This window comes from Urocampus carinirostris, chromosome 1, assembly GCF_059441175.1.
Source record: "Urocampus carinirostris isolate Australia breed hairy pipefish chromosome 1, RoL_Ucar_1.0, whole genome shotgun sequence".
Classification (NCBI taxonomy): domain Eukaryota; kingdom Metazoa; phylum Chordata; class Actinopteri; order Syngnathiformes; family Syngnathidae; genus Urocampus; species Urocampus carinirostris.
In genome coordinates, this window is record NC_142349.1 from 67,372,032 (window position 1) to 67,498,949 (window position 126,918).

Sequence of the window (126,918 nt, forward strand, 5' to 3'; positions counted from 1 at the left end):
GTTAGCTGTCCAGGAAGAAAGAGGAAGAGCAGGCAGGTGTTCGCGTCTGCCCTTTTTAAAGCAGGTGATGTCATTGGTCACCAGGGGCGTGTCCTATGATCTGCCAAAGTTTTCTGATGATGCTTTCCAAAATAAAGTTCTCCAATTGATTCAATGATAATTGGCAAATTTTAGTTGGACTCTTAACTAAATAATTTCTAGAACGGATCATGACGACATACATGGACAAATAATTCATCTTTTGATTACAAATGAACACTCTGGGGTACCACTCTTATTATGCTGCTGGAACGTCTGGTCACTTCCTGTAAGTGAATGAAATTTCTGTCGGTTAGCACTGGTATAGTATGCTCTCGTGCGCACTTTAGGGAAAAGGAAGCGTCATGGGAAGTAATTCTGGTTCTTTCGAGGTTCTTCCTTGTTTTGGCCGAGACAGTGGGGAATTGTATTTGTGGCAATGGATTCCCTTTACAACAAAAACAAAGATCATTTGTGTAAACAAGTTCAGTAGGCACCATATTTGTCTATCATCTTGCTGCTATGCTAGGTAGTACTGATTTTCAGTCGCATTAGACAATACAGTGCCATCTAGTGGTCAAATATTACACAATTGGGCTTTAAAGGGATTTAGGATCATTTTGATCACACGCATAGCTTACACACGTCGTACAATTAAGCTAGGCATTCGATTCGATGCAGCTAAAATGAGGACTAATATCTGTTGATGGTAAGTCAAAATTGGGTGTTAAAATAGTTGTTCAACATACCCACTGTAACACATAGTTTGTCTTTGATACACTGGAGTCTCCGCAGACTCTGCCCCTATGCTGCAAATGAAATTCAGAGGAGAGGGTAGGCAGGTGAGAGTGGGGCTAGAAATCAAATAGACTGAACCATTTCAAGGCAGTAGAGTCTTTCTATTGCTATTATTCGCCTTTTTGTTTTGTTTTACTTTTTCTTGTGAGTTTTTCACATTTAACCCCATCTTGTCCTTTCTCAAGGAAAGGCAAGTTTTAAAATGTTATTTTTTTGGGGTGCTTGGGTTGAATTTTGGGGTGCTCTCTCTTTATTTTCGTCCCCTTTCTCTCTCCTGTGCTCTTTTGATTCCTCTCCTTTTCTTCCTCTCTTTCTTTAGCCCTCTTTCTCACTTCATTTCGTTATTTCCAGGGTTAGGTAGGGTTACTTTGACTTGATTACTTTCAATTACTTTTGCATGACTCCAATACCAAATATGCTCATAAAAGACAAAAGAAACTAAATATGAATAAAATTACTAAATTTTGTGCAGGCTTGGGGAGTAACGGAACACAGAGAACGGCAAAAATGATATTGGCAAGCTGTTTGGATTTATTATTATTATTATTATTTTGTTTCTGTCACATTTCATGTTAGTTTTGCCGGAGATCAAAGCCAGGAGAGAAAGCTTACCACGTGTTGTGAGTCATCATTTTATTCATATTGAGTTTCTTTTGTCTTTTATTAGCATATTTGGTATTGGAGTCATCCAAAAGTCATTGAAAGTAATCCAGTTAAAGTAACCCTACCCAATCCTGCGAGTCTCGTGGAGACTTCTAGATTTCGATTCGTTTTGGTGCAACACTAGCTCCGGTCGTTCAATTCAAAGAGCCGGTTGATTGAGCCGTTTCGTTCGCGGACGACACATCCCCACTTCCTGTGCCTGAACGCCACTTCCTGTAAACAAAGCTTTCCCAGACGTCGCTCGCCCGTTTCCTTTGATCGGTTCCTTCAAACGCCGCACCCGAACCAGGAGGACGATGGCCGGCGTAGTCCTCGACAAGGACCAGTTCACCTGCCCGGTGTGTCTGGACGTCCTCCAGGACCCGGTGACCATCCCGTGCGGCCACAGCTACTGCACCGCTTGCATCCGCGACTACTGGGACCAAGACGACTGCTTCGGCCTCTTCATGTGTCCCCAATGCCGCCAAAGCTTCAACCCTCGTCCGCCCCTCGCCCGCAGTACCTTGCTAGCCGACGTGGTCGACCGCTTCAAGCAGAGCGGACTCCGCGAAGGACCGGAAGGCGACGCGGGGCCGCAGAGAGCCCCCAGCCCGGCGCAGGCCGCTCAACCCGGCGACGTGGAGTGCGACGTGTGCCCCGGTCGCAAAAACAAAGCGGTCAATTCGTGTTTGGTGTGCTTGGCGTCTTACTGCGCGCTCCACGTGCGACCGCATCACACTTCGGCCGTGTTTAGGAAGCACAAACTGGTGTCGGCCTCCAAGCGGCTCCAGGAGAGCGTGTGTCCGCGGCACGACAAGCTGCTGGAGGTGTACTGCCGCACGGACAAGCAGTGCATCTGTTCCATGTGTCTGACGGATGAACACAAAGGCCATGACACGGTGCTGGCGGATGCGGAAATACAAACCCTGCAGGTAAATACCGTATTGTCTGCACTGTAAGGCACACCCCTCAAAATAGTCTTTTTATACTCTAAAAACGTGCAATAACAACATTTACACAAGTTGAACACATCAACCTTTCTTTTAGTCATCATTCTTTCGATCTCCTCTTTCTTCCACTCAGTCGCTTTACTTCCACATCCTCTCACATTTAGTGACCCTATAACTAGGGTTTGCGAGACCTTTAGGTCTCTTTGCCTTGCTGTCTCTCAGGGAGTCGAGATAGAAAGGAGAGGATCCTCAGTCCCCTCGCTCCCTCCACTTTTAGTCGCCTCTTACGAATCGCAGTGGACCAAGGTGGGAGAATTCTCTTACCTCTCACGAGAAGGACCCTTACCACAGGGCATGAGTGGAGAGGTGCTGTAAAAGGATAGTGTGATGTTTTGGACGCGTTCTAAAGGATGGGCAGGGCACCTGTATGATGCGGCAGGGGTAAACCAGTGAAAGCTGTCGGACAGAAGAGTGTGTTGTTTCACTCTGACCCGAGTGACATGGCCGCTTTCTTGTGTCCCGTTTCATCTGGAGGGACGAAAGCATGACCAACTTAGATGCGGAGGTGCCTAACTTGTTTGGGTTTTAGGCATTGGGTTTTAGGAGAGGATCCCCAGTCCCCTCGCTCCCTCCACTTTAGTCCCCTCTTATGACACGCAGCGGACCACGGTGGGAGAATTCTCTTACCTCACGAGGAGAGGGCCCCTCACCGCAGGAAGAAATTGATAAAACTGTATGATCTCACGAGTTTTCCACTTCACAGCTGCTATTGAAAGTGAACAAAGCAAGAAAAGATCCAAGAATTATTTATGCGAAAAAGAAGGAAGCTATAAATCAGGGGTGTCAAACTCATTTTATCTCGGGGGCCACACGATAGAACAAACTGTCTGTCAAATGTATGAAATCCTTCAATATTTTCCAAACCGTTCAAAACTAGATAATTTTAGTGAAGGAAAAAAGAAGGGACGAAAAAAAACTGTCAATAATTGCTCCATAATCAAATCTTACATCCATGAATCATATTTTAAGAGTGAGCCTCTGAGAAGACCCCCCATCCTGCCAGCTAAGGCTTCCTTTTTACGCCACTAATTTCCTAGTTCAGCCCCCGTGAGAATGTTCTAAAGCACAGGTCCGCTAAGGGATTGAATCCGGCCCACGAGACAACACTCAGAGAAGCGCAAGAGATAAACAAGCTGCAGGTTGAAATATGTCAACTTGATGTTGCCAAAGCCAGGTTCCTTTCACAAAGACACTGTACTTGTATTTATTTCTCTCTCTTTCTCTCCCTCTTCTTCTCTTCTTTCTCTCTCTTAATCTCTCTCTCTTTCTCCCACTCTCTGTCTCTCTCTCTTTCTCCCACTCTCTCTCTCTTACTCTCTGTGTCTCTATTTTTCTCTTCCTTTGTTGCTCTTTGTCTTTTTCTCTCTGTGTGTCTTTTTAACTTCATTTGCTCTAACTTCCTTTTTTCCTTTTCTCTCTTTTCTCTTTCTCTCCTCCTACCATTCGCTCTTTCTTTTCTCTTTTCACTCCTGTCTTTGTATTTCTCTTTGTATTTCTTTCTTCCTCTCCCTTTCTTTCACCCTCTCTCACAACTTCTTTTTTTTATCTCTTCTGTTTCTCTCTCTCTCTCCCCCCTCTCTCCCTTTTTTTCTTTCTTTGTCCCGCCCTCTCTCCTTTTCCCTCCCTCTTTCTCTTATTTCTTTATCTCTCTTTTTCTTTCTCTTTAATCTACTCGTCCGGCCCCCGACAGAATGTTTGTTCTATCGTGTGGCCCCCGAGTTCGAATGAGTTTGACACCCCTGTTCTAAAGCGATCCTATTGTTTTATGTCATGAATTCTCCTGATCCAGAGACAGCTCAGCGAAATGAAGCAAAGATCTCAGCAGAGCAAACAGCAAAAAGAGAAGGAGGCTCAGGAGCTGAGACAGGCCATTTACTCTCTCAACGTAAGCTCAAATCGGCCTGCGCCATCATTCTATCGAAAGTCCGGAGCGACGGCTTACCTTGTCCCCTCCCCCGCAGCGCTCGTCCCGCTTGGCGACGGAGACGAGCGACGGCGTTTTCACGGACCTGGTCCACAGCATCGAGCTGAAGCGCTTCGAAGTGCGCGAGCTGATCAAGGCCCAGCACAAGCAGGCGACCAGTCAGGCCGAGGAGATCCTAGCACGGATCCAAGAGGAGATCGGACAGCAGGAAAAACTCGAGGACGAGCTGGAGAGGCTGGCCCTCACCGACGACCACCTGCAGTTTCTTCAGGTGAGTTTGGACGGCTCCTAAAAAAAAAAAAACAATGACATGCAATGCTCCTTTAAATTTTTCGTGTGTCCGGGGAAATGTACAAGTTCCCCTGAGGACTAGATTTGATGAATATCGGTATCGGCATTTTTTTCATAAACTGTCTTGCTATTAAGGCTCTTTAAAGCAGCTGAACTCTCAGTCGCTCCACTCCTCCCCCTCCCCCTCCTCATCCCTCTTTGCTACCCACCCCGCGTGTTCTGATTGGATAAGCACTAGGGGCGGGGCGGAGCCACTGAAGCAAGAGCGTTTCAGACTCCAAACACTGAAAACAGTGGCATGAATCAAGCCACTCACAACGAACTTTAAAACTTTCTTTAAAAATGCAGCAAAAAATAAAAAACTTAAAGAGATGAAATACATGTTGGGACTACAAAGAATACTCCAACACTATTTTACCCTAACACAAAAGGGGATCGAATTTAATGATGAAATCAGAGAGATCAAACGAGAACTAAAAGCTTTGGCGTAAATAAAGAGCAAAGGCAGAATGTCACACTTTCACTTTACCTCCAGAAACCTTGTTAGAATATCATCATCTCATTAGCTGCACCGCTTATCCTCAGTAGGGTCGCGGGGGTGCTGGAGCCCATCCCAGCCATCATCGGGCAGTGGGCAGGGGACACCCTGAACTGGTTGCCAGCCAATCGCAGGGCACACAGGGACAGACAACTCGCTCGCTCATTCACACCTAGGGACAATTTGGACCGGGCAATCCACCTGAAATGCATGTCTTTGGAATGTGGGAGGAAACCGGAGTGCCCGAAGGAAACCCACGCAAGCACAGGGAGAACATACAAACTCCGCACAGGAAGTCCGATAGCTGGATTTGAACCCACACAGGAGGTTCCAGAGACCTTAGAACTGTGCCGCTAACCACTGCCCCGCCGTGCTGCCCTTGTTAGAATATGATATGGTGAAATTGTGAATGTGTTTAATTGCTGTTTAAAAGTGTCGATAAAAATGGTTCAAACCTCATATTGTTAGAATATGATATAATGAAATTGTGAATGTGTTGAATTGCTGTTAAAATTCACAATATTTAGATTTTAAAATGTCCATGGAAGAAAAGCATCTGCTGTGTCTGAAACTCATGACAAAAAAATTACCGGACACCACAACTCTGAAAAGTTGCCTGCCCAGCCATAAAGTTTAAGATTTAAGACCACTAATCGCAAATAAAAAAACATCGTTACAAAGTATTAAGGATTGATAATCCGAATATATAACAGAACAACACTTTAAAATTAAGTTTATTATAAATCTATTTATAACATTCATTGCAAGTTTTCCATCTGCCATCATTATGTACCTGTATTGACTCAGCTTCATTCATGCAATGTTTGCGTTGCGTCGTCTGCTACAAGCCACGTGAACTCCTCTTTCCACCATGCTTTTTAATGTGTGTTTACGTTTTGTAGCGTCATAAATTTTGTTAGCTTCTTTTGAATCTTTCTTCTGGGGCTGAGGTTTTGGCTCCATTCCTAACCACTTCTCCATTTTTCCTGTGTTCTCTGTGCGTCTACTTTGGAAAATGATATGCAAATGCGCGACCTTATAAGGCTCGGGAAAATCCGGAAGCACGAAGTTATTCCATGCAGTCTTCCGATAGGTTGCCGAGTATGCAAATTGCCAAACGAACCGAAATTCAGAAATTTCCAAACCGAAAGAAGATTTCGATAACGGAATAAAGCAAACGTTTGACTTGAATAAAATAAAAAGAAAAAGAAGGAATTGAACTGAAGATTTGAAGAATTGAAGATTAACAAATCGAAGGTTTGCAAGTTGGAGGAAGCTGAAAAACAAACTCTGATAAGTGATAAAGTTAAAACTTATATAAACTCTATGTTGGCAGAATTACTCAAATAAAAACAAGCATTAAGGTAAATAAATGTAATAACACTGGCCCCGATGGCCGGGCCACCACCTCGGCCGAGTGCCCCGACCACACTACTCGCCCCCGTGTGTCTAGTTAACTTTAGTCACACAGGAAACAGAAAAATACACCGGAAATGCGACTTCAAAATAAAAGAGTACAAAACTGATAAACGTACAAGAGATGCAATTAGACTGATTATTGAAACGTTACTTCATGTGTGTTTGTGTGTGTGAAAGATTGTTTTTATATTTAGGAATATAAAAACAAGTTACATTAACACAGTGAATTCTGAGAAATGTTACAACCAAAACGACCAACCTATCATAAGTGTGTTTTACTTTGTAATCAATACTTAAATAAACCACAACCAAACTCAGTTTTGCTACAGCTGTATTTTTAAATACTAACACTTGATGCTTGTCTGTGATGTGCCAAAACAGAGTTGTAGTGCAGGCTGGATTCAATCATCCAATGGGATGGGCCGGATGCTGCCTGCAGTCCGCATGTTTGACATGTTACTATTAACACATCACTGGGATACATTTTCTAAACACAGTGTTCTCGTTTGCCCGCGTCCCTGCGTCCTAGACGCATTATTTTTATCAGGGGACGCATCGTGTCAAATCAACGTGCGTCCCCGGGACGCAACTTTTTTTGACACGAAATTGTCATTATCAAACTTTTCGTCAGGCAGATCCGCCATTGTTATTTTGGTCTCGCGGTTCGAGTTTTCGTCTGCACGCCGATCTCGAGTTCGAGTTGTGTAGTATAATAATAATAATAATAATAATTTCCTTTGTATTGTCATTCTTTGTAACAATGTACACAGAACGAAATGTTGATACACCTGACCCGTTGTAGCGAGCCGATGCAGCCGCAGCCAACAGAGGGCGCCGCCATTTTACCAATGTTATAAGTCTTAGGTATGACTCGGCCGAGGCGCGAACCAGCGACCTCCCAGTGAAAGTCCGTCTCTTTTTAGAGAACCGGCTTTTTCGGCTCAACTCATTAAAGAGCCAGCTATCAAACGGCTCACTTGCTTTGATGCATTATATTACAAACGATTATGTTGTATAAAGAAGTTAATAAAAAAGGGAAGTATAAAGGGAAAAAAGAAAAAAAACTGGTTTATGGTGATCCCTTTTAATTAGTATATTACTAACAATAATTTAATGCAGAAAATCAATTAATAATTTGAATAAGAAAATGTATTCTACTAAATTCTATTTGCATGTATTTTTTCCTTCTACAGTGAACGTCCGAGCGACTTCATTTTTTAACTTTTTTTTATAATAAACCTCATTCATGTCGAGCAACTCAGGATCTCGCAACAAAATGTTCATTAACAATATATATGATATAAGGAAAGACATGTACAATATAACATGTTAAACTACATAAATAAACATGTTTGAAAAAAAAAGGTTTTTATGTATTTTGTAAGGGAAAATACGACAGTTTGTAATGGCATGGATAACACTAAATTTTGGGGAGCCATAGATCTCTGTTGGGACCCATAGATTTTTGAGCATGCGAGTTCCCGGGACCCATCACTTTTCAGAGGTAAAATGAACACTGTAAACATATAGTTATTTTTTATAATTACCTAAAAAAAAAAAGTTAGAGAGAAACCCGGCCCTACCCGAACGTAATGATTGACAAGTTTTTACCTCCAGCGCCGCTTAAAGGGACCATTCCTGACAATTGTTTTGTCCTGCAGGGGTGTCAGATGCTGGATGTTAACGTGCCTCCATCGTCCTCGCCCGCCTTCACCCCGGCCCCCAGCTTGACCTTCGATTCTGCCACCAAAGCCGTGTGCGACTTTAAAACGCTGCTGCAAGAGGTTTGCCAGGAAGGATTTGTCAGCATCTATGAAAAAGGTACGCTTTTACTTTTTTATACAATGTGCAAAGTGAGTTACAATAATCGCTTGTTTTTTACGGGGGTTGCATTCCAAAAGAGTCTGGCGCTCTTCAAAACCCGTGTATTAGAAACCTTCGATTATTAAGTATCCGTAACTTATTATATGCACGACTGCAATAAAAGTAACAGCGATAAATTGTTAGGAATTCAATATTAAAATGTACCGTTTACCAAATTGTTGGAATTAGTTATCTGACTCCATTAACCAAACACAACCTACATTCACCTAACAATGCATGCTCGTTTCTTGATGGAAAAGATGGACAAGAGACCGGCATTTTCACAGTGGGGCAGATTTAATTTCTTAAATGATTTAACTAAGTGAACTCCATCGAATATGGCCGAATTAGTGTCGCTCGAGTCTCTGTCAAGCCTCCTCTCTCGATCTCTTTGCTTCCTTCTCTCGGCCCACGTTTTTCCGCAAGCTGTTGTGCCGGCTCCTCCCACGGGCGTGCCAGGGAAGCCCCCACGTGGGCTCCATCATCTCGGAGAAGAGCGCCGCAATGTTTGGAATTGACCAAAACAACTTCTCCAAACAATGCCTGCCGTCCTGCGTCAGAGTCATGTTATCAACAGAACTAAACAAAACATTCCGCATTCGGATCAGGGTGACCTCAAGCCCACTCATTGAATATCTTCATTGCACTCAATAAATGTAACTTGTATTCAATCGTGTAAAATCTTTTATAGTCAAATGTATAAAATCCTTCAAAATCTACAAACAAAAACACACAACACAAAATTGCAGTTAAACGACTGTTCTTGATTGTCATTATACGATGGTCAAACAAAATAGGAGGTATTCTACTTTCAGCAAAAGAAAACAATGTAGGTTCCCATGGTTTCGCTATGAGGAGGATGATAATGGATTGGACCTTGAGAAGGCATTCCAACTGTGGCGGGACAGCAAACCACGAAGAATATATGAACTGAAAAATCTGAAGCGATAACTGTTTTGTATTACCAATTAACTGTGATGATTAAAACTGAATGAAAATATAGATTAATATAATTATTTCAGCAATATTATTTTGTATAATGTACAATATTGTTGTGAACTGAAAAATCTTGGTGATAATTGATTTGTATTACCAATAAACTGTGATGATTAAAACGGAATGAATATATAGATTTATATTATATATTGGTCACCGATTTACGATTTCAACCTCGATAACACTCCATTTTGGGGACCCATAGATCTCTGTTGGGACCCATAGATTTTTCAGCATGCGAGTCCCCGGGACCCGTCACTTTTCACAGGTCAAATGAACCAGACATGGGGACTTGAGACTTAGGCCCAATCCCATTTCTCTCACTCGGCCCTGAGGACCCTCCAGTGAGGTCCCTCGAAGAGGAGTGCCCTCCGCGAGTGAAGTGCAAAGCGGAGATGGTTTGGTCAAGACTTGCAAGGTTCCACCCCTGTCCAGGAGATGGCGGTAATATTAATTGGCTGTTGAGCTTAGTGACGTATAGACCTACGTCACATGTAAACAACTCGAGTTGGAAAGTCTGTTGAACGTTAAAAAAATGCCAGCTACATCCGTGCCATTACCACTTGTCCGGGCGCTTCTTATCCGTCTCTACAAACAACGGAGGAGAAATGTGCAAAACCGAAGACGGCTTCGGCGCTTTGCAGCCCTGATACTTTATTACGAGGTACGTCCACACATTAAAAAATGACGTTTTGGGCTAAATTCAGGAAGGGTTAACGTACAACACACGTTTACACACCCTATGATTGTGTAGAAATAAATGACATCCTACTCACTAGTATCTTATTACCATTTCATGAAATGTAGCGGGTATGGTTAACAAGGGACACGATGAAAAGTAAACAAACGCAAAAACGGTACACATGACACTTATAAAGCTGACGTAATATCGTTAACAAATCTTCCCTGTAGCACCTACACATCTTTGTTCTTAAGTAATTTAATTCAAACAAGTTGTCATTAGACGTAAAATAGATCATTACTAACTTTTTTAGTTATGCATACAGTCACAGTAAACAGTGAAATGCTGACATTTTCTTTTCCATTCCAACCTTTATGCCTAAAATGTTTATTGTTTTCCAGAGTGGCCGTCCCATAAACTACTGTAGGTTGGACAGGCATGTTCCCATCCTGCACTTATGGTTCAATGTGGAGTCTGAACTCATCCAAGACTTCAGGCTGAGCAGGAAGGCCATGCATGCCCTGCAGGAGTTGCTGAAGAGGGAACAGGACCACGGTTGGGGCCATGAATTGGAGGTCCTGATTTACGTGTACTGGCTGGCCCACGGTGTGTCCTATCGTGTGGTGTCACGGGTCTTCAGTGTTCCCAGGTCCACCGTCCACAGAATTGTCCATCGGGTTGCCAAGTTAATCTTGAAGAACTTGACAAAAGCCATATGCTTTCCAAGCCCTGCAAATTTGGACACTGTGGGTGATGGGTTTGGACAACTATGTGGTACACCCGCCCTCAACACAGTTGTAGGTGCTATTGATGGATGCCACATCCGTATTAAGCCCCCAACACACCATAGATTGGACTACCTGAACTACAAAGGCTTCTATTCAATAAACATGCAGGCCATTTGTGACTCCTCAGGGCGGTTCTTGGACATATTTGTGGGATATCCAGGGTCTGTCCATGACACACGGATTTTGAAAAGCAGCTCCTTTTATACTGATCAAAGGTATCCACCAAGCGGGTACTTTCTGTTGGGTGATGGAGGATACCCGTGTTTAGAGACACCAATCTGCCTCATCACACCTTACAGGGAACCTGTCAATGACAGGACGCAAAAAAGGTTCAATCACCACCATTCTAAGGGACGATCAGTCATTGAGAGAGCTTTTGGGATCATGAAAACACGGTGGAGGTCGACACTGTTCAAGGCTCTGGAAGTTAGACCCACATTTGCACCCCAAGTAATTGCATCCTGCGCCTTTCTGCACAATGTGTGCATAGATAACAGGGACATCTTAGAACCCGATCAGGATATAACAGAGGACCAAATGTACCCGCAGCTGCCAATTCCCGAACTTCCTGACTCAAATGAAACCTCTGGGAATGCCAGAAGGGATCGTCTCGCCTCACTGATGTGACTAAGTGCAAGCCCTGCATCAGATAGTTTGGTCAACTTGTAAATAGTTCTGTTCCTCTTATTCTTGATCACTATTCATTACTGCAGCTGCATTTTTCCTGAATTCTTCACAAGTGAATGTACATATTTGACCTGTGTGTCATGATTATTTGTTTAAATACAACTACTATTCAATAAACGTGTTTGTTTGAGCAATACCGTGGTGGTTAATTTCATAATGATGTGACATATTGTGTGATCGTTGGACAGAAGAATACTACAAATCACTTTGAGTGAAATAATAATTTACTTCCATATAAAACAAAGTCAAATTGGTCCAAAATACATAAGAGTAATAAATAATATGTCACAAAATGTGAAAATAATATACCAATATTTCCATAAAACAGGAAAATAAAAACGAACTTCACAGAGTTCTTAATAAAATACAATAGAACTGTTTATAAAAGAAAACATTTCAGGGATATCACATCTGTGGCTCTCTGTCCACCATCTTCTCAAGAATCCCCAAGAGCCGCTCCGTTTTGGCCTCGTTTTCTTCGAGCCTCTTTTGCTGTTCGGCAATTATCTCCAAGAGCCGCTCCGTTTTGGCCTCGCTTTCTTCGTGCCTCTTTTGCTCTTTGGCAAGTATCTCCAAGAGCCGCTCCGTTTGGGCCTCGCTTTCTTCATACCTCTTTTGCTCTTTGGCATACTCTTCCTTTATAAAGTCAAATATTTCATCTGACTTCCTTTTTCTGGGGGGGGATTTGGAGCTTGGTCCTGGATTGCAAGCTTTTAATGATGTGCCCGGTGGTGTTGATGGTGTGGTGGGTGCCAGGTCTTCATTGGGACGTTCTACACTGGCCTTGAGTTCGGGGGGGAAAAAACAAGAATAATCAATTAATGGCAGTGTATTGTACATGGTCTGTTACTTACTGTTGTGAATAAACAAAACGTTACGAGTGGGCTCCTCTCAACTTACCGTTTGTGGTTCATGTGTTTTACATGTCATGTATGACATGACCAATGATGGTGGCTCAATGGATGGCCTCCCACCAAGAATGGCATGCATTGCCGCATAATAAGGCCAGTTAGATGCAGTCTGTTCCCCATTAGAGGTCCCTGATCCAGTTTTTGGCATTTTTAGGTTCTGAAATCACAACACACACAGTTACATGACACTGTAATATAGTGTGTATGTATTTGAAACAGGATCTACATAATGACAGCTTAGAGGTGAGGAAGGTGTAAATACTTTGAATTTAGGATTACTCTATATTTCATTTTGAGGTTTTCCCATTTTTTTGCTGCCTGTTGTCCTGTAATCACCCCCTCCAGGCCGATCACGTTGACAGCTGTCCTATGAGATCAGAGTGGGTTAATGCATTATCACTTGATTGCAGAACTGCGGGTTAGGCTACTCACTCCCACAGTTTTTTTGTGGTGAACCTCTTTCTGGTAAACTTTTCTTCATTTTCAGTCCTGAATTGTATTAGGGCTTTGGTGTGCTCCACAGTCCCTGAAACATTAGCCCATATGAGCACATTAGACAATAGGCCAATTCAATTTGATGTGCGACAGAAATGTTTGGAATGTGTTCTTAAATATTATTTAATGGTGAATAGATACACAAACCTGACATCTTATTCTTATGGCTGTATGAGCCATCTATTGACCAGCATAATATGTGCTTTAGAAAAGTCTCCACATTTGGACAACGTTTCGAAAAAGTAATTAGTTTATTTAATATGTGTGGACAGAGAAGACAGTGTGTTATGTTTTAGTTATTTGTTTCAACTGTATTTCCACGTGAAGCACGGAGACATTACTCATGATGCATGCTGAGAACTAATGATTTTTAGCAATAATGTTTTAGGTCTCACATGAAAGCATCACATTGTAAATATGACATGACACACGAAATTGTGTGCAGTAGAATACGGTGCTATTACAGTTATGAATGACATTATTGTGGCTATGCTGCTTTAGCGACTGGCGTTTTGGTCATTGAGGTGTAAAGGCAAGACTCGTAAAACATGAAAACAGGCAAAACAGTGATTTCCTGCACGAATAATCCCACTCCAAGGTCGGGAGTATGAAAAGATATCCGGGGCTCTCTCGGGAGATTTGTGCACTAAGTAGCGATTTAGCGATGTTCATGTTTTAACGCAAAGAAAATGGTATTCTATTGCAATTAAGTTTGGCTAGGATACCTCAACACATTTCGCTGCAAACACATGCTTAATTGGAGAAAATAATTACATTTGTGCGTTCGCTCTTCAGCCATGTGGGTTTGTTTTTGAATTCGCAAAGCCTTCTGGGTAGTCACTTCGCCGCCAAGTGAGGTCGAGAGCCCCCTCGGTCTTGAAGTGGTTACGACGTGGTTTGAGGGCACTTCTGCCTCGGTCTTGAGAATATCGGGACACACCCCATTTTCACGTGAACGCGCAAACCGAGTGACTAGGGCACATAGCGAGTGAAAGTGCGAAGAATGGGACTCAGCCTTAGTGACTTGGACTCGAGTCGACTCGAGTCGCTGTTTTTATGACTTGTGACTTGACTTGGACTTGGCAATCTAAGACTCGGGACTTGACTTGTGACTTGACTTGCCCAAGAAAAAAATACTTGGGACTTACTTGGGACTTGAAGGTGAAGACTTGAGACTTACTTGAGACTTGCACATGTGTGACTTGGTCCCATGTCTGAAATGAACACTGCCTCATGTATAACCTAGCAATTGTGTCCGATTGTGCTCCCCCAGTAAGAGAAGTGGAGCTCCCGGCTGCCCCCGACTCGCCCGTCCACGGCGAAATGGCCGCGCCCGACACTCAGGCCGTTGAGCAAATGGAAGAGCCAGGTGAGTAAACAGGGAGTCGGTCCCCAAAACCGGGGTTCCCCAAGGTCTTAATAACCGCAAATGAAGTCATTGAATAAGTCTTACAATTTAACCCTCAAATGTCTTAATTTTCCCCGTCTATCTGCCTGATGGAGCTAATAACTGTATAATAAGTAAACAAACAAAAGTATGGGATGTTGTGTCGTAGATTAAATTTCCATTTTCTCCGACTTTATGGATCTCTGACCGATAAATGCAACGTGTCCGTCGGAAAGTCCCGATTTCGGCGTTTTCGAAAATGCAGCAGTTGGATCTTTACGTACATCCATCCATTATCTGCACCGCTTATCCTCAGTAGGGTCGCGGGGGTGCTGGAGCCCATCCCAGCTAACTTCGGGCAGTGGGCAGGGGACCCCCTGAACTGGTTGCCAGCCAATTCACTCGCTCATTCCCACCTAGGGACAATTTGGACCGGCCAATTAACCTGACATGCATGTTTTTGGAACGTGAGAGGAAACCGGGAGTACCCGGAGGAAACTCACACAAGCACAGGGAGAACATGCAAACTCCACACAGGAGGTTCGATCTTGTGACCTCAGAGCGGTGCCGCACTTGCGCTAACCACTGTGCCGCCGTGCTGCCCGCTTTACGTACAGTCATTCTTTTTACATACCTGCCGTCGGAGTAACTTTGGGATGGGAAAGTGGAACTTTAACCCGTTGTGTTTGAGTCGTTTCAGATAGAACTGTGTTCGAGCTGCACCAGCGAATGAGTGGGAGGGGGTCGCCCAGCTGACACACAAACTCGGCGGAGTAATGGCGGCAGTAGCGCGCAGGCCTCCGTCACAAGGTCACCCTGGGTCTCGAGTATTAACGAGTAGTAACGTTTTGGTCAAATTCCCGCTTTGCAATTTTTATGAGAGGACGTCGTTGGGCGTCGCCCCAAAATATACGCAGAGACAGAAATATGACGGAAAGGGAACCTCCTTTATCCAGCAACATTCATTCAAGCCACGTTCGAAATTCGTCCGGCATTTATAATAATAATAATAATAATAATAATGCATTTTATTTAAAAGCGCCTTTCAGGCCACCCAAGGACACTGTACAAACAATGAAAGAAAAAAAAATACAATTTAAAAAGTTGTAAACGAAATAATAAATAAAAACAAGACATAAAATCATAAAAACATAAGAAATGGAGAAGCTATGTGTTGTAGGCAGTCCTGAACAGGTGTGTTTTTAGACGGGACTTAAAAGTGGAGAGGTGTGCAGTTTTGGAGGTCCGGAGGTAGATTGTTCCAAAGCTTGGGAGCAGCGCGACTGAAGGCTCTGGCTCCCATGGTGCTCAGATGGGCAGGGGGCACTGACAGTCGGAGGGAGGACGAGGATCTGAGGGAGCGAGTGGGGACGTGCACCTGGAGAAGGTCGGACAGGTAAGGAGGAGCCAGGTTGTGAATGGCCATATATGTATATAGGATGAGTTTGTAGCTGATGCGATGCTGAACAGGAAGCCAGTGTAGCTGTTGGAGAACGGGGGTGATGTGCTGCTGGGAAGATGTTTTTGTGATGATGCGAGCAGAGGCGTTTTGAACCAGCTGAATTTTATGGAGGGACTTTTGGGGAAGGCCGAAGAGGAGAGCATTGCAGTAGTCAAGGCGGGATGTGACAAGACTGTGGACGAGAATAGCAGTAGTGCGGGGGGTGAGGGAAGGGCGGAGTCTGGTAATATTGCGGAGGTGGAAATAAGCAGTGCGGGTGATGGTGTTGATATGTGAGTGGAAGGTAAGCATGCTATCCAGGATGACACCCAGACTCTTGACCTGGGTCAAGAGTCTGGGTGTCATCCTGGATAGCATGAGTCTTAGAGTCTGTTATACTGTGTGTTCTCATGATCACGTGATGTTTTTCTCAGAACCGAAAGTACTTTTTCTCTGAATCGGCTCACCTAGTCAACAACTTGTGATTTCTTGTATCAACATTTTCTCATGACATCCTGCCAGATGTCTGTTGTCAGCTCTGTTGTCAGCTCGACGCTGACTTACAGTCAATCCAACACAATGTCAGAAAACGATCAAACAATGTCAAAACATGTGAGGTGAATACTGTGTTATAAGTCGATCACATAGATATGTTATCTGACTGATACTGGTGGAATGCGAGGTTGGGGAGGGGGGTGTTAGCTTGTATTCGCGCATCAAAGGTTGCCGTGACAACTCCACCACTGGGTGTTCGCCCCTCGAATAAGATGGGAACCCAGAGCTGGTACACGTATCACCTCGCAAGGGCAGTCTGAATTTGGCCAGCAAGAAAGCTAGAGGGCATATCCTAACAAAAAAAAACTGGACCGAAAATTATTATTGTTATGCGTTCTTTTTAAGCTTCTTCAATAGATGATTAGTAAAAGAAAAGGCCATAAATCCAAGAGTTTGTGCGTCTTGATTAAAGTATATTGAACTATCAAGTGGGGGTTTTAGGGTTCTGGGCAAGCGGTCGAAACCCCAAAACTGCATTATCGACCGCCTGTCAGTGTTTGAAAAGTCTTAAAAGGCATTGAATTCATGATTCTAAAAATAAGGCCTGGAGTGGCATTAAAATGTGTTGAATTCAATTTTTGCACTCTTCTTTGGAGCAATCAATATCATTGAAATGAGTCCAAATTTGGCTCCCTTTTCTTCTTTTTATACATACAGTACCGTATTTTCCGCACTATAGGGCGCACCGGGTTATAGGACGTTTTTGGTCCTATATTTGACATACATAAGACGCACCGGATTATAAGGCGCTAAAATGGGAACGTTGACAAAACAGTCAGATAGTTGAGTCCAACTTCTTACCCCCTTAACATTCCCAAAGCTTGCAAAAAAGCAAATACGTGTCGTAGACACGTGCGGATGCGGTGTCCGTACGATGTCACTCAAATGCATCGTTCCAAATATCATTCGGAAGGTTAAAGTCTTGGGATTCAAGAAATGCCAACCATTCCTTAGTTTCTATTCTTTTTCGCTCGCAACTTTACTGTGCATATGACAATAAACACTTGGAATTTAGTTTAATTTAAAAAAGGACCCATCACAGAAACATCGAGTTCAGTCTGTAACAAGATAAAGGGGTAATATATATAGCCAGAGTAGCTCACCAAAGTCGTTGTGTTCAATAATCATGTGCAACCATGGTCCTCTTTTATCCGTGAGTGTAGTAAATCCAGGAGAGTCAAATATTTACAAATACAGTACAGAATAGTAAAATACTGTTTTCTCTATGCCGTCAACCCAACATGCTATTCACATTCATCTTTTTCGGCCAATTGCAGGCTTTGTTTTGCCCCTTTAGCCTATGCGAGCCTGTAAATGATAAAAAGGATCCGCCCTCTTTACCTCCGAATAACTTTAGCCAATAGTGACTGATTCAAATGATGATTGACATATTGGTTAGCCAATGAAACGCCAGTATATATATCCCAGCATACACCGCGGACTACTTCGCGTTTGGGGGAAAATCTAGTCGTCGGCTGCTTTGCATTAGTTGCAAGACTTTGCGACTTAATATTGATCCCTATATAAGGCGCACTGGATTATAAGGCGCATGGTCAGCTTTTGAAAAAATTAAGACTTTTAGGTGCGCCTTATAGTGCGGAAAATACGGTACTTCATTTTTCTGCCCTCCCTATTCAACTCAATTATTACCCCCAAAAATATATTGTTCATAATGTTTATTAATAATGGCGATAGTGAACTGCTCGGTGAGTGGGCGGCGGGAGGCTATTAGCAAAAAGACTGTTTTGTTTCATTTCAAGTCATTTGAAGTAGGTACAACTACCGTAAATTCCGGACAATAGAGCGCACCTGATTAGAAGCCGCACCCACCACATTTTAAGAGGAAAACCGATTTTGTATTTACACAAGCCGCACCTGTATATAAGCCGCATGCGCCCGCATTAAAAAAATTGAACACAAACACAAAATTAACCCAGACCCGACTTTAAGTCCCGCGACTGTAACTGAATATCCTTCAAAGTACACAGTCCAAATATCACCGCCGGCAAAATGAACGGAAAATGATACCGGTACTTAAAGTATAATGCGGACCAGCAGAGTCCGGGCCCTGTTGAAAGTAATCCAAAGAAAAAAGTGTATATTTTAAAAGGTAAGGGTGGGAAAAATCTATATCCACTATTGTCCACCGTCTCCACAAACACTCACTTTTACCGGTCCCCACTTCCCGTCAGCCCGCGTTTGTTACGCCCCTTCTTTTTAATTCGCCTGTCCAAAACATATCATAATAAGTGTCTGAAATAAATACATTACAAAAATATACAGTTGCAAATACATATTATACATGGTTACACATATTTACAAAGAAAGACGATCCACCGAGAGTTTTCAAAGCTTTAATAATAATAATATAACTTTCATCCGGGCAGTTAATGGTAGCAACACGCTCGCAACACAGTAAACGGGTCTGTTAAAAAAACATACCGTACTTGTAAAAAACACGGTATACCGTCCTCATCATCCTCCTTAGAACTGAAGCCATCAAAGTCGTCTTCCTCAGTGTCGGAAAGAAACTTTGTCATATAGACGTCGTCCCACGCTCCCATCCACTCCTGATTCTGTGCCCTCCTCTCCGTCACGCAGCAGACCGGCTTTTCGGAACTTGTTGGTGATGGTGGATTTTTTGATGCTGCCCCACGCTGTCAGGATCCACTGATAGACTTGCGAAAAAGTTGCCTTTCGCATGCGGCCAGTTTTAGTGAAGTTGCAGTCTTCCTCGGCGCATATATTCCACCGGTCTAAAATCTTACCTTTTGTACTCGAGCGCCGCTGTCGGCCGTTAGAAAAATTACATAAATTAGCCGCATCACTGAATAAGCCGCAGGGTTGAAAGTTTGGGCAAAAAGTAGCAGCTTATAGTTCGGAATTTACGGTATATAGAATCCAAAATGTGCAATTTCTTCTAGCTTGGTTCCTTGCTATGCTACTGGATTTAGCAACACTTGACACCTCTCTCGTGTGTTCGTTTGTGTGTGCAGGGATCACCTCACCTCCACATGGGCTGGACCAGACCCCAATCAACCCCCAAAATCCATTTCTGAACCCAGGACTTGTCGTGCCCAAGTTTGTGTTCTCATACGGTTGGTAACTGCTTACTTATTAACCTGTAGCGAAAAACAAAACTCTTGTGCAGTTTTTTCCAGACTAAAGCGCACCTGATTGTAAGGTACCCATCCCAAAATATTTTCTCTGTGAGCGATTTGATTCAATATTAGACACCCCAGACTACAAGGCACATGAAATTAAAATTAAAAAGGTTGCATAGAAAAAAAAAGGCAGAAAAAAATAGCTAATAGGGACATAAATATTAGGAAATATTAGGGTTGTAAGGGCACCATTCCTTGTGGTGTCTCTTGGGCAAGTACAGTTGGATACCTCTGATCCACATTCCAAGTGCCCTAGACCAGGCGTGTCGAACTCATTTCACCTCGGGGGCCACACGATGGAACAAACATTCTCTCGGGGGCCAGTATATTAAAGAGAAAGAAAACGAGAGAAAGAAATAAGACGAAGCGAAGGAGAGAAAAAGAGAGGGTGGGACAATGAAAGAGAGAAAGGGAGAAAGAGAGAGAGAGAAGAGAGAGGGAGAGAGAATGTGAGAAACAAAAAAGATGTAAAGACAAATAGTGAGAGAGAGGGAAATAAAGAGAGAAAGAATGATATCCAAATAGAAATAGAAAGAGAGAAAGGGGGAAGGAGAGAAAAGAGAAGGAGAGAATGGGAGAAGGAGAGAAGGGGGAATACAGGAGAGAGCGAAAGAGAGTAAATGAAAAATGGAAGGAGCGCAAAAGAAGGTAAAAAGACACAGAGAGAGAAAGAGACAAATATAAACAAAGAAAGAGAAAGATAAAGAAAGTGAAAGAGAGAGAGACAGAGAGTGAGATAAAAAGGGAGGAAGAGAGAGAGAGAGAAAGAGATGAGAGAGAGAGAGAAATAAAGAAATACAAGTACACCGTCTTTGTGAGAGGCACCTGGCTTCGGCAACATCAAGTGGACATATTTAGACCTGCAGCCCGTTTTTCTCTTGCGCTTCTCTGAGCATTGTCTCGCGGGCCAGATTCAATCCCTTAGCGGGCCTGATCTGGCCCCCGGGCCGCATGTTTGACACCCCTGCCCTAGACACATCATTGAACCGTTTTTGATACAAAACACTACTTACGAACGTTTCAGGTTACAAAGCTACTCCCAGAACGAAAATTTGTGCTGTATACGACTGATTGTTGTCCTGTGGACAGATTCTCCCTCCTCAGCTGCAGTTCATTCAGAGTGATCATGGCCTCTTGGCTGCATCTCTGATTAGTTTTCTCCTTGTATGAGCTGAAAGTTTAGGGGGACGGCCCGATATAAAGAATAGACTTATCCCACTTTAAGTGCAAACCCCAATTTGTGCTTAAATACCTCCAATGAAACCCAAAAAAAAACCATGAATTTATTTTTTGAAATGGGTTCAAATCATTTGACTCACCATTTTATGTAAAACTATTTTTTTTTGGTCATTTTATTTTTCCCAGGCTCCATCAAACCTTCAGGCAACAGGCACAAACATTTACAGCGCCGTTCTCAAGCCAGAAAGAAATGAGACGGGATAAAACGTGAACATTGACTTCTTCACATACGAAGCCTTCAACCTTCATCGGCATCGATCGGCAGTATTTTCCATTTTTGAGTATTTTCTTTTTTCCGTTACCCATCTGCATCATAAACCTTGTTACCATTTTCTCGATACTATTTCAATTTGTACATTTTATGAAAATACTAAACGAATGTTACCTTTTTTAAGTGAATTTAATGATCATTTGTGTTATAGTGCCATTAAAAAACAACATTGTGAATACTGTCTACACATAAAACGATGGTGTGCAGAGGTTTGGCCTTGTTATTACGCTTATTAGTCTCATGACTTGACATTCAAATATGAGCGATTGCTACAAGATTTATTTTGGTAAAAAAAAAAAGGAGTTATTTACCAAGGATTTGTTGTTTCAATCACTTTATTGTGTGAAGTGTCATTGGATTTGTAAATAAAGTGCTGGTCCCTGGCTGTGTTTGTGTTATCATCCATCCATTATCTGCACCGCTTATCCTCAGTAGGGTCGCGGGGGTGCTGGAGCCCATCCCAGCTATCTTCGGGCAGTGGGCAGGGGACACCCTGAACTGGTTGCCAGCCAGTTGCAGGGCTTGTTATCTTATTACAATTTAAGAATTTACACTTAAAACGTGTAATTGGGTTAATAGACGAATGTAGCTTATTGCTGTACATTATTTTGATACATTTTCCACATTTTTACTTTACATTTTACTATTTTATCATGCATTTGCCACTTAAGCCAGTCTAATTATCACCTAGAATAACATTTATTTTTTAACTAAGTTTTTTATCATATGTTTATCCTTGCTCAGGATTCAAAGTGTTTATTGTCATATGCACAGAAAAGAACCAGGTTTTCCTGCGCAATGAAATTCTTACTTTGCTGTCCACACTAGCGTAATAAATCTAATAAACTATATACATGTATACATAAAAGAATATATAGAATATTAAAAAGATAAAAATACAAGATGAACTCAAGATGAGTTAAGGCACAGGTGTCAAACAGGCGGCCCGCGGGCCGGATCAGGCCCGCTGAGGGATTGAATCCGGCCCGCGAGACAACACTCAGAGAAGCGCAAGAGAAAAACAAGCTGCGGGTTGAAATATGTCCACTTGATGTTGCCAAAGCCAGGTGCCTCTCACAAAAGACAATGTACTTTATTTATCTCTCTCTCTCTCTTTTGCACCCCTTTTCTCTCACTCTGTCTCTTTCACTCTCTGTGTCTCTTTTTCTCTTCCTCTGTTCCTCTTTGTCTCTTTCTGTGTCTGTAACTTCTTTTGCTCTAACTTCCTTTTTTCCTTTTCTCTCTTTCTACCCTTCGCTCTTTCTTTTCTCTCCTTCTGTCTTTCAATTTCTCTTTGGATTTCTTTCTTCCGCTCCCTTTTTTCCCACTCTCTCACGACTTCTTTTTATTTCTTTTGTTCCTCACACTCTCTCCCTCTCTCTCTTTCATTGCCCCCCCCCCTTTCTCTTATTTCTTTATCTCTCTTATTTCTTTCTCTTGAATCTACTAGTCCGGCCCCCGACAGAATGTTTGTTCTATGGTGGGGCCCCCGAGTTCAAATGAGTTTGACACCCCTGAGTTAAGGCAATAAGACAAAACACAGTTGAAAGTGACTGCAGTGTAATAAAGTGTCTGTGGTGTATTGTTCGATCAGCAGCCGTTTAAGAGTCTGATGGCATAGTGGTAAAATGAGTTCTGCATTTCAAACTCCTATACCTCCAGGCAATAGTACCTCCATACATAGTTACCGATGAAAAAATAAACATTTTAATTTGTATGAACGATAAATATAATGAAATAATGTGAAAATTATTACATAAAAATGTAATGTGACTTCAGGTTTTTTTCTCTTCTGGTGTAACAGTAATTTTTCAACAATGTTTTTTTTCTTCATTGTTGTAAAAATAGTCAAACACTCAACTGGAATTTACAATGAATAAAGAAAAAAAAATCCCAATTATACAGCATATCAATCTGTCCCAAGGAAAATATTTCAAGGCTCAATTGTTATGACTTAAAAACAATTGAGAACACAAGGTTTGACCCAATTCTCATTCAATTAGCTAGAATCTAAATAATACTTGTGCCTGATATCCATCCATCCATTATCTGCACCGCTTATCTTCAATAGGGTTGCGGGGGTGCTGGAGCCCATCCCAGCTAGCACGGGGAGAACATGCAAACTCCACACAGGAAGGTCTGATCCCATGACCTCAGAACTGTGACGCACACGCGCTAACCACTGCGCCGCTGTGCTGCGCCAATATCCAACAATGCAAAATAAAGCCTATGGGTTTTTTCTTTTCTTATTGACTTTTCACACATTCAATTTTTTTTTCTTCGATAGAGTAAAACTGAAACATAAATCACAAAAACAATAATAAAAAAGTCAGCTGGGATGGGCTTCAGCACCCCCGCGACCCTACTGAGGGTAAGCGGTGCAGATAATGGATGGATTGTTATGACTTCAAAACAATGGAAAAAAACTATTAGTTATAGCATAATGAATATATTTCTCTTCTGATCTTTCATTAGTGACGAAAAATATTGTATTTACAATTGATTAGCTAGGAACTACATAATGTGTTTTTTTTTTCAACTTTATTGAAACTAATTGAAACACATGGACACTCCCCGCAAAGAATTACAATTATTTTCACGATATAAACGCAAGTTCTTGTGTAATAAATGTTTGGAAATTAAAGTGTAGTACAAAATAACAAAAAGCTTTTCTTAACCAAAACTAAAATGTTGTAATCATTTAGCGAAAACACAGTCATCCCAAATTTGTGACGTCACGTCTCGCCGCTCGTAGCAGGTGCAACCATTATCCTCATACCTGTAAGCCACGCCCACCGCGACTTCTCACGGGAGCAAGATGGCGGCTGGTCTGTTGACGGCGACAACCTCCACTATCTCCATAGAACAAGACCAGTTCACCTGCTCGGTGTGTCTGGAAGTCCTCCGGGACCCGGTGACCATCCCGTGCGGCCATAGCTACTGCCTGGCCTGCATTGAGGACTACTGGAGTAGGACGAAGCCGCAACAGAAGGCCCAGTACAGCTGCCCGCAATGCCGCCTGGAGTTCAGACCGAAGCCGCTACTGAACCGGAACACGGTCCTGGGGGAGCTGGTGGAGAAGTTTCTTCAGAGCGGAGTCCACGAGCAAAAGGCCGACGAGCGACCCCGCGGGCGGGCACACGGCGTGGTGGGGACTCCGAAGGTAAACATGGACGACTTATAAAAGTTATTATTCTCTTTTATTTAATTTATTTTAACTTAAAAACTCTCTCAAGGTGACGCGACGGACGTCCAAGAGTGGCGTTGTCGTTTAGGATGAATTGCGCATGCGTAGTAGAACCCATCACACAAAAATGGAACAAATAAATGTGAACTAAAATGGTTAAATATTTACTCATCTTTAGAAAAGGTTTATATGAATAGGCTTAACTACATAAAAGACATATTTCGCATTATAATCCTATCGTCTGAATCAGGGGTGTCTAACAGGAGGTCTATGGGCAGGATCAGGCCCGCTAAGGGATTGAATCCGGCCTGCGAGACAATGCTCGGAGAAGTGCAAGAGAAGAATGAGCTGCAGGTTGAACTATGTCCACTTGATGTTGCCAAACCATGTGCCTCTCACAAACGCTATACTTGTATCTCTCTCTCGCTCGCTCGCTCTTTTTCTCTCTCTTTCTGTCTCTATCTCTCTCTCTGTCTCTCTCTCTGTCTCCGTCTTTGTCTCTGTCTCCCCCTCTGTCTCTATCTTCCTCTCTTTCACTTACTCTTTTTATTGCTTTGTTCCTCTCTCTTTCTCTGTGTTTTTTACCTTCTTTTGCTCTCTTTCTCTCTCTCTTGCTTTCTCCTTCCCTTTTTCTCCCCTTCTCTCTTTGCCTCCCTCTCTTCTCTCTTTCTTTCTAGTTCTCTTTGGATTTCATTATTTCTCTTTCTTTCCCCCTCTCACTATTTCTCTTTTTATCTCTTTTGTTTCCCTCTCTCTTTCTCTTTTTTGTCCCACCCTCTCTAGTTTTCCCCCACCCTCTCTACTTTTTCCCCCTCTTTCTCCTGTTTCTTTTTTTTTTTTTCTTCTTTCTTTCTCTCTAATCTACTAGCCGGGCCCCAGAAAGAATGTTTGTTCTATCGTGTGGCGCCCGAGTTAAAATGAGTTAGACACTCCTGGTCTAAGTGAACGTATTATTGCTATCACATTTACTCGTTTATCTCAAGTAATAAGTTTAATTTAGGGAAAAACTATGCATGCGTTGTTGCATCCATCGCTTTTTTGTCCAAAATTTCAGCGCAATTAAATAATCATCAGTGATTTTTTTTTTTTAATCCATGACCTGAAGGGTGTAGGTTTGATTTTGGCATAGGGCATTCTTTTAAGTGAAGGAGACGGTGTGGAGACATATGTTGGCCTGGGGAGGAATGGGCGCCATCAGGCTGTACTTGCCCAAGACGCACCACAGTAAATTTTGCCCTTACGACCCTAATGGTTAAGGGTTCCACTTATTTTCCTCATATTGAGATTTTTGAATTTTTCCTTGCCCTCATGTAGGTTTTAGTTCAGGGGATGATTTCATAATAGTCCGTAGTTTGCAATAGTCTGTGTTCTGTGAAGCCCTTTGAGACTGTCCCTTCTCAAGGTTTCTTCATTGTCCTCATGTTGAGGTTTTTGAGGTTTTCCCTTGCCCTCATGTAGGTTTTAGATCGTCTTTGTTTTTTTTCTGCAGTCAAGCGCGGTCAGAGATCACCTGTGCCCGCATCATCAAAAGCCGGTGAAAAGTTACTGCCGTGCCGACCTTCAGGGTGTATGCTCCCACTGTCTCAAAGGCCGACACAAGAACCACGACACGGTGCGGCTGCTGGACGAGCGGGTCGCGCAACAGGTATGGCTAGGCGTGGCTAACGGGGTGTTTAAGGTTGATGTGGAAGACAGAGTATTCGGACTTTGAGAAAATAGAGCTGGAGAGAAGAAATGCAGTTCAGGACACTTATTACAAAGTTTCAAAAATAAATGATAAAATCAGATTGCACTCAGGACCCACTGATCAGGGAAGCACCCTCCACTAAGATGGCCAGGAGTGCGCCCCCCCTAAAGGCATGCAAGAATGTTTCCCTCTCTTTTTTTATCGGAAAAAAGCGTGGATTTAACAAAACGGAAAATGAAACTGTCATGATTATTACTCGCAGCTGCCCCGTTGGCGCCAACAGCCCTGGTCGCTGATTGGCTCCCTGCCACTTTTTAAACCCCTTGGGTCCCTGTTACCAGCGTCAGACGGTCTGCCAACCTATGCTTTCAGCTAGGCAAGCTCATTTCGTCCGACAATCTCCTGCTCTGTTTTCTCCTGCCTGATTACCTGTTGCCGACCTGTTTCTGGACCTGTCTGCCATCCGGACCATCGATCTGTTTTGCCCTGTTTCCTGCCTGATACCTGTTGCCGACCTCTTTTCTGAACTCGATACCACCCTTACTCTCCCGTCCCGGCTAGTGACCGGTATCCCTGCAGTTTACGATTATCCTCGCTCGACACGGAAGTGCCACTCCCGCGTTCCCGTCACCTGCAACCCGTGTCTGTCGATCATCAGATCATGGAAGCAAGCCCTGCTCTCCCTCTTTATCAATAAAACTGAGTGTACGAACGCTACTGGGTCCTGTGTCCGTTTCTGGCTTGTGACAGAAACACTAACAGGCTCTCCCTGGAACTCGCATTACAAGATAAAGAAAGGATCTAAATAAACAAGAGACTTTTGTTAAAACTGCACATTGCTGAGACTTCAAGGTTGTATCATAAGATAAAGGGCGGAAGATCATTTCCGGGAATGTACTGATATGAAAGGATGCAGCAAGGAAATATTTCATTCAAATATGTGGATGAACATAAGTGCATTTTTGACTAAATGAGTAATGGTATTATCGCAGTAATGCTGTGACGATTAGATAGATAGATAGAGAGAGAAGGACCGAGTATCTGCAGTTGGTCACAGCTGCTGTAAGTGGCTAACTTTGGTAAATGCTAGTAAAAAGCCCAGTCAAAGATTGCAAGAGTGAATCCAGCGCTTAGACCAGGGGTCAGGAACCTTTTTGACCCAAAGAGCCATAAAAGCAAAAAAAAATTTTAAAACAAATTGAGAAAGCCACACACTATATTTTCAGACAGAATTCAACAAACTGCCAAACACGCTCTGTAGACAGAAGCTAATTCTTCAGCACATTCTATTTAACTGTGTGTCATTTGATGATTTAACCAAATGTATGAAATGATAATCATGCCAAATCCTGTGTCCCAAATCAATGTAGATATGCCATTCAAAATTTGTCTTCCACCTTCAGTTAAGAGTGTTGAGGCTAATTTTTGCCGTGAAATTCATCCTTAATAATGGTTTCAAAACAATGTGCCTGCAAAGTTCTTTTGTAAAAATGTCACAAATTACTGCAAACGATACGCTTATCGTCATATTCACTTTTAGTGTAGACTGCACTGAGCGAGAGAGAGAGAAGAAAGTGCGCTGCGTGCAGGGATCCGCCCACCTGTACTGCTCACCCAATCAAAGTCGTTTGCCAGCGTTTTTATTTATCAGTTTAAATGGTTTCTTATCGAACTTCTGCATGAAGTTGCTTCGGCTTTATATGGACCAAAATCGGGATGAAATCACTTGACTTTGGAACGCCACAGAGAGATGTGCAATAGTTACATTTTATTTCTGGAGCCATGTGTACTCATGAAAAGAGCCATATATGGCTCCCGAGCCATAGGTTCCCTACCCATGGCTTTAGACCCCGGCTTGCGGAACTGAGCAACATTCATGTGCATGACCAGCTGTGACACTGAAAAGCAAATGTACACGAAGCAGCTAACGATAACAATAGCGGCTAGCAGCAAGCTATAGCCTGCAAACAAGAGTCTATCAGGATTGGCTAAGGAAAGTGGAGGGTTAAGTGGAAGACATCTGAATTTGGTCATTCGGTCTTCCGTAGTAGTAAGATGGCAGCCTAACTTGTCAGCTTTGTCAAAGGATGTCTGAAGTTACTGTCTATGCTACTTGATTCATCCTGAAGGCAACACAACCAGGAAGTAGATGTTTTTTTATATACTTTAATACAACTAAAGTAAATAAAATTAAAGCACTTCATTAAATCAACATAAAATGTACGATATCCAAAATACTCACACCCAAAAATAAATAAGTAAAATAAATAAACCTGACTGTTTGGAATTGTTAAAGTCAGTCATTATTAAGACTATTTCGTGGCCATATTTACACAAATAAAATACATATATATTGTTTTAATCTAATCGTGATACCAAGAGCAGATTTACTCACCTCCTCCATGATGTTGGTAAGAGAAGGGAAAGAGACCCCGCCCACAATGTGGGCGTGATTTATTATACATCAGGGAGAAACGGCACACATGAGCACTTCACAATAAAAGAATATAAGATTGATAAACGTACAAGAGATGCAATTAGACTGATTATTGAAACATTACTTCATGTGTGTGTGTGTGAAAGATTGTTTTTATATTTAGGAATATAAAAACAAGTTATATTCACACAGTGAATTCTGAGAAATATTACAACCAAAACGACCAACCTATCAGGAATAAAAAAAACAAAAAAAACAACCCAGAAGTAAACTTTGACACCAACACTATGCGACAGGTATGGTTTATTTTTTATTTTTTATAATAATTATTATATGAATTCATATTTTGTAAACCTATGAGTCTTCGATCATGTTTATGAGATAGTACATGTATTCTTTGTTTATAATGTGTTTAATTCAAATGAATGAAGTAGTTTAACACTTTTGGAGAGGGCGTCGTCGGGCGTCGCCCCAAAATATACGCAGAGAGGAGATATGGCAAAAAGGTACGCTCTTTATTGCATTCGTTCAGCAACGTTCATTCAAGCCACGTTCGTCGTCCGTTCGAGAAACATTGGGCTTTATACTGTGCTGAGAAACATCTTGTGATGTTTTTCCTTCCCCGCTTGCTTAATCAACAGCTTGTGACTCATCTCATGACACCCGCCAGATGTCTTCACACAATAGGCTACTGTCAACTGCTGACTTACAGTTAATCCACAACAACTCTAGTAGGGGTCGTTATATAATACACGCTGGGGCTTTAAGAAAAGCTACGTTTCGTAATGTCACTTCCCTCCAGCAAAGTCAACACCCATCCATTTACTTATGGCAATTTAAGAGACTGTTGTGTTTTTGTAGAAAAAACTCCAAGAAGCTTCACTGAAGAGCACGCAGAATACCAAAGAGGTGGAGAAGGAGCTTCGCTATGTGGTCAAATATATCAAAGTGAGTGTGGGTAAATGCTTATTACATTGCATCTCTTTCTCAATCCTCATTTCTCAGTTTTTCATAATACAAGTAGTGCTGTAAGCTCAGTGGCCGACCAGGAATCGTGTGCTACGTCCTGGGTTAGCGATAGCGGTTACTATGACAACGGAGTTGACCTGGAAACGGGAAAAAAAGCCCCATTAAAGATGAATGGGTTTGAGATTTTCCCATCCGGAATGCATTCATTTCAAAGGGTCACCATGGTAACCTAAGAGTTTCTAGAGGTAGCATGACTGACCCATATAGAATTTAACCTTGGGTTAATGGTGGTTGCTAACAAGTCGATGCTAACAGCTACATGCGCACCTGGCAAAGTGTTGGGCTGACAGAGCCAACCCAATTATTAGCTGGGAAAGAGGAGACTTTTTCCTGATTTTGAATGAATGCCTGTTGGTCGAATCCATCAGCAGTTTGACTTCATTCACTTACCTTGGTTGTTTTTCAAACAAAATTTTGAAATCAGCAGCTAATATGCCATTCGGTCATTTAGCAGTGCCAGATAAATGATTATCTTTATAAACGTTTTCCAGGGTTATTTATTTCCGTGTTACCATTTCAATATTTCAGCCAAGAATCAAACATTTTGAGTTTCTGCGCCCAATGTTCTTTTAGGTGCATCCGTCTACATGTTGTAGGGATTTTTGTAGCTTTAATTTTGACAATTGTTAGGATTTAAACAAATTATTCTTTACTGCAATCTGTAAACAAATTTGCCTACAGGTGTTTCTGGTGCTCCACTATAAATATTTTCTCTGAAGGATGCTAGAATTTCCTTCACTGATAAATGATTAAATCACTTCTTTGGGTTCTGATATAAATTACTAATCCCAAGAAAAGGGATTCAATAATCCAGGCCGATGGAAACGGCAAACACAATTTATTAACACAGAGAATTAATGAAAGGAGTGGTTGAGGGAGGGGTAGGCGCCGGAGATTATGGGAGTTTTTGACCGCTGGAAGTTACTAGCACAAAAACAAAGTTTCCCGCTATAATGCTCGTCAATTTGGGGAGAGTCCCTTGTACAGAAAAAAACGCTCAGTCCCAAGAACCAGCAAACATGGTGTTAAATCTGAAACCATCCTCTTTCTTGTTGTTGCGGAGAGATTTGGTCTTGTGCTCCATATGGTCTCAACGTGTGGCCCACAAGCTGAACTCAAGGCCGCAGTGCAGGCCTGCTTGGTGTGGCTGTCATGCGAGGCAATAGATAAGAGAGGGCTATCGATCATCTCCTCTTTATATATGGACCAGGGATGCCTGACCAGATCATGCCTCTATGGGTGTGGTCTTAGATATCTGATACACACAGTATCGGCTGAGGGTGTTTGAAATTGTAAAACTTGTTAGAAATCCAAAGGAGTGAGAAATTTGTGTCATGTTCTGTACTTGAATGTCCCTCCATTTGACATAATTACGTACGGTGTGGACATAATTTTATCAATACATAGCCCTGGGTGTTTTAATTACATTCGAAACTTCGTTATCAGATTTCATTATGGTACGTGGTTAATTGGTACGTCCGGGAAATGTACAAAAGAGGACACAGTTGTTCCATCCATTCCAAAGTGGAAATCAGTTTTGTGCTGGGCTTATTTGCTCTACAATATGTTGTATGTGTTGTTATTTTGCCATTGATCCATTTGGGTCTTCCATTCAGCACGCTACTGAGGCAGCAGAGGAGGACAGCGACCGCATCTTCGCCAAGCTTCAGCGCAGCATCGAGAAGCATCGCTGCGACGTGAAGGAAGCCATCCGAGGGCGCGAGCGGGCCGCCCTGGCTCAGACCGAGCAGCTTTTAGAAAAGCTCGAACGCGAGACGGCCGAGGCCCGCCGCAGCGAAGCCGAGCTGGACAAGCTCTGTCGGAGCGACGACCACCTGCACTTTCTGCAGGTAGGTCCTCAAGAAGGGCTCAGGGTTTGCAGACCTCACTATTTTTTTTTGTTTCACCAATTGTAGAAAAGCAGGTCCCTTCAATTCCCGTCCAAACGGATACAAATGCCTAACACGGACACCTACCCGTACTTGATATACAAAACGATGCGAGGGGGCCTGGGGGAGCTGAGGGACGGTCTGGACGAAACCCTCCAGAGAGAATTCAGCAGGATCTCTGACAAAGGTGCTTTCCTCTCACACACACATACACACAAATCCAGATACCTTCAAATGAAGGGCTGTCAATGCTTTATGTAGAATTGAATGAATGCAATTGGTCTGCATTTATATAGCGCTTTTCAAGTCACTGAAGAACTCCCAAAGCGCTTTACAATGCACTTTACACTTACCCGTTCACACACACATTCACACACCGATAGCAACGTCAGCCATGCAAGGCAACTACCTGCTTATCGGAGGCTTTAGGGATTCGGTGTAGACTCTATCAATAAATGAACACATAAATAAATCACGCAATATCCAAATGACGAATGCAATTCATTTTTTATGCTTTTTTATATACTGCAGTTTTTATTTTGTCATATAAATTCAAACGAGGAGGCGTCCTAGTTGCCTGAGCCTTTCATTTATTGCTTGATCAGTGAACTTCATCAACCCATTAGGGAAAAACTCTGGTTGATTTACCCCTTCATTTTGAATAACATTTTAATGGATAAAGTACAAAGTACGTGATAGAACACAGTAAAAATTGAGTTAAAAATTATTTCGCTTAATAAGCGAGAAATACAGAAATAAATTATTGACAAAATATTACAAATAAAAAATAACACAATACATGACAAAATACCGGAATAAATGTTTATTTGTGATGACCTTAATCACAAGGAGTCCAAAAGGGCTGCAAAGACCACAGACTATTGCAAACTACAGATCTATTTTACACCATCCCCTGATCTAAAACCTACATGAGGGCAAGGGAAAACTCAAAAACCTCAACATGAGGAAAATGAAGAAACCTTGAGAAGGGACAGTCTCAAAGGGCTGCACAGACCAGATTATTGTAAATTACAGACCATTATTACACCATCCCCTGCTCTAAAACCTACACGAGGACAAGGGAAAGCTCAATAACCTTGACATGAGGAAATTGAAGAAACCTTGAGAAGGGACAGTCTAAAAGGGCTGCACAGACCACAGATTATTGCAAACCAGACTATTATGACAACATCCCCTGATCTAAAACCTACATGAGGGCAAGGAAAGACTCAACAACAATAGTCTGTAGTTTGCAATAGTCTTTGATCTGTGTAGCCCTTTGAGGCTCTTAGTGATTAAGGGCTATAGAAAAACATGACTTGACAATTGTACATGAGGAAAATGAAGAAACTTTGAGGAAAAAAGGGCTACACAGAACGTAGACTATTGTAAACCAGACTATTATTACACCATCCCCTGATCTAAAACCTACATGAGGGCATGGAAAAACCTCAACATGAGGAAAATGAAGAAACCTTAAGAAGGGACTTGACAAAACACATGACAAAATGCGCAACAGAACTAAAAACGTGAGCAAAAAAACAAAATAAATGTAAAAATACATAAATAATTGCATATAATATCATGAGTATCATGTGATCCGTTCATTTATTTCTACGGCACATATTTGTAGGCAATTTTTTGTTTATATTTTAACACATGGTTAGATGGGTTCTCCATACCCTTAATGTCAACGATTCGTTGAAAAATGGCCGGTCGTGGCCAAGTCAATACACTCATCACGCTGACTGTTGTAGAATGACAGGCAGAAAGCACCCAATCATTGAGTTTTTCCTCCAACCCGCAGTGACGTCACTGAAGGAGACCAGCGCAGCGAGCGAGAAGACGAAAGGTACGCAAAGCAGGTTGCCGCCAAGCGACAAGATGGGATGGGGAAGCAGGACGCGGATCGATCTTTATAACGAATCTTGACAAATGTCCTTAGGGTTTTATCATTCCAAAATATGTAAATAAAGGAGCACAAAACAAGTCTTTGCCTTATTTCTTTGAGGCTGGTTTGGGGCTGGAAATGACGGAAAAAAATCGTTTTAATGTGGCATAGATTTTCCTGATTTTATGAAAGCATGACATTTTTTTTTTCCTACGATGCGTTTCTTTTAGATTGCGGTATTTAAAAGGGCTGATTTCTGTTTTGTCCTAGAGAGACAAATGTTTGGGAATTGTAGAAATAGTTCATATCATTTCGAAGCACCTTTCAGGACACCCAAGGTCGTTGTGCATAAAATGGGACACAACAATAAAGCAAGAGTAAAAAAAGCAAATAAACCACATTCAGGGTTGGCTAGGGTTACTTTAACTTGATTACTTTCAATTACTTTTGGATTACTCCAATACCAGATATGCTAATAAAAGACAAAAGAAACTAAATATAATAAAATGATGACTCACAACATGTGGTAAGCTTTCTCTCCTGGCTTTGATCTCGGCAAAACGAACATAAAATGCGACAGAATGAAAATGAAAATAAATCCAAACAGCTTGCCAACATAATTTTTGCCGTTCCATGTATTCCGTTACTCCCCAAGCCTGCACAAAATTGAGTCATTATATTCATATTTAGTTTCTTTTGTCTTTTATTAGCATATTTGGTATTAGAGTAATCCAAAAGTAATTGAAGGTAATCCAGTTAAAGTAACCCTACCCAACCCTGACCACATTATAGTTAAAAGAGGCAATGTGTGAGGCAGATGGTCAAGAAAAGGCAAATTTTCGGAGCAGACCTTATTGCCTCACCCCAAAACATGTAAAACAAGATGCAGGGAGAAGTCTTGGCGGGAGAGGGAGAGCCGTTTAATTATTTTCGTCAGCGTACAAAACTCTCATTCGTCTAAGAGACAATAGGCGTTTTATATCCTCAAACAACATCTCATATTACTTAGCACGTCCCCCTCGCGATGACGCACGTGTTTATCTCAAAATGCACGCTACCAGACAGAATGTTTTCGTCCTCTTTCGATTTTCCAGTTAAAACATTTCCAAGAACTCGTTGGGGTCGGCCTGACATCCAAATTCCTGGCTTGACCGCATGTTCCACGCCAAGAAGAATGTTATTACTTGGCAGCACAAGGCGATTAATAACATTCTCTGACTTTTGCACTCGGGAGAAACAAGCCTGGAATTTCCCGTTTTAAACTAATGCATTCTCCTTATGTTGACCCCAATAATCCACAACAAAGAAGAGATAAGTTTTGAGTCCAGATTTGAAGGTGGACAGGGTGGCGGATTTTCGGAGGTCAGGCGGCAATGAGTTCCAGAGCTGGGGGGCAGAGCGGCTGAAAGCTCTGCTCCCCATGGAGCTGAGACAGGCGAAGGGTATAGTGGGATGGAGGGAGGAAGGTGATCTGAGGGTGCGGGGTGGTGTGGCAGGGTGAAGGAGGTTAGAGAGTTAGGGAGGAGCAAAGTTATGAATGGATAGAACAGGATTTTGTAATTGATTCTATGGTAGATTGGGTGACGTGATGGCGAGAGGGGGTTTTGGGATCAAGTGTGCAGCGGAGTTGTGGACTAGCTGAAGTTTATGGAGGGACATTTGAGGTCGATACTTTATTCATACCCGTAGGGAAATTCACACTTCTAGTAGTATCCTTGTGTTAAAAATAAAATAATAAAATAAAAGATATAGAATACAAAAAAACAAACAATATAACGTGTTGATAAAGAGCATTTAAATAGTGTTACGGAAAATACACACTGTAATAAAAATAGGGTAATATGCAAATGTGGGGTTTATTGTGGGCTTTTACTCCCCCGGGTGGAGTTAAAGAGCCTCATGGCATGAGGAAGAAATGATCTCCTCAGTCTGTCCGTGGAACAAGACTTTTGATGGAGTGGAGGTGAAAGTAGGTTGACCGGGTGATCTTATTCATACGAGAATTAAAGGAAAGTGTGCTGTCGAGAATGACACCCAGACTCTTGAACAGAAGGGAGGGAAAAACTGAGGAATTGTCAACAGAAAGAGAGAAAGGGTCCACTTTAGAGAAGGTGGATTTGGTGCCGATGAGTAGTAGTTCTGTTTTATTGCTGTTCAGCTTTCGGAAGTCGACAATGAACCATGATTTTATTTCAGAAAGGCAAGAGTTTAGGTCTGGCGGTGGGAGTATTCAGTTGGGTTTGCAGGAAAGGTAAAGCTGGGTGTCCTCCGCGAAGCAGTGGAAAGAAATATTGAATTTCCTGAAGATATGGCCAATGGGGAGAAGGTAGAATATAAGGAGGAGGGGCCCCAAAACAGAGCCCTGGGGCACACCTGAGGAGACTGGAGGGTCAGAGGAGGACTTGAGTTGAATGAATTGAGTGCGGCCAGAAAGGTACGAGTGAAACCATTGGAGGGGGTGTCAAAATTTTCCTACTCTTTCCCCCAAAAATCTTTGAATATGGCGCCAGATCAAGAGACGCCCAAATTGGAACAATTGTTTTAGATATTGAATGGGTAATTCTTTCTCTCTTCCTCTCTGTCTAGTAACAATAGACTCTCACATACTATACAACACGGAACCAAAGACAAGAGAGGAATTTTTACACTGTGAGTACAACGGTTTTAACTTTTTATTCAAATTACCAAGTGCATGCCTTTTTTCCACTGGGTTTTATTTACTGTAGAGTACAAGACACAAATGATCAAAAATTATCCAGAAATTCAAAAGAGCGCCTTCTACTTGGAGACTAATTATTAGTCAACACCTCTCGAGCCCTTTTTGTTTGTGAACAAGTGTGTCGTAGCCAAGCTGCGCATGCATTTTGGGAGCAGAATGGCAGAATTCATGTCAGTTTATAGCAGCCCATCGACACGCAATGATCGTATATCATAGGAACAGCGCAAATTAGCACAAAGTATTTACAAGTTGGTTTCAATATTGCTATTTCATTTTCCTGGTGTTAATTCATATGTAGGTATGAGAGAAGGATATCGTTATCACGTTTTAAAGTTTAGAGGCCTTATTTTCAGTGAAAGGGAAAATTTTGAAGCCCAAAAATTACCCTCCAATTACTCATTAGTCAAGCATAACATTGTTATGTGGAGAGGAAAAACAGTCTTTCCATTTGTCATCTCTGAACTATTTTTTTGCCTGATTTCAGAAGAAAGTTGTTCGTCCCTGCGTCCTAGACGCATCATTTTTGCTGGGGACGCATTGGGTCAAATCAACGTGCGTCCCCGGGGCGCAACTTTTTTGACACTAAATTGTCATTACCCGATGACATTTTTAACAAAGATTTACCGCACTCCAAACTTTTCCGCCATTGTTGTTTTGGTCTCGCGGTTCGAGTTTTCGTCTGCACGCCGATCTCGGAAAACGAGATATTGTGGTGGAAGTCCGTCTCTTTAGAGAACCGGCTTTTTCGGCTCAACTCATTAGAGAGCCGGCTCTCAAAACGGCTCACTTGCTCTGATGCATTATACTACGAATAATTATGTTGTTAAGAAAACAAGGAAGTATAAAAGGAGAAAATGAAAAAAGACAGGTTTGTGGTTATCCCTTTAGTCCTCAGGTGTCAAACAGGCGGCCCGCGGGCCAGATCAGGCCCGCTAAGGGATTGAATCCGGCCCGCGAGACAATACTCAGAGAAGCGCAAGAGAAAAACAAGCTGCAGGTTGAAATACGTCAACTTGATGTTGCCAAAGAAAGGTGCCTTGAGCAGAGACACTGTACTTGTATTTCTTTTTCTCTCTCTCTCTCTCTCCCTCTTTTCCACCCCTTTTCTCACTCTCTGTGTCTTTTTAACTTCCTTTTTTTCCTTTTCTCTTTCTCTCTTCCTACCCTTTGCGCTTTCTTTTCTCATTTCTCTCCGTCTTTCTATTTCTCTTTGGATTTCTTTCTTCCACTCCCTTTCTTTCCCCCTCTCTCACGACTTGTTTTTTTTCTCTTTTGTTTCTCACTCTCACTCCTTCTTTCTTTTTCCCACCCTCTCTCCTTTTCCCTCCCTCTTTCTCTTATTTCTTTATCTCTTTTTCTTTCTCTTTAATCTACTAGTCCGGCCCCCGACAGACTGTTTGTTCTATCGTCGGCCCCCGAGTTAAAATGAGTCTGACACCCCTGCTTTAGTCAGTATATTTTAACGCAAACATGAATTAATAATTTGAATAAGAAAATGTATTATTCTACTTAAATATATTTGCATGTATTTTTTCCTGCTACAGTGAATGTCCAAGCGACTTCATTTTGAACTTTTTTTAATAATAAACCTCATTCATTTTGAGTCACTCAGTGTCTCACAACAAAATGTTCATTAACAATATATGATATAAGGAAACTCATGTACAATATACAGGGATCAGAATGGAGATTTTCATTTTCAGCTGAAATAGCCAGCGTCCAGGAATAAACCAGGGCGGAGCCCCCCCCCCAAAAAAAAACCTGGTTTTTAGGCAATTTACTTGTCCAAAACCATGGTTATATTTATCATTTAAGTAACATTTTTAGAAGATTAAAATAATTTGCCCACATAACTGATTTTTTTGTAAATACTGCAAGATAAGTTCAAATGCAGTTCAGTCCCTGCAGCTTGTGCGACAATGCGGCCAATTTTTCTAACGGCCGCCAGGGTGCGCCAGAGCAATAAAGGAAAGAGTGAGACGGTCGGATTTTGAATTTGTTTGCTACGCAAGAGAAAAAGTGAAAAAGTCGGAATGCCTTTGGGGTTCAAAAACAGCGGAAATCCGCGGATCCGTGGAAAATTCTGATCCCTGAATATAACATGTTAAACTACATAAACATGTTTGGAAAAAAATAGTATAAAATTTTTTCGTATTTTGTAAGGGAAAATACGACAGTTTGTAAGGGCATGGAGCCCTGGAGCGCGACAGGTATGAGTATGCCTCCGAAAAAACAGTATTACATGAAAATCAACACAAAATTGGTCATTTCTTCAGTGTCAGTCATAAGTCGAAACATAATGCAGAAAGTGATGACAACGGCAATAATTCCGGCACGAAAAAACGGCAGATAAATTCTTCGGAAGATCGCGGAGGCAAGGAAAACTAGTGTGTTGAAGCCAACGATTCGATGAAAGAAAATAAAATAGATTATTATAATTATTTCAGCAATTTTATTTTGTGTAATGTACAATATTGTTGTGAACTGAAAAATCTTGAAGTGATAAGTGTATTACCAATAAACTGATGATTAAAACAGAATGAATATATAGATTTATATTATATATTTGTCGCCGATTTACAATGTCAACCTCGATAACACTCAATTTTGGGGAGCCATAGATCTCTGTTGGGACCCATACATTTTTGAGCATGCGAGTCCCCGGGACCCGTCACTTTTCACAGGTCAAATGAACACTGTACTATTGAGTATTGTAAGTACTCGAAAGCAGGCATGGGAAACTATTTGGATTTGGGGGTCTCATTGGGTTAAAACATTGGGCCAAGGGTCCGTTCTTTTTCTATTTATGAATAAAGACATTTGCAGACATCTTCATATTATATTATTTTTTATTAAATTAGTTTTATCAAATTGGTTTTGTGGGCAGCACGGCGGCGCAGTGGTTAGCGCTTGTGCGGCACAGTTCATGTCATGGGAACCTGTCGTGGGTTCAAATCCAGCTCCAGACTTCCTGTGCGGAGTTTGTATGTTCTCCCCGTGCTTGCGTGGGTTTCCTCCGGGCACTCCGGTTTCTCCCCCATGTTCCAAAGACATGCATTTTAGGTGAATTGGCCGGTCCAAATTGTCCCTAGGTGTGAATGAGCGAGTGAGTTGTCTGTCCCCGTGTGCCCTGCGATTGGCTGGCAACCAGTTCAGGGTGTCCCCTGCCCACTGCCCGGAGATGGCTGGGATGGGCTCCAGCCCCCCCGCGACCCTAATGAGGATAAGCGGTACGGGAGATGAGATGGGTTTTGTAAAACTCACAATTAAAGTAAAATAATATAAGGTCTCTGGTTTAAGCACTAAACAAGGCATTTCGTTTTGTAATATTACTGTCGTTTTTTGATGTTGTATTTTTGCAGATATTTGTAGTATTTCCAGTTTAATTTTTGCTTATGTATCCAATATTTTTGTAGTATTGTAATTTTATTTCTGTAGTGTTTCTGCAAGAGGATTATGGTTGTATTTTTATAGTTTTTTGTGTTTTATATCTAATATTTTTGGAAAATTATTGTTTTATTTCTGTAGTATATAATATTTTTGTAGTATTTGTCGTAATATTTCTGTATTGTCTTATAGTATTACTGAAGTGGTATTTTTATAGTATTCCCATAGTAGTATTTTTGTGTTATTTCATCCTATTTTTGTAATATTACTGTTATAGTATTTTTTATTCTAGTAGTACTGTAGATTTTTTAGTGTTTCTGTCCTTTTAAAATATTTGATTTGACATTTTTGTAGTATTGTAATTCTATTTCTGTAGTGTTTCTGCAAGAGTATTATGGTTGTATTTTCATAGTGTGTTTTATATTTTTGGGAAATTATTGTTTTGTTTCTGTAGTATTTCCATAGTAATATATCTAATATTTTTGTTGTATTTGTCGTAATATTTCTGTGTTTGTATTACTGTAGTGGTATTTTCTTGTAGTATTCCCATAGTATTTTAGTGTTATTTCATTGTATTTTTGTAATATTACTGTAGTAGTATTTTTTTTATTATAGTAGTTATAGTGTTTCTGCCCTTTTAAAACACTGAATTTAATCCTTATTTTTGTAGTATTTCTGCAGTAGTATTCTTGCTGTAGACACACAAAGGGACAAAGTGTGTACCAGAAAAACAAACAAAGGTAGGCTGCATTCCAGAAAAGTGGGAAATCGGGTTTTCCAACCTCAGATCAGGAGAAAAGATACTGTATATAGCCCGACTTTGCGACTATGTCCTCCCACTTTGAGTACCATTCCATTATTTTCCTAGTCGGAGGTTAGAAAACCCAACTTCCCACTTGTCTTGAAATGCTTTGAGTTTGTATCTTGTACAATCCCAGTGGGATAATTCCGACTTCCCAACTTTCTGGAATGAAGCGATAAAGACAAAAGTGAATGAGGTTTATTATAAAAAAAGGTTCAAAAAAATGAAGTCGCTTGGACATTCACCGTAGAAGGAAAAAATACATGCAAATAGAATGAAATAGAATTTTCTTATTCAAATTATGAATTCATTTTCTGCATTCAATTGGCAATATACCGAATAAAGGGATCACCACAAACCTGTCTTTTTTTCGTTTTCTCCTTTTATTCTTCCTTTTTTTCTTTATACAACAATGATTTGTAATATAATGCATCAAAGCAAGCGAGTCGTTTGAGAGCCGGCGCTCTTGAATGAGTTGAGCCGAAAAAGCCGATTCTCTAAAAAAAAGACGGACTTCCTTTCACTACACAACTCGAACGCGTTTGACTCTATTGATTTGCTGTTTGGTGATAGTCGGTGTATACCAGATGGTACCCATCATTGACACATTTTCGTTTTTACATACAGATTTTTGTGTACGTCGTAAAATGCATAATAAACGTACTTTGTACGGCAAAAAATGTACAGCTTGACAGGTATGAATTTCTCCGCCGTTTTTTTTTGTGCCGGAATTATTGCCGTTATCACTTTCTGTATTATGTTTCGACTTATTACTGACACTGAAGGAATTACCAATTTTGTGTTGATTTTCACCTTAACTCGACGACAAGTACCAACGAGATCTCGTTGGCCGAGATCGGCGTGCAGACGAAAACTCGAACCGCGAGACCAAAACAACAATGGCGGATCTGCCTGACAAAGTTTGGAGTGCAGTAAATCTTTGTTAAAAAAAAAAGTAATCGGCTAATAATGACAATTTTGGGGCAAAAAAGTTGCGTCCCGGGACGCACGTTGATTTGACACAATGCGTCCCCAGCAAAAATGATGCGTCTAGGACGCGTGCAAACCAGAACACTGCTAGTAACCCGTAACTATATCGGATTACATTTTTGAAGTAACCCTGTCGGGGACAATCAGCATTAGATCAGGAGGTAGAGCGCTCGTCTTGGTATCAAGAGGTCGCAAGTTCGATTTTTGACTCCTCCGTGTTAAAGAGGCGGACTTCCTTTCACTACATAACCACCACATGAAATCCGAGGTGGCAGATGCATGCGCACAGTACCATCAAACTGCTCGCTTCGTTTGCAACGAAAGAAATACCGAGATAGGATACCGCGGCGAACTCGTTTGACTTTATTCGCAGTTACGTGATAGTCGGTGTATACCGGATGGTACCCATCATTGACAAATTTGCGTTTTTCTGATTTTCTTGTACGTCGTACACGTCTTAAAATGCATCATAACGTACAGATTGACAGGTATGTTGTCACTAACCACAAAAAACTGGACGCAGACTACCAAGACTTAACGCTGGACCCCAACACGGCTAACCCTTACCTGAGCTTGTCGGAGGACCACCGGGTGGCGACCACGCGTTCCGAGCCGCAGGCGTACCCGGAGCACCCGGGTCGCTTCAGCAAATGGGCGCAGGTCCTCTGCGGCGCCGGGGTGGCCGGGCGCTGCTACTGGGAGGCGACTTGGACCGGCAAGGGCGGAGCCTCCCTCGGCGTCTGCTACCGGAGCATGAGCCGGATCGGCGGCGGCAGCGACAGCAAACTGGGCCACAACGCGAAATCCTGGAGTTTGGACTGCTCCGACGCGGCGTGCACCTTCAGCCACGACAGGGACAGCGTCCAGGTGGCGCCGCCGAGCGGGAACAGGATCGGGGTGTTTCTGGATTTCCGGGCCGGGGTTTTGTCTTTCTACGACGTTGCGGAAAGCATGCTTTTGCTTCACAGCGTCCGCGCCACTTTCACTCAGCCGCTGTTCCCTGGATTTTGGGTGGGATTGGGATCTACGCTTAAACTCTGTTCCCAGTAAACCTTGTTGGGAATTAAACAGGGCTGGGTAGGGTTACTTCAACTGGCTTACTTTCAATTACTTTTGCATTACTCCAATACCAAATATGCTAATAAAAGACAAAAGAAACTAAATATGAATAAAATGATGACTCACAACACGTGGTAAGCTTTCTCTCCTGGCTTTGATCTCTTTGATTTCCGGCAAAACGAACATAAAATGCGACAAACAAAATGAAAATAAATCCTAACAGCTTGCCAACATCATTTTTGCCGGTCCATGTATTCCGTTACTCCCCAAGCCTGCACAAAATTGAGTCATTTTATTCATATTTAGTTTCTTTGGTCTTTTATTAGCATATTTGGCAGACATGGGGACTTGAGACTTAGTGACTTGGACTCGAGTCGACTCGAGTCGCTGTTTTTATGACTTGTGACTTGACTTGGACTTGGCAATCTAAGACTCGGGACTTGACTTGACTTGAGCCACGATGACTTGAATGACTTGCGTGTTCATATATATATATATATTTCATTATTTAAATAATGTTGACAATTACAGTACGGGATGCGGGCTGAGAAACGCTCTCATGTCACGCCCACTCTGCCCATGCGCCACACACCTCCACGGCAACCACCTGAAGTCAGCATGTCTGCTCCGAGGGTAGTAACTTTTGGCTTCAAAAACTTCTGTGAAGAAGGTAAACGGCGAACAGCGCAGTGCAAATTTTGCAACGGGAAAATTTCGGACAGCCAGACCACCACCTCAAATTTCATCCGACATTTGAAGAGCCATTCTGCCCAGTAAGTGTTTGTCAGTGTTAATATCTGTTTGTCAATGTGTTAATATCTGGTGAGTTGGATGTTGGCTAATGTCTGTGAATATTGTCATTCACCCAGGTCATTTTATCCATACAGTTTAGTTGTAGGCAACTGGACTTCTAATTTGAGCTTGAGGAACTTCCATGAGGAACATCTACAGCTCAATCTCTAAAAAGTCCAGTTGCTTACTCTTTGGTTGTTAGCTAAGAGTGAGCGGCAGGGCGATTTAGCCGCTGCACAGGGGGGTTTCAGTTTATCATTGTGACATTCTTATGCAGAGACGAGAGGTTATCGTAACCTGCGTCAATGATGCTTCATTCATTTACTTTTATAAACATTGCAGTATGTTTGAGTAAAACGAATGCATTTGTGCTCATAGTGCCTCGTCTATCCTACAACGGGTAACGCAAAAGACAAGCCAGGCATATTGAGCTAGGAGCTACGGATAAACGGGCTGTCTAATTGAGAAAATAGGGTAGGCTAAGCGGTGAAGTTGAGAAGGACACGTGCACTGTACATGATCAAAAATCAGGGATGTGATTTGACCAAAGTGAAATTATCTGAAAATTAGGCGGGGGTCTGGGGGCCACGGGCACCCAGCTAGGTCCAGGGCAGTGCCCTGGTGGGGGGAGAAGTGGGGCGAAGCCCCCCGGAGGTCATGGGTTTTCCGTGTTTTTAAGTACTTTCAATGCACTCAGATGACAAAGAAATAGACAAAACAACAGCATACATTTTCAATGTATTTTGAACTATCCCATATAAAATTACAGTTTAAGTCAACTCAAAATCAGTCACATTAAAAAACATTGGACTGCCTTTGCTATTAAAAACTATCACTGAGAATATCATCATATCTAACTCATGTGATTACTAAGTTAACACATAAATCATGTTGAAGAGTTCAAATTTCATGAACAAATAATTGTATCATGACCAAATGAAAAGTAACTCATATTAGAACATACCATAAATGTCTTTGTTATAGAAGAAGATGTTATCTATAAATGAAAGTACTGTAGTGGGTTGTACATAATTCACCCACGGAACCATTGTTTAGTTAGCGAGTTCCTAGGGGGACTCTTAATTCGGCCGGTTCTAGCCACTCTCGTGTTTGTTTTGTTATCGCCAGTTTAAATGTCATTAAAGCAGCTTTCGTTGGCACCTTTGTTTGACACTCCGCTTACGACTCCCGTCTCTGCTCGCTACATTGGATCACGTCGGGGTCACCAACATTTGTAGATAATTCCTTCTCTAACCAGTCCGATCGAAACTTGTTTTTTTACGATCTTAGCAATTTCTTTAACTCGCGGAGCATCTTTGCGTTCGATCTCGGACATCTTTCTTTAAACACTCGGCAAAAACGTGTGAGAAATGAACAATGGCATACTCCTACGCCTTTATAAGGAGCGCGTTTATTGGTCAACACGGAGACTTCAACCAATCGCAAGTACGTTTCATTTCAGTTACGGAAACACTAAAATGGAACGCTGTCGAGACGAAATCGTTTTTTTTACCATTTAAAAGAATCGGAAATTTTAAAATTTTATTTTTGGAGCGAAAGCGGAATTCCGCGAATTAGCGGAAAAATCACATCCCTGAAAAATGTGTCTTTGCCTTAATGTTATAGTCTCAATCTGCATATAATTTGGAAGTGTTGGCAAAAGGGCACCTTCCACGATTGGGGAGAGTGTGGGGTTGGCGGCAGCTGCAGGGGGATCCGCTCTTTTTCACAGGCATGCTGATCGTACATAGTCAAGTCAAAGTCAGTTTCATTTGCCAGTTCCTTCAAATGTACTTGACATAAAACGGAATCGAAATTACGTTCCACACTGTCCTATGCGTAGACATTGACAACAATAAAGTGCAATAAAAGTGCAACAATAAAGCCTGGCTATCGCGACTATTAATAAACTGTGATAAACGTGTGATAAACTCATCACACGAGTTTAGTCTGGCCAACCATCCGAGAGGCTGCGTTGATCAAATGCCTCTGTGTACTACTGGACTATGCTACAACCAATCAGACTACAACGTCATCACGCTAAAACCGCCTCAATCGTGCAGGCTAGATCAAAAGTTATGCCAGTAGTCTCCAAATCAAATAGTGACAATAATGTTAATCCAATCTTATAATTAAGACCACTAAGTCGACAATTATGGAAGTTTTTTTTGTAGTTTTTTTTTAGTAACTTTTTAGTATAAAAATAAATATTAGCTCATTATTTTCTTTAAAAATTTTGATTTCATGGTTGGAAATGTTAAATAAATTGTTTTATTTATTAACTATCACATGGTTAAGATATACCAGCTTTATGAGCATAAAAAAGTTAAAAAATGTGGTAAAAGCTTCAGTTACAGTTGATTTGATATTAAGTAATATCATCCAGAAGATAGATAAAAAAAAATACAGAAAGTTTCAAACAACTGTTTTTTTAACCATATGTCATGATTTCATGTCTGCCCAACCATACAGGACATCTCATTCTTGTTTTTGCATCTGCTTCACAGATATGCAGAGTATGAAAGGACAAGAAACGCCTGCACTGATACTACACAGCCTGCAATATCACAGTTCATCCAGTCTCGTCCTCTGGAAGCATATTCAGCAAATCATCCCAAACAGAAGTCCATAACCAATGCTATTGTTACAGATCTTGTGATTGGATGTAGCATGCCCCTTTCAATGACGGAAAATAAACATTTCAGGCACTTCATGTCTGTGGTCGACTCCAAATACCAGCCTATCTGCCGCAGAACAATAACTTCAACAATAGAATCACTTGTTGCAGACATGCAAGAAAAGATCAAAGTGATTCTTGCTGGTGTAGACCATGTGTCGGTTACCATAGACATTTGGTCAGATAGGAGGATGCGCGGCTTTTTGGGAGTCACTGGCCATGTCTTAACAACCTCAGAAGGAGTCATGCTGAAGTCATACCTGCTGGCATGCAGCAGATTCAAGGGATCTCACACAGGAGAGCGCATTGCTGAAGCCTTTGATTCCCTGTGTGAGGATTATGGCATTCGGAAAAAACTCGACTTCATAATCTGTGATAATGCTGCGAATATGAAGCGAGCATTTTCAGTCTGTTTTCCGAAGGATCAAGATGACGAAGTAACCGATGATGACAATCTGGATGATGAAGAATTGTGGGAAGACCTCTCCAGAGGTGACTGGGAGACTGTGGACCGCACAATCAACAGAGGAAGCCCTAAACGTCAGCAATGCTTTGCGCATACTCTGCAGTTAGCTGTTGGTGATGGTCTCAAGGATGCACGGATCATGAACAGTTCCTTTGCAAAATGCTCCAAGCTTAGCTCTCTCTTGCATACATCCAGCACCTTTAAAGATGCGTTTGAGGAGAAGTTTGATCAGCGAGGGATACCCGCTGCTGTAAACACACGGTGGAATTCAACTTTCCGACAAGTCAAGGCAGTGCTCTCATTCAGTCACCAGGACTTGTGCAGTGTTGTTCAGAACACGGGACACAGTGAGCTGGTCTTCTCAATTAGGGAGTGGAACTTGATGAAGGAACTTTGTGATGTGCTACAGCCATTTGCAGAGGCCACTGATCTTACTCAGGGAGAGAAGATTGTGACGATTAGCTCTGTCCTCCCCTGTGTATTGTCTCTTAACCACCACTTGGAAAGACTCAAGCCGCAAGTGCGCTTCCTGGGAAGCATGATCCATAGCCTGCAATTCTCTTTGAAGAAACGGTTCCGGGGAATCTTCGTTAATGTGAAGATGTTGTCAGCTGCATCAGGGGAAGAGCTGCCATTTGCAGACCCAGTCTACATCAGGTCAGCTGTCCTGGACCCGGCTTTCTCCATGATGTGGCTTCAGCATGATGTGCTTGTCACCGATGATGTCAAGAATAACATTGTTGACATGGTAAAAGGTCAGTGGATTTTTTTTTTTTAACGTGATGTACACTTAGGCGTGTCACCATTATCAAATTATGGAAATGTAATTCAAAACAGTTATATGAGTATTATAATCCATTTTAGAGATGATTTTGCAAGCGTATCAAACTGTGGATGTTCAATTTTGAATAATGCTCATGAGATCTTACGCTTGCCCTTTTTTTTCTTTGTTTTAATTAGATCTGATTCTACGTGAGGTGCAACCTCACACAACATCCCAGAGTCCTGAATTCCTAGAGGAGGAAAGCGAAAGCCAGCAAGAAGACAGCACTGGCCTATTCTCAGGCTACAAAAAACGCCGCAAGCAGGACCCAACCACCAACCCAGAGACACAACTAAATAACTATTTTTCTCTTTGTTGTGGGCAGCCTTGTCTGTCCTTCTGGGACGCAAACAGGGCTGTCCTCCCTGCCCTTTTTCCTGTTGCAATGAAAGCTTTGTCAGTGCCAGCCTCAAGTTCCCCAGTGGAAAGAGTCTTCAGCCATGGTGGAATCATTATGAGACCCCATCGAGCTCGGCTTGCAGATAAGACCCTGTCTAATCTTCTATTTTGCAAATGCAATACCTTGTAAAAAGGGAATGACTGATGGATATACAGTGACTGAGTGAGTGAGTTAATTTGTGTCATTGTGAGTGAGTGAGTGAGTGAGTGAGTGAGTGAGTGAGAGTGTGTGAGTGTGTGAGTGAGAGAGAGAGGAGAAATGTAACAAAGTTTAATAATAATAAGCTATTTGTTTTAGCTGTTATTTGTTTCCTCATAAAAAGGGATTGACTTATGGATATACTGTTTGAGTGAGTGACAGAAAGCGTGTGAGAGAGAAATCTGCAAAGAAAAGAGCAAGAGAAATGTGACAGTTTAATCCTCTGTAAGTTAGTATTTGTTTTAGCTGTTATTGTTACTTTGTAAAAGTAAAAAAAAAGTAAAAGTTTGGGTTTCGATCTACAGATCACTTTTTCTGTCAATAAATACCAAATACTGACGATATCACTGTTTGTTTGAGTCTATGATGTATTTTACTGAACATGAGTATTTAGGATACAAATATTTTATTACAGGTTAGGCACATTAGCCAAGGATGATTACTTGATTTCTTATATATTGCCTTTCACTTTATTAAGATCAGATTCTGAAGCTAAAATTACAACAGTACGCCAAAGGTGACTTGACTTGGACTTGACTTGACCTATTACAGGACTTGACTTGACTTGACTTGACACAGCCTGTGACTTGACTTGACTTGCCCAAGAAAAAAATACTTGGGACTTACTTGAGACTTGCACATGTGTGACTTGGTCCCATGTCTGATATTTGGTATTGGAGTCATCCAAAAGTAATTGAAAGTAATAAAGTTAAAGTAACCCTACCCAACCCTGGAATTAATTATCAAAATGTACCGTTTACCAAATTGTTCGAATGAGTTATCTGACACCATTGACCAAACACAACCTACATTCACGCGCGCTCATTTCTTGATGGAAAAATGAACAGGAAAGCAGACATTTTCACACAGAGGCAGATTTATTTTCCCTAACAATTTAACGAAGTGTACACCATCGAAAACGGCCGAATTAGTGACGTTGGCGTCTGTGGGAAACCTTTTTCTCAAGTACTTTAGCTCTCTCCTATGGCATGCCGACTCCTCCCATGGGCGTGCCAAGGAACAGGGTTGGGTAGGGTTACTTTAACTTGATTACTTTCAATTACTTTTGGATTACTCCAATACCAAATATGCTAATAAAAGAAAAGAAAGTAAATATGAATAGATTTTTGACTCACAACACGTGGTAAGCTTTCTCTCCTGGCTTTGATCTCTTGGATCTCTGGCAAAACGAACATAAAATGCGAAAGAAACAAAATGAAAATAAATCCAAACAGCTTGCCAACATCATTTTTTCCGTTCCATGTGTTCCGTTACTCCCCAAGCCTGCACAAAATAGTTTCTTTTGTCTTTTATCAGCATATTTGGTATTGGAGTAATCCAAAAGTCATTAAAAGTAATCCAGTTAAGTAACCCTACCAAAGAAGCCCCCCCTGGGCTTCACCATCTCAGAGAAAAGCGTCGCGATGTCTGGAATACTCAAAACACCACCGAGCGTTTCTACGTTATCAGGGCCTTGTTCTCAAAACAATGCCTGCCGTCCTCCGTCTAGAATGTGTTGATTATCTTATCAGCAGTACGTCCCGTTCTGTAAACATCTTCCACTACCCTTGCCTGCCCTGAACTTTCACTGCTCATTGAATAAAGGCACAGTCAGTAAATAACTACAGCATTAAACTCAAGAAATGTAACTTGTATTCCATCATATAAAATCCTTTATAGTCAAATGTATAAAATCCTTCAACGTCGAGGCTCACTTGTTAGAACGCGGAGAACCTACAGTGCAGTCCATGATGACGAATTTGCTCCCTTCCCGACTCTTTGCATAGTTCACTCATAAAGGGTTTCTGATCATCAAACCAATTGTAATAATCACACAGAAACAACTCAAATATATACAAAAATGCAGTATTGAAATGTTGATTCCATGTATTAAGGCCCCAGATGAATCAAAACTCATCCAACTCATCGAGAAAATGTAATTGTCCCCCTTGTTAAATCACCAATTACCTGACTATCCACAGTTTAGGTAAGCCAAGTTCACACCCAAAATTGATTGCTACAGTCTGTTGAATCGAGAAATGACTCAAATTAAATCTGTCAAGACAAAGTGCAATGGGCTACAAAAAATTAAGGACATTACATGACACGATCCAAAGAACTTCCAGAAGAAATGAGGAAAAAAAAGTGATTGGATTTAATAAGACTGGAAAGTGTTACAAGGCTATTATTTATAAGGCTGTAAGGCTCCAGCGAACCACTGTCAGTGTCATTACCCACAAACAGAAAACCGTGAACAGAGGCATTCCTTCCCAGGAGTTGTCGACAACTAAGATTTCTCAAAGAGTGTGAGGATGACTCATTCAGGTTACTAAAAAACCTCGAAAAACCTCCAAGGATCTGTGGGCCTCTCTGGCCTCAGGTAAGGCCCGTATTCACGATTCCTCTATAAGAAAAACATTGGTCAAAAGCGTTTACATCTTCAACTAAATTCAAGCATTTAAGGATTTTAAGCACCTGTACAAACTCTGAATGTGCTAACCAATAATTGTATGCATTGAAATGTAAAAATGATGAAATTGCAAAAAAAAAAAAACATTTCATAAATGCAATGGAAAAGACTGTTTCCCTTTTCTACATTAAGAATAATAATTTTAAGAATAAACATTTATAATAAAAAAAAAATGCAAAACAAATAATAATGTCTGAAAAATACATGTAAATAGATTTTTCCCCCAGAGTGACGATACTTATTTGGTTTTGGTGCAATTGTATCTATTATACATTTTGATGGATACAATTATTGGTTTATGAATAGTTTAAAATGAATGCACAAGGAACTGACCATCAATTATTAATGTGCCAAAAACATCACTTTCTCTGCACTTTTTAGTAAAACTGGGCATTGATAACAATCATTCAATTTCAATGTTTTATATTATGAACATTATATTAATGTTACAAAAGAATGAGAATGGAAATAAGTTTATAAATACCATAAAATGGGATGGGTGTACATACGAAGAAATGGGATGGGAAAAAATGGCTAATCTGTTAACGCACAATGATCACAATTTTTATCTTATTTTTCAATATGTCTGAAAAAAAATGGAAGCAGTTTTTGGACAAAGGACTGCGCTTCAAACTTATTTTCAATAAGTGACGTAAATGTAAAAATAACAGTTACTGCCGATACAAAAGTGTTTCCATCAAGTCCTTAATATTTTCAGTAATTATGTTCATATGAATTAGTAGTTCCGTTAAGGGGGTTGCAGGCGCAGTGGACTTCAGGGAACTTTTTTTTTTTTTTAAACTTTCCCAGAATAAAGTGAAATTGCACCTTCACTACACTAGGGGGCAGTGACGTTCTCAGCGGTAGTGTTTTATGTTTAGCCTCCACGCAGCACATTAGGCACAGGAAAGTGTAGTGGGCACTCCAGTGACCCCATTAAAAACAGGGTTGGGTAGGGTTACTTTAACTGGATTACTTTCAATTACTTTTGGATTACTCCAATACCAAATATGCTAATAAAAGACAAAAGAAACTAAATATGAATAACATTACTAAATTTTGTGCAGGCTTGGGAAATAACGGAACGGCAAAAATGATGTTGGCAAGCTGTTTGGATTTATTTTCATTTTGTTTGTCGCATTTTATGTTCGTTTTGCTGGAGAGCAAAGAGATCAAAGCCAGGAGAGAAAGCTTACCACGTGTTGTGAGTCATCATTTTATTCATATTTAGTTTCTTTTGTCTTTTATAAGCATATTTGAAATTGGAGTAATCCAAAAGTAATTGAAAGTAATCCAGTAAAAGTAACCCTACCAAACCCTGATTAATAATTATATGAAACACTGATGTAGAGACAGGCGAAGAGAAACAGGGTAAAGAGACTAACAAGTCTCCTCTCGTAGAACTTCACTGCGACCTAGGAGGGACACGGGCAAAGACCCCTTGCAATGTTAAAAAATGTTGGCAGCTAACAGCATGAAGCCAAATAAATTACACTCACCTAAAAATAACTGGGTTAAAAAGCATTTTTTTTTCTTTTTCTTCCCAAATGACATCGTTCGTGCACGTGTGCCTAATGCTGTGGCCCCTCAGACGAAATACGAAAGAGCCCAAGCACAGATAGTTTTCACATTTTAATGAACCTTGAAACAGCAGCACTTTGTTCAGATCTTATTGAAGGCAGCCACGTCGACACTCTGGACCTGCAAAACCGGAGCCCCCCGAAAACGTCACGGCTTTTTAAGTCCGGGATAGAGAAACGTGCATTTACTCACAAAGTCCTCGAACTTGGTGATCTCCTCTTCCAAGATGTCGGTGCCTACTTTGTCGTCCTCCACCACGCAGTTGATCTGCAGCTTCTTGATGCCGTAGCCCACCGCTACAAGTTTGGAGGCGCCCCACAGGAGCCCGTCCATCTGCACCGAGCGAACGCACTCCTCCAGTTTGCTCATGTCCGTTTCGTCGTCCCACTGGAAGAGAAACGACTTTGTGTTTCTTTCGCTTCCGGTTTTTGGCGAGTCGAGTGCAAAAAAGCAGTGTTTTCGTTTGTCAGCGTCCCTGCGTCCTAGATGCATTATTTTTGCTGGGGACGCATCGTGTCAAATCAACTTTTTTGACACAAAATTGTCATCATTTTTTAACAGAGATTTACCGCACTCCAAACTTTTCGTCAGGCAGATCAGCCATTGTTGTTTTGGTCTCGCGGTTCGAGTTTTCGTCTGCACGCCGATCTCCAGTTCGAGTTGTGTAGTGAAAGCCCGTCTCTTTTTAGAGAACCGGCTTTTTCGGCTCAACTCATTAAAGATCCGGCTCTCAAATGGCTCACTTGCTTTGATGCATTCTATTACGAATGATGATGTTGTATAAAGAAGTTAAGGAAAAAAAGGAAGTATAAAAGGAGAAAATGAAAAAAGACAGGTTTGTGGTGATCCCTTTTAATCAGTATATTATCATACATAATCACAAAATTCTCGCAGGTCCGGCCTACTGCTTTGGCTAGGCTATGTAACAACTTTCACAAGCTACCTCTTCAGAGCCTGTATCTCACCAATGCCAGCTCCATTACCCGTGACCCAGATGACCTGAACCTACAACTCCTGGGCAACCGCTACATTTAATCACAGCGGAGATCTAGGTCAAACTAAGGTTACCTGACGCTAGCCGGACGCTCTCGAAATCGCTTTCTTGTACTGAAAAAAAGCACTCTTTTTTTATGTACTTTTGTATAAAGACAAGACTTTATTTAACTGCATTATAGTTCTAGAGTTGTTATTTGGTTACAGTCGATACTCTCATCTCAAGGGAAGTTTGACCCTTGGGGGCTTTTATGAAGGGGGGACGCTTTAGTTCCACTTTTGGCGGGGGTTCTCTTCCCAATTAACTATGATAACAGAGGGATGACTGGATTTGACATTCACATTTCATGTCTCGAGTAAAAATGAAGACAGAATTAAACGCAAACGATACATTAATTAAGTAGTAATTTGAAGTTCTTCACACACGACCGGTGTGTAATTTTTGCCCTCGTATACGAACGAAAATCCTTATCTTGAACACACCAACTGTCAGAATGCAAGGCCGAGAGATGGGCGTCCATTTTGGCTACTCTAGCAAAGTCAGCTAGCGTCATCTTGAAAGACTGCAGTCAATTCTTTGCGATTTAGTGCATTTTGATGCCTGTTTTTGTGGATAACAATGAGTCCTGAGAAGTTAGTGATAAGGGGAAAGAAAAGAGCTAAACGAGAACAATAATGGAATAGAAGAGGAAAATGATTGGAAAATGCGAGAATGGCACGTCAAAGTATCTGCCATCAAAAAGGTATAATAAATGGGTCATAATCCTAAAATATATTTATTATGTTTCATCTTTATAATCTACAAAATTAAATTATTGTTGCTTGAGTTTACAATTTATTAATATTTTGGGTCTTTTTGGTACATGTTTTATAAGTATTTGACGTATTTTAGAATGCGTATAAACATGTAAAAATAAATACCTTTATTTTGTGTGGAGAAAAATGTTTCCTAAATCTTAATAGATTTTACTTGATCTATTTTGCTCTTTTTCTTCTCCTATCGTCTCCCTAATACTCTTTTCACACTCTCTTTAGCTCCCTGTTTATTCATCTTCTTTATGTCTTTCCACTTCTCTCTCTCCTTTTTCTGCCCATCTCAGTTTCTCTTTCCCTTTTGTTTTTCTCTCTCTCAGTTTCATTCCCTCCATTTCCTTTTTCCATTCCTTTCCTTTCTTCCTCTTTCTCCATCCCTTTTCCATTTCTTTCTGTCCCCGTCTTCTTTCTTCTTAATTTTCTCTTTCTCCTATTCACTGTCTAGTTCTATTTTCTTACCCTGTCTTTTGTCTCCTTTTGCCCCCCTTGATCCATTTCACTTCTTCTATCTCTTTCTCCCTCTTTTTCACCCTCCTTTCTCCTTAATCTACTATTCTGGCCCCCCTTTGAGTTTATTTTCCTACATAGATAGATAGATACTTTATTCATCCTCCCGTAGGGAAATTCACACTTCCAGCAGTCTACCCCATTGTTTATTAACAGATGAACATGATGCCCTAGGGGTGCTTGTAGCGGAGTGGATGACGTCACGCCAGTCCAAAAGTTCGACATCCCTGCGGCAGATGGAAAACTTTTCTTTGTGAAAATCCAGGGATACACCACCTCGTGTTAGCAAGTCCGCCTCCTCTCCGATTCCCCCCGACTTTCGTGTCTCTGTTTAGCGGCGTTGAAGCCGGATTGCTCCGGATAGCTCCGAGTGGCTACACGTTAGCGTCCGGAATGCTAAACGTGAGCCACGTTTCCGCAAAACACAGCAACTGCGCTCCCTGTGCGCTTCAATGTTTTCCACCAGCACTCGATGATCTTATTTGGTCGTGAGTTCGCATTTACCATGATTACGGATGGTACCGAAGACTTATAACGCCGCTAGCTGCTTCGCTAGCTCCGGCTCTTCCTCCACGATAGGCCCCTTCATCACGCCGGCACGAGAATTCTTCAGGGCAAGGAGTTGAAATTCCTTGAATACACGCATTTCTTGTGCGTTAAAACCCATGTCCATAGGATAGAAGTAATCCATAGTGTAGTTGTCAAAACGGGAAGAAAAAACACCGAAGATAGGCGCAGACAATAAAATAGGGCAGCTGCTGGAAGCGCCGCTTTGATAAACATGTGGCCCCCTGAGCTAAAATGAGTATGACACTCCCATTTCAGCTGCTGCACAGGTCCCATTTCGTAACTTACCGGTTTGACGTCCAGCAAAATGGACGATTTTGCGATGAGAGCCGGCTTATTGGCCTTCTTGGCGGCATAGGCATCCACGCGCTCTTGTTTGAGACGGGCGGCCTCCTCGTCTTCCTCGTCGTCGCTTCCGAACAAGTCCACGTCCTCCTCGTCGTCGTCGTTCCCGTTTTCTACCGCCGGTTTAGGAGGAGCCGTTTGGACTGGAGCAGCCTACCCGGTAAAAAAACACATCAAAAGATAGGAAAAGAAATCAAAGACGTGTAAATGGTCTGCATTTCTATAGTGCTTTTCAAGTCAGTGAAGACCTCCCAAAGCACTTTACAATGTGCTTCACACTTACCCATTCACACACACACTCACACACCAATAACGGCCATGCAGCCATGCAAGGCGCCAGCCTGCCTATTGGGGGCATTAGGGATTCAGTGTATTGCCAAAGGACACTTCGACATGTAACACGGAGGAGCCAAAAATTGAACCTGCGATCTCTTGATACCAAGACGAGCGCTCTACCTCCTGATCTAATGCCGATTGTCCCCGACAGGGTTGGAGGGTTATTTCAAAAATGTAATCCGATACAGTTACGAGTTACCAGCAGTGTTCTGGTTTGCCCGCGTCCCCGACGCATCATTTTTGCTGGGGACGCATTGTGTCAAATCAACGTGCGTCCCCGGGACGCAACTTTTTTGCCCCAAAATTGTCATTATTAGCCGATTACTTTTTTTTTTTTTAACAAAGATTTACTGCACTCCAAACTTTGTCAGGCAGAGCCGCCATTGTTGTTTTGGTCTCGCGGTTCGAGTTTTCGTTTGCACGCTGATCTCGGCCAACGAGATCTCGTCGCTTCGAGATGACGTCATTGTTGTGGTGCTTGTCGTCGAGTTAAGGTGAAAATCAACACAAAATTGGTAATTCCTTCAGTGTCAGTAATAAGTCGAAACATAATGCAGAAAGTGATAACAACGGCAATAATTCCGGCACAAAAAAAAACGGCGGAGAAGTTCATACCTGTCGACCTGTACGTTTTTGCCGTACAAAGTACGTTTATTATGCATTTTAAGACGTGTATGACGTACAAGAAAATCTGTACGGAAAAACGAAGATTTGTCAATTATGGGTACTATCCGGTATACGCCGACTATCACCAAACAGCAAACCAATCGAGTCAAACGCATTCGAGTTGTGTAGTGAAAGGAAGTCCGTCTTTTTTTAAGAGAACCGGCTTTTTCGGCTCAACTCGTTCAAGAGAGCCGGCTCTCAAGCGGCTCACTTGCTCTGATGATTGATACTACGAATTATGTTGTATAAATAAGAAAAAAAAGGAAGTATAAAAGGAGAAAATGAAAAAAGACAGGTTTGTGGTTATCCCTTGAATCAGTATATTACCAACAATAATTGAATGCAGAAAATGGATTCATAGTTTGAATAAGAACATGTACTATTCAACTTAATTATATTTGCATGTATTTTTCCTTCTAGAGTGAACGTCCAAGCTTCTTATTTTTTTTAATTAACCGCATTCATGTTAAGCAACTCAGTATCTCACAACAAAATGTTAATTAACAATATATATGATGTAACGAAAGACATGTACAACATACCATGTTAAACGACATAAACACGTTTGAAAAAAAAATATATGGTGTAAGATTATTTTGTATTTTGTAAGGGAAAATTCGACAGTTTGTAAGGGCATGGAGCCCTGGAGCGCGACAGGTATGCTATTACGAAGCCCCCACGACTACCTTGACTGCAGTGACTCCTGGCGTCTTCTCCAACTGAGCCACTCGGGTCTCCAACTTGTGCAGGGCAGCACGCATTTCACCCACCACTGATAAAACAAAACAGAGCAGAATATTTCAACCAAGTGTGTCGTGAAACCTTGCCTGGGTTGGCACAGGAAAGAATGGAAAGTGTCATCTCTTTAGTGACGTCGAATTAATTATTACATTCGCTAAAGCCAGTATTCTGACGTGCTGGGCTTTGAAGAGATGACGCGATGATATCATTACGGCATAGAAAACACGCGCCGTGATCTTTTTAGCCTATGCAAAATTGACGCTGGATTGGAACAGTTCGTGACTTGGAACCTTTTTTCCGACAATTACCCGATGCAAAAACACTATATGAGAGATGTTTACCGTTGACTAAACAGTATTTAGCTGGCTTTGGTACCGAGCCATTTGGTGGTCTTTAGCGCGCCCTTGTGGCCGTGCCGTGAAAACTTTGTAAAATACCGTATTCAATTTGCTCAGGGTGCTTGCTGCCTGTAAAACTATTATTTATGCAAGCTAGGGGTCACAGAACTTTTGGAAGCTAGAGCTACTTTCATTACCGATACGAGTGACCCCAAGAGCCAAGAAGAGATCCGCAGGTTCGAGAGTGTTCTCCATTCGGGCCCCAGTGCTGTGTAATACTCTTCCCCCTGAGATTTGATCTGCAACTTCAGTGGAACCGTTTAAATCTAGGCTTAAAACACACTTCTATTCTTTAGATTATGAATGACCGATATTTTATGTTGACAATATCTGTGTATTATTTGTTATTGCAATATTCATTGCAGCCTGGTCATCCTGGAAGGGGGGATTACCTCATGCGCGGTCCCTTTCCAAGGTTTCTTCATTTTCCTCATGTTAAGGTTTGAGTTTTCCCTTGCCCTCATGTTGGTATTAGATCAGGGGATGGTGTCACAATAGTCTGTGGTTTGCAATAATCTGTGGTCTGTGCAGCCCTTGTAGACTCCTTGTGATTAAGGGCGTCACAAATAAAGATGACTTTACAAGGTTTCTTTATTTTCCCTAGTTGAGGTTTTTGAGTTTTACCTTGCCCTCATGTAGGTTTTGGATCAGGGGATGGTATAATGATAGTCTGTATTTTGCAATGCTCTGTGCAGCCCTTTGAGACTCTTTGTGATTAAGGGCTATACAAATAAACATGACTTGACTATTATATGCATTCCTAAGATAACACCAGGTTATAACTATGGTGTTTTATTACCAGACAGGTGGAAACATGTTGGCCAGGAGGGGAATGGGTGCCACCAGGCTGTATTTACCCAAGACACACCACAGAAAATGGTGCCTGTACGACTCTAGTGGTTAAGGAAAACCCAAGCAACCAAATTTTTCAAATTTAAGTATCACTTAAAAACGTTTGTAAGGAGTGATCATGCAATTAAGGTTATGGATACTGTCATGCCAACGTCATCAAGTATAGGAAGACAATGGGGAATTATACCCTTGACCGTAGACGTAACCAGACCGTTTTCGGGGGTGCTCAAGAACCCCCAAATTTAACCCAAATTTAAATTAAAAATGGGAACATTCCATTAATAAACCGGCCTTAAACAAACATTCAATTAAAAAACATCCTTAAAAAGAAAATTCAATTGATAAAATATGACCTTTAAAAAGAAAGGATTTCGCAAAATATTTCTATTAAAATGTTGTCATAGTTGAATTTTAAGAGTGAAATAAATACATCTTTTCGATTAGCCAGACACTGTGTGCTCAGCACCCCCAGAACCTAAAATCGGCCCTAATCTTGACATCTTTGTTGCAAATTAAACTACATATTAAATTATTAAATTTCTGTACATAGATAAACCATCTCTGTGACAGGTGAAGTCTGCGAAAATCCTGCACTGCTACGCATAGTAAGCAGCACAATTTACCACAAGTGGGGAAAGAATGTTTTTATTTGATAAATAAAATACACTCGTTTACACAAATTATCTTCGGTTTGATTCCACGTAGTCTGTCTGGCTGTGCCTAAATAGGTGTCACGTTGCGTTTGCAAGGTTTATTATCGCTTAATAAGGGAATTGCATTAGTTAATAACGGGAGCAATTGGCCAATGTAGACAAGTATGTCAATGATTTCTCCTGTCATGTAAAAATCATAATGACCCATCACTGGTGAGCTTTCGGAACCAGTTCACAGGCTACCTAGTGCTTAAGGGGCTATCTGATTTTCACAGGCGCCACATTGGTGACCCCTGATCTAGCAGCTACTGTGGTACTGTGATACTCAACTAGTTTGCGCTCCGTGCATCGCGGATTGAAAAATATCTTTAAAAAGTTGCCTTTACGCCATATAAAGATGCACACACATAAGCTAAAGGCAGAAAACAGGAGACATAATCACAAAATTCTCACAGGACACAAATCTCTTAAATATAATTTCCCTCCATTTCATGTATTGCATTTATTTTTCCCTATGTACTTCAGAATCATTTCTTGTTCCCTTGGAAATTGTTGATTTTGTATTCCTGTTGGACTGTTTCCTGCACATTTTGTTTGTAATGATGCATTGCACAATAAAAACCAAATCCACGTCTGATTGGCTGCCCAGCATCCATCATTACCAATTTTATATCCCTCACAGAGCATGCGCTACTGCACGAATTTCGCATATCACAGGAACCACAACAATCACAAAGAAAGAGGGATTAAAGTACTGGTTATTTTTCCTTATAGTTAGAATATTGATATCACTTCTACAACATAGAAAATTACAACCTTTCTTCACCATATAAGCAAAAACTCAAATGGAGCGGAGAAGTGCATTTGTATTAGTTTATAAGGGCGTGTGCCTAGAGAATTTTTCAATGGAAAAATTAAAACACACATATTGAGAAACACCACAGTACACAATAAATTATGCTCCAAATTTTACTGCTGTGCCAACCTTTGTGCAAAGTGCGATTCTCCGCCTCCAGGCTCTTCATGCGGGTAACCAGTTCCTGATCTCCTGATTGTGAGGACGACTACAGGAGAGGAAGACAAAAACTAACGTATACATTCAGAATGGGATTATGTTCACAATAGCATGAAAGTAATCGAATTAATTTTACAGCAAGAAAAATAAGATTCTGAAATCTCCATGAGACAACAAAATTACAAAAAAATAATGAAATCAATTGAAAAGCTTCTTCAATCACTACAATATACGTGGCAGGGAAAAGGAGGGGAAAACAATTACGGAATGGTTGAATTTTCAGACCAAATATTCTCTTGGATTTATCAAGGCTGTTCAAAAACCTTGTTTTTTTTTAGACCGCTACAAGTACTTAACTCTTCAGAACTCCGCAATACCGTCAGTATTCCAATAATCAAATTCGCCCCCCAAGAAAAATGGTTTCGCCATTTCCACTGGAATACAGTAATGCCTACTCCAGCGCAATAATCCCTCGTTTATCGCATAAGGTCCCTGAAGTAGCAACCTTTATTTCTTACAATTAGTGTACAATTTGTTTCACTCAAGGCTAACACATCAACCTTCCTTTTAGTCATCATCCTTCCGATCACCTTTCTTCCACTCAGTCGCTTTACTTCCACATCCTCTCACATTTGGTGACCCTATAACTAGGGTTTGCGAAACCACTTTTCTTTGCCTTGCTGTCTCTTAGGGAGTAGAAATAGTGAGGAGAATATCCCCAGTCCCCTCGCTCCCTCCACTTTAGTCGCCTCTTACGACACGCAGCGGACCACGGTGGGAGAATTTCAACACCTCCCAAGAGGGAGAGAGCCCCTCACACCACCATGGCCCAAAAATTGTGCGTTTTTTGCTACTTTTTCCCTTTTATTTTCCTGTCTGTCTTGCTGTCCGTCACCCCTCTCGAGGGATATAACCAGGGTAGATAGATAGTGTACAATTAAATACTCTGATGTACTGAAGCCAAAGAACAAACTTAACAGGCTCAAGCATTTGTTTATCAAATGAAAGTACTGCATAGACAGCCTATTTATTTACTTTTACTTTTAAACTGTCCAATTAAAAGTGGGGAGAATGTTTAGCCAATAAGAATGCAGACCACAACGTACAATGCAATTCAGTGAAGTGGCGAAACTGCCAATTAAACTGCTTTATAGGAGGGAGAACTGTACTTTAGTACATTTTCCTCATTATTTACAACAAAATATATTTTGATCTCGATTACACATCATTAAAAACAATTAAATTCTAATGCCCATTTACAAGCAAGATGTACCAATTGCTGTTGCAATTACCCATGTGAATATATGAGCTAGTATCAGCCTGATACCTGGTGTCTCTACCCGCTTATATGTAGTTATTGCCATCATTTATGGTAGAGAGGGACTGTGTCCCGCTATTGGCCTTTCACCATTAGAGATTAGGGAAATACATACTTCTTATGTATCAAAATTATTACATTCTAGAATTCACTTGGCATTGTAATGTTAAAAGGTTTAATGTGCTTAACGACTGCTAGAGTTGAGTATCTGCGTTAAAATTTAGTTTATGAAATGAAATGATCTGCATTTATATAGCGCTTTTCAAGTCAAGACTTCCCAAAGCGCTTTACAGTGTGCTTCACATTTCCCAATAACGGCCGCGCAGCCATGTAAGGCTGCTAACCTGCTTATTGGGGGCTCTAGGGGTTCAGTGTCTTACCCAAGGACACTTTGACACGTAACACGGAGGAGCCGGGATTCGAACCGCGATCTCTTGATCCCAAGACGGGCGCTCTACCTCCTGAGCCACTAAAGCAGTTTTATTGGCAGTTTCGCCACTTCACTGAATTGCATCGTACGTTGTGTTCTGCATTCTTATTGGCTAAACATTCTCCCCACTTTTAATTGTACGGTGTAAAAGTAAATAAATAGGCTGTCTATGCAGTACTTTCATTTGATAAACAAATGCTAGTTTAAGAAATATAATTTTGATCTTTTCATGGGTGTCATTAGTAGGCATGGCTAACTAAAAACCTTAAAAAAATAGACTAAGGTACACTAGAACACACACTAGATGTTTGCATGCAATCTAACACATGCATATGAAAACCACAAACACACATTGATAAATTGCAATTGAAAATGTTATATACTAAAATTGATTTTTTTTAAGCCCAAGAATTGCGGAACTACTAGCGCACCAACTTATTGTACACACACAAACCCAGCAAATGTAATTATTTGACAAATGGAACACAAATTAGGATAAAATTGATCATGAAAACAATGGGGTAAAAAAAAAAAAAATCACAATGAATTGCAATGATGTCATGGTTGATGATGATTCCACACAAGCGTCATGGCGGCCATGCAGCGTTGCCAAACACACGCGTGACTTACGTTTCGGTGCTGGCGCTTTTGCGGACGCCCTTTTTGTGGCTGTGCGGCGATTCTCACCTGTGGCGTTTGGAAGCGCGGATAATGGGAGGACGGACAGAGAGTTATATTCAAAACAAATCGTCCAAGTTGCTCTAACAGTAGTTGTTTTCTAGTAATCCTGCAAACTAACCAACAAGGACACAATCAATAAGAATCTGGCAGGGTTTTTTTTCGTCAGCATTCACTTGGCAGAGACTGCTATAGGCGTCAAAGATCGATTTTACTTGGGCTGCCATAGACTGCTACCAACGTAAAAGATTGGTTTTTAGCTAGGCTGCCATCGACTGCTATTGACGTAAACAACATTCTGGCTACGTTGCCATCGACAGCTTAAACGTGAAAGATCACATTTATTTAGCCTGCCATTGATCCAGACATAAGAGTTCCATTTTAGTTTGGATCTTTTACATCTACCATAACCTTTTCAGCTAGGCTGCCATTGATAGTTACATACAAAGATATTTCAAAGATAATTCAATAACATTTTAATAGGCTGGCATAGACGGCTATAGATAAAGATCCACTACTGGAATAAACCATTGATCCCCAAACTTTTCTGTACCATTCACTGACCAGTTTAATGTCTTCCTAATAATTACATTAGTAACAATAACAATAAGTATAAATTCACCGTTTAATCACTAGACCAGCAGGGATGTGGATGACATGGGAAAAGGCATTCGATTTTATTCCATCATCACACTATTTTTACTCACGGTACCAGAGAAGAGTGTTGTAGAATGGAGAAAACAGAAATTCTTCCAGAAAGATATCAACGCGAAAAAGCATGACGAGGTAAAATGCTCTCTGGTCTATTTGATAATAAATCAGACTTAAGGAAATTTTATCAATTATTTTGTTTTCATAGTTTTTTTTCAATAAATGAATTTAATCATGGCTACACTTATTCAACAACGTGGTACCTTGAGTAAAAATACTGTGACAAGCTAAAATCTCCCTATGTCTTCTACATCCGTCATGATCTAATGGTTAGGATTCAACGCTCTCACCGCTGTTTGATTTCAGTTGCATCCAGTGTTCTGAAAATGTGATCATCGCTATTTGTCGACTGATCAATCATTGCTTAAAAACGTTCATAGACTAGCATAAAACATTGTGTATAACGTGCATTTTCGGCTAAAGATAAAAAAGTGGGTTATATATGGGTTGTATAAGGTTTCTTCATGTTCCTCACGTTAAAGTTTGAGTTTTTCCTTGCCCTCATGTAGGCTTTAGATCAGGAGATGGTGTAATAATAGTCTGTGGTTAGCAATAATCGGTGGTCTGTGCAGCCCTTTGAGACTCCTTGTGTTTAAGGGCTATACTAATAAACATGACTTGACTCTTGCAGGACTGATGTTGACATTAGAGGTCCATTTTAGATAGGCTGCCATCGATGGTAATAGACCTCAAAGATCTTTCAGTAAGGCTGCAATGTAGGGCTATAGAAATCAAAGATCAATTTTAGGTTATGCTGCCATAGACGGCAAAAACACATTCTAGTAAGACTGCCATTGATAGGTAAATTTTAGTTAGGCTAGCAATGATGATTCTAGACATCAGAGTTCCATTTTAGTTAGGCTGCCATTGTCCGCTATAAACGTCAAAAATCCATTCTAGCATGGCTGCCATTTACTTTTTTCGAGGTCAAAGATTCATTTTAGTAGGACAGTGATTGAGTTGAACTTAACTTTGAAGCTAATGTTTTGTGTACAATAACACAATAAAAAAAACACCGATTGACCATCGCAGCAATAACTTACAGCTTGTACTTGACAGTGTACTCTGCCAGAGACTACAAGAATCTTTGCCAAACCATCTGACACGACTCCCTCACTTAAGCTTCTAAATTGAGCACGCATATGCACACAGCTGCTTGCTTCGATGATGTAACAGAGGCTTAAATCAACAGGGGCCAGTAGTTGATAACGTAGCGGGTCCTTTCAGGGTCAAAGGTTTCACATGAAAAAAATCCTGAAAATATCTTTAGTTTCATCCACCAACTTTTAAATTCGTTTTTTGTCGTTTTAACCTACCAATGGATCTGGGCTGAAAACGGGATCCCTGGTCATGTAAGGAGTTACCTGCTGCTTGGGGGCGGGTCCGTTGGCACCCTCGTAGAACTTTTGCTCGGCCTCGTCGTAGCGCTGCTTGTCGAACCACACCTTTTCGGCAGCCAGGCACTGAAGTCCACTCATATTGCCGCTGAGGACACAGGCAAAAAAAAAAGAAGCTAGATTTGCACTTCAACTACAAAACAAGACAAGCCAAATGCATTCGTTAAAGGATCACACGTTGGCACCAGACTGAAAAAAAATAATTCAAATATAGAAGGCAATGTCTAGTGCCTTCTAGACCACATCTGATCTATCAAGCACACTTAGTTAAAGTGCCTCAGGTGAGTAAAAGCAGTATAGTAATCCCTCGTTTTTCACGGGATTGTGTTCCAAAAAGGTCCTGCAATAGTCAAAACCTAGAATCTACTGCACACTGAAACCAAAGAAATCCATTTTTACAAGCTCAAACATTTGTCTAACAAAAAAAAACACCTACTTTAACATCTATTTTCTTTACTTTGCTTATATTTCGACGCCATCATGTGGAAAACTGCCTTTGCCTTGGTTTAACACTGGTCGAAAACCTCAAACTTTTTATGCAATATTGGAATATTTTAATAAATTTAAAGCCTTATAAAAGGAAGTAAACACATACTGTATCTGTATTCATTGGAACATGATAAGAATGTGTCCCGTTTGGTTTCCTACAGAAACCACACATTTTTCCACATCCAAATTTTTGGAAAAAACACCAGGGGGCCACTGTGAAGCGTCAAAGAGCTGCATGCAGCTTCAAAGCACCTGGTTAAATTTTACTTTAAGTTTAACGGGTAAAGAAGGCCAACTTTGTTGGCTATCCCCTGCCTTTTGGCCCCGGTGCTTTTGCCGGTCCTTAGCGGTTTATTTACATGATGGCTTTTGGGGAAACTTGAAATTGAAAAAGATTTGCGCATACGTAGATTAGTCAAGCTTCTATATCGTTGTTGACGCACAGGCAGCCAAAGGGGCGAGACAAACTTTTAGCAAGTCAGAACGCAGAACACAATGCACGCTGAAAAACCGGCAAGGAATTACTGTACATTGAAAAAGGATTCTTTTGAAAACCCACAACTTTGATACAGCAATGAAAGCAAGAAAAAAAAGCAAAACCCCAAACTTTTGTCAAAACAACACATTCCTTGGGCACTGAGGTAAACGGTCACATTCAGACTGTCACCTCAGCAGGATTACCACACAAAGGGCCATCATATACAGCCACATACGACAACACAAATCCCTCAATATTTTGGGGGAAAATGACAAACATGGCAGACAAGCTTGTGTCATCCCGACCTGTAGTCGCTCTCAGAGTAACCCTTTCTCCTGGACTTGGGCTCCCTGCTTCCCTTGACCCCTTTCTCAGTCTCGGATGCGGTGCGGTAGCGACCCCTGCTATAGCGCCGGTGTGGGGTGCCGGAGGCCTTGACGGTGGGCACTTGGGTCCCGTCCTGCTGCTGCTGCCGCTTGGCCCAGTGGCCCCGAGCATTGGGGCTCCTGGGGGAGGACGACGGCTTAAAGAACTCGCCCCGAACGGCGGGGCTTCGTCCGTACGAGCCGCCGGCCTCCACGGACGAGCCCAAGCGCTCCTCATCGGCTTCGGACTGAGATAACCGAGGGTGGCGTCGGGTCTTTCCAAACTGGAGGTTGTCGCCGCTGATGATGCTCCTCTCTGGCGTGGCTGCAGGCTTGGAAGTCGCTCCCTGCTTGGAAATCAACGGATCCATACCGCTTATGGGGGGAGGGGGGGAAATGAGATGAAGCAACAGTAGGCACCAACGATTGGCTTAAACTCCACAAAGTAACTTTAAAGGGGCACAGACACGAGGTCATTCAAACTGTTGAATAATATGATCCTCTCCATGTGTGTACTAGTTTTGAAATCACTTATCTTGATTAAAATGTAGTGAAGTCATTGCATTAATCATTGTTGTGTTCAAAAAAGCTGTAGGGAATTTGTAACCATATAATTAGATAGCAATTAAGAATATAGGATTTACTTAATGCGCCGAAAGAAAATGAAAAAGAGGGCTGATTCACAAAAAATTTGAGCACCTCAACTCGTTTTGTTCGCAAACAAAACGTTTCTATGAGCTCTTGGAAGTAAACAAAGGGAGCCTGCTTCCCAACAATCAACAGCTGGTTCCCTCCAAGAAGCCTTCTTCTTCTTACGATTGGTCAATATGCATTTTTTGGGGATTCTGTGTTGTCGACTTTAAATTTGTTGGGAATAAAAAGGTTAAAATTGTTCTGAATTTTATGCTTATTTTTGTAAATCTACAAATATTTTCATGTTCATATATACAAATGAAGTTTATTCTCATCTCTTACCTTTTGTTATTGTATTTTGTTTTCTTCATTTCTCTTTATTTCCCACCCTTCCCCCATCCGTGCATAATGTTACATAATTTTGTCATGTAGTGATTAAAACAACATAAATAACCTAAAAAGCAGTTTATGAACAGAGAGAACAGAGCCTAAGAAAAACAGTTCTCTAAAAATAATCGAAATTCATATCTTCGGTTAAAGACATCACCGCGGTGTTTCAGATTTGCTGAGAAAATTTCAAGTTCTTTGACATCCAACTTATTTGTAAAGTAAGGGAAATAGTTACTTTCCCTGGTAACTATGTAGTTACTTTTACAATAGAGTAACAGAGTTACTGACTCAGTTACTTTTTGGAAGAAGTAAATATAACCAACTACTTTTACGTGCCCAACACTTATCAATGACAGACAATTCTAGTTTTAAATTTAACCTCATCTCATCTCTCATCTCTTTCCTCACTGGTCTGAAACAATACTATCTTTGTCTGCTAAAATGACTAATTACATTTTTTTTGTCTGAATAAATTCATTCCAGGACCACCAACAAGATATTTTTACACTCCAATAATCGGTCAATTGTGTCATACTTGTTGCATTTCAAATCAATGTATTATGAAAAAAATGTTTATTTGAATTCGCCATTGTTGAAAAACAAATTCATGGTGATTTACTGGCCTGTAATAGAAAATAAACCAACATGTTGACTGTTTCTTACAAAAATAAGGCAAATTGCAAGCATGAGGCTGAAATCCATCTTGGAAAAAAATAATTCAAGGTGATCCCAAAAATTATCAATTTGAATTTTAAAAATAAATAAATAAATAAAAACATTTGTGCGGACTGAAATATTACATATTAGTCCGTTTCTCTTGAGGACTACAGAAAAACTTTTTACTAAAATCAGAAGATTGTAGACAATTTAAATCAGAACACAATGGCTCCAAATAATTATGTATTAAAAAAAGTATTATTTTGATAATCAAATTAAAGTCAATGACTTTAAAATAGTCATACATTAAGGAGTATTTCATCGAAAGTGAAAAACATTCAAGAAAAATGTCAAACGTGGAGAGTTTCAAAATACAACTTAGCAGGTCTATTATCTATTTGTGCATTTTTAACACTCTGTGTCTAGTGTGTCACGCAGAGTTTGAATAACCTCGTGAAATTACAGAAAATACAATGTTTCGAACATGCTCTCCGAAAGCAGAGATTGCTCAAAAAGCTTCACGTCAACCAAAAAAAATGTTCACTTTAATGCAGATGGCAACAAAAGCAAAACTAGGCTCAGCATTTAACATTTTGAGGGGCTTTCGTTAAAGCTGATGGATCAATCTCACATTACATTCCACTTTGAAACTCGAGCATTCCACGACAGAGTGGAATGAGAAGCAGAACCTCCAAATTCAAACACACTTTTAGTTGCCAAAAAAATCAAATTTTGTCATCTACAATCCACAGAACTTCCATAAATAACTTAATTTATTAATTAATTTGGCACATGGTCCGTGATGTCTAACAAAGTAATCCGACAATTGCCTATACAGGTGTCCCAGTGAAGGTTTACATTGAAATGAGTCGCTTCTGTTCAAATTTGGAGGTTTTACTGACATTTATTTTGATCAATTCCAAGAGTAACACATAAGGACACAGATCAAACCACACCAGCGAATCTCAATTGAGAAGTGCAATTACAAGCACAATTGTAAGCACAAAAAAATATAGACCTGATTCCATCCCAGAGTTTGTATGCTCGATCACACCAAAATAAAAATCGCAAGCTCAATTGAAAAAACAAGCCAAATTAGCATCATTCAAGCATTTACATGAATTACCAACAGCAATGAAATATCTATACATTTACAATCCTGTATTCATGGGAAAAAAAATGTCAGATATAAATGTAGTGATACCTCGGTACTCTAACGACTATTCACACCAATCGGTATCCGACCCGAAAAATGAGTAATTTTTGCACAAGTATTCAAACAAAGGCGGCACGGTGGATGGGTGGTTAGCATGCAGCCCCACAGTGAAGAGGTTCAGGGTCCAAGTCCAGCTCCCGCAACCTCCCCGTGTGGAGTTAGCATGTTCTCCCTGTGCCTATGTGTGTTTCCGCCCACATTCCAAAAACATGCATGTCAGGTCATTTAGCTGATCCAAAATGTCCCTAGGTGCGAATGAGCGGGTGGTTGTCGGTCTCTGTGTGCCCTGACAACCAGTTCAGGGTGTCCCCTGCCCACTGCCCTAAGTATGGGCTCCACCACCCCCGTGACCCTACTGAGGATAAGCGGTGCAGATAATGGATAGATATACAAACGAAAAGTAGGAAGTTGTACAAACCCATTAACACAATTGGGAAAATAGACGTTTCGGGCAGCACGGCGGCGCAGTGGTTAGCGCGTGTGCGGCACGATTCTGAGGTCATGAGATCGAACCTCCTGTGTGGACTTTGCATGTTCTCCCTGTGCTTGCGTGGGTTTTCTCCGGGCACTCCGGTTTCCTCTCACATTCCAAAGACATGCATGTCAGGTTAATTGTCCGGTCCAAATTGTCCCTAGGGGTGAATGAGCGAGCGAATTGTCTGTCCCTGTGTGCCCTGCGACTGGCTGGCAACCAGTTCAGGGAGTCCCCTGCCCACAGATAGCTGGGATGTGCTCCAGCATCCCCGCGACCCTACTGAGGATAAGCGGTGCAGATAATGGATGTACGTTTCCACACCTTCTGACATTAATTAAGACAATTTGAGTCATGTCACTTGCAGACACCCATGCTCGATAGGTGTGCACAATTGCCGTGACCCTCGTGTTTATTAGTTGTGTTGAACAGACTTATGCCATTAATCAAATGAATACATATAAACAAATCTGCGTTGTCTGGCCACTCACCTAGAACCTGTTTGCCATGGGTGACCCTACCAGGGGCTTAAAGCCCCCGGCAACATAGCTCCTAGGATCATTGGGACACACAAACTCAACCACGATATGGTAGCAGATCATGGAGGAGCAAATCTTAGTTTGACCGCAAAATTTGTGCTGCGGTCTTCACACACAAAATAAATCTCAAAGCAAAAATCTCAACTCAAACAAACCCAGACGGTTGAGTGGCCATCTTGGCTACTCTGGTCCGGTCAGGTAGTGACATCTGGTGAGTCGAAAAAGACGTGTTGAGAACTTATTTAGTGATTTAGCGCATTGCTTTTTTTGCTGATAACGAGTTCAGAGAAAGTTACTGATAAGGGGAAGATAAACTGAGAGCAACGATCGAAAAGGAAATTATTGCAAAATCCAAGAATGGTGTACGAGCGTCTGCCGTCGGACATCTCCTCAAACAGGTAGGGGTGATTGTTAAAAGTTTGCTTTAGATTTTAATTCTTATTAGGTGCGGCATTATCGTCTTGGGTTCAAGAGATTGCAGGTTCGAATCCAGGCTCCTCCGTGTTACATGTCGAAGTGTCCTTGGGTAAGACACTGAACCCCTAATGCCCCCAATAAGCAGGTTGGCTGTACGGCCGCTATGAGTGAGTGTGAATGGGTAAATGTGAAGCGCATTGTAAAGCGCTTTGGGAAGTCTTCATTGACTTGAAAAGCGCTATATTTAATGTTTATCATCTACACATTTAAATCACTATTGTTTGGGGACACGTTTTATGATCATTTGGGGCATTTGTGGTTGTTTAGGAACACGTTTTCAGTAAATTCAGATTTTTTGAATGCGTTAGATTGCATGCAACGTATGAAAATGACTAAGTGAGGAATAATGAAATGAAATGATCTGCATTCATAATAGCGCTTTTCAAGTCAATGACTTCCCAAAGCCCTTTACAATGTGCTCCACATTTCCCAATAGCGGCCTTGCAGCCATGTAAGGCGCTCACCTGCTTATTGGGGGTATTAGGGGTTCAGTGTCTTACCCAAGGACACTTCGACATGTAACACGGACGAGCAGGGATTCGCTCTACCTCCTGAGCTACTGCCGCCACAAAGGCTTCAGCCACAAATTTTTTTTTTTTTTAAATTGGTGCTTATAATAATAATAATAATAATAATTTCCTTGTATTGTCATTCTGTGTAACAATGTACACAGAACGAAATGTCGATTACACCTGACCCGTTGTAGCGAGCCGATGCAGCCGCAGCCAACAGAGGGCGCATGCCCAAGTACTGAGGTATCACTAATAAAAAACAAAAGCAACCCAATTTTTTATTCATTCAGTACATTTACAAAAAAAAAATCCTTCCCCGTTAGAGTGTAAAAAAGTAAAATAAAAGGTCACCTTCAGGAAATCTATTCAGGTAGTAGTTTAGTCATCAGTTTTTACAAGGCATGAGGATTTTTATGATTATTTCCTGTTCCAATTATTTAACATGACACAAAAGCAGTGCATTTTCGATGACATATATTTCAAAAAGCAATGCATTTTCAATTACATTTCAATCAGGGAACATGCAGATTCATTTCACCATTTGATGCTTCCCATGCAAGTCAAATTGACATACAATAATTGAATTATTCCAACAATTAATACAGCATGATTCAAATAAAACAAACCAAGTGTCCATCACTTACCTTTTTCTGACAATTCTATGACATGGAAAATACAAAACAATGTTTAAATGTTGCACTGTTTTACATTTGATAAATAGAATGTCCAAGGGGCGCCGCAACTTATAAAGCAATAAAAGTAAAAGTGTTTGATTTAAAATGCTTGAAAATATCGCGGTTGGTATCACACAACCCGCCAGTATCGATCCTGAATATCGACGTTATTCGATATGACACAACTCTGTAGAAGTTTTTGACAGCTGCAAATGAACACGTGGCGCGTACACCAGAAAAAGTGTTCCTGTTTCGTTTTCTTTAAGGTAGTTGGCTTTTCATTCGAGTTGCAAATTGTCCGAAAAGCCAAACACACTCACCTGGTAGTTTAATTCGACGTTTGGAGTTTCTGGAGTCGACAATTCGCGTGCTGCTTCGGTTGTAATCCGACAGGAAAAGGGGCTAGTGTCAAGGAGGCGCCCCCATTTGTCGAGAGCAGAGAGGGGTGACCGTTTTCGACGTTTTCCCTCCAAACTACGACTAAAATGTTTAAATTTTCCCGATAATCTCTATTAAACAAACGTATACATGCTACTGATGAATATCCATCTAAAAAAAAACACGTGTTTTCCTTTTAGTGATACTTAAAACTAAACGCAAGTGTGGTATAATCCATTTTTGCTAAAGACTACATTCCCCAGCATGCTTTGGAACCCGGTATTTACGATTTCTGACCTCCTTTTGATGTAAATCACTGCGATCAAATTTGAGTCTGATTTTTTTTCGAAAGCACTTCAAACTCTCAATTTGTATTTACCCACATCTTTTAAGGAGTAATATTATATGCACAGTCTTAAACGATGTATTTTAAAGCGCTCAACCTTGTCTCGCCTCCAGTAGAGGAAAGTCTTCAAGTGCAATCCATTCATCCATCCATTGTTTGCACTGCTTATCCTCAATAGGGTCGCGGGGGTGCTGGAGCCCATCCCAGCAAGTGCAATCAATACTGAAATAAATTGATTTGTTGTAAACGAATTTTGCCCCACAGACCGGTCCCATAGTATCAACGTTTTTTAATGGTGCATAATAATAATCTAGTAATATAACAATATACCAATATAACAATATAATGATATGATATAATGATATAATGATATAATGATATAATAACATAAAAATAAATAATGTAGAGGAATGGTGAAGATAACGGACGATTGCATGACCTTATAACGCTTTCCTCCCTCCAAAATTTACAATCTTTCAATTGTTTCTATAACAAGCAATTCATATCAGATTAATTTTGGTTTACAGATTAAATAATTGATAGCCAATAATACAATATATATGTTAAGGTCACAGATTAAAGTAATTTATAGCTAAGACAAAAGAAACTAAATATGAATAAAATGACTAAATTTTGTGCAGGCTTGGGGAGTAACGGAATACATGGAACGGCAAAAATGATGTCGGCAAACTGTTTGGATTTAATTTCATTTGGTTTCTGTCGCATTTTATGTTCGTTTTGCCGGAGATCAAAGAGATCAAAGCCAGGAGAGAAAGCTTACCACGTGTTGTGAGTCATCATTTTATTCATATTTAGTTCTTTTTGTCTTTTATTAGCATATTTGGTATTGGAGTAATCCAAAAGTAATTGAAAGTAATCCAGTTAAAGTAACCCTATCCAACCCTGATTCTATTCTATTCTATTCTATTCTATTCTATTCTATTCTATATGGACATGGTTCCAACACCATAGGAATGGCAGAGTAATGTCACATGGCGTTTGAAGGGGTCCACGATTAGGTAGGCAAACGTCTGCCCCTCGTCCTTTTTCCCGGGGTAACAGCGGCCCGACTCATCCTGCAAGGAACAAAAAAATGGAGGAGAAATAAGACGGCCAATTTCGTGCAGATAGAAACAAGCCGACGCTGCACTTACATAAATGTGGACTTTGAGCACAGTGGAGACGACCTTGATACTTTTGGTTTCTGGATCTTTTTGAACGCTGTAAGGAAAAAATGTTAATGAAGCAGGTCTTTTGCAATGAATACATTGTAGGATTTTATACATTTTACTATAAAGGATTTTATACGATTGAATACAAGTTACATTTATCGAGTGCAATGAAGATTGGATCTTTTTGAACGCTGTAAGGAAAAAATGTTAATGAAGCAGGTCTTTTGCGATGAATACATTGAAGGATTTTATACATTTTACTATAAAGGATTTTATACGATTAAATACAAGTTACATTTATCGAGTGCAATGAAGATTGGATCTTTTTGAACGCTGTAAGGAAAAAATGTTAATGAAGCAGGTCTTTTGCAATGAATACATTGAAGGATTTTATACATTTTACTCTAAAGGATTTTATACGATTAAATACAAGTTACATTTATCGAGTGCAATGAAGATTGGATCTTTTTGAACGCTGTAAGGAAAAAATGTTAATGAAGCAGGTCTTTTGCGATGAATACATTGAAGGATTTTATACATTTTACTATAAAGGATTTTATACGATTAAATACAAGTTACATTTATCGAGTGCAATGAAGATTGGATCTTTTTGAACGCTGTAAGGAAAAAATGTTAATGAAGCAGGTCTTTTGCGATGAATACATTGAAGGATTTTATACATTTTACTATAAAGGATTTTATACGATTAAATACAAGTTACATTTATCGAGTGCAATGAAGATTGGATCTTTTTGAACGCTGTAAGGAAAAAATGTTAATGAACCAGGTCTTTTGCAATGAATACATTGAAGGATTTTATACATTTTACTCTAAAGGATTTTATACGATTAAATACAAGTTACATTTATCGAGTGCAATGAAGATTGGATCTTTTTGAACGCTGTAAGGAAAAAATGTTAATGAAGCAGGTCTTTTGCGATGAATACATTGAAGGATTTTATACATTTTACTATAAAGGATTTTATACGATTAAATACAAGTTACATTTATCGAGTGCAATGAAGATTGGATCTTTTTGAACGCTGTAAGGAAAAAATGTTAATGAACCAGGTCTTTTGCAATGAATACATTGAAGGATTTTATACATTTTACTCTAAAGGATTTTATACGATTAAATACAAGTTACATTTATCGAGTGCAATGAAGATTTTCACTGAGCGGGCTTCAGGTCACGCCGTTCCAAATGCGAAATGTTTTGATAACAGGACTCTGACGAAGGATGTCAGGCATTGTTTTGATAAACGCTCTGTGTTGTTTTGAGTTTTCTCCAGACATCGAGGTGAGGGGGTGGACCCCACAAGGGGGTTTTCATTGGCACGCCCATGGGAGGAGCCGGCACACCAGCTTGCGGAGAGACGTGGGTCGAGAAAAAAAAGGCAGAAGATCGAGAGAGGAGGCTTGACGGAGAATCGAGCGACACTAATTCGGCCATATATTCGATGGAGTTCACTTAGCTAAATGGTTTAAGAAATTAAATCTGCCCCCGTGTGAAAATGTCGGCTATTCTTGTCCATCTTTTCCCGAGAAATGAGCGTGCATTGTTAGGAGAATGTAGGTTGTGTTTGGTCAGATAACTAATTCGAACAAATTGGCAAACGGTACATTTTAATATTAAATTCCTAACAACATGAATGAGTGTGTGAGTGAATAATACATGAAAACATTAATAAATACAATAATAAAGAAATAAATCTTACCGCACTGATGATTTTGCTGATTTTAAATATTACTTTTCCCTATTCTTATATATTTTTTAAGTGTGTCATCCTAGTTAAAAAGAGATACTTAAAAAGGTTTAAATGATCTAATATTGTCACAATCGGAACGGAATCAGGACCCAAATGCGTAGCGTTATCCACAAGTTTATTGGTAGAAAGAGGAAGGGCAGCGACTGCGAACCAGGGCTCGCTGGACGCAGGAAGCAAGCCGCTCATTCAATCGGATTGTGATCCGAATACGGAATAGGATCTTCCGGAGCGGGAGATGGCGGTGTCAAGGACGGAATAAGCAGGTCGATACCTGGGACAGGAGAACAAAAACGTGGTCGGGATCAAAAAACGGGTTGTAAGCCGGGACGGGAGAGCAAACGTGGTCGGGGTCAAAACAGGTCGTAGCCGGAGACAAACGGGGACAGACGGGTGGAAAAACGGTCGAAAAAAGCGGGACCGACGGGAGTCAGAGTCAAAATGCTTGCCTTGAAACAGAGGTTTGCTGACGGACTGACTACAGGCGAGTGAAAGGACTGGGCTTAAAAAGGACAGGGAACCAATCAGGTGTCACTCCTAACATACTCCTCAAACACTTCAACTCAAAAACATGGAATTTCCTTCTCAAATCTGCGTTCAGGCTCCAAGTCTCAGCACCGTACAACACAGTCGGAACAATCACACTCTCATACATTCCCCTCTTAACATACTCATCACTCTCCTCAGAGCACCCAAAACCTTGCCTCCTTGATTCAAAACCTTGCTTCCTTGATTCACTCATTTTCAATAACTAAACTGATAATAAAATAATACTAGATTAGAAAAAAATAAACATGGTGCGCACAGAAAAAATCTACTGTGTCAGGAACAGAACAGGGACAGGACCCACTTGCGTGGCGTTTCTCGCAGGTTTTATTGAAAGAAAGAGAAAGGGTTGCGCCCACGATCCGGTCGCTCTGAACGCGGAAATGGATCTTCCGTGACGAGCGATGGCGGTGTCGGGAACGGAAAACGGGTCAGTACCCGGGACAGGAGAGCAAAAACGTGGTCGGGGGTCGGAAGCGAGTCATAATCCAGAAGGGAGAGTAGACGTGGTTGTCACGGTTGGCATAGCGCCCAATTGGTCCCAGCTGTGTGGCGACAGGTTCTATCACGGTTGCCACGGCGCCCAATTGGCCCTGCCCATGGACACCGGCTGATACGTGTTGACAGATTACTCCCTGGGAGTACCTAAATGCTGTCCATTGATCTGTTTGTTGTCAGAGCGTCTGCGAAACTCCTGCTTGACTCTGTGTGATATGCCAAATCCTGAGAATTTGCCTGTGTTTGATCCAGTTTTATTTTCGGCCCGATTTCTGTTTGATTTTGACCACTTTTAGTTCTAATTTCAATCCACTTACGCGACCATCGATCCACGCATCGAGTGTGCGCGCATTCCTCCTCTCCCCATTAAACTGTGAGTAACGTTACGTGATTGGGTTCTCGTTCCTGTTTCCTGTCCTGGTTCGTGACAGTAGTCGGGAACAAAAAGGGGTCGTAAGCCGGGACGGGAGAGTAGACGTGGTCAGGATCAAAAACGGGTCGAAGCCGGGGAACAGACGGGAGCAAAAACAGGTGGGAGTCAGGGTCAAAAAAGGCTTGCCTAGTGAAAACCGAGGTTTACAGACGGACTGACAAGGGGACAGATCGGAGTGGGTTTAAAGAGGGCACAGGTGATGCATATCGCTAATCATGACATACTGTACATTTAAAAATATAAGGTGAAACTTGTTTTGGATGCTTTCCTTCCGTACCTGATCAGTTCTTTGTACATTTGTTTGGTGACGCTGATATACGGCTCCACAGTGTCTTCATATTGATTCAGCGCTCCTCCAAAACAAAGATGCTTAAAGAGACGAAACAGCAACTCCTTCCGCTCGGCGCTCCCCAGGATGTGGAAGTTCTCCGATTCTTCATCCTGGAGCATCTGATGCAAAATAGAAACGTCTTGAGGAACATTGAAAAATAATTACCGTATTTTCCGCACTATGAGGCGCACCGGGTTATAGGGCGCACCCCCAAAAAATAGTTTTTGGTCCTATATTTTCCATACATAAGGCGCAACGGATTATAAGGCGCTACAATGGGAACGTGGACAAAACAGCCAGATAGTTCAGTCCAACTTATTACCCCCTTAACATTCCCAAAGCTTGCAAAGAAGCAAATACGTGTCTCAGACATGTACGGAAACAGTGTCTGTACGATGTTACCAATCAAACATTTCTTAGTTTCCATTTTATTTTTTGCTGGCAACTGTGTGGACAGCAAAGTAAGAATTTCATTGTGCAGGGAAACAGGGTTCTTTACTGTGCATATGACAATAAACACTTTGAAATGAATTTAGTTCAAAAATAGACTCATCAAAGAAACATCAAGATCGTTCTAAAACAAGATACTGGGAAAATACAAATCCGCATAGCTCACCTAAGTTCTCTTGCAGCCATCACGTTCAATAATGATACGTAACCATGGTCTTCTTACAACCCTGAGTGTAGTAAATCCAGGTGAGTAAAATATTTACAAATACAGAATAGTAAATGTTTTCTCTATGCCGTAGTGCAATCCAACGTGTGATTCACACTCATCTTTTTCGGCCAATTGCAGGCTTTGTTTCGCCCCTTTAGCCTATGCGAGCCTGTAAATGATAAAAAGGATCCGCCCCCTTTACCTCCGAATAACTCTGATTCAAATGATGATTGACATATTGGTTAGGAAATGAAACACCGGTAAATAAATCCCAGCATACACCGCGGACGACTTCGCCTTCGGGGGAAAATCTAGTCGGCGGCTGCTTGCCTTAGTTGCAAGACTTTGCGACTTAATATTGATCCATATATAAGGCGCACTGTATTATAAGGCGCATGGTCAGCTTTTGAAAAAAATAAAGGCTTTGAGGTGCGCCTATAGTGCGGAAAATACGGTACAATAAATAAAGTCTCACCTCCCTGAGTTTGTCGTAATCCGGGTAGACTTCATGGAAGCATCTGGCGATGTGTCCAGAAGGTGACACGATGCCACAAGAGTAGATAGGGTCAAAAAAATCCATGGAGACCTGGGTGCACGGTACCACCTCCACTTCCACTGATGCTACTGGTTTGTCTGTGGAATGGATGCTTGTTAGCAATGTTCCCTCTAAGCTGCGCGTGAAGTCAAGTCGAAGTACAACGAAGTTGAGTAAAGTTAGTAGAGTATGTCGAGAACCGGCTTCTTCGGCTCGGCTCGCTAAAAAGGAACCGGCTCTTTCGGGTCCTGAACGGCTCTTCAAGTTGTTTTTGCTTCTTTAATCTCAACATGACCAAATATTAAGTAAAATGATGCACAAAATGACTTAAAAGAAGGGGGGAATAGAACAAAAAAGAAAAAAATACCAAAATGAAAAAGTAGTGAAAAGCTGAGAAAAAAAGAAACAAAAGGAAGAGAAAAAAAGAAGGAAAGATTTAGAAAAAAGAAAGAAATGTAGGAAAAAAAGTAAATAGAGAAGCAAAAGAAAAAAGTAACAGCTCGGAAAAAATAAACAGAATGAGATTTTTTTTAAAAGGAATTAAAAAAAAAAGTAGATAGTACGATAAAATGGCGGACGTACCAAGAGACTCCCAGGTGACTGTCATTCTAGCATTGGAGAGCACGTTGGGGTCTGTGAAGAAGCACTATGTGGGGGATGAAGGTAACATCCACAATTAAATACAACAAATCAAAACGTTAAAGGCACAGTGTGTTATATATATGACGGGAACAATACCGAACCGGAAACACAGGCAGGGATCCGGACAGGGTCAAAACCCGCAGATGTTTGTTGATGGACTGACAAAGGGTGAGTGAAAGTAATAAGCTTAAATAGAAGGGAAGCCAATCTATCAACGAGCCGGAGCTGGCGCCAATTGGGCGCCATGGCAACCGTGACATGCTTGCAAGCAGGAACTTCATTTGCACAAATCAATTGACACCTATCTAGAGACCGGAAACTTTCATTTAGTATAAAAAAATATTGATTTGAATACTAGGAAAAATACATGAACTATCATACCATGTCACAGTTGCCATGGCGCCCAATTGGCGCCAGCTGCGGTTCGTTGATGGATTGGCTTCCCTTCTATTTAAGCTCAGTGATCTCACTCACCCTTTGTCGGTCCGTCAACGAACCTCTGCACCCGCTAGACGTGGGTTTTAACTCTGTCCGGTTTCCCGTTTGTGTATCCTGTCCGGTTTCGATCCCGTCCGTTTCGTCCTGTTTTGATTTCAGTCTCCGGTCCCCGGGGTCTGGTATCGTGCCCGTCATTCTCGTCTTGTCTGATATCTGTCTCCAGTCTCCTATACCTGCTATCAATCTTTTCAATCCCGTTCTGTCCAGCATCGCTCCATCTGTCCAATATCTGCTAACAAACTATCATACCATGTCATGGTTGCCATGGCGCCCAATTGGCACCAGCTGCCGCTCGTTGATGGATTGGCTTCCCTTCTATTTAAGCTCAGTGTTCTCACTCACCCCTTGTCAGTCCATCAACAAACATCTGCGGGTTTTGACTCCGTACGGTTCCCTGCCTGTGTTTCCGGTCCGGTATTGTTCCCGTCTATTTTGTCCTGTTTAATATCGATCTCCAGTTTTGTTCCCGTCTAGTTCGTCCTGTTTAATTTCGATATCCAGTTTTGATATCAATCCTGTCTTTCCCGTAAAGTAAAAGCTTGTGTGAGAAACGTCACGCATTTGGGTTCTCCTCCTCTTCCAGTTCTTGACATACCATAGTCAATCATAAATCATAGGTCAAAAAATTTGTATTTTTTTACACAGTGGAATTCTACCTAGTAATTGCCGCCATGTTTGTCGCCCTTTCTGCTGCCTGCTGCGGTGCTGGATTTCGTTTGCACTAGACAACAGTGCCATCTTGTGGTCAAATATTACACACTGGGGCTTTAATTATAAAGCTGCCCGGTAGTAGATTAGAGAGGAAGAAAAAAGAGAGGAATAAAAAAGAGAAAGAGAGGGGAAAAGTAGAAAGGGTAGGACAAAAAAGAGAAAAAGAGAGAAACAAAAGAGACAAAAAGAGAAATATTGAGAGGGGGAGAAAAAGAGAGAGAAAGAACGAAATCCAAAGATAAATAGAAAGAAAGAGAAACAAGAGAAGGAGCGAAAGAGAAAGAGGGGGAAAGAGAAAGGAGAAAGCAAAGGAGAGCGAGAGAAAGAGAGATAGAGAGGAAGATAGAGATATAGAGAGAATGATAGAGAGATAGAGAGAGAGAGAGAGAGAGAGAGAGACAGAGAGAGAGAAAGAAAGAAGAAGAAAGCAAGAGATAGCGTGAGAAAGAGAGAGATAGAGAGAATGATAGAGAGAGAGAGAGAGAGAGAGAGAGAAAGAGAAAGAGAGAGAGAGAGAGAGAGAGAGGGAGAGAGAGAGAGAGAGAGAGAGAATCAAAATACATAAAAAGACAAATATTGAGAGGGTAAAAGAAATAACAAAACTTAAAAAAATAGAAAGAAAGAGAGAAAAGAGAAAGAGAGAAAGGGAAAGATAGAGAAAAAGAGAGAGAAAGAGAGAAAGGAGAAAGCAAGAGTGAGCGAGAGAAAGAGATATATAGAGAGAAAGACAGAGAGAGAGAATGGGAGAGAACGAGAAAGAGATAGAAAGAGAGAAAGAGAAAGAAAGAGAGAGAGAGAGAGACAGACACAGAGAGAGAAACAAAATAGATAAAAAGACAAATATTGAGAGGGGGTAAGAAAGAGAGAGAAATAACAAAACTCAAAGATAAATAGAAAGAGAGAAAAGAGAAGGAGAGAAGGGGAAAGAGAGAGAGAAAGAAGGAGAAACCAAGAGAGATAGAGAAAAAAATAGAGGTATAGAGAGAATGATAGAGAGAGATTGAGAGAGAAAACAGAGAGAGAATGGGAGAGAACGAGAAAGAGATAGAAAGAGAGAAAGAAAGAAAGAGACAGAATGAGAGACAGAGAGACAAAGGGAGAATGACGTCACGTCTTACCAACGCAAACTTGTCACTGTCGTAAAGTTGAAATTTCTGGTCAAAACTGAACGTTTGTGCCGAAAGCCTTCCAAGCATTGACCTACAATTAGAAACAACCCGAAAAATTCGTCCACAAATAAATAAAAATAATAATAAAACGCACGAAATATCTCCAAAATTCACCATTTCATCAACAGGGCGACGGTCTCCTTGTCCTCCAGGAAGGAGAACTTCCTGGACGGAACTCGACGAAAGGAAAAAGTTTGTTCAAAGTCCATTTGATCTCCAGACATGTTCGACTGTTGTACTAGAAAAGAAAACCCAAAATATGAATAAAAATATTAACGAGATTAAAAAGAGCTTCCTTTGAAGCCAAACGGAAACGAGTGGAGGACTCCTGCTAGTTTGTCGGTTGCCATGACAACACAAATTCAACGTAGCCCGCGAAAGAGAATAACGTTATAAATAACGACGAATTTTTGAAATAATAAAAAATAAAACGTTTGCTAAATAACAGCCACTTATCAATCTTGTTATTTTTTTTTAAATAGTAATTTAAACGGACTTTGCTAAACATAAAATCATGAAAATGAATGAATTTCAAAAATATGAATAATAGTAGAGTAACAACCTCTATTAAAACGAACATCCACGTCACATGATTGTCTATTATTTGGAAATATGAATTTCTTTTGTAATTATTATTTTTTTAAAAGGCTATTTTCAATCATTACACTTTAATTCTATTACATTTGTGGCACTCTTGGCTTTCCGTAACTAAACATTATACACATTATTCTCAACTTAATCATTCATGATACGTTTAGTCTTGATATTTCTAGACATTTGTCATCTAATTTAGAAATCTTTTTTTTCCTTTTTGTAATAAATGTATTTTTGTGGAAATAATGAGGTTTTATATTTTTATTTATACATGTTAGAGATAATTGTGTTCATGCAAATGTGTGTAATATTTTAAAAAGATATGACAGAATTTAGATAGATGGATATATATATAGATAGATAGATAGATAGATAGATAGATAGATAGATAGATAGAAAGAAAGAAAGAAAGAAAGAGGCGAATTAGATAGATAGTTTCACGACCAGAACGGAATCAGGACCCAAATGCGTAGCTTTAACCACACGTTTATTGAATAGAAAGAGGAAGAGCAGCGCCCGCGGTGCTCATTGGACGCGGGAAGCAAGTCGCTCTCGCAATCGGATTGTGATCCGTATACGGAAGTGGAGCTTCCGTAGCAGGAGATGGCGGCGTCAGGGATGGAAAAACAGGTCGATAGCCGGGACAGGAGAGCAAAAACGTGGTCGGGATCAAATACGGGTCGTAAGCCGGGACGAGAGAGCAGATGTGGTCGGGATCGAAAACAGGTTGTAGCTGGGGACAAACGGGGAGATCAGGAACGGACGGGTGGAAAAACGGGCGCAAAAATGGGACAGGCAAGAGTCAGGGTAAAAAATGCTTGCCTTGTAACAACAGAGGTTGGCTGACGGACTGACAAGCGGAGAGTGACAGGACTGGGTTTAAAAAGGGACAGGGAACCAATCAGTTACTCCGCAGCGGCTGGCGCCAAATGAGCGGGCACAGGTGATCCAAATCAGTAATCATGATAGATAGATAGATAGATAGATAGATAGATAGATAGATAGATAGATAGATAGATAGATCGATAGATCGATAGATCGATAGATAGATAGATAGATACCATAGATACCATAGATACCATAGATAGATAGATAGATAGATAGATAGATAGATAGATAGATAGATAGATAGATAGATAGATAGATAGATAGATAGATAGACAGATAGATCGATGGATAGATAGATAGATAGTAGGATAGATAGATAGATAGATAGATAGATAGTAGGATAGATAGATAGATAGATAGATACCATAGATACCATAGATACCATAGATACCATAGATAGATACCATAGATAGATACCATAGATAGATACCATAGATAGATAGATAGATAGATAGATAGATAGATAGATAGATAGATAGATAGATAGATAGATAGATAGATAGATAGATAGATAGATAGATAGATAGATAGATAGATAGATAGATAGATAGATAGATAGATAGATGGCCCCATTTCATATGCATGCTTCCGGCCTTCTATGAGGTACCAAAATAAAATTACAACCTCCAAATAAATCCCAAATACTGATGCACCCATTATGTCCTTGGTAGGAGTCATAAACAACCCTTAACTTTGTGCTTGGCTAGCATAAAGCGCTGTACATTTTCCAAACCACTGAGCCAGCATTACACTTGTCAATATGTAAGTGAAACTTTCTTTGACAGTTTGAACCAAGGAAAGGCGTCCATTTTAAGAAACAACTGAGCCCTGTAGACAGCTCTAATCCATTATTACCGCCTCGGTTATTTATATTTCTACTGTGAATGCTCCCAAGGTATTTCATACTGGGAAGAGAAATCAAAAAATGCCTCCTCTGCAGAAGTGAGGGCCTTCAATCGAGAGCATCGCTTGTCATCTTTACGTTACGATGCGACTTGAGCGACCGTCCGTCTAATTGCTAGATGACCTCGGTTTGTCGGTAGGTCTTTACCGTCAGCGTGCCAGGGGCTAATGACTGTCCCTTTCTCAGAACCTTGCTTTGTCATCATGTTTTGACGCATTAAAACTGAATCTTGCATCACGCCGATAGCCTGCATTCGTGTATAACACTAACCTCAAACAAGAAATGATGCCGTATTCCCTCGGTTTTCAAGGTTAATCTGTTTTATAACAGCCTGTATTGAGGGATTCTTTTTTCTATCTATCTATCTATCTATCTATCTATCTATCTATCTATCTATCTATCTATCTATCTATCTATCTATCTATCTATCTATCTATCTATCTATCTATCTATCTATCTATCTATCTATCTATCTATCTATCTATCTATCTATCTATCTATCTATCTATCTATCTATCTATCTATCTATCTATCTATCTATCTATCTATCTATCTATCTATCTATCTATCTATCTATCTATCTATCTATCTATCTATCTATCCATCTATCTATCTATCTATCTATCTATCTATCTATCTGTCAAGATTGCTGATTCGGGGCACCTGCGACTGTCCCGTTGGCGCCAACGGTCCTGGTCGCTGATTGGTTCCCTGACTCCTTTTAAATCCCCGGCTTCCAAGAGGACGCTGTCAGACCGTCTGCGAACCTATGCTTTCAGCTAGGCAAGCTCTGCACTATCTGACATTCTCCTGCCCTGTTTTCTCCTGCCTGATACCTGTTGCCGACCCTTTTCTGCCCCCTGCTCCTCCGTCCTGGCCGTCGACCTGTTTTGCCCTGTTTCCTGCCTAATACCTGTTGCCGACCTCTTTTCTGGACTCGTCACTGCCCTTGCTCCTCCGTCCCGGTCATCGACCTGTTTTCCCGCAGCCTACGACTATCCTCGCTCGACACGGAAGTGCCACTTCCGCGTTCCTGCCATCAGCTACCCGTGTCGGACGATCATCGGATCGTAAAAGCAAGCACTGCTCTCTTTCTCAATAAAATTGATTAAAAACGAATGCTATTGGGTCCTGTCTCCGTTTCTGGCTTGTGACACTATCTATCTATCTATCTATCTATCTATCTATCTATCTATCTATCTATCTATCTATCTATCTATCTATCTATCTATCTATCTATCTATCTATCTATCTATCTATCTACCTATCTAAGCCATATCCCCCTAGTGGAAGGTGGCTATAGTCAATAACACACTCACAATTACCAAACATCCTACTTTACTCTTCCCAACCTGACAACATTAAGCCCACAGCACAACAAGGGGCGAGTTATTGTGCTATGAAACCTTTCATGAGCAGAAAGGCCCGACAGCATACACTGGATTAACCCGTCCGCATCATACGGTTTGATCCCACCTAGCCAGTTTTTCTTATTTTCACATTCCTTAACCTATCCAGTCGTGTCACTGCACACATACTACGCAAACATCTCATTTCAAAGACATTTAACCGAGTGAACTCATTTACACTCAAACCCCACGCCTTTGAGCCATACAATCCTTGCTTTGCATCCATTTGCAGATCTCTACATTGGAACAATCCGTTCAGCACACCCATTTTCTTGCACCCTTCACCCACCCTCTTCTTCTTATCCTCCTCCATACCAACACCTGCTGACACAAACGACCCCAAACACTTAAATCCATCTACCACCTGCACCTTTACAGCATTCAACAAAATCTTTAATCCACCTTCCTCACCACCTCTCGAACGCCTCATTAACTTACTCTTGTCTGCGTTCACTTTCAGCTTCCTTCTCTTACAGACTCTAACAAACTAAACTACCAATGAATGCACTCAGTTCAGCTGCAGAGTCAGTCACCAAAAGCAGTACATTTTCTTCAGTCTCAGTGGAATTTTTGTAATCCAGAATCAAGACATGAAATGAAATGAACTGCATTTATATAGCGCGCTTCAAGTCAAGACTTCCCAAAGCGCTTTACAGTGTCAGATCAGAATCAGATTCAGATCTACTTTATTGTCATTCTAGTACACGTGTATGCAGAACGAAATGTCGGTACATCTGACCTGCACAGTTTTCTTGAATGTACAGATATAAATAAAATGTTGTATTGAGTTGGAGTATTGAAGTACTAATAATATACTAAATAATTATGGCTATGTATAGTATTTTACAGTAGTGCAAAGAGTGCAAGAGGAGCAGCTAACCAGATGTGCAAAATGGGCAGTCAGGTAAACAAGTCAGGTAAACAGTAACAATAACACTGTAGTACGATGCAGAGAACAGATGTGCAAGGAGTGGTGAGCTATAAAGAACTGCCAGTAGTGCAAAAAAGTCAAACAAAACCAACAGATGTACAGATTAGCTGCAGTTTAGACTTACTATGTGTTTGATTGACCATTTAACAGTCTAATGGCCAGGGGGACAAGACTATTGTGGAACCTGGTGGTCCTGCACCGCACACTGCAGTACCTCTTCCCAGAGGCTAGCAGAGTGAACAGTCCATGATTGGGGTGAGAGGGGTCCCTGATAATGTTCTTGGCTTGGACATCTACAGACTTGTTCTCTTGCTCAGCAGTCCAAAAGTCTATACAGACCAACTACATAGGCTGAGAGGTGACTATGTTCTTGAGTGGTGCACGGTTGTGTGGTTCCGGTGTTTTCCCTACTACACAACGCTGACAGGATTTGACATAGTTCACAACATCACGTTCCATGCCATTCCAGAAGAATCGTTGCCTCACCAGAGACAAAGTACGGTTCTGGCCTTGGTGACCTGCTTCACATTTCCCAATAGCGGCCGTGCAGCCATGTAAGGCGCTAACCTTCTTATTGGGGGCATTAGGGGTTCAGTGTCTTACCCAAGGACACTTCGACATGTAATACGGACGCGCCGGGATTCGAACTGCGATCTGTTGATCCCAAAACAAGCGCTCTACCTCCTGAGCCACTGCCGCCCAAGACCCATTGATGTCTCTGGCAAAACGATGATGGCGGCACGCATGGACGCAGCGGCTCACAGCTCTTCAGCTAAATTTCTATTTATTACCGTCCTCTTGTATTTTTTGCTTTACTTTCTGGTCACATACATATAGTCGAGAGGAACTTATACATTTGGGTCTGCGTCTAAATTTCGACTTTCTGGGCACTTTTCATTCCACCTTTCATATCCCGCAAGAAATACAAAGGGTTGCGGGATCTTCGTGGGTGGCCTACCCACTTATGAAGCAACGGAAATGGTGTAGTGATCGCAAACAAAAACGGGCTGTCGCTCGGGCCATGGGAGCTACATCGGCGAAACGGCAGAGAAAGACATGAAAATGATGGAATTGTGCCTAATTCCACCAATATTTCTTCATCGATCTTGCCTGTCAACCGACGCCTGAGACTCAACACGCCCAAACGGCGACATCTTGTGACGATTTCTACAAAGACTTCATCGAAATTTAATTTACCCCTATGTTCCCGTCCGGAGCCTTCTGAAAACGCTGGTCTACTAGTGATCCCAAGAGCCAAGAGATCCGCAGGTTCAAAAGTGTTCTCCATTTGGGCCCCGGTGCTGTGGAATGCTCTTCCCCCTGAGATTCGATCTACAACTTCAGTGGAACTGTTTAAATCTAGGCTTAGAACACACTTCTATTCTATAGATTATGAATGACCGATATTTTATGTTGACAATATCTGTGTATTATTTGTTATTGCAATATCCATTGCAGCCTGGTCATCCTGGAAGGGGGATGACCTCATGTGTGGTCCCTTCTCATGTCACAATCACCCGGATCGGGATCACCTGTGTTCAGGATTTGGCGCCAACAGCCAGGACAGCTGATTGGCGCACCCTGTATATTTAAATCCCCAGCTTCCGGTAACACTTTGTTCGATTGTACTCATGCTACCTGTTGCCTTCAGCTCAGTAAGCCCGTACCTCTGACTCTTTGTCTGCTCCCTGTTCTCTTCTGATTGATCTCCGTTGCCGACCCGTTTCTGTAAATCTGCCCTGCCCGTCTGACTCCTGAACTCTTTTCCGAACACTATGATTACGCCTGTCCGCGACCATTCCCGCCAAGCCTTCACCCGCCTGTCAAGTTCCGTCAATCCGCCAAACCAACGGATCGAAGAATCCCACCTTGTCATTTCCTTCCTTTCAATACAACCAAGAAACGAGCGCAAGTGATCTCAGTCTTCCTTTCGTCCTGCCTGACATCTCAAGGTTTCTTCAATTTCCTTATGTTGAGGTTTGAGTTTTCCCTTGCCCTCATGTGGGTTTTAGATCAGGGGATGGTGTCATAATAGTCTGTGGTTTGCAATAATCTGTGGTCTGTGCAGCCCTTTGAGACTGTCCCTTCTCAAGTTTTCTTGATTTTCCTCATGTTGAGGTTTTGAGTTTGACTGGGGAGTGTTGGTATTTCCTGTTCCCGTTTATTTTGTCCTGTTTAATTTCGGTTTCCAGTTTTGTTTCCGTCTATTTTTTGTCCTGTTTATTATTTTCTACAGTTTTCGTTCTGGTCTAGTTTCTCTTTGCCCTCTTGTAGGTTTTAGATCAGGGGATGTGTCATAATAGTCTGTGGTTTGCAATAATCTGTGGTCTGTGCAGCCCTTTGAGACTGTCCCTTCTCAAGTTTTCTTGATTTTCCTCATTTTGAGGTTTTGAGTTTAACTCGGTCCTGTTGGTATTTCCTGTCCGGTGTTGTTATGTGTTATTTTGTCCTGTTTAATTTCGGTTTCCAGTTTTGTTTCCGTCTATTTTTTGTCCTGTTTATTATTTTCTCCAGTTTTCGTTCTGGTCTAGTGTCTCCTTGCCCTCATGAAGGTTTTAGATCAGGGAATAGTTAATTATTAGTCCGTAGTTTGCACTTGAAAGCACCAAAAATCTAGTGAAGAATGTCAGTGGATGATTTGCCAGGGAGATGTTGTCCAAAAGCTCCTTAAAGTTGATGATTTCTCCATTAAATGTCGTTAATATCAAATTTCGACTGTACTTTTACAGTGTCTACTTGAAAACTGTTCAAATTTAACATTATGGACGATTCCATGAGGCAGACAAAACCACAGGCCCTAACCATGATGCAACGATGCAACAATTTGCATGAATCCACGCAGCTAGGTCCGATTTTTTAAATGGATCTAATCCAGTTAGCCGTCTTCTCAATTAAATCAAGACTCCGCCGCCTTTCCGTTAATTTATGAGCGATCACCTCTAATTCGGCGCCAAGAGATGCACCTTCACCTGATCTCCTGAGAGAGCGACAAAGGGAGAGCAAAAGAGAGAGAATGAAGGAGGGACTCTCAAGTTTTCATCTATTTTCGGTTGACACGGTGCGTATTTCATAGTCGGGCTGCGCACATGCGGGACTCAAATTTTGGAATTATCAGGAACACCATGAGGGGCATCCAGAAACTGGATCTGGTTTGCAAACATCTGGAGAGATTCCTTCTCTTCTTGGTTCTTTGCGTCCTCTCGGTGAGTGTCAACGTCTCATTTGGTCATATTTTTTGTATTTTCAGCTGCAGTGTGCACCCATGTTCCAGTTCAGTTTTTTTCTGGTCTAACTGGAACAGGGTTACTTTAACTGGATTACTTTCAAATACTTTTGGACTACTCCAATACCAAATATGCTAATAAAAGACAAAAGAAACTAAATATGAATAAAATGACTAAATTTGGGCAGCACGGTGGCGCAGTGGTTAGCGCGTGTGCGGCACAGTTCTAAGGTCTTGGGAACCTCCTGTGTGGGTTCAAATCCAGCTACCGGACTTCCTGTGCGGAGTTTGTATGTTCTCCCCGTGCTTGCGTGGGTTTCCTTCGGGCACTCCGGTTTCCTCCCACATTCCAAAGACATGCATTTCAGGTGGATTGGCCGGTCCAAATTGTCCCTAGGTGTGAATGAGCGAGTGAGTTGTCTGTCCCTGTGTGCCCTGCGATTGGCTGGCAACCAGTTCAGGGTGTCCTCTGCCCACTGCCCGATGATTGCTGGGATGGGCTCCAGCACCCCCGCGACCCTACTGAGGATAAACAAAATTTTGTGCAGGCTTAGGGAGTAACGGAACACATGGAATGGCAAAAATGATGTTGGCAAGCTGTTTGGATTTATTTTCATTTTGTTTCTGTCGCATTTTATGTTAGTTTTGCCGGAGATCAAAGAGATCAAAGCCAGGAAAAAAAGTTTTTATTCATATTTAGTTTCTTTTGTCTTTTATTAGCATATTTGGTATTGGAGTAATCCAAAAGTAATTGAAAGTAATCAACTTAAAGTAACCCTACCCAACCCTGTTCCAGTTCCAGTAAAAAATAGTGGACCAGTGTACAATATCAGAATCAACATGGGGAATTGTTTGTTGCCTATGAAATGACCTCATTCATCTCCACATACTGTCAAGCAACTTAAATGTATACAAGTTTCAAAGTTGGAGTCTGGAAAAACCTCCAAAGGTACTGCAAAATATATCTCCATGGTTGGGATCTGAAGGTCCATGACTATTACAGACCTGATCCAGAAGAACCATTGACTTTAATTGAAACTCAGGGCAAGGAAAATTTCCAGATAATTTACAGGGCTGGGCAAAATGTAGAATTAATTGAGAAGGAGCCCCTATATTTGTCAGGACCAGAACAGAGACAGGACCCAATCGCGTAACGTTTCTCACAGTTTTATTGAGAAGAAGGGAAAGGGGTGCACACACGATCCGGTGATCGCTGGTCGCGGGGAGCCAGTCACTCTGAACGTGGAAGTGGCACTTTCGTGGCAAGCGATGGCGGTGTCGAGAGCGGAAAAAACAGGTCGGTAGCCAGGACTGGGAGAGAAAGATGTGGACAGGGTCGGAAACGATTCGTAAGCCAGGACGCGAGAGCAGACGTGGTAGAGATCGTTATTTGGGGCGGGGTAGCAGGCGTGGTCAAGATCAAAACAGGTCGTAATTCTGGATGGGAGAGCAGACGTCGTTGAGATCAAATAGATCAAATAGAGAAAAACAGGAGGAAAAACACAGGACAGGCGAAAAAGGGCTTGTCGTGTAAAATCGGAGATTCGCAGACGGACCGACAAAAGGGGACTGACAGGACAGAGTTGAAATACTAACAGGGAGCCAATTCGTCAACACGCCGCAGCTGGCGCCCACGGGCGGGGCCAATAAGGCGCCATGGCAACCATGACAGAAGCTGGCGCCGCACGGTGTGGGCCAATTGGGCGCCATGGCAACCGTGACAATACAATATTCCATTTTGGTGCTTGAGTTTTGTCATGTTATTATTATTATTATTATGTTCCTGCATTGCTAGAGAAGCTGATCTGATACCTATAGACACAAAATAACATTTGAAAAAAGGACAGAAAAATACTTTGTGTCAGATATTGTACAGAAACATGAGAACTATGTTTGCAACTACTACAAACTGATCAAAACTGAAATTTCAGAAGAAAGAGGACACAGGGAGCATACTCATGAGTGGATAGGAGAACTCCATTATGTTCCAACACCAACCAGCTCTAACGAAACAAAATATGAAAGAAATATGAAAGTAATGACACAAATAACGTATCCCTCCTATGGACAGAACAACAAAAAAGTGCTATAATGACAAGAACATAGAATTCAGGGACACTAACTAGTTGTAGCGGAACGAAAACATGAAAAGGAACATAACATAGAATATATTGAATTTTCTTTTTTTTTCATTGTGTAGTACATAGTTTACTTTGACATTAGACGTAAAATTGGGCTTAGAGGAGAAAGAAATATAACAAATACGTATAAGGACCAATATGCAATATTTAGGAACACTTACTAATACGTAGTGAACAAAAACATGGAGGAAGACAAGAAAGTATATGTTGGGACACTAAATAGCTCAAATTGCACAAAACACGAAAGAAAATGATGCATCGAACATACTTATACGTGGATAGAACAACTACATAAAAGTAACTGTGAAACAAAGATAACAAAAATAATAATCCCACATGTGGAAAGAACAACAATAACAGTGCTGTGACAACAAGACCATAAAATAGAATTTAGTCACGCTAAATAGCTGTAACTGAACAAAACATGAAAGGAAGACACCACAGATATTGAATTGAATTTTCTTTATTGTCATTTATATTAGACATAACTGAACAAAACATGGAAGTGAGAGAGTGTTGGGACACCAAGTACCGCTAACTGAACAAAACATGAAACAGGGCGCTGACAACCTACTAATGTGTGGATGAAACACCCATGATGTCCTAACACCAACGAGCTGTAACAGAACAAAACCAGGATGACGGCACAAAAAAAACACACATGCTTACAGGACCATAGAATATATTGCTAGCACACTAACTACCAGTAACTGAGCTAAACATGAAAGTAAAAAACGCATTATGTATTGATACACTCCTTAATTGTAACTGAACTAAATATGCAAGTAAGACGACTCAGAATATGAACGCAACCATGGATAGAATTAAAACGAGAGCGCCAAGATGACAAGACCATGAAATATAATGCGGAAACATTAACTGAACAAAACATGGATAGAAGAGGACACAGGGATGTCAGATTGATTTGGGATATTAATCTCTGGCTGATATGAGAGTCAAGGAAGATGCAGATTTGATACTAACAGGAGGCCTCCAGTTACCGCGGGGAGAAAAACGGACCCACTCCTCTGAATGACTCCTCTTTCTCACCGTGGCCCGGTGACGCGATTCTTTTTATTAGAAGAAATCAAGCAGTTGTAAAAACATACCATGATGAGTTTCCTGTACCCTTCAAAATAAAGACTGAAAGTATGCGTGTTTTTAAACAGAATCATTTAAAAGAGTAGAAAAATAGAGAACAGAGAATAAAAACTGTATGAAAGCAAGTATATTCCATCAGAGCCATTTGTAACGTGAGTAACTGAGAAAATTACAAATAACTAAATGTAATATACCTTACAAGGGAACATACTCAACCTTGGATAGCACAACTACATAATGTTCCCACACCAACCACCTGTAACAAAACATAACAAAACATGAAAATAAGACGACACAAGAAACATACCCACAAGTGGATTGAACAACTAAAGTGTCATGATTATGAGACCATGGAATACAATGCTGGCTCACTGACTACGGATAACTAAACAAAACATGGATGGAGACAATGCATGATTAATTGGAACACTCAGTAACTGTAACTGAACAAAACATGCAAGTAAGATGACTCAGGATATGAACGCACACATGGATGGAATGGTAACGAGACCATGAAATATAATGCTGGAACACTAACTGAACAACACATGAAAGGAAGAGGAAACACGGAACATACTCAACCTTGCATACTACATAATGTTACTATAACAAAACAAAACATGAAAATAAGACGACACAAGAAACATGCCCACACGTAGAAAGACGGACTAAATTGTCATAATTATGAGACCATGATATATGATGCTGGGACACTGACTCCCGGTAACTGAACTAAACATGAAAATAGAGAATGCATGATGTTATGGAACTGTACACAGTAACTTTACCTGAACAAAACATTCAAGTCAGCTGACTCAGGGTACTAACGCACACCTGGATAGAATGGTAACAAGAGTGCCAAAATGACGAGACAATGAAATACAATGCTAGAACACAAACTGAACAAAACACATAAGAAAGAGGACACAGGGAACATACTCAACCTTGGATAGAACAAGTATCTAAGGTTCTAACACAAACCACCTATAACAAAACATGAAAATAAGTGAACAGAACAACTAAAGTGTCATGATTATGAGACCAAGAAATATAATGCAGGCACACTAATCAGCTGACAAAAACATGAAAGGAAGACATATTAGGATATTTTGGAACACCAACTGTAACTGAACAAAACATGAAAGGCAGACAACTAACTCTAATTGCACAAAACATGAGAGCACTACAACAAAATGTTAGCGACTTTATCTAGCTCTATATGAACAAAACATGAAAGGTGGACAAGATATTTCTCACATTTTCAGACGGAAGCTATTCACCCGGACTGCGCCATCGTTGCTCAGCACCAGAGGGCTGGTGAGACCTGCAGCCAGGTCAGGAGGAGAGAAGTCGGGAACCAGACGGGAAACGGTAAGTGAGAAAGCTCATTAGGGAACAGAAAGATGCTTCCCACAATATGAATCATAAAATAATGCACATTTACTTCACATGGATGTTAGTGTAACCGTGTTGCACTGAAAAGTAGGTGTCATTTCTTCAAAGTCAAGTCAAGTCATGTTTATTTGTGACGCCTTTGATCACAAAGAGTCTCAAAGGGCTGCACAGACCACAGATTATTACAAACTCCACACTATGATTACACCATACCCTGATCTAAAACCTCCATGAGAGCAAGGAAAAACTCAAAAACCTCAAGTTAAGTCATGTTTATTTGTGACGCCCTTAATCACAAAGAGTCTCAAAGGGCTGCACAGAGCACAGATTAGTACAAACTACAGACTATGATTACACCATACCCTGATCTAAAACGTACATGAGAGCAAGGAAAAACTCAAAAACCTCAAGTTAAGTCATGTTTATTTGTGCCGCCCTTAATCACAAAGAGTCTCAAAGGGCTGCACAGAGCACAGATTAGTACAAACTACAGACTATGATTACACCATACCCTGATCTAAAACGTACATGAGGGAAAGAAAAAAACTCAAAAACCTCAAGTCAAGTCATGTTTATTTGTGACGCCCTTAATCACAAAGAGTCTCAAAGGGCTGCACAGAGCACAGATTAGTACAAACTACAGACTATGATTACACCATACCCTGATCTAAAACGTACATGAGAGCAAGAAAAAACTCAAAAACCTCAAGTCAAGTCATGTTTATTTGTGACGCCCTTAATCACAAAGAGTCTCAAAGGGCTGCACAGAGCACAGATTAGTACAAACTACAGACTACGATTACACCATACACTGATCTAAAACGTACATGAGAGCAAGGAAAAACTCAAAAACCTCAAGTTAAGTCATGTTTATTTGTGCCGCCCTTAATCACAAAGAGTCTCAAAGGGCTGCACAGAGCACAGATTAGTACAAACTACAGACTATGATTACACCATACCCTGATCTAAAACGTACATGAGAGCAAGGAAAAACTCAAAAACCTCAAGTTAAGTCATGTTTATTTGTGCCGCCCTTAATCACAAAGAGTCTCAAAGGGCTGCACAGAGCACAGATTAGTACAAACTACAGACTATGATTACACCATACCCTGATCTAAAACCTCCATGAGAGCAAGGAAAAACTCAAAAACCTCAAGTCAAGTCATGTTTATTTGTGACGCCCTTAATCACAAAGAGTCTCAAAGGGCTGCACAGAGCACAGATTAGTACAAACTACAGACTATGATTACACCATACCCTGATCTAAAACCTCCATGAGAGCAAGGAAAAACTCAAAAACCTCAAGTTAAGTCATGTTTATTTGTGACGCACAGACCAGAAAGCAAATATTTTCAACCTGCTTAAGTGATTTCTACAAGGTATACAAGAGGCAAATTCTCTGTGCTTTACTGTTTTATTACAAAAAATAGATATAGAGATAGATATAGATATATAGAGATATAGAGTCTCGCAAGAAAAAGCAAAACAAATACCAGTATGTTTTTTTAACTTTTATCCCAGGATATTTTTAGGAAATGAATCACCAAAAAAATGAGAGGTAATTTCAAAGAAAGAGTTTTTTAGTCATTTTGTATTTGTATTCAAATTGAATAAATTAAAAAAAAAATGATTTTATGCAATAAATCACATATTCCGCATAAAACATAGTGTCATAATTACTCATGACATGCAACTGTGCCCGCTCGTTTGGCGCCAGCTGCTGCTGGTTACCTGATTGGTTCCCCGTCCTATTTAAGCTCAGTCCTTTCACTCACCTGTTGTCAGTCCGTCAGCGAATCTCTGTTTTCACAAGGCAAGCATTTTTTGACTCTGACTCCCGTCGGTCCCGTTTTGTCACGTGTTTTCCATGTGTCCGTTCCTGATTTCCCAGTTTGTCTTTGCTACGACCCGTTTTTTGATCCCGACCACGTTCTGATCTCCCGTCCCGGCTAACGGCCTGTTTGTCCGTCTAACAACGCTATGATCTCCCGCCCTGGAAGATCCACTTCCGCATTCTGAACACGCTCCGATCTCGTGAGCGTCTTGCTTCCCGCGTCCAGCGAGCACCTGTTGGGAATTAATATCAAAATGTATCGTTTACCAAATTGTTCGAATGAGTTATCTGACTCTATTAACCAAACACAACCTACATTCACCCAACAATTTATGCACACTCGTTTCTTGATGGAAAATATGAACAAGAAAGCCGACATTTTCACACGGGGCAGATTTAATTTGATTAACAATTGAACTAAGTGAACTCCATCGAATACGGCCGAATTAGTGTCGTTGGAGTCTCTGTGACGCCTTATTCTGAAGTCCTTTCGCTCTCTCCTGATTGGCCCACGTCTCCCTGCAAGATGGCGTGCCGGCTCCTCCCATGGGCGTGCCAAGGAAGCCCAACGTGGGCTCCACCACCCCGCCGCGATGTTTGGAAAACTCAAAACAACACCGAGCGTTTCTATGTCATCAGGGCCCAAAACAACAGTCTTGTTGTCAAAAATCCCTAATCAAAATTTGGAACAGCGTGACCTGTCAGTGAATATCTTGCATTAAACTCAATAAATGTGACTTGTATTCAATCGTGTAAAATCCCTTATAGTCAAATGTATTAAATGCTTCACACCGGATCGCTGGCGCTGCCTTTCCTCTATATTACAATAAACTTATGAGTCACGTTACGCATATGGGTCCTCCTTCTATTCTGGTCGTGACAAAAGGTTTTGATGAATGAACAGATTGATACTTGATATATGGTATCGATACAATCCCAAGATAGTTTTATGCAGTTTTGTGTGGAATTATTTCCAAGCAAGTGCCTGCAAAAAAAATCAAACAGTGGAGTCCGTCTCATTTCCATAAAACCTGAAGTTTCTTTGCCTATTGGGACACCCGAAGCAAACTGAAGTATCCAGTAGAATCTGGGCGGACACACACTTCCGTGCGACGTTTATTATGCAGATCAATTTAATCGAGTCTTGTTCACTTTCAAAAAACGAGTGCCTGAGCTACCGCCCAGGTTACGCCGAAAGATTAAACGGAACCTTCTTGAGGAGGAAAAAGCCATTTTGTTTTCTCGAGGGCATTGGAGTGGTCCTCCTTGTTTTTTTCTCCATGTTCAGAACACTGCAGGCCACCAAAATTAGCTACTTGACCAATCATGGCGGGTTTTGGTTGTTAGCTGAGCCATCAACTCTCTTCTTTACTCATCCATCCCTTGTCGGCGCCGCTTATCCTCAGTAGGGCCGCGGGGGTGCTGGAGCCCATTCCAGCTTTCTTCGGGCAGTGGGCAGGGGACACCCTGAACTGGTCACCAGCCAATCGCAGGGCACACAGGGACAGACAATTTGCTCGTTCATTCACAACTAGGGACAATTTGGACCGGCCAATTAATCTAACATGAATGTCTTTGGAACGTGGAAGAAAACCGGAGTGTCGGAATACTGGGGATTTAAATTTGCTACTTGTGCTTAATGTATTTCTTTGACTTACAGTCTTTTTTTTTTGTCAACTCAAATCAAGTCTTTCTCTTTCTCTTTCTCTTTCTCTTTCTCTTTCTCTTCCTTCCTTCTCTATCTCTTTCTCTCCCTCCCTTTCTCTGCCTCCCTCCCTTTCTCTCTCTTTCTCTCATTCTATCTCTTTCTCTTTCTTTCTTTCTTCCTTTCTTTCTTTCTTTCTTTCTTTCTCCCTTTCTATCTCTTTCTCATTCTCTCTCTTTCTCTCTCCCTATCTTTCTCTTGCTCTCTATCTCTCTCTATCATTCTCTCTATATCTCTATCTTTATGTATCTCTCTCTTTCTCCCCCTTTCTCTTTCTTTCTCCTTCTTTCTCTCGCTCTTTCTTTCCCTCTATCGTTCTTTCTCCTTCTTTCTCTTTCTCTATCTCTTTTCCTTTCTCTCCTTCTCTTTTCTCTCTTCATTTCTATTTGGATTTTGTTCTTTCTCTGTATTTCTTTCCTCCCTCTCAATATTTCTCTTTTTACCTCTTTTGTTTCTCTCTCTCTCTCCCTCTCTCTCTCCCTCTCTCTCATTCTCTCTATATCTCTATCTTTCTCTCTATCTCTCTCTTTCTCACGCTCTCTCTTGCTATCTCCTTCTTTCTCTCTCTCTCTATCATTCTCTCTATCTCTATATCTTTCTCTCTATCCCTCTCTTTCTCTTGCTCTCCTTTGCTTTCTCATTCTTTCTCTTTCTCTCTCTCTTTCTCTTTCACTTTCTCTTTCTCTTTTCTCTCTTTCCTTCTATTTATTTTTGGATTTTGTTTATATTTCGTTTATATTAAATTACCTAAATTTACCTTGATTACCTAATATATTTTGGGATTGATCGGATGGACATTAATGATCTGATTTGATAGTTGTTTGAAAAAAAGCAGTAGTGGTTTCCATGGTTACTAGTAGCAGAAGCCTCCTGATCTGACTCAGATACAGCGCCTTCGTCATCTGGTCGCCGTTGTTCTTTAAAGCCGTCATCCCACTCTTCAGAGATGAGCCCACAGGCAGAGACAGGTGATGATACCGCAATTTTCGGCTACTCTACCCACTATTTTCATTCAGAAGATATTTTCTGGCGATTGGATAGAAAAACGCGGCATTCAAATGCTTTTACCTTCTATTAGCATGTGAAGAAGTCCAAATTTGAGGATAATAGAGAGCATCTTCCTCTGCCTTTTGTTGACATGATGAGGAATAAGCGACTCAATTATATTTCCATCTCCATTCCTCCGACTTGTTTACCGCAACCTTGTCTCTTCGGTCCTGGTCCTGCCGTGACCCCGGTTACGTAAGGGACTCTAAAGCGAAAGTAAGTGACTTATTTTAGCCGTTTTGTCGGATGAAACCTGTCAGGTTATTTGATGGGTTCAAGACGAATGTCCTTGAAGTATTCACGGGGGTTTGTCACTTGTGAACAGAAATCTCATCTCATTATCTGCACCGCTTATCCTCAGTAGGGTCGCGGGGGTGCTGGAGCCCATCCCAGCAATCATCGGGCAGTGGGCAGGGGACACCCTGAACGGGTTGCCAGCCAATCGCAGGTGGACAGAAATGTTAAGAGAAAATCCCAAATTGAAACTATAGCCAGGGATGGGTAGGGTTACTTTAACTTGATTACTTTCAATTACTTTTGGATTACTCCAATACCAAATATGTTAATGAAAGACAAAAGAAAATAAATATGAATAAAATGACTCCATTTTGTGCAGGCTTGGGGAGTAACGGAATACATGGAACGGCAAAAATGATGTCGGCAAGCTGTTTGGATTTATTTTCATTTTGTTTCTGTCGCATTTTATGTTCGTTTTGCCGGAGATCAAAGAGATCAAAGCCAGGAGAGAAAGCTTACCACGTGTTGTGAGTCATCATTTTTATTCATATTTAGTTTCTTTTGTCTTTTATTAGCACATTTGGTATTGGAGTAATCCAAAAGTAAGTGAAAGTAATCAAGTTAAAGTAACCTTACCCAACCCTGAATAGCCAGAGGTGGGTAGTAACGAGTTACATTTACTTGAGTATGTTTTGGGACATTTTGTACTTCTAGGAGTATTTTTAAACCACTTTACTTTTTAGTTTTACTTGAGTAGACTTGTGAAGAAGAAACTGTACTCTTACTCTGCTACAATAAGTCAAGTCAAGTCATGTTTATTTATATACAGGGTTGGGTAGGGTTACTTTAACTGGATTACTTTCAATTACTTTTGGATTACTCCAATACCAAATATGCTAATAAAAGACAAAAGAAACTAAATATGAATAAAATGACTCAATTTTGTGCAGGCTTGGGGAGTAACGGAACACAGGGAACGACAAAAATGATGTTTGGATTTATTTTCATTTTGTTTCTGTCGCATTTTATCTTCGTTTTGCCGGAGATCAAAGAGATCAAAGCCAGGAGAGAAAGCTTACCATGTGTTGTGAGTCATCATTTTATCCATATTATAGAAAGGGAGAGAGTGAGAGAGAAAGAGAGAGAGAGGGGGAAAAGAGAGAGAAAGAGGGAGAGAGAGAGAGAAACAAAAGAGATGAAATGAGTAATAGAGAAGGGGAAAAAAGAGAGAAAGTACGAAATCCAAAGAGAAATACAAAGAGAGAAGGTGAGAAGCAGGAAAAAGAGAAACAGAGAGGGAAAAAGCAAGTGAGAGAGAGAGAGAGAGAGAAAAGAGAGAAAAATGAAAAATGAAGAGAGCAAAAGAAGGTAAACAGACAGAGAGAAAGAGGAACAAAGAAAGAGAAAAATGATGACTCACAACACGTGGTAAGCTTTCTCTCCTGGCTTTGATCCCTTTAAACTCCGGCAATATTAACATAAAATGCGACAGAAACAAAATGAACATAAATCCAAACAACTTGCCGACATCATTTTTGCCGTTCCATGTGTTTCATTACTCCCCAAGCCTGCAAAAAATTTAGTTTCTTTTGTCTTTTATTAGCATATTTGGTATTGGAGTAATCCAAAAGTAATTGAAAGTAATCAAGTTAAAGTAACCCTACCCAACCCTGTTTGTCGGATGACACCTGTCAGGATATTTGATGGGTTCAAGACGAATGTCCTTGAAGTATTCACGGAGGTTTGTCACTTGTGGACAAAAATGTTAAGAGAAAATCCCAAATTGAAATCTTCAAATATTCAGAAACTATAGCCAGAGGTGGGTAGTAACGAGTTACGTATACTCCATTACATTTACTTGAGTAAGTTTTGGGACGTTTTGTACTTCTAGGAGTATTTTTAAACCACTTTTTAGTTTTACTTGAGTAGAATAGAATAGAATAGAATAGAATATGCCTTTATTGTCATTGTTACAACATGGGATATGCTGTGACAACGAAATAGGACGACTCCAGGTCCACATTTACAGTGAGGATAAGGAACAAAGAGATAAAGGAACAAAGAACTAACTGACTTTGTTGTAAGTAGGCTTTGTTTTCCTCCGGGGGGGTGGTCGATGAGGAGGGTGAGGGTCAAACAGAGTTGCTGGATACAACCGGAATGTTTGATCTTACATTACACATAGTCCAGTGTTTTTTTCCGAATTGCTCAGTCCACAATTGAATGGATTTGGGAGTACAGTCCATAAACATGCCCGGTTAAAGTCGCCGTCGACGATAAAGCTCCGTTGGGGTGTGCAAGCTGCTGTTTATTGATAGCAGCGGGCAGGAGATTTAGCGCTATGCTAACGTTAGCATCCGGTGAAACAGTTAGCGGTGGAAAGTATACAAATGTGAAGCACAATGTTTTTCTCCTGCTTTCTTTCTTCTTCTTTTCTCTTTCCTTTTTATTCTCATTTTTTCTCTACCCAATAAAAGTTACGTTAGGGTACATTCAATCCAATTAATTTAATCCCATATTCAAATATTGAAGTTTGAGACGTATAGAAAAATAGTGTTGAAAATCCATTTTAAATGATTTTATCGATTCGTTGTTGCAGCCCTGCTCAAATCCCCTCAAATAAGGCACATTTATTTTGTCAGGGACCTTGTTTCTTTTATTTAGATTTGACCAGTGACTCAAACAACAGGTGGTACTCGTGAGCAGGGTAACAATTTTTTTATTTTTTTTATTTTTACTGTACTGTATGCACAGTGTATACATCTGTATTCTCTGTTGATTGGATGGACTTTGATGATCTGGTTGAATGTGTTTTTAAGAAAAAAAAGCAATAAATAACATGGCTGCAGTTACTCAGTACTTAAGTACTTTTCTACTTTTGGTGTGGGTGCGTGTGTTGATTCCTTAACCACTAGGTATGTAGATACACCATTTTCGGTAGTATGTGTTGGGCAAGTACACCCTAGTGACACCCATCCCTCCCAAATATTTCCACCCAGTCTCAAACTAGGGACCTTTCGCATGTTAGGCCAATGTGCTAACTACTGCACTACGAAAACAATTTTGCTGACGTTATTATTTGGATTCTGAAGTAACAGTACTTTTAAAACAAAATATTATACTTTAATTATGCTAGATTTCATTTGTATTTTTATTGTTTGTAATTTGTAAGGTTTTAAAATTTCTTAAACTGAAATCTGACTCTGAAAACACTTCACGTGTCTTGTCCAAACGCTTACAGTTGGAACTTGCCCAAAAGTCGGAGAAGTTATTGAGCCGAGTATAGTCCACATATTAATTTATTAGCCGAATCAAAGAGTTAAACAAATCGGATCTTTCTTCTTTGCCAATTACAATCATGTGTAGGAGAGCGACGGGGTTTCAGGGTCTTCCTCTGTTATAATTCATGCCGATGAAATGTTCACGCGGCATGACCAAGCTTCTGGCTGATTGGTCCGCGCCGTCGTCGATGCCAATTTCCCAACCATGGTTGAAGAATGGGAGGAGGGGTGATAGGACGTGCCAGGCACATTTTCCCCCACTCCAGGCGAGGTGATAAATCATTGCTCAGAATGGAAGGAAAGGCAAAGAGTGGTTCACGACAAACCTTCTCTCATAGTTTGCCCTCAAACAATGAAGTCAGATTTTAGAACAAATATATTTGACTTGACGTAAGATAAAATGGTATATAACTTCAAAATGCAACATCCATTTTGGCTTGGTCATCCTGGAAGGGGGATGATCTCATGTCCCTTCTTAATGTTACTTCATTCTCCTTGTGCGAAAGTTTTGAGTTTTTCCTTGCCCTTATGGAGGTATTAGATCAGGGGATGGTGTAATAGTAGTCTGTAGTCCGAGCAGCCCTTTTAAACTTCTTGTGATTAAGGGTTATACAAATAATCATGACTTACTTCAGTAAGATTTTTGGCTACTCTACCCACCTCTGGTTATAGCACATTTTGTTTATCGGACAAGGAAAAAATGGAAGCTTTGCTTTGACACCCACAGGATGCCCGACGGAGTGGGACCAGATCGGTTGCTGGTTGAGGGCTGACGTGGGTCAGGTGGTCAACGTATCCTGCTTTGACATCTTTAAGCATTTGTCCACCGGTCAAGGTCAGTCGGATCCCATGAAGTCGGATGTTTTACCCGACTAATGAATGTAAATAAAATAAATGTAGGGACCTAAAACAAGTAAAAGGTGAAATACCTGTACAATGGCGGATAGAAACCTAAGGTAATTAATAAATCTGGCAGTGCTTGTTTTCAGCCAATCAGAACGCCAGGCAGACGACAGCCTGCCCATTTTGTATCGCAGACTAGCATGGCATGCTAGCGAAAACAAGCGAAAACAAGCGAAACAAATTTATTTGTTCTACAGTGTGTTTTATTTTCATTACAATGCTGTTGGCTCGGTTAGTTGTCCAGTGAGAGAAGTTTGCAAGTTACTGCGGTCGCTTTACTTGCACTTTCTTTGAGTACCGTATTTTCCGCACTATAGGGCGCACCCCGAAAAAATAGTTTCTGGTCCTATGTTTGACATAGATAAGGCGCACCGGATTATAAGGCGCTACAATGGGAACGCCGACAAAACAGTCAGATAGTTCAGTCCAACTTATTACCCCCTTAACATTCCCAAAGCTGGGAAAGAAGCAAATACGTGTCTTAGACACGTGCGGATGCGGTGTCCGTACGATGTCACTCAAATGCATCGTTCCAAATATCATTCGGAAGGTTAAAGTCTTGGGATTCAAGAAATGCCAACCATTCCTTAGTTTCTATTTTCTTTTTCGCTCGCAACTTTACTGTACATGACAATAAACACTTGGAATTGAGTTTAATTTAAAAAAAAGACCCATCAGAGAAACATCTAGATCACTCTGAAACAAGATACTGGGAAAATATATAGCTGGAGTAGGTCACCAAAGTCGTTGCGTTCAATTATAATGTGCAACCATGGTCCTTTTATATCCGTGAGTGTAGTAAATCCAGGAGAGTAAAATATTTACAAATACAGACTAATGAAACACGTTTCTTTATGGCGTACTTTAGCAAGCATGCTATTCACAGTAATCTTTTTCGGCCAATCGCAGGGTTTGTTTTGGCCCTCTAGCATATCCGAGGCTCCGAATAACTTCAGCCAATAGCGATCGATTTAACTGATGATTGACACATCTTTTTCGGCCAATTGCAGGCTTTGTTTTGGCCCTCTAGCCTATCCGAGGCTCCGAATAACTTCTATATTTACAAATTCAGAATGGTAGAAAACATGTTTCCTCTTTGCCGTAGACAACCAAACTTGCTATTCACATTCATCTTTTTCGGCCAATTGCAGGCTTTGTTTTGCCCCTTTAGCCTATGCGAGCCTGTAAATGCTAAAAAGGATCCGCCCCCTTTACCTCCGAATAATTTTAGCCAATAGTGATCGATTCAAATGATGATTGACACATTGGCTGGGAAATGAAACGCCGGCATATGTATCCCAGCATACACCGCGGACTACTTCGCCTTCGGGGGAAAATCTAGTCGCCGGCTGCTTAATTTAGTTGGAAGACTTTGCGACTTAATATTGATCCATATATAAGGCGCACTGTATTATAAGGCGCATGGTCAGTTTTTGAAAAAAATAAAGGCTTTTAGGTGCGCCTTATAGTGCGGAAAATACGGTATGTCACCCCCACCATTAGCATACCTTGTTAGCATATGACAAAAACAAATACAAGCGAAGGGGGCATTTCCTACTGTAAGGATTTAACATTTACTAAACTGAAATCTGACTCCGAAGACAGTTCACGTGTCTTGTCCAAACCCTTACAGTTGGAGCATGTCCAGAAGTCGGAAAAGTTATTGAGCCGGGTATAGTCCACATATTAATTTATTTAGCCGAATCAAAGGGTTAAACAAATCAGGTCTCTGTCTGTGCCAATTACAATTGTGTGCAGGAGACGACGGGGGCTTCCGGGTTGCCCCTTTTATGACACATGGCGATGAACTGTTCACGCCCCACGATCAAGCCTCTGGCTGATTGGTCCGCGCTATGTTGATGCAAATTTCCCAATCGTCCTTTGAAACTTGGGAAAAGGGTTATAGGTCATCGCCCTCCGGACAGAATGGGGCACGACACACACATTCTAACCCCCCCAGGAAGTGACAAATCACCTCCATCTGCACGGACCGAAATAAAAAGAAAACATTCCATAGCACAGGCGTTTTTACGACATCATTCTTTTGTTGACTCAAGGCTGAGGTCAAACTCAGGACAAGCACCCTGAGTATAAGTGGAACAAAAAAGCTTAAAAAATAGTATACAACTTCACTACTCGAAGTAAAACTAAATCTCTCTTAAATCTGAATCTATTTATATGTGTAGTTGTTACGGAGCTTCTGACTTCCTCATAGATTGCCAGCATTACAAGGTTATTAGCATCTTGACACCTTGATGTCATTAATATAACTCTGTATATAATAATTGATACTCTTTCCAGCTGTCTTTTGAGATGAGTTTGCATAATAAGGAAGTAATGATACAGCTATGCTATCAGGAAAAGAGACTATAGGGTTGCTCACTGTTGTTTCAGCCTCCCTATTTGCTCAGTGTGTGATACACTGATACCCTAGCAATGGTCGGCATAGCTTAGCGCTCTCTGCCGGATTTATTAATTGGCTAATGTGTTCCGATCCCCCTCCCTTTCTTTCGATAGTAATTTTAAACATATGCATAATTAAAAAACATCACAGGGAAAATGAAATTGTATTTACCTGTGGTGTGACGTGACTTGAGATGTTACAGTGAAGTTGTGGGTGGATGCAGAGGTGTGAGGAGACACTCCCACTTGCAAGGATTGTCATGCCCTTAAATTACTTTATGATTTAATCGGTCCAGGAAAGGTTAAAAAAACAAAACAAAACGATTTTCAGTGACACTTTAATGACATTTTCAGGAAAATGTTGTGTTTTATTCCTCACCGGCATTGTATTCTCGTTTTAATTCTACCAACGTGTGAGTCATCCCAATTTCATGTTTTGTTCAGTTAGAGTGTGTTGTCTTTGTGTTTTTGTTTAGTTTCAGCTAGACAGTTTCCAATAAATTTCATTCCTTTGTCTTCAGTGCATGCTTCTGGTTATTCCGTCCATGTGTAGAATGTATCTTGAGTATTCTTATTTTCATGTTTTGTTCTGTTAGTACTAGTTGTCTTCAAACATTATATGGCCTCATTGTCATAATGCTCTAGTTGTTGTTCTGTCCAAGTGTGAGAATGTGACTTGGGTTGTCTTCCTTTCATGTTTTATTCCGTTGAATCTAGTCGGTATCCCCACATATCCTGTGTTGTCCTACTTTCAAGTTTTGTTAATTTGGAGCTAGTTAGTTTTGCAAAATCATATTTCATGGCCTTGCTTTCATGGCATTTGCGTGTCACCTTATTTTCATGTTTTGTTCTGCTAAAGCTAGTTGGTGTTGGAAAATGATGTCGTTGTTGTATCCACGCATGAGTATATTCCCTGCCTCCCCTTCATGTTTTGTTCAGCTTAAGATAGTTAGTGTTCCAAATTTATTTCTTATGGTGTCTTCGTCATGGCACTGAAGTTGGTTTACTATCCTTGTGTGAGTACAAAGCCTGCATTGTTTATTTTTCATGTTTTGTTCAGTTAGAGCCAGTCAGGGTCCAAACAATTTTTTTGTGTTCTATCATTCTCCATGTCTTGGTAGTCTCGTTAATGTTTCTCTCCAAGTGTGAGCATGATCCTGTGTCATCCCACTTTTATGTTCTGTTAAGTTAGAGTTGGTGTTTCAGTATATCCTGCGTTCTTTCTGGTTTTTGGTTAGATGCAGCTTTTTAGTTTCCATTAAATTTCATTACTTTGTCGTCAAGTCATGCTTGTGGTTGTTCCGCCCACTCGTGGGGATGTATCTTAAGTCATCTTATTTTCACGTTTTGTTCTGTTACAACTTTTAGGTGTTGAAACATTACGTAGATGTTTGATCCAAGCATGAATATGTTCGTTGTGTCCTCTTGCTTTTGTGTTCAATTACAACTAGTTGGTATTCCAACCTATTCCATTCGTGTTTTTTCATTTTGAGTTTTTTAGAGTTACTACATAACTTGTTCTTCTCATTTTCATGTTTTGTTCATTTAGATCTCGTTTCAACATTCTGTTTAAGGGATGCATGGTCAAGCCCGTATTGAATAGCTTTGAATTCTGGAGATCATGGTAAATTTCCCTGTTATGTTTCTTTACACTATGTAAGTGTTTTTCAACTTTTTTTAAGCCAAGGGAAATTGTCTTCATTGAATAAACTCCGAGGTACACCTCCAGTTCAAAATACAGGGGGGAAAAGCTTCCATTAAGTGTTATCAACATTAGAGAATGACGTTATAACATCTTGAAAAGGAATCAAATAAGAAATAAAGTACTTTATATTCTTTCATATTCATACTCACTCAGTGTAAAACCTGGGCCTGTTTGAATGAACACAGAGCTGATATCCTGGCAGGAATCGATGAAAGACACACACAAAGATCTTCTTCCGCAGCTCTCAGTCTTTCTCTCACTAATTTGTTTGTCTTCAAGCACAAGGCAGTTAGCTACCTGCTGCTGCTGCTACTTATGGTATGGAAAAGTACATGATTACTCCGCCAGGCGCTAAACCACACAGGCACACACAGAGCAGTATCTGATACAGATTTCTCCAAATAAATAGGACCCCACTTTACAGCAAACCTGTTTCTAATTTAAACCCTGGGTCTATAAATTGCTGTCAGGTTAAACCCAACACTTGTAACAAAAACCTGTATACAAAAAAGACACAGAGAATTGTGTTTGGTTTACTTGCAAGGGAAGCAAACGGAAAACTGCTTTTGGTTACAGTTCTTGAACTCACTCCAAAGCAGCCTTCCCTCACCTTGCCTTTTATTCAGAAAAGGAACGCCCTAGTTACAAGGTGGTTTCGACTGCTAAACAGAAGAATGCATTTGAAGGTTAAATGTTCCAGTTTAAAACCAGTTCTTGCACAACAACTTGTTATTTGAAATGTGACTGATTCACTCTCTTCCACTATACTCAGGAAAAGATCCTTGGCCTTCGGGTCAAATCTGTAACTGATTCACACCATTTATTCTCTCTTGCCAGGGTGTAGTGGAAGACTTTTGCTGAGAGAATATCTTATTTTGTAAGCACAATATCTCACAAGAAAACATATAACACACATAAATTATAGTAAAGTTGAATAAATTATGTACATTATTCCAACAATTGCTTTCCTGTTACTTTTGCAATTTAATTCACGTTTTATTTTTATGATCGGTTCACTTTTTCAGCATTTATCATGAAAACAACTTTATGTGTGTTTCTGTGATAAGGGTTTGTTTACAGGAACTGCACAACAGACGGCTGGTCAGAAATTTACCCGCCCTACCAGGAAGTTTGTGCTTTCCGTGACGACAACGAACCCGAATCAGAGGTGAGTTTCAATTGGACACGATCTCATTCCGTAATATACCATCAAAGCTGCCCTGAGCTTTGTTTTCTACCTGCAGACCAGTTACCTGTCCACCTTAAGACAGGTGTACACGGTGGGCTATGCTACCTCGCTCATCTCCCTTGTAACAGCTATTGTGATCTTCACTGCGTTCAGGTAAACGACAAAAAGAAAAAGGAACGAGTGAAATAGATAGATAGATAGATAGCTAGAGATAGAGATAGAAAGATCAAAAGCGCTATATAAAGGCAGATCATTTCATTTCATAGATAGATAGATAGATAGATAGATAGATAGATAGATAGATAGATAAATAGATAGATATAGATATAGATATATAGAGATAGAGATAGAGATATATAGATATAGATAGATAGATAGATATAGATATATAGATAGATAGATAGATAGATAGATATATATATATAGATATATATAGATATAGATAGATAGATAGATATAGATATATATAGATATATATAGATATATATAGATATATATAGATATAGATAGATAGATAGATAGATGGGGGTGGCAGTGGCTCAGGAGGTAGAGCGCTCGTCTTGGGATCAAGAGATCGCAGTTCGACTCCCGGCTCCTCCGTGTTACATGTCGAAGTGTCCTTGGGTAAGACACTGAACCCATAATACCCCCAAGAAGCAGGTTAGCGCCTCAAATGGCTGCACGGCCGCTATTGGGAAATGTGATGCACAATGTAAAGCGCTTTGGGAAATCTTGACTTGAAAAGCGCTATATAAATGCAGATCATTTCATTTCATTTCATAGATAGATAGATAGATAGATAGATAGATAGATAGATACTTAATTCATCCCGTAGGGAAATTCACACTTCCAGCAGTATCCTTTTGTTGTTTATTAACAGATTAACAGGATGGCCTCGGGGTGCTGCGTTGTAGTTTAGCAACAGCAGAGTGGATGATGTCACACGCTAGTCCAAAAGTTCGACGTCCCTGCAGTAGATGGAAATCTTTGTCCCCAGGGTTACACCACCTCGTGTTCACGTAGATAGCGAGTCCACCTCCTCTCCGCTTCCCGCAGGCTTTTGTGTCTCTGTCTGCCCTAACAGCGCTGAAGCCGGGTAGATACACCACGTTTCCGTAAAACACAGCAAACTGCACTCTCTGTACGCTTGGATGTTTTTCACCAGCACAGCCAGTTCGTCGGTCTTATTTGGAAGAGAGTTCACATTTACCAGGATTAGGGACGGTACCGAAGACTTATAACGCCACAAGCCTCTTAGCCTTAGCTCCGGCTCTGCATCCACGAAAGGCCCCCCTCATCACGCCGGCACGAGAATTCTTCAGGGCAAGGAGGATTCCTCGAATGAACGCATTTTTGTGCGTTAAAATAGTGACTAATTGTTAAATATTTATAAAGTTGCATTTTTATGGCTTTCAAAATAGGAAAATAAATGATGCATAAAACTGTATTTTTATGAATTTACTAGGCCAAGTAAAACATTCTCACAAAATAATAATTTGGTGATCGAATCGTGAGATAAAGACAGAGATCAATAGAGCGACAAAAAGACAAAGAAAGAAAGAGACAAAAAGGGTAAGTTTGAGAGAGAAGGTGAGAAAAAAGAGAGTGATTGAGAGAGAGAAAGAGAGAGATAGGAAAAAGGAAGATAACGAAAGAGAGATGTGAGAAAAAAAAGAGAAAAAAGGAGAGAAACACAGTGAAAAAAAGAAAAAGAGGCCAAAAGAGAGGGAGAAAAAGAGAAGAAAAAACAATAAAACAAATGTCAGAAAAAAAGAAAGAAAGAGAGAGAGAGAGAGAGAGAGGAGGAGTGAAAAAAGAAAAAAAAAAAGAAAAAAAAAAGGAGCGAGCTCCAGTGTCTTGGTAAGAGGGGCCACATCAAGTGGACATATTTAAAACTGCAGCTCATTTTTCCCTATCGCTTCTCCCAGCGTTGTCTTGTGGGCCCGATCCGGCCCGTGGGCCTCATTTTCGACACCTGTAACTCAACTCTCTACTAATTCGTGTTTGGCATCTCACACATCTCCAATCACGTTCCTTCTCACCCGGAACACTCGCCGCCCGCTGAATTTCTCCCTCTCCGCACAGGAAATTCCGCTGCACCAGGAACTCCATCCACGTGAATCTCTTCTCCTCGTTTGTTCTGAGGGCAAGCGCAGTTTTCATCAAAGACACGGTGCTGTTCGCCGACCAGACGTTGGACCACTGCTCCGTGTCCACGGTGAGAAGAAGTCCTCAGGGTCTGCTCCAGGAACCGACTTCAACACCTTATCTCCTTCCCGTCAGTTGGCCTGCAAGTCGGCCGTGGCCTTTTTCCAGTTCAGCATCTTGGCCAATTACTTTTGGCTCTTGGTGGAGGGCTTGTACCTGCAGACCCTGTTGGCGCTCACCTTTGTGTCCCAGAGGAGATATTTCTGGTGGTACATCCTGATCGGATGGGGTAAGTCCGTGCAGTTGGTGGTAACCTCTGAAGCAAAATCGGGCAAACCGGTCCTCGAGGGTAAAGGATTTTATACATTTGACTATAAAGGATTTTATACGATTGAGTACAAGTTATATGTATTGAGTGCAATGAAGATGTTCAACAAGTAGGCTATGGTTCAATGACAGGTCACGCCGTTCCAAATGCAGAATATTTTGTCTAGGGAATTTTGATAACAGGACTCTGACGGAGGACAGCAGGCGATGTTTTGAGGCCCTGATGACGTAGAAACGCTCTGTGTTGTTTTGAGTTTTCCAGGGGGGGGGGGCTTCCTTGGCACGCCCATGGGAGGAGTCGAGACGCCATCTTGCGGGGAGACGTAGGCTGAAAGAGAAAGCTGGAGGACTTCAGAGAGGATTTGCCAGAGACTCAGACGACACTAATGCGACTAATTTGGCCATTTACGACGGATACTTTATTGGATATTTTAAACTTTTTTAACAAATGAATAACGAAAAACTGGGTGTGCAAAACGATTCAGCCCCTTTACCTTCAGTGCAGCAAACTCTGTCTAGAAGGTCGGCGAGGATCTCTGACTGATTCAATGTTGATCTAAATGACTAACGATGCTAAATGGGATCCACCTGTGTGTAATTAACTCTCTGTATAAATGCACTTGCATTGTGATAGTTTCAGAGGTCTGCTTAAAGCGCAGAGAGCATCATGAAGAACGAGGAACACACCAGGCAGGTCCGAGATACTGTTGTGGAGAATTTTAATGCTGGATTTGGATACAAAAAGATTTCCCAAGCTTTAAACATTCCAAGGAGCACTGCGTAAGCAATAATAATGAAATGGAAGGAGTATCAGACCACTGCAGATCTAACGGTCAAAATCAAACTTTTTGATATCATATAAATATATATTATGTATATAAATATCTGCCAATATCTACCGTAGATATGTGTTAAAACAATTTAATCACAGTTTCGAATGAAAAACAAAACAAAAATCGGACTCGGATTTCACAGGATAGAGTAGAGTCTGGAACTGGACATGAACACATTGTAAGACAACATAAACTGGAAATATGAAATATGAATATGAATAATCAGACGGCACACACATTGTTGCCATCGCTAAGGAATATGGCCATAATCAGTTCAGGACAATTATTAAGAAAAAGGAAGCTATTCAATTCTAGCACCTCTGCCTCCTCCCCCTGTGCATCCAACTACTAACTCCACTTTACCAGCTCAAGTCACGCAACACCAAAAGTAATAAATATGTATATTTTTCCTTGACATGTATATTCATTCATGATGTTATTTAATCATAAACACGTATATTACATAAAAAATGTATGTATATAAAATTGGAACCTTATATTGACAAATTATCATACAGGCTGCTTGGACTTGTGTTATGAGCGATTAATTTTTCCCGAACAACCCAACACTTAAATATCTGGCGACATCTACCTTAAATATGTGTTAAGACTATGTAATAACCGTTCAAATGATTCAAATGTTGTTTTTATAGGATACAGATAACAAAACAATGCTTTATAGAATGCATTACTTCTAATGCCCAGTCTGTCATTTCTTGCCTGTGATTATCCCGTGGACACATGCGAATGCTTGTAAGCGTCACGGGACCGGACCAGATCGGAGGCAGGAAGGATGAACTCAATCGCGTAACGACCAGTTACTTTTATTTCGCAAAATAAAAGTTGTCCAACACTCAGCGACAAAACAAAACAAAAACAGGCTTACAGGCAAACAGGAACTCAGACTAGGAATACTCACAAAACAGGCTTTTACTCAGAACGGGCAAACACAGGTTTCCTTAAGGTCAAACAGAACAGATTAATGCAGAACAGAAAACGCAATGAACCAGCAACCGGCAATACCCAAAACCCCCCTTAAGAAGCACACACGCAAATTAGACGATCTGCTACAGCCGGTGCCCAGGGGGCGGGGCCAGCCGGTCGCCACGGCGACCATGCTGGACATGACAGTAAGATATGATTGTGGGAAGTTGCTTCCACCTTGGGGATGACTTGGAGAAATACATTGATTCAATTCAATTTTTTTATACATGTAATTTAAATAGCGCTTGTAAACCGGGGGAGCTAGCGCCCCCTTGGTAGAAAAAGGATTAAGTTGATGAAGAGAAACCTCCAAAAACATGCAGAACATGTGTTCTTCAAGGATCGGATTGCGCACCTATGCTGTGAAAAGGTCTGTAATGAGGAAGGTTAGCCATCCATTGGGTCAGAAAGTTTTGCATCTACTCCATGTACAGAAACCGAGGTAATTTACACCAGGCTATTTTAAAGTGACCGTGTGTAAGGGTACTTGAGGGGTAAGGATAAGGACATTTGGTCACTTAAAATAGCCGTCCATTAAGTCAGAATTGCATCAACTTAATATTCAGAAAGTAAGAACTTATACAAGCACCAGACTATTTTAAAGTGACAGTGTGTAAGGTTCCTTAAGGAGGAAGGATAAAGATTTGACAAGGACAGATAAAAGTTTAATTATATTAATGGTAAATTGTCCCTAGGTGTGAATGAGCGAATGAGTTGTCTGTCCCTGTGTGCCCTGCGATTGGCTGGCAACCAGTTCAGGGTGTCCCCTGCCCACTGCCCGGAGATGGCTGGGATGGGCTCCAGCCCCCCGCGACCCTAATGAGGATAAGCGGTACGGCTAATGAGATGAGATGAGATTAATGCCGAATTAAGTACAAGTTTTTCTTTAGGTATCAGTCTGTGGTTTTTAACACCTTTGGTTGATATTTTTTTCAGAAAAATACATTTTTGTTTTCTTTACACATTTATTTAAAAATGAGTGGATGCCGCTTTCAGTTTGCTGTTCAGTACTTACATTTGCATGTTCTCCCTCGATCAGGAATTCCGTCGGGTATCATCATCCTTTGGGTGCTGACCAGATTCTTCCTTGACGACAGAGGGTATTTTTTCATAGTATAGTGGACCCCCGGGTTATGGCATACCCACCTTAATTTTTTTTCACGTTGTGATTAGGAGTAAGATGTTTTGTTATATTATTATACTTGCCATACAACATCAGCAACAAAGCCTTTCGCATGGCCAAAAACGAAAAAAAAAAATCAAATTCTACCATGGTTATGCAAAGGACTCTGCCAGTTAAGTTTCAAAGATACCTGTAGATGTCGTAAAAATATGCTGGTCTTTTATTAATTTCTTCATGAAATCGTGAAGATGACCATTTGCCAAAATATACGCAGAGACAGAAATATGGCGGAAAGGGAACATCCTTTACTCAGCAACATTCAAGCAATGTTCAAAATTCGTCCAACTGTGTTCAACAAGATAACGTGATGTTTGTCTCAGAAATCGAAAGTATTTTTTTCTCGTAATCGGCTCGCTTAGTCAACAAATCGTGATTTCTGGTATCAACATTTTCTCATAACATCCTGCCAGATGTCTGTTGTCAGCTGGAAAGCTGCTGACTTACAGTTAATCCACAACAGCTATTGGCTGAACTCCCTCCCACAATGCCTTTCTTTTTCATCCACTTCAGAATCTTACATACTTTCAAAAGACATAGCAAGTTAGTGTGATAAAACACTGTGGTTTGTACTGTATTTATTGGCTTTGGGTTCCAAGACTTGCAGTGATGCTAGAGGGAGAAGCAAGAAAATGATAACCATGGAAATGAAGCTTTAGCTAATAAAGCTATTAATGGGCATACACGTTGTTACTCTTATTGAGGTATATGGCCATGACAATCAATAATTGAGACAATTATTACGAATATAGAGGGGATACAATTAATTAAGTCTTATATGACAATCCTAGCATTCATCGCTGTTTTCCATCTGCCATCACTATGTACCTGTATTTACTCATCTTCATTCATTCATTCATTCATTATATTCGCGTTGCGTCTTCTGCAACAAGCCACGTGACCTCCTCTTTCCAGGATGCTTTTTAACGCATGTTTACGTTTTGTAGCGTCATCAATTTTGTTAGCTTCTTTTGAATCTTTCTTCTGGGGCTGAGGTTTTGGCTTGATTCCAAACCACTTCTCCATTTTTCTTGTGTTCTTTGTTCGTCCATTTTGAAAAATGATACGCAAATGCACGAACCTTATAACGCTCGGGAAAGTCACGCGTAGTTATTCGATGCAGGCTTCTGATTGGCTGCCGGGTATGCAAATGGCCAAACGAACCGAAATTCTGAAATTTCCAAACCGAACGAAGATTTCGAAATCGGAATAAAGAAAACGTTTGATTTTTATCCCCTGCCATTCATCAATTTCACCTCAGAACAGATTAGCTTGTATCCCGGGGGTCTACGTTTTATAATATTATTGCATTGATTCCTGTAAACAATAAACTCATTTATTTCATATACTGCTAGTTGCTGGGATGACACAGACCAGGTTGCCATTTGGTGGATTATCAAATGTCCCATCACGGCTTCCCTGCTGGTGAGAAGTTCCGCATTTTCCCCGTTTTCCAAATGGACGACGTTGCTCTCTATTTGTCAGATCAACATCGTCATCTTCATTAACGTGATCCGCATCCTGGTCCAGAAGCTCAAATCTTCCGCCATGTCCGGGAACAACGATACCGGACATTTCATGTGAGTCGCTCACCAGGGCGGACTTATTGAAACAGGTTTTGACGTGGGCAGGGTTGGGTAGGATTACTTTAACTGGATTACTTTCAATGACTTTTGGATGACTCCAACACCAAATATGCTAATAAAAGACAAAAGAAACTAAATATGAATACAATGATGACTCACAACACGTGGTAAGCTTTCTCTCCTGGAAGAGATACGCAGTCGGGATATTTATTGACTTAAAAAAAGCATTTGGGGGCGGCAGTAGCTCAGGAGGTAGAGCGCTCGTCCCAGTTCGAATCCCGGCTCGTCCGTGTTACATGTCGAAGTGTCCTTAGGTAAGACACTGAACCCCTAATACCCCCAATAAGCAGATTAGTGTCTTACATGCCTGCAATACAAGGCCGCTATTGGGAAATGTGGAGCGCTTTGGGAAGTCATTGACTTGAAAAGCGCTATATAAATGCAGATCAATTCATTTCATTTTATACCATTAATCATAATATACTATTAAAAAAACTGGAAAGATATGGCATCAGGGGCGTGGCTTTGCAATGGATTCAAAGTTATTTGACGGGGAGGAAGCAATATGTAAAAATGGGGAGAGTTGTCATCTGAATACTTGGACATCTGTCGTGGAGTACCACAGGGTTCTATCATGGGTCCAACGTTATTTAATTTACACACACATAATTTTCCTGGTAGTTCTCACCTTTGGGATTATGAATTTACTACAGCCCCTTAAGTTATAATTTCCCTCTTTCCGAGTGAATAATTTTTGGATGTTTTCTGGCACTATGTTTTTGTTGACCTTAAATAGCAGTTGTGCAGTGAAAAATTTTACTAAATCATCCCATTTTAGGAATTTGGACTGCAGGAATAAATTATTAGTATGATCTCGATATCTTACCCTGTGTATGGTTCTAATTGCACAAATGTTTATTTTAATGTTGGAAATAAAGTTTTCATTCATGTGGGAGATAAAAAAAGTATACAAGCTATAACAAGGGGGACGGGAACCTATGTCTCTGATGCCATATTTGGCTCTTTTCATAAGTACATATGCTCTCAGATACAATTCTGGTTATGCAAATTTCTTTTTTTTTCTGACGTAAAGCTAGCATTGGTTCAGTCCATTACCTAAAGTTCATAGTCCCGACTACAGTTTACAGACAACGTGTCACACCAACAAACCTCGTTTTGGCTGTATATCGCTAAGGAATTCTTCATATGGAAGCTCATTACACTATATATGTTCACTGTTGAGACACTTCATGATGAAAAAACCCAGAGAACAAACTGTAAAAACACCAGCCATGTCAAGAACCAGAACAGTATTCTTGTAGAAAATAAACTTGCATTTGTAGAATAGATTTGCATACATTTAGAAAGAAATGTAGAAAGACTTGCTTACAGTTGGGAGAAATGTTGTTTACATCTCGCGAAGGTCTCGGCGGACGAATTAGTATAAACAATCCTCCTCAAGGGAGGACAAGAGATAACGGCAAAGGGCAAGGTGACATAAACTGGCATAAACTTAAAAACACTTCCAAATAAGGACGGAAACCCTGGGCATGTACGCCTTCAGGCGTGAAAAGGGACGGGGCCAAACCGGGTACACGTGCTATGTTGAAAACTATAAAGACACACGCATCTTGTTGAAATTGTGTATCAATAAAAAGAACTCCCTCTCAGTCATTTTGATTCCTGCATTTCTTTGAACATGTATGAGACGATTCAACAAATTGGTCTTATCTTCAACTATATCAGGACCCAAACGCTTGACGTTCTGGCGTGGAAGGACAGGAAGCCAGAGACCGACGAAATCGATTCCAATTGCCCGGAAAAAAAATAACTTGGAAAATGACGTACCCCTTCACTGTCATGGTTGACATGGCACCCAATTTCCCCGCCGTTGTGGCGCCACCTGCGGTTCATTGACAGATTGGCTTTCCATCTATTTAAGCTCAGTGCTCTCACTCTTCGCTTGTCAGTCCGTCAACGAACTTCTGCCCCGCAAGACGTGGGTTTTGACTCCTGTCCTGGTCCTGTTTCCCGTTGGCATTTCCTGTTCCCGTTTATTTTTGTCCTTTATAATATCGTTTCCATTTTTGCTCCCGTCTATTTTTGTCCTGTTTACGATTCTCTCCAGTTTTTGTTCCTGTCTAATTTGTCCTGTTTTATTTCCATATCCTCTTTCATTATCAATCCTGTCTGTCCCGTCCTGTCCGGTATCGACCCCATCCGTCCGATATCTACTCAGGCAATTGGTATCGATCTCGTCGGCCTCTGGCTTCCTATCATTTCACGCCAGACTGCTGCCTAACGTGCATGACTCTCCATTTCCCGTAAAATAAAAGGCTTGTGTGAGAAACGTCACGCGTTTGGGTCCTGTTCTGGTTCAGGACATTTAGGCATTGACAGTCAAGATAGAAATTTTGTGAGTGGTGTTATCTTGAATTTTTTTGTCTCATGACATTTAGTCTACTCATTAGAAATGAGCATTTTGATCCCTTCAGCGTCATTTTTAGAGGGGTGCCATCCTGCCATTCTCACTGTTAATGGTTTTTTTTGGGGGGTCCTCAGAAGACTGGCCAAGTCCACACTCTTCCTCATCCCTCTTTTTGGGATGCACTACACCGTTTTCGCCTTCCTTCCGGAGAACACGGGCGTGGCGGCCCGGCTCTACATCGAACTGGGTTTGGGATCCTTCCAGGTACCTTTAAGATCTTTTTAGACCTTTAAGTTTGTTTTCCTTTATTAAGATGCCATTTTATTCGATTCAGGGCTTCGTTGTGGCTCTGCTTTACTGTTTCATGAATGGAGAGGTAAGTCAGTGAATCCATTTAAATGAATTCAGATTATTATAAAAATATTTATAAAAAATGCAATTCTATTGATTTGGATTTCCAGGTCATTTTCATTAGATTATGTAATTTCTTGTATTTTTCTTATTCAACTTTAATTGACTTTTTTAATTTAGCAATTTACTTTCATTTTTTATCTTTTACATTTATATTTAAAATGTTTTTTTTTATATTTAAAAAAAAATGGTGTTATTATAATTAATAAAGGCATTCATGAATAGATAGGTATGCCAGTGAATCCATTTGAAATTAATATAATTAGGCAGAATGGCCTAGAATTGCTGGGCATTCTCCTTGGGCGAGGTTGTCGGGGAGCTACATGGCCGCATGCAACTCCTTTTTTTTAACTTATACTTTGAATATTTTTATTTCATTTTTCAATGAAGTAATTCATCAATGGAGAGGTAAGTCAGTGAATCCATTTAAATGAATTCAGATTATTATAAAAATATGTATAAAAAAATACAATTCTATTTTTTTGAATTTTTAGGTCTTTTTCATTTGATTATGTAATTTCTTGTATTTTTTTATTCAACTTTAATTTATTTGTTTAATCTAGCAATTTACTTTCATTTTTATGCAATTCAATTTTTGTCATTTATTATTTAAAGATGATTAATTCCATAACGAACCTCCCACGTTACCTAGGTGCAGTCAGAGTTTCGGAGATGGTTCCGGAAGTGTCACCAAAAAAGTCGGTGCCAGGCAGCCAAGAGAATCATGACTCAGGTTAGTGAGGTTAAGTGGGGGGCTTCGGGGGCCTCCGTCCACGACTGACGTCTCCACCATATGTCTTAGGGTCTCCTACCTCCTCCTACCACCAGAGGGTCCCAACCGGGGTTCGAACTGAGCGTAGGTGTCCAATCACCGCGCACCTGTGCACAACTATCCTGCACCCTTTAAAAGACATGTGTCAAACTCCCAGCCCGCAGGCCACATTGAGCTGTTGATCCTGTTCAGATACACGCAAAGCCAAACCAAAGCTAAATTGAAATGCAGTACTTTTCAGAAGATATAGGACACGTTTTCACTACAATTTACAGTCAAGGTGTCACACAAAAAAAACTCGTTTTGGCTGTACAACGCTAAAGAATCCTTTATATAAAAGCTCACTATATAATCTGTGTTCAGTGTTCCGATACCTTATGATGAAATCCACAGAACAAACTGTAAATACGCCAAAACACCGGAAGAGAATTTAAAGTTATTTGATTGGGTGAGTGGGAGAGATGGTCGGAGCTATGCAAAAAATGCAAGCCCTCCCTCCCATCTCTCGCCCTACTCCGTCTGCGCCAAAGGTAAGCACATCAGGCTCCCTGTTCTCAGAATGTTGTGACATTTTTACCAAATAATTTGTGTAGCATTTTCATATTTCTACTTTTGACAGGAGATATATTAATGAGAGCAAAATCATGTATATATACATTGACATAGGAGCTAAGGAATTTGAATGTTATTTTAATGTTAAGTTGTTTAAGTTAAGTTCTAAGTTGTATAATTTAACAAGATGTTTTTATTTACAGGAAAGTAATAAATACTGTATAAGTGATTTAAGGTTTAAATTGAATATTCTTGTCTGTTTTTATTCATATTTATGTTCCAAAAACATTCAGTTTAAGTGTGTTCAATAAATGTTTATCCTGGTTAGCCCGCGACCTTAAGTGTGTTTTGAATTTTGGCCCCTTTTGCAATTGAGTTTGACATCCCTGCTTTAAAAGGACATTTTTATCTCCATACGTTGTCGGGTCATTTTCATTTTCCACCGTCAGCATCACCATCATCTTTCTCCAGTGTCATCCTGATTTATGAGGTTTGTTTTTTGTCTCTGGTTCTGGCAGTTTTTTTGTTATTTTTGACTGTTTGTTTGTTACTTTGTTGACCATTTTGTTATCAAATGCTATCTTTTTGAGCACCTTGCCTTGGTTTCTGCTTCCAGGCGTTTGGGTCCATCGCATTCACAACAATATCATTGTAAACAGACATTGCTGGGAATATTAAAGTTTTTTGTGTTGATGACGAGGTCCAACATGTTTTATTGCCATTTTATTTTCTGCGTGGGTTTCAACTTCAAACGATTTAAAAATAATGTTAAAACAAATGCATTACTTCATTATCTAAGAGTATATTTCACTATTGACATAAGTGGGTAGCGTAGCCAAAATATTTTTCTCAAGTAAGAGTACAGTTACTTCAGAATAATATGACTCAAGTAAAAGTTGTCATCCAAGACATTACTTGACTAAAAGTAAAAAAGTACTTGGTGAATAAATTACTCAAGTACTAAGTAACTGTAGAAACGTTCTATATCTATGTATATATATATATATATATATATATATATATATATATATATATATATATATGTATATGTACACATATGTATATATATGTATATGTACACATATGTATGTATATATATATATATATATATATATATATATATATATATATATATATATATATATATATATGTGTATATATGTATATATATATATATGTATATATATATATGTGTGCATATGTATATATATGTATATATGTGTATATATATATATACATATAAATGTATACATATGTATATATGTATATGTATGTACATGTATGTACATATATATATATATTTATATATATATATATATATATATATATATATATATATAAATATAATGTGTATATATATCCATATATGTATAACGTATGTATTATATATAATGTGTGTGTGTGTATATATATATATATATATATATATATATATACACACACATACTTTTTTAAAATTTAAATATTACATATTTATATCACAATTCAATTTTTATTGACAATTTAGCATTTTAATATTTCATAGGGAATTTTCATTATTTTATGAATGAATTAAGTAAAAAAAAAAAAATCATGGTACCACCTGACAATTTTGCACATATTTATTGAGCATTCAGGTATACACAACATGGACTCGAATGTCAGACGTCACATTTTTTCTTTTTTTTTCACGGCACATCGTCACAGGAAACCGAATGACCAAATATTGATATATTTTCTATATACATATTTTTGGGACATACACATTTTAAAACGTTTCAGTCAAGAAGTAAAAAATATTCAATAAAGTACACAATAGTACCGTCATAAATATATGTAAGATTGAACAGCATTAACGGATCGCTTAAGAGCAGCTGAGCGACATTCAAAGATGTGTTGGCAAGAATAACTCCGAGTTCATTAAACTTGACAAATAGTTAAAAATGCATTGGCAAGAAAACTCAAAGTTTAAATAAATTGTGAAAATATTACAAATATGTTGGCAATAGAACTCACAAGTGAATACACTTCAAAAATATTTGACACGTTTTATTATTTGAAAATTGCTTGAGTAAAATTCCCTTTGTAAACAAGCTTGTTAGCTTAGTTTAGCCTAGCCTAGCGCGGTTAGCGCTAATCTACCTTCTGATGAGATCAGCCGGTATTAAGAATCAAACTCAAAAGTGAACAAAGCTCTAAAATATTTGACACGTTTTATTATTATTTGAACATTTATTTCGAAAAATTCTTAATTCCCCTTGTAAGGAAGCATGTTAGCTTAATTTAGCTAACTCTGTTAGCGCTAGTTCACCTTTTATTGAGATCCGCCTTTTTTTAAACAAGTCAACAAACTTAATATAAAAATATTTTATGTGTTATTGTTGTTTGAAATCCCTTCAGCGTAATTCCCAATTCCCTTTGTAAGGAAGCTTTTAGCTTAGTTTAGCTTAGCTTAGCTCAATCTAACTCGCTGTCTAATGACAACCTTCGCTTTTTAAACAACAAAACTTACAGGTAACCAAACTTCAAAAATATTTGACACATTTTAGTTTTGTTTTAAAATCGCTGTCGTGAAAATTTCAATTCCTTTTTAAGGAAGCTTGTTAGCCGAATTTAGCATAGCCTAACTCTGTTAGCGCTAATTCACACGCTTCTGTAGCTTTTCAAACAAAAACTAAAATAAACTCAAGAATATTTGACACATTTCATTATCATTGAAAATTGCTTTAGTAAAATTTTAAATTCCCTTAAGCTTGTTAGCCTAGCCTAGCCCTGGTAGCGCTAATTCACCTTCTAATGAGCTCGGTCAGACATTTTGTTTCGAGTGTCATCGGAAAATTCCCTGAAACTTCCGACGACGGCCCTTCACGACCTTTCCTTTGAATAAGCGAAAGTAGCCAGCATGTCGTGAATCGAAAGCGAACATTTTGAAGCGCAATGCTAACTGCTAAATGCTAATATGTTGCTCAAACGAATTCACAGTTTGTCGTTGTAAAAGAGGAAAAAAAACTATTCAGGACTTCACAGAAGGCACGGTAACAAAATTTCAATCGCAAAACACGTTTTCTTGGAAATTCTTGGGGAATAAAATGGGAAATGCTAAGCTAAGCTGCTAACAGTGAACTTTTTTTTAGCTACTTAGCTCGAAAACAAAACAATACCTTTGTAAATGGATTTGTCTTTTTTGGATTGTTTTTTAAAAATCATCCAAATGTTGACGTTAGCGTAGCTAACAAATTTATTCGAATTGATGACAGTGTTTCCGACAATATTTTCGAACGTCTTTTTACATTTTTATGATATTAAAGCATCGAAAATATTTTGATAGTTTAGCTGGTGAAATTAGAAGTAAATGATAGCGCCATATTCATTATTTTTATGACATAGCATTCATTATGATTAGCAATAGCATTATGTGAATGGAAGTTTTGATTAGTAATAATTTAAATTTTAAAATGTATTTTTTTTAACGTAATGTACAGTTTACAAACACGCAATCAAATATAATGAAAATAAATAAATAGGCTCAGTAAAACGACGAAATTTTTTGTCACATTTGACGATTCACCGATATATATATCACATTTTAGTTACGAAAAAAAAAACAGCGCGTTTAGAAATCCCGAAAGAACTAACATTAGCTAGCGCTTTGCTAGCAGTACCGTAACTTATTTTGTAAAAAATAAAAAATAAACCACTCTTACCACCGGCTAAACGACGTTCCCGCCTAAACTCCGTCCACTTCTTGTTTTTTGAAACAAAAATGTAAAAAACATGTGACTGCCCCCTTGTGGCAGGTCAAAATACAGCACACACGTCTCGTTTCTGTCTGAGCTGCTTTCAGACTCTTGAGTAACAGCTGGTGATAGTGCAACGAAAAAGCAGCGTTTTTTTCACACAGATGAAGTAATATTAATAATAATAATAAAAATAATAATAATAATGAGAAAACTATCGTACAATTTCACATTCGAGCAAAGCTGCGAAAACTCACTTCACGTGAGATCTCGACAAGTCTCACGAGACTTCAATGTTACGAGTGCGTTGAGGGTTTTTAAATTTTAGGATACAATAATTTAAATTTTATTTTATTTTATTTGTTATTGCTTGATTTCCCTTTTAGCTGTCAAAATATGACTTTAAACTGTTTTGGCGCAAATACACTAGAGTTTACTATTTAAGTATACTGTAATCCCTTGTTTATCACGGTTAATGGGGACAAGACACCTCCCCCCCACGATATGGGAAAATCCATATTAATAGTTGACCAAGGATAATGGTTTGCGGCCAAACGAGTGCAGTTCATTTTAGGCTTTAGGCTGACAGAATCAGGGAACAAAAGCCGCCACGCATAATTACAAATTTGCTCTATTAGCCTCTCTCTCTGTGGAATAGTCAACTGGGTAATATTTTAACACGGACAAAAGAGTGCAGTTCATTTTGGTTGGGCCGCAATGACATGCTTCCGCAACCCAAACCGAAAAAAAACCGCTAACCTGGCCCAGGATCGTGACCGCAACCTTGAAGAATGGGAAAAAAGCTGCCACGCAAGCATACTACAAGCTTAAGTCCCAGCCGCCACTCTCAGCGATAGTCGGGTTGGGATAATGGATCACGGCCTGAACAGTGCAGCTCACTTTGGGCAGGCCACAATAGGACTCTTCAGCAGCCAAAAATGATAAAAAATGCACTCTGTCCAAAAATACTCTCACTGATAGTTGACAAGGAATAATGGATCACAACCGTGCGTTTCATTTTAAGCGAAAGGAACGGAAAAATAGAGCCTCCACGCATGACACAAATTTGTTCTCTAATTCACGGTTTACAGTGTCTACTGGGGATAATGTTTTGGAGCCAAAGTAGTACAGTTCATTTCAGGCAAGCCACAATGGTTAAAGTGCCTTTTTCCAGAGTCCGCTCGCAGCTGAATTGGATTGGGGATAATGAATTGCTTCCACGGCCTGAATCCCAAAAAATGCGCTCTACTGTCTCCTGGAGATAATTGATCAAGGTCACAACGATGCATTTAATTTTAAGTGGGCCAGAAGGGCAGCGCTCCCAACATTAGTTTCTGCCAGTCTGCACTTGCAGCAATATAGGATTGGGGATGATGGATCGCAGTCACACCAGTGCAGTTCATTTGAGGGCAAAATACAGTGATGGCAAAAAAAAGCTGCTAGCCCAGACAAAATTGAGTTCAGCCGGTCCCTGTTCACAGCAAAAGTTGACCTAGGATAATTGATCAGACATGGGTGCTGTTCTTTCTAGGTGGCACTCTTCAACAACCCGAACTGACAAAAACTGAGCTTAATTTTAGGCAGGCAAAAACAGTACACCTCCTGACAAAAGATCCCTCTTTGGTCCCGGCTTGTGGCAATATTCAATTGGGGATAATGGATCGTGGCCGCATGAGTGCAGTTCACTTTTTGGTGGGCATAATGGAAAAAAAGAGCCATCGGACCAGATTAAAATAACCCTGGCTGGCCTCCCTTCGTGACAATATGCAGTCGGGGATAACGGATCTCTACTGCACGAGAGCACTTCAATTTTTAGTTAACAGAACGACAAAAAAGAACCACAAGGCTCAACGAATATGCACTCTGCTAGCCCCACGCTAGCAGTAATATGTGATTGGGGATAATGGATTGCGAAATATATTTCAACCTTTTATAAATACACTGAGGTTGTGACGTATGAAGAGCAAGAGATTACAGTATTAGATTGGTGGCGCATTACCGTGTTTCCACCACCAGCGCCGGGGGCGCTGTTGCGCTTGACATTAATTCACATTGCTTTATTATTATTATTTTTTAACAGTTATGGGAGTTGGGGAAATACAACTTTAAAGTGTTCTTTTTAGAGTGTAAATACATATTTTTATTAGTAAAACATTTTTAGAATTTTAAATTTCGAGGATTAACGGTCACTAGGTATTTTGGGGCGGGAGCGCATTACCGTGTTTCCACCACCAGTGCCGAGGGCGCTGTTGTACATGACATTAATTTTTATTGCTTTATTTATTTATTCATTTATTTTTTTCACATTCATTGGTTTTTGGAAAATACAACATTTAATTGTTAAATTTAAGGTGTAAATATATTTTTTATTAGTAAAAATCTTTTAAAATAATTTTTAACTTCGAGGTTTAACGGTCAACAGGTATTTTAGGGCGGGAGCGAATTACCGTGTTTCCACCACCAGAGCCGAGGGGCGCTGTTGCACTTGACTACAGTATAATTTATATTTCATTTTTTATTTCTTTATTTTTTAACATTCGTGGGAGTTGGGGAAATAAAACCTTTACTTGTTCATTTTAAGGTATAAATGCGTTTTTTTATTAGTAAAAAAATGGATTTTTAAATTTCGATGATTAACGGTAAATAGGTATTTTAGGGTGGGAGCGCATACCGTGATTCAACCACCAGTGCCGAGGGGCGCTGTTGCACTTGACTACAGTATAATTTACATTTAATTTTTTATTTCTTTAAAATTCATAAGAGTTTGGTAAATAAAACCTTTACTTGTTCATTTTAAGGTGTAAATAAATTTTTTATTCGTAAAAATTCAATTTCGAGGATCAAGGTATTTTTAGGGTGGGAAAGCATTACCGTATTTCCACCACCAGCTCCAGGGAGGCGCTGTTTCACTTTTTTCCACCCTAATCTATGAAAACAATGTAATTTATTGTTAATATAAACGTGAAATTTAACCTTCAAAATGAACACCTGTACGTTAAATTATTTTAATTCTAATAATAATTAAAAAAACAAGCAGAATAAAGCAATACACTGTACATTCAACGCAGGTAATGGCTTTTTCTGGCATTCTTTCTAAATCAAGCGAATCGAGAGACCAGGCACTTTCTTAATGGGGGGGTCTTGATATCCTTGTACGACCTTGAGTAAAGCTGCAGATGAAGTCAATAAAAAGTCATGGCACTGCTCCTTTGCAATTACAAGAAAAATGTCTGTCCTTTTGGCGCTCAATCGATTGGGGTAAGGCCCGAATCTGATTGAAAAGTGGATAAAATCACAAATAGGGGGCTCCTGTGGCCATTTTTCTTGAAACAATACATTACGATAATTTCTCTACAAACGTAAAGGACAAATCTACTCGTATGTATACACTTGAAATATTTACAGTTCACAATTCGGGATTTTTTTTCCTAGTCGTACGTACGCTGCAAAAAATGTCATTATTACCCCGATGGCAGAAAACATTATTCATTTTAAAATGCAAGACGAAAAAGCTAATCCTTTCGAATACAATATTTTGGAAATTATTCTTCTTAAAAAAAATTAAAATGAGAAAGAATGTTAAAACTGGCACAACATAATTGGATTTTTCACATTTTTAAAGTATGAAAAATAAAATAAAGAACGTTTAAGATAAGCACAGAAAATTAACAGAATTTTGGTCATTTAATTGTTGTTTTAGAGGGAAAAGAAAACAAGATTTTTTTTTAAATGGACACACAATTTGCTAACGTTAAATATATTAAATATATAGATATAAAACACAAAAACAATATTAGATGTTTTTTAGTAATACAGTAGTTACTTTCTTATTTTACTAAGAAAACAAAATAGGAAAAATAACACTGAAAAAGGCACAAAAATAATAAATATTTGCTTATTTTAAGTATTTGTACTATTTTGACATAAAACAAGCGCCCATTTAATATAATTTGCTGATTCTGAATGTTATTCTTTATTTTTTAGGGAAAAAAAAACATAAAGTTAGCACGAAAAGAGCTAAAATTTGCTTATCCAAAATATACAAATTTTAACAAAAATGAATAAATAGAAATTTGTTAAATCTAATTGTTTTATTATTATTTTACTAGAAAAAGAAAATGAGAATAATAATTATTAAAATGAGCACAGAATCCTTACATTTTTAACAAATAAAAATAAAAACAAAAATATTTTAAATGAGCACAAATTATTTATAGAACTGCTTATTCTAAATGTTTTTTTTTTAAATAAATTTTACTAGAAAACAACGATTAACATGAGCACAGAAACAATTATAAAAAAAACTATACTATTATATATATTTTTCTGCCCAATGGGGTAATATTTTGCGTATTTATTTCTTTTTCCACGACATCTTTTGACATACTCGGTACTTAAAGTAGATTAAAATAAAGAAAAGAAACATAACACTTGGAATTCTTTCCTGCCTATGTATGTATGTATGTATATATGTACTGTACTG

The 126,918-nt window shown here is 40.3% G+C and overlaps 5 protein-coding genes across 9 annotated transcripts; 3 read left to right on the forward strand and 2 right to left on the reverse strand.

Annotated features, from left to right (window-relative positions):
* Nucleotides 1-1,643: 1,643 nt before the first annotated feature.
* On the forward strand, nucleotides 1,644-21,504 carry LOC148376623 (E3 ubiquitin-protein ligase TRIM47-like). Its single transcript, XM_088349199.1, has 7 exons — nucleotides 1,644-2,390; nucleotides 4,258-4,353; nucleotides 4,430-4,663; nucleotides 8,302-8,461; nucleotides 14,336-14,431; nucleotides 19,442-19,543; nucleotides 20,975-21,504. Exons 1-7 carry the CDS (start codon nucleotides 1,776-1,778, stop codon nucleotides 21,040-21,042), a joined length of 1,371 nt encoding a protein of 456 aa, XP_088205325.1. The 5' UTR covers nucleotides 1,644-1,775; the 3' UTR covers nucleotides 21,043-21,504.
* A 2,368-nt stretch (nucleotides 21,505-23,872) lies between these two features.
* On the forward strand, nucleotides 23,873-42,199 carry LOC148376624 (tripartite motif-containing protein 16-like protein). 3 transcript variants are annotated; one of them, XM_088349171.1, is made up of 8 exons: nucleotides 23,873-24,282; nucleotides 25,796-25,951; nucleotides 29,292-29,378; nucleotides 31,076-31,309; nucleotides 31,376-31,535; nucleotides 33,156-33,200; nucleotides 35,826-35,888; nucleotides 41,661-42,199. In XM_088349171.1, exons 1-8 carry the CDS (start codon nucleotides 23,938-23,940, stop codon nucleotides 42,185-42,187), a joined length of 1,617 nt encoding a protein of 538 aa, XP_088205297.1. In that variant the 5' UTR covers nucleotides 23,873-23,937; the 3' UTR covers nucleotides 42,188-42,199. The 3 variants fall into 3 exon arrangements, with proteins under 3 accessions (XP_088205297.1, XP_088205314.1, XP_088205306.1); XM_088349188.1 differs by lacking the exon at nucleotides 41,661-42,199 and adding an exon at nucleotides 41,618-41,637 and having other exon boundaries at nucleotides 23,879-24,282; XM_088349180.1 differs by lacking the exons at nucleotides 35,826-35,888; nucleotides 41,661-42,199 and having other exon boundaries at nucleotides 23,880-24,282; nucleotides 33,156-33,337.
* Nucleotides 42,200-51,641: 9,442 nt separating this feature from the next.
* Nucleotides 51,642-71,331, reverse strand: eef1da (eukaryotic translation elongation factor 1 delta a (guanine nucleotide exchange protein)). Of its 2 annotated transcripts, XM_088349244.1 has the most exons (10): nucleotides 71,246-71,331; nucleotides 70,896-70,910; nucleotides 65,296-65,730; nucleotides 63,991-64,111; nucleotides 61,868-61,924; nucleotides 59,460-59,538; nucleotides 56,517-56,602; nucleotides 54,772-54,981; nucleotides 51,796-51,990; nucleotides 51,642-51,723 (listed from the first exon to the last, which is right to left on the reverse strand). In XM_088349244.1, exons 3-10 carry the CDS (start codon nucleotides 65,724-65,726, stop codon nucleotides 51,685-51,687), a joined length of 1,218 nt encoding a protein of 405 aa, XP_088205370.1. In that variant the 5' UTR covers nucleotides 65,727-65,730; nucleotides 70,896-70,910; nucleotides 71,246-71,331; the 3' UTR covers nucleotides 51,642-51,684. The 2 variants fall into 2 exon arrangements, with proteins under 2 accessions (XP_088205370.1, XP_088205378.1); XM_088349252.1 differs by lacking the exon at nucleotides 61,868-61,924 and having other exon boundaries at nucleotides 71,246-71,330.
* Nucleotides 71,332-72,434: 1,103 nt separating this feature from the next.
* On the reverse strand, nucleotides 72,435-81,072 carry cfap300 (cilia and flagella associated protein 300). Of its 2 annotated transcripts, XM_088349265.1 has the most exons (7): nucleotides 80,723-81,066; nucleotides 80,558-80,639; nucleotides 78,171-78,234; nucleotides 77,529-77,686; nucleotides 76,342-76,514; nucleotides 72,804-72,870; nucleotides 72,435-72,725 (listed from the first exon to the last, which is right to left on the reverse strand). In XM_088349265.1, the coding sequence occupies exons 1-7, from the start codon at nucleotides 80,830-80,832 to the stop codon at nucleotides 72,594-72,596; spliced, it is 786 nt and encodes a 261-aa protein (XP_088205391.1). In that variant the 5' UTR covers nucleotides 80,833-81,066; the 3' UTR covers nucleotides 72,435-72,593. The 2 variants fall into 2 exon arrangements, with proteins under 2 accessions (XP_088205391.1, XP_088205398.1); XM_088349272.1 differs by lacking the exons at nucleotides 72,435-72,725; nucleotides 72,804-72,870 and adding an exon at nucleotides 74,689-74,861 and having other exon boundaries at nucleotides 80,723-81,072.
* A 7,384-nt stretch (nucleotides 81,073-88,456) lies between these two features.
* On the forward strand, nucleotides 88,457-118,345 carry LOC148376627 (pituitary adenylate cyclase-activating polypeptide type I receptor-like). The gene is made up of 15 exons (XM_088320254.1): nucleotides 88,457-88,537; nucleotides 93,065-93,170; nucleotides 100,707-100,709; nucleotides 102,026-102,133; nucleotides 107,377-107,477; nucleotides 107,554-107,651; nucleotides 109,584-109,716; nucleotides 109,782-109,935; nucleotides 112,830-112,890; nucleotides 114,326-114,395; nucleotides 114,456-114,550; nucleotides 117,119-117,248; nucleotides 117,319-117,360; nucleotides 118,048-118,128; nucleotides 118,198-118,345. The coding sequence occupies exons 1-15, from the start codon at nucleotides 88,457-88,459 to the stop codon at nucleotides 118,300-118,302; spliced, it is 1,368 nt and encodes a 455-aa protein (XP_088176380.1). The 3' UTR covers nucleotides 118,303-118,345.
* Nucleotides 118,346-126,918: the final 8,573 nt, after the last annotated feature.

Bases quoted from the DNA above. Each gene is read 5' to 3' on its own strand.
- LOC148376623 (XM_088349199.1), top strand. From the start codon at position 1,776: ATGGCCGGCGTAGTCCTCGACAAGGACCAGTTCACCTGCCCGGTGTGT. The intron at 8,462-14,335 runs GTACGCTTTTAC...GTGCTCCCCCAG, and splicing joins TGTCAGCATCTATGAAAAAG to TAAGAGAAGTGGAGCTCCCG. The intron at 19,544-20,974 runs GTTGGTAACTGC...TATTTTTCCCAG, and splicing joins CAAGTTTGTGTTCTCATACG to GCTCCATCAAACCTTCAGGC.
- LOC148376624 (XM_088349171.1), top strand. From the start codon at position 23,938: ATGGCGGCTGGTCTGTTGACGGCGACAACCTCCACTATCTCCATAGAA. The intron at 25,952-29,291 runs GTATGGCTAGGC...GTGTTTTTGTAG, and splicing joins ACGAGCGGGTCGCGCAACAG to AAAAAACTCCAAGAAGCTTC. The intron at 29,379-31,075 runs GTGAGTGTGGGT...TCTTCCATTCAG, and splicing joins ATGTGGTCAAATATATCAAA to CACGCTACTGAGGCAGCAGA.
- eef1da (XM_088349244.1), bottom strand. From the start codon at position 65,726: ATGGATCCGTTGATTTCCAAGCAGGGAGCGACTTCCAAGCCTGCAGCC. The intron at 61,925-63,990 runs GTAACTCCTTAC...CAAACGCCACAG, and splicing joins GACCCGCCCCCAAGCAGCAG to GTGAGAATCGCCGCACAGCC. The intron at 56,603-59,459 runs GTTGGCACAGCA...TTGTTTTATCAG, and splicing joins GAATCGCACTTTGCACAAAG to TGGTGGGTGAAATGCGTGCT.
- cfap300 (XM_088349265.1), bottom strand. From the start codon at position 80,832: ATGTCTGGAGATCAAATGGACTTTGAACAAACTTTTTCCTTTCGTCGA. The intron at 80,640-80,722 runs GTGAATTTTGGA...TTCTAATTGTAG, and splicing joins GTCGCCCTGTTGATGAAATG to GTCAATGCTTGGAAGGCTTT. The intron at 72,871-76,341 runs GTACGGAAGGAA...TTTTCCTTACAG, and splicing joins ATGTACAAAGAACTGATCAG to CGTTCAAAAAGATCCAGAAA.
- LOC148376627 (XM_088320254.1), top strand. From the start codon at position 88,457: ATGAGGGGCATCCAGAAACTGGATCTGGTTTGCAAACATCTGGAGAGA. The intron at 109,717-109,781 runs GTGAGAAGAAGT...CCTTCCCGTCAG, and splicing joins ACCACTGCTCCGTGTCCACG to TTGGCCTGCAAGTCGGCCGT. The intron at 117,361-118,047 runs GTAAGTCAGTGA...CACGTTACCTAG, and splicing joins ACTGTTTCATGAATGGAGAG to GTGCAGTCAGAGTTTCGGAG.